This window comes from Mesocricetus auratus, unplaced genomic scaffold, assembly GCF_017639785.1.
Source record: "Mesocricetus auratus isolate SY011 unplaced genomic scaffold, BCM_Maur_2.0 Super-Scaffold_100026, whole genome shotgun sequence".
Classification (NCBI taxonomy): Eukaryota; Metazoa; Chordata; class Mammalia; order Rodentia; family Cricetidae; genus Mesocricetus; species Mesocricetus auratus.
Window position 1 is genome coordinate 28,195,657 of NW_024429207.1, and position 118,880 is coordinate 28,314,536.

The 118,880-nt window shown below is 40.5% G+C and overlaps 1 protein-coding gene, 1 long non-coding RNA gene and 1 other non-coding gene across 5 annotated transcripts; 2 read left to right on the forward strand and 1 right to left on the reverse strand.

Annotated features, from left to right (window-relative positions):
* Positions 1-388: 388 nt before the first annotated feature.
* On the reverse strand, positions 389-87,347 carry Kat6a (lysine acetyltransferase 6A). Of its 3 annotated transcripts, none has more exons than XM_040731864.1 (17): positions 87,255-87,347; positions 84,017-84,919; positions 47,881-47,989; positions 37,237-37,352; positions 36,668-36,749; positions 33,760-33,874; positions 31,948-32,264; positions 29,744-29,862; positions 24,446-24,561; positions 20,135-20,276; positions 18,355-18,516; positions 17,293-17,386; positions 14,978-15,209; positions 13,221-13,434; positions 10,796-11,392; positions 8,057-8,369; positions 389-5,619 (listed from the first exon to the last, which is right to left on the reverse strand). In XM_040731864.1, the coding sequence occupies exons 2-17, from the start codon at positions 84,614-84,616 to the stop codon at positions 2,972-2,974; spliced, it is 5,976 nt and encodes a 1,991-aa protein (XP_040587798.1). In that variant the 5' UTR covers positions 84,617-84,919; positions 87,255-87,347; the 3' UTR covers positions 389-2,971. The 3 variants fall into 3 exon arrangements, with proteins under 3 accessions (XP_040587798.1, XP_021080764.1, XP_021080765.1); XM_021225105.2 differs by having other exon boundaries at positions 33,739-33,874; XM_021225106.2 differs by lacking the exons at positions 33,760-33,874; positions 36,668-36,749; positions 37,237-37,352; ... (1 more) ...; positions 84,017-84,919; positions 87,255-87,347 and adding an exon at positions 33,718-33,740.
* LOC121134139 lies at positions 87,207-108,520 on the forward strand. The gene is made up of 3 exons (XR_005871172.1): positions 87,207-87,339; positions 94,314-94,426; positions 103,925-108,520. It is a non-coding gene; the product is annotated as an uncharacterized LOC121134139 (long non-coding RNA).
* On the forward strand, positions 105,585-105,691 carry LOC121134193. The gene has a single exon (XR_005871233.1). It is a non-coding gene; the product is annotated as a U6 spliceosomal RNA (small nuclear RNA).
* Positions 108,521-118,880: the final 10,360 nt, after the last annotated feature.

Here is a 118,880-nt window from a genome sequence, read left to right on the forward strand (position 1 = left end):
TTTCCTTTTTGTTTATATAGGTAAATTATGACCCCTTTAGGTTTTCAAATGAATTTCTCCAGAAAATTCAGTCAAGTTACTATTATTTCCTTTAAAAAAGGGAAAATAAAAATGCACACCCTTTGATCCCAGCACTCTTGAGGCAGAAGCAGGCAGATCTGTTTGAGGCCACCCTGGTCTATAGCAAGCTCTAGGCCAGCCAGACCTACGTAGTGAGACCCTGCCTAAAAACAACTCCTACCCCATGGTTTTGTTGCTATTTATAAACATTTACATAAATAGAAACTGTAAGAGTATGAAACAGGTTAATCCACACAGGTCTCGGTGGAACAGGAATCCCTGAGAGTCTGAATTGTTTGAGAGAAAAATTCCACATGCAAGACAGACATCCAAAATGGCTCAACATAATTTATTTTTTTATGTTAAAATGTACAGAGTTCTTTTGAAAGTACTTGCTAGAAAGGGGGAAAAAGATATTACATACAAGGAGAGAAGGGAGGCTACCTGGCCAGGAGCGCATGACATGGAGAAATACAAAGGCATCTAGGCCCCCTCCCCTAGCTTACGAGTCACCAGGAACAAAGTACAAAGAGGTTACAAAACAGGAAAAGCAAATATAAACAGACAGGAATAGACTTAGTTTGTACATGCGGCTTTTAGAGGCATCTGGAGCTCTAGTCACACTCTCTAGAGATCTCTTTAAAGAGAATTTTTATCTTTCTTAAAATAGTTTTTAATATTCTACAACAAAGATAAAAAATTTTAAAGATGGAATGAAATGAAAAAGCTCTTATTTTAAAAGGCATCAAAGTCACTAACAAGTGAGTTTTTAAATTTCTTTTTTTTTAGAAGATTACCCAAGTTATCTTGCTAAAAATACATTTTTTTTAAAACAGAAGTGAAAAAATGACAGGTACCAATATTACCGTGTTGGATAATTTCTTTTATAATATAGAAAAGAACATATTTTTCTACAATAGTTCTACAGTCACAGAGGCTTGTGGAAAAAGGGAGCTGCCTGATTGAATTAAGAAAAAAAAAAAAACACAACTGCAAACCAATAGAAACTGAATTCACGGCCCTCATTTCAACAGGCTCTCCTTCTGCCTTGACCCACCCTCCTCCCAAACAGACCTCCCCTTCCCTCCCCCATCCCTGCCCCATCCCATCCAGGAAGCAATGACGTAGCTGAAGATGTAGGAGAGGGCAGCACAGTGCACATTCTACAGAGATGACTGGGAACTGGAACAGTATATACAGAGAAACTGGGTCCTACGCAGCCTTGCACATGCTCAGAGTCGATAGTGGTACAGTGTGGAATTTTGCTTTTCTATCTAACACACTTAATTGAGAAAGCCAATTAAGGTATATAAAAAAGCCCAACAAACCTGTGCATTTGAAAAAAATGTAATGCCTAATTAGTACTTTAAAAATTTATCTATATAAAATGTACAAATAAAGGAGATAATTTCTGCTTACAGGTATTTCTTTAAGCATTATGTCCTCCTTTTGGATATTTGACTGCACATACCAAGTGGTATAATAGTTTCCATCTTCTAATGATGGAATATATAATGTATATATATAATTATAATTATATATATATATTTTTTTTACCTATCCCTGGAGCAAGTGAGAAGGGACTGGGCGAACTAGTTAACGACAGGCGAGTGTCCCGAAGCCCTGCGGCCCAGATGTGCCCTACTTTGCTGGTGGTGAGGCTCTCCTTGCTCGTTGCTCACAGGAGAGCGGCTAGTGCACACTGGTTCATGGGGATAAGTTCAGGATCTCAAGACAAAGCAAAAACGAGAGGTATGCATCATTTATGCAGCTGTGAAAGTCACACCATCATCTCCCTTTGGACTCACTCTGCACCAGGCATTTTCTAAGTCACTGATACTACAGTCATCATCAAACTGTGTGGCTAAAATGTGACAGGCAATCACAGGGGCTTGCTCTGAAGGTTACCAGAGTCAAAGGTGCAAGCACAAGACCCTTAGTCCACATTTCCAAGTACATACTAAAACAAGAGGTGAGTGGAGTGTGCATGTTATGGCTGAGTCACCAGGTGGTAAAAACCCAAGAGGTTCATCCCTCTTTTTGATTGGTAACTGACCATCTGTATCCTCCAAAGGCTGGAGTAGGATTGCAAACAGCTGTCCTCTGAGATTCTGCTGTTAAGTGAGACTTACAGTATTTTTGTGTCTCTGAGTGCTGAGTGGGAATATTTAAAAAAAAATTATATTACACTTGATTCAAGAAAAACAGGTATTTCAATGAAGTCTACCTAGAAACACTCTTGGGGAAAGGTTTCCAGAGGTGTGTGTTTGTATAGGGAGGGGAGGGCATTTTACAAGGAGAAGCATTTCCTGCCTCACTTTATTATTAATAATAATAACAATAACATTAGTTTAAGGAGCTTGGGCTGCTCCCCATGTCCCCATCCCAGTCTCCCCTAAGTGCCTCCTGCTGGAATGAAGTGGGAAATGAAAGGTCAGGTCTGGAGGAAAAGGGCTGGGTTGACCCTTGAGATGTATATATAACATTTAAAAATGACAACATTGGGAGCTGCAGACAGTGAGGGGAAACATACATCTTAAAATAAAATAAATTCACGTTTACATAAATTCTGTCCATGTGGTGTATAAAGAAAGTAAGGCTCCTTTTAATTATGAAAAGATTTGTGCATGTTTCCCCTACCCAAATCCATTTTTAGATGAGTTCTACTGTAAAATGTTCGAGACTGTGAAGAAAACAAAAACCCAAAACAACGTTGAACCCCCAAAAAGAGATCAGGTTTTCTAGAAACAAAACAGAAACAGTAATAATAATAATAATAAACCAAAGAAAAATTCCTCTACATCTACAGTAATATTTTAACTGGAAAAAGGTCCATTTTTCTCTGGTTTGTCAGTATAAAAAGTCCCTTTATCTATATATATGTAAGCTTTTAACTGTGAGTTCGTCTCGTTTATCTTCTCATGTAAGGTCCATTAAGTGACTGCTTGGGCACGCCAGCAGCATTCATGTAGCTGTGATGGGAGGGGCCAGTGTACATCATGTTTCCATGAGGGTTTGGCTGCATAGGCTGCTGGGTATAGGCCTGGCTCCCCATCATTCCCATCTGCATCTGCATAGGATACTGTGCTGTCTGGTTCATGTAGGCAGGGTTACTATGGTAACTGCTGTTCATCATGGGCTGTGTCATTCGATAGCTGTTCATGGCATTCAAGGTGTTCATATTCATGGAATTGACATTATAGGCTGGAGTGGGCATTAAATTAACCCCCATGTTCATGCCACGCTGAACAGCCAATGCACGAGGGCCAGCCTGCATGGCAACTGCTGGTGGGCTACGGCCATATAGCTGTTGTTGGTGTGCAGTTGCAGAGGGTAAAGGTGCAGACTTGGAGCGGATAGAAATGTGCCCCTTGACTGGCATCTGCCCTTGCAACCTCTGAGTGTGAGGAATGCCAATGTTGGTGGCAGACATGTTGCACTGTAGCAGAGGTGGTGTGAGGTTCATAGTAGTAGATGCCAAGTTTGGGGGTGGAGTCATGGTGGCTTGTGCTTGAGGGGCCCCGGCTAAGGGATGAGATGGAGCTAGCTGAGCCAGTCCAGTATTAGACAGAGAAACACTGGTTGCATAGGAAGTCACAGCAGGAGAATGACTATAAGGCATGGCATGAGGGTCCATAATGGTGTTAGTCAGCTGCTGCAACTTGGCTAGACTAAAGGTGGCCGATGGTTGAGAGTAGCCGCCAGCACCAAAGTCCCCTGGAATCCTCTCGTAGATGCTGATGTTCCCAGTGCTTCCAGACTCTGGTATCTCCATGATCATGGGAGCTGTAGTGAAGCTGTTGTTCATACTGCACTGTGACAGAGGCGGCTGCTGCTGTGGTGGTGGGGGGGGCTGGGGCTGCTGCTGTGGTGGTGGGGGCTGCTGTTGCTGCTGCGGCTGCGGTGGGGGAGGCTGTGGTGCCGGCTGTTGTTGCTGCTGCTGCTGTTGTGGTGGTGGTGGCGGCGGCGGTGGTGGCGGTGGTGGCTGCTGGTTACTGGGAGGCCTTTCCACCACACAAGTCTGAGGTGACTTAATGTTGCAGTTGGCAGCAGGCTGGACACTGTTTTGTTGCAGCATGCTGCAGCTGCTGCCCATGTTTGCCATTTGCTGAGTAACAACACAACTGTTCTGGGTGAGGCTGCTTGAAGATGACAACCCACCATAGGAGCAGCTGCTCTGAGAGGAGTTATTTCCACAAATGCTGCTGCCCATGGTGGAATCATAGCTGCTTGGGTTCTCATAGTTCTCTGTGGTACTCTCGATACTGCCCAGATCACTGAAGCCACTGTCCACCACCTGCTGAGAGTGATCTGATACGGAAGGCACATCCATCATGGGGCTGGTCTCCATGTTCTGCATAGAGGGTGCGGACAGCGATCCTTGCTCTGGGCTGATTTGTGTGTAGCCACTCTCCAGGGCAGGCACGCTGGGGCTGCTGACTGATCGAACTGACTGGCTAGGATGAGACGGAATGGAGGATATTGGGCTATTATGCTCAGAAGCATGACAGTCTTCAACCATTGACATCTGAGGGTCCTCATCAGTGTGGGTGTAGCTCTGAAGGGTCTGGCAGGCTGCCAGAGTCTCCTCACAGTCCTGATAGGCTCCTTCATGCTCGCTGCTTTCTTCTTGAGTCAAAGACTGCACTGCCTGTACAGTTTCCAGGTCCAGTTCACTGTGTGGGATCTCTTCCTCCTCTTTTAGCTCAATTAATTCTTCTTTAGTGTTTGAGTCTTCCTCGTGGTCCTCCTCAGACCCTGGCATGGTCTCTGAAACCACAGATGCCTCATGGGAAGGCTGTTCCTCTTCAGAATCTGGTTCAGTTTCATCCTTATCCTTTGTATTCTCCCTACTGTCCTGCATGTTTGCATCTAAAAAAGATTCGGGAATGCTAGGCTCCTCCTTGTGGTCTTCTCTGGCTGGCTGCTCCTCTGGCTCTTTTGTCTTCAGAGACTCCAGATGGCCATCGTCCTCATCGTCAGCGTCATGGTCTTCATTCCGGTTGGCCTCTGCAGTCACATCGTCGTCATCCTCCTGCTCCTGCTCTTCCAGCTCTCGAGGCTCTTGCTCAGACTGCCTCTGCTCTTCCATGGGCTTCTCATCCTCCTCGTCTGCCTCGGGCTCTTTGGGTTCAGCCTCAGGGCTGTTGCTGCTGTCCAACGGGGACATGGCTCTAATGTCACTGCTAGTTGTGTCCTCTTCCTCCTCGGCCTCCTCATCTGCTTCTGTATGCATCTCCTCTTTCCTTTCTTCCAACAAGGGCAAGTCCTCTTTTACCTCAACCATTTCTTCATTTTCTTGAGTTCTGGGTTTACGTCCAGGTTTAATGGGAACTATGGGCTCAATTATGCATTCTTTCGTAGAAACAGCTATGATTTCCTGATTCAATTTAAATCCTGGTTTTCGTCCAGGTCTTTTCTTCCAGTGGATAGGTTTTCGGCTCTTGCCTTTGGGCCATCCCTTTTTCTTTTTCATAGGTGTAGAGGTATCTGGCTCAAGTGAAGCACTGTTCACATCACATTTTCGCAAGAGAGATACTGGCTTTAGAATAGGAGTGTCTGCATAGAAAAAATAAGACAGTAAAGACAGGTTACAAGACCAGTATTTCTCTGAGACCAACATGTACAACAGAAGAACCTAAGAAATAAGGCTAATGATACATAAAGTTATACAATGAACTGGCAACACGACTCTACCACCTACTAGTTAAAGCAGTTGGTGGCTAAACTCTATGAGTATGTACATAACAAGCAGCAGGAGTATGAACTCTAAGTTAAAAATCAGTTTCTTTTGTTTGCTTTTCTGTTACCTCTTTGACTTTTAGGTTTTTGGTTTTTTTAAGTTTCCACAAAATCATTACTTGAAGTGGGATCATAAGTCAATTCCCGTAGATCAAAACTGAGCCATCCCTGTAAACAACTGCTACTCAATGTGTTTATATGGGAACAATTGCAAGGCATTTAGTCTTAAACAAACACTGACATGCAGTGCTAAACAAATAAGAAAAAGTCAAAGTGCCAATAATATGGGAATTATTTATTCCCAAAAGGGAATACATTCAGCATTGGTATTACTTTTTCTAAATTGGGGCAAAATATATATAAAGATAAAATTTTGATCATTTTAAAGTAGAGTTCAGTGGCATTAAATACATTCTCAATTACTATTAATTTTTAAAGGCTCTGAGCATGGAGGGAGAGTCAAAGGTGTTTTTGTGATATAACTGGGAAGTCAACAAAGCAATAGTTCTATGAGAGAAAAACTGTCAAAGTCACAGTAGCTTACATCTGAGACACCAACTGACACACAACGATCCAAGACAAGAACACCAAGTGCCAGCGCGCTCCCTCCCTCCCTCCCTCCCTCCCTCCCTCCCTCCCTTCCTCCCTCTCTCTCTCTCTCTCTCTCTCTCTCTCTCTCTCTCTCTCTCTCTCACACACACACACACACAGTACCAAGTGCCACCAGTTCACACACATGCACACACAGAGTGAGTTTCCTATATACATCAATAAGTGACAAGAGTAAACTCTGGATCATGATTTAGAACAAAGCAATGACTAATTATTACTACATTAAAAGCGCACATCGCAAAATAAGCCTTAAAATAAGACAATGTGTGCCTGGTACAGTGTAAGTTTTAACACTTAGGAGGCTAAGGTAAATGGGTCACAAATTTGAGGCCAGCATGGGCTTCATATCTAGACTGTGCCACACATACTCATAACTCTTCTTTTGTGTTCCCCTGCCCCATGCGCACTCAACACACATACATGCACAAACATACACACATATATTTACATACACTAACACAAGTACATACACACATGTACACATACACATGCACATGCATACATACACATATAAATACATGCACACATTTATACAAAGACAGACATAGACACACATATACAAATGCATACATACAGAACACATGCCACAAGGACTTTTTGGTTGTTTTGTTTTGGGTTCTAGGGACTGAATTCAGAGCCAATCACCGCCAAGCTACATCCCCTGTCAGAAAAATCCCCGTTCTATCTACTACATATCAAGTCTGAATTTTAAGAAAATAAAAAATTCCATTAAATAAGGCAAAAAGTTAAAGAGTACAAAGCAATGTTGAACGACTAGATTGCTTCAAATTCACCTGTGAAAATGAAGCGCTCAGACTGAGGCCATTCACAGCAAACACAATGCAGGTGTAGGCAATACAACGCTTCACAAAACCTAGGCTGGATGCAAAAGTCTAGTTTCTTCCTACCTCGTATCACGTGAGCCTCAGTTGCCGTCTGTCTGAATGTGAAGTAAAGATAAGTCTATTTGAAAAGCAAATGACTGGAAGTCTAGCTGCATAATATAACTCAGCCTGTGCTGTTATTGTTGCCACTCGTGAGAGATGCATAGCTGGTTGCTGCGTTGTGCACGTGTAATCCCAGAAGTGAACAGGCTGAGACAGGCCTGACCTCTGTACAGCAAGCGACTTAAATAACAAAACAACAAAAGGAACAGACTAAGATCCATTAGAGACTTGATTCAGGACGGTTCCTGAACAGAGGACACAAATACCCACTGATGTTCAGAGCCTCCTTAGCACTCCTTTTAGTGGAGGTGACCGAGCACCTGACTTAGGCAGCACTCAGCATGCAGCAACAGGCAAGACAGACTAACACCAGAGACCACCCAGCCTAGTAACCAGTTACTCCATCACCCTTTAACACAAGAGTCAGATAAGATCCTAGACAATACAGGCCAAAAAGGAAGAACTTCTGGTAGTAAGATTTCCTGCAAAGCCAAGAACAGGTCCAGATTAAAGAAACTAAATGCAAAAATGGATATGGATATATTCCATGCAATGTGCAAAGGTCAGTAACCCTTTCCTTCCTGCCTTAGTGAGTCATACTCATTTTCAACCCTTTGTGGAAAGGTTTGTAGCTGTTACTGCTGTCCGCTTAAACACATAAGAAAGCATCGTAAGAAACAGTTCTATAAACATACCATCCACATCATCTGACTCCTCTTCCTCCTCCTCATCTTTTGATGGCCTCTTAGAGGAGGACTGACACCTAAGGACATCCTGTGAGGACAAGCGATGAAAGTACCCTCTGGGAAAGAGCTCATTTTCGTCCTCATCCTCCTCCTCTTCATCAATCTCAAATGTAGGCTCCAGCCTTGGCATCGGCCTCTCAGAGTCAGAGTCCTCGAATGGCTCATCTAGGACCTCAGTGGTCTCGGAGATGGTCTCTGTGACCACACTGCTATTGTGGTGTCTCCGCTTGCGCACTCTTCTTCTTCGGTGAAGAACCGGTTTCTATTTAGTGAAGAACCAAGTATTTTAGTTATAGTATTAAACAGTTTTTGTTATAACAAAAGTTTAAAAATTTTGCAGAATTAGCATATCTAAAATGAAGATGCGGTTTGCCGAAAGATATTTTGGTAAAGAAAACAAAGTATTGAGAACACAAAGATGTGGGTAGTACGATGGCTCAGTAGGCAAAGGTGCTTGCTGGGCAAACTGGGCTACCCGACAACCTGGGTTCCATCCTTGGATCTCAAGATAAAGGGGGAAACTAAATCCTCAGGGTTGTCCTCTGACCTCTCCACACCTGCTATGGCACAAGCCCACACTCACATCATACACATTCATCGGTACTTACGTACATACACACACACAAAGATTTTAGATATTAAATACAACTTTATGATATAAAAAGCAAGTGTGTCTGTCCAAAGAGTAGATGTTGCTAGTGCATTACTGTTAGTTGAGTTAAACTGTACACTCTGAGGAGCCACTGAAGCACCTCAGATGCAGGAGCAAAAGAAATAGAAACACCGCATTCTCACAGACCACCGTGCATGCCATGTGAGGAAACAAGTTAACGCGGAGCACAGAAATGCAGAGCTGCAATGTATTCACGTGGTGCCAGAGAAAGCAACAGCACGTCTTTCTATTGGGCTGACCTAATAGCTTACATCATTCAGTGATGTCACCAAGTAACAGAGACAATAACCCAGGGGTGACTGAATCAAATCCTCACTCCACAGAGACTAGAGAAGTTAGTACTTACTCAAGGTCACATATCTAAGCACAGCTGTAAAACAATCTATTGACTCCTTTACGTGAATTTTGGGAATGTCCAAGTACTCTGCATACAACTTCACTGGCTGTTACAATATTCATGTTTTTACACAAGAAAATAGCTATTAGTTTTACCACATAAACGGGAAAAATAAACCCTAGGACGGCAAAGATATGTATCTTTTGTGATAATGCAATCAACAGTAGAGATAATCTACTGAGAATTTTCAAGTTATATTAAAATGGCTCTGCTCTTTAGAGAAGGGCTGATGTTATAGCTGAGGCAAGAAACATCCAGATAAATTTGGAATATCCTGCAGTGTCAGAAAGGGCTTAAGACAAAGCAGATTCCCAATGCTGCTGCTGCAGCTAATGATGATGACACCAGAAATAGAAACAGCAAAACTAAGAAACCTCCAAATGGCCAGTGCTGGGTGGGATGAGCTAAGACCTAAGTTTAAAACAGTGTTACAAACTGGAGTAGTAGGTCCTGATTGAGATAGCAGAATGATCACACATCTATGCAGACACTCTGCTCCTGGAGTAAGTAGTCACAGGTATCTTAAGTATGATTTGCACATGATGCCTTTCCTCCACCACAGTATGAAAAGGGGGGAATTAACCAACAGCAGAGAAACCTAACAGGGTTACCATCAACAACAAAATGTGGCATTTTAACTAATTCACCACACATACTACACGGTGGGACGAGAATCACCACACACACTGCACTGTCACACCTATTACATCATGGGATGAGAGTCACCACACACACTGCACTATAACACCTATTACACGGTGGGATGAGAGTCACCACACACACTGCACTATAACACCTATTACATCATGGGATGAGAGTCACCACACACACTGCACTATAACACCTATTACACGGTGGGATGAGAGTCACCACACACACTGCACTATAACACCTATTACACGGTGGGATGAGAGTCACCACACACACTGCACTATAACATCTATTACATCGTGGGATGAGAGTAGAGCTTCTTTGCCTTTCTCTCAATATATTTCCTCTTTCTAACTAACGATAATGTGTAATACACGTGACCTCACAACTTTCAAGGCCATATCCAACAATCAAAGTCAGAGAAACTCACAACCCAGAACTGGAAGAGAACATTAACTGCACCATGGAATGCTGGATGGGATACTAACCAGAAAAAGGCCACTTAGACAAACTAGAAATCTGAATGAAGTATGGTCTCTACTAACTAATGTATGCGTTATAGCTCTCGAACTCTGAAAAATGTGTATAATAGAAGTACTGGGTTTGGGCCATATGGGAACTCTGCATATTGTCTTTACAATAATGGTGTAAATCTCATAATTTCCTTAAAGGAAATCATTCCTCACAGAAAGGAATGATTTCACAGCTTTGGGGGGAAAGTCATGTCTAGAACCTGGCAGCCTGTATTCTGACAGGCTTGGGCAATGTGGAGGTACACACCACAGCCTGGGATTTGTCTGACAAACACTAGTCAGTTCCCCTTACCACCAGGAGCTTCACTTTCCATGGCTTCAGTACTTGCTTTCGTGCGTCTGAAGCTTCAAGTCTGTGAACTAACACACATGAGCTGGGAGCAGACCTACATAACGCATCACAGCTACAGGAGGACAAGACAGAGGTGCATCACCTTTCTTTTCAGGGTGGGCTTTGTGAGTACGGGTGGCGAGTTCGAGCGAGGGCTTTCTGGCTCCTCCTCCTCCTCACTACTCTCACTGAAGGCTCTAAAGACAGCCCTGTCGCCATCACTGAAACAGCACGGCAGTCTATCGCTTCCTTCTGGCACTCTGCATTTGAGGGTCTCAGGGCTTCTCTTCAGCTGCCCTCGCCACAGCTCAACACTCTCACTCAGTCTCCCCTTGGGGATGTCTGCTTTCCCATCTGGCTGCACTTGAGACACTGCAGAACGTTCTTCGATTTCAGTGTACTGTTCTTGGGAGGTTTCTGATTTTTCCTCACACTCTCCATATTGTTCCTGAGGAGTTGATGTCTCATCCACAAGCACCTTGGAATCTTTATCACCAAAACGTTCCTGGGTCTTTCTGTTTTTCCTCGTACAGCGGCCCCTCCGAAGTGGCTGGCTATTGGCAGGAAGACTGTCCCGGGGAAGGACCTGTTTGCTCAACCGTGAAGAACTGGCCAGTTCTTTAACTTCTGGTTTCTTTTCACTTTCTATTAAAGAGGAAGAATCTTGATCTTTGTTTTCCCGAGACAGAGACTTTCCCACCTGATTAAGGAAAACAGAACAAACAAAAACAATGCTGGTTAATTTTTCAGTCTGCTAGGTTGAGATAAGAAAACAGAACTTTAGAAAGAAAATTACTAAATATTTAATCCCAACAATGAATGTTTTCCCCTTGGTGGGCACTTTTAAAATGTGTTATATGTATTTCTAGTTTAAGTCTCACAATAATACAATGAAATCTTATGATGCCCTTCTGTAAATGAGGTAACTGAGGGGCAAGCCCAAACATCTGACTCTAGGTCTTGTGCTCCTAACAACCATGAAATGTCACCTTTGATGTCAAAGTCAGTGTTTGTGGTCTATGGACAGAAGATGAGATTATAACATCTTCTAGAAATAAAAATTGATAAACAAGGAAGAACAGACTAGATCAGTGGTTCCCAACCTTCCTAATGATATGACCCTTTAATATAGTTTCTCATGTTGTCATGACCCCCAACGGCAACACTATTTTCATTGCTACTTCATAACTATAATTTCACTACTGTTATGAATAGTGATGTGAATATCTGTGTTTTCCGATGGTCTTAGGCAACCCGTGAAAGGGTCTTTTTACACCCCAGGGGTCATGATCCACAGGTTGAGGACCACTGGGCTATAAGAACATGGGTAATATCTGAGAAATACAGATTTTCAATTTTTTCTGGAATATTTAATTTAAATTAAAATGCAATAAAGTAGATGAGTTTTTTTTTTTTTAATCAAAGGAGAACATGAAGGATGAAAGCACTACTTAAAAAAAAATGTCAGCTTGGCAGTGGTGGGGCCAGCCTGGTCTACAGGGCCTGTTCCAGGACAGGCTCCAAAGCTATACAGAGAAACCCTGTCTTGAAAAAAAAGTTAAAGGAAATCCAAACAAGTTATGCATCATCTGAAGAAAAATACTGGAAAATATACAACATAGTATAGTTCTTCACTAAAGCCCTGAAGACATCTATGTATTCCATGAGATCTCTAATGTTCTACAGAAAACATATACATGGTTATAATAACTCCTTAATGTTCTATTTTATGTCTTTTATTTCATTTGAATAGCTGTCATATTCATACTCAATTCAGATTCTTCAGTTACTATATAGCTTAAAATGTAGATCTTACTGGTACTCTGGTAAGTATTAGTTATGATTGACACACTGCCAGAAACCTAATGGTTTCCTAACGTTCTAAGCCTTAAAAAGCCAACAACAAAATCCCCCAAAAACCATAAGTAAGAGCAAATATTCCTGAAATTTCTACCATTAAAATAAAACACTAACACTCTAGTGTGAGTATCTGTATACATGTTTGCATGTGTGTATGTATGTAGAAGTTCACACACACACATGTGGATGTGATATGGAGATGAGACCTTGGATATCCTCCCTAAGGAATTTCACCTTATTTTTTAAAAAGACTTATTTTTATGTGGATGAGTGCATGCTTGTGCACCACATGCTTGCAGTGTCTGAGGAGCCAGGAGATGGTGGGGAGTTGTCAGCTGCCATGCATATCATGGGAATTGAACCTGGGTCCTCTGCAAAAGCAGCAAGTGTTCTAAATCACTGAGCCAGCTCTCCATTTTAAGAGACAGAGTCTGGCAAGTTAGCTTTAGGGAATCCCCCATCTCCACCTCCCCAGCACTGGACTTAAAAGTGTGTGTCACTGTGCCCAGCTTCTTAAAATGGGTTCCAAGGATCAAACCAGGTCCCCTAGCTTGACAATTCCTAACAACTAAGCATCTATCTCCCTAGTCCTCTAGTGAGGACATTTGTTGGAAAGACATAATATGTACTACAAGTATTCTTAAAAGCCATAACAAACCAGAACATACCCTTACAGTGGTCTCTAATTCTCTTTCTTGGCTTTGGGGCTCTTCTCTGTCTCCTTCATCAACCTCCTCCTCTTCCTCCTCTGAGACAACGGAGTTGGAGACTATGACCGGAGTCCAGCGCAAGCATTCTGGATCTACATCTACAGGCCGAAGATTCAGTTGCAGTTTTGCCATGTGATCCTGGATAAGTTTTTCCCGGCGGATAATCACAAATCTACAACCAGAGAAAAGTTTATAGCAATCAACAATGTACTATGATAGATAATGAAAAGGGAGACACAACTATCAAAGATCCTAAGAGAAGACAGCTTCAAAAGCATCTGTTAGAAAGATGAAGTGTAGCTGTGTCAGCATGTGAGTTAGGGAAGTCAGGTAAGTGGGGCATATTCCAATCACAGCCACACTGGCCGGCCCACTCAGTCACTCAATCAGTCAGTCAGTCACTCACTCTGTCAGTCACCCATCCACTCACTCACTCAGTCACTCACTCAGTCAGTCAGTCACTCACTCAGTCAGTCAGTCACTCACTCACTCACTCACTCACTCACTCACTCACTCAGTCAGTCACTCACTCACTTATCCAGTCAGTCAGTCAGTCAGTCAGTCAGTCAGTCAGTCAGTCAGTCAGTCAGTCAGTCACTCACTCACTCAGTCAGTCAGTCAGTCAGTCACTCACTCACTTATCCAGTCAGTCAGTCAGTCACTCATTCACTCACTCAGTCACTCACTCAGTCAGTCACTCACTCAGTCACTCACTCATTCACTCACCCAGTCAGTCACTCACTCAGTCAGTCACTCACTCATTCACTCACTCAGTCAGTCAGTCACTCACTCACTTACTCATTCACTCAGTCACTCACTCAGTCAGTCAGTCACTCACTCACTTACTCATTCACTCACTCAGTCAGTCAGTCACTCACTCACTCATTCACTCACTCAGTCAGTCACTCACTCAGTCAGTCACTCACTCACTTACTCATTCACTCACTCAGTCAGTCACTCAGTCAGTCAGTCACTCACTCACTCACTAACTCACTCACTCACTCACTCACTCAGTTAGTCACTCACTCACTCACTTATCCAGTCAGTCAGTCAGTCACTCACTCACTCATTCAGACCTCGCCATACTTTCCCCTGCTCATCTGATACCTTTTCCTGTTTCCATTTATTCAGCTCAATTTTTTTTCCTTGTGACTTTTCCTGACCTTTTTTTTTTTTTTTTTTTTTTTTTTTGGTTTTATGAGACAGGGTTTCTCTGTATTGTTTTGGAGGCTGTCAGTCCAGCCTGGCCTCGAACTCACAGAGATCCGCCTGCCTCTGCCTCCCGAGTGCTGGGATTAAAGGCGTGCGCTACCACCGCCTGGCTTTTCCTGACCATTTTAAGCAAAAGTAAATTCTGTTCTTTCTTAGTGACATTTACATGGGCAATTACTGAAGTAAAATGAACGTATTTTATTTAATGGCATTATTTTTAGAGCGATTACTTCACATTAGAGGAGAGAAAGTTCCCAATACTAGAAGATACACAATTCAGTGGCTTAGGCTCTAGTCTCTAGTCAATTATAGACTAGAAAAAATTTCTGTATGTTTATCAGACCCAAACACTACAGAAAGCAGTGACTCAGCAATACACATAACTATTTAAGTGAATTACATCAGACATCCAGCTGCCCGGTCCCAAATTTACATCACCACCTGTCAGCTACTCTGTCAACCTAATCCCATTGTAAAGGTCTACAAAGGGGTGTGATACTCACTGGTCACTGCGGAAGTCCAGCATTCGCAGGTGGTGGAGTGTGGAGGTAATGTCTTGAGGACAGACTCCAGTCAATTTGCTTAGCTTCTTAATGCTGATCTGTTTATCGTTTTGGTGATAAAGGCACTCCAATATTACACTTTTCCAGTAAGCCATGTAGGAAAGACGACCTAGATCTGACAATGGTTTCTCAGGGGACCCTGCTTGGCCTTCACGCTTGGATAACAAATAACCTGGAGAACCCAGAATCACAAACATGTCAGATACCTTACAAACAACAACGTTCCTTTATACAACCAACCCAAATACTATCATCAATGTTAATTTCAAAAAGCAAATTCCTTCCAAAAATGGAGAGTAAGCTTGTAAAACTACTTTAAAATAATTTGCAGGAAAGGTTATGTTTATATGTTGCACATTATGCTAATAATATTTTGTCTATAGTCAACACGTCACCTTGTTAAAATATTAAGACTACAAAAATAAATAAAGGTTTCTGTCACAAGCTGCATTAGTAATATTAAAGCAACAATGCTTTTTAATTTCCATGTATTACCAGGGCAGACAAGGGGGAAAAATAAAATCTTTGCTTTATTTGGACCACTAGAGGGCGACTACTAGATGCGAACCAAGAAGGACACAAGGGTGCCTTGGTTTTATGAAATGCTGTTAAGATTGTGGCTGTTTCCTTCTGTGAAGGTACTGTTGGTCATTCCTCACTTCCCCTCACCTTGGGAAGCATGAGTGTGCCACTGGGAGCATGCTATGGTATTACTCTTTCCTCTAGTTTAGTGCATAGCTTTCAAGAACTGGAATAAAAAGAAGGGGCAAAAGTTTTCAGAGAAAAATCATTGAAAATACAAATAGTAGAAAAGAAGTAGCTTTGTCATTATGGAATATTTAAAACCAGTCTAAGAATAGTAATCTAGAAAAATATATTATACTAGAAAAGGTTAAAATACACTGTCATCATACTTGTTTATAAGCCTGAAAATATTAGTTAACATAAGTATATTTTCCTAGCCTTGTTTATTTATTTCTTGTGCAGCCAGGTTTGGAACTTGGGACTCAGTCTCCTAAGTGTTGTGATTACAGGTATGTAACACCCATGCCCAACTCCACATACACACATATTAGTCAGAATGGTCAAAAGTCAAATAAACCAAGCTTAAATGGCCCAGATAAGATTTAGTTTCTCAGGACTAGAATCAAAACCCTTAGTTTGGTCAGGCATGGAAGCACATGCCTTTAATTCCAGTATTCGAGAGCCAGAGGCAGGAAGATCTTTGTATGTCCCAGGCCAGGGATTCATAATGCGACCCTGACTCAAAAAACAAAATAAACAAAATATCCTTAGTCTAAGCCATTATTTCTACATAGGTACTTTTCAATATTTTCTAAAAGTATCACTGTGAAACAGAATGTACATTTCACCATTATCTCTTTAGGGCTGTTAGGTTTCACTTTTAAACACAAATGAAAGTATTTCCTATAGCAGTCTTTTTTTTTAAAGGGCATTTAAAGCTGTGCTATGTACTTTTTAACATTAAGTCAAACCATAAAACACACACGCATGCAAGCACTCACATTTACTCAGATAATGGATAATGAAAATAGACACTGCTGTACTTCTTTAAGAACATTTGTTAGTTCTGCAATGTTTCCCACACTGCTGTGAATTAGTGTTACTGCATATAACTAACTTCTACCAGAAACCAACAGTTGCACATTAAAGACATTTACTACTGATCTCATAAAAACTATATCAAGCAAATCTTTTTGCTTTTATGCATGTATGTGTTTGTGTGTGTGAAGTGGGCACATGTGCCAAAGCATGCATATGGTGCTCACAGAGTGGCTCTCTTCTTCCACCATGTGAGTTACAGGGATCAAACTCAAGTCATTTGGTTCAGCAGCAAGTGTCTTTACCCACTGAGCAATTTGACTGCCCACACAAAACTGTATCTGGTATTTGTTATTAAAAAATTATTTTGTGCTATGCCGAAAGAAAAAGGACAGTGGCTTTAAGTTTAAGAAGCCCACATAACAATATGACAAGAAATGGCAAGATGGCTCAGTAGGCAAAGGTATTTGCTGCCAAGCTGATAACTTAAGTTCAGTGTCCAGGACACACAAGGTGGAAGGGGGAAACCAACCCATGCAAGATGTCCTCTGAGTCCCACATGCACATTGTGGACCTAACAGATGTTTTAAAAAGAGAGAAACAAAGCAATACAAAAAAACCTACAAATCTTTACATATATACATTTTAAAACTCCACAGGAAGAAATGAGAAAATGTTAACACAATCCTTACTGAAATCGATGAGAAACCTGCCGTAGCCCTTACGTTGGTACTGGGGAAGAATCATTATACAAGAAACATTGTATTTCTGTTGGCAGTGCTTTTCCTGGTGGAGAAAACAGAAGCCAAGTTTTAGAACAATAGATGGGTAAAGCTGAATAGTCGTGCTAACCATTAATAAACAAACACTACCAGTCAAAGGCAGTCAAGGGCCTTTGGGAATAGTACTGCATATCAAGGAAATGCCCCTGGGAGAAGGCAGGGCAGTGTTCACCACTACCACAGAGCAAAGCAGTCATCATCCCACAAAGGTAGGGTAATGTTAGTCACTACCACACATGCAAAGCAGCCACCCAGGAAGGTAGCAACATAAAACACAATGATGCCATCCAATACTACCAGCCACTAAAACCAAAGTACTAATGCCTGAGGTCAGCAAAGGAATCTGGGCTCTCCGTAACTGACAGCACCATGTCAGCAGCTCCACACTGCTGGTAGCTCCTGCACTGCTACAAAGGGCAGGTTACCATGGATTGTATTATGTAATTGTACATAAAATATTCCTAAATGTGGGGCACACATACAGTTTCACAAAATAGTTGATATATTTCCAATCTTATTTAACTAAGTCTCAAAGACCTCTTAAAAAGCTACGACATTCCAGCAATCTGTGTTGTACACTTAAAACTTTAATCAGAGACGTGCTTCTGAATACATCTGTCATACAGCTTGACTAGAAACTGTATTGACATGCCTAAAAATCCATCTAGCGTATTTCTGTTGCTAATGAACTCCATGAGCTAATGATGCTGTTTACTTCACAAGTTGTCTCTCAGCTAGGGACTAGAGGTTGTGCTAAAGCTCTTCCTCTTGGGTATACCAGTAGCTCTTTTCTCCTAGGAGAATAGTCTGCTGAATGTTGCTAGGCATCTTCTAGAAGTTGGTAAGTTTCTGAATGTTCCTTCTATTTCCTTTCTGAAAAAGCTAAACCATTCTGTTGTCCCTTCCTGAGAACCATCAGAGACTGTCTCAAATTTCTCCACGAATCCCAACATTTTAGAGTGATGTACTTACTTTAGAAAAGTAGCCAACAAGGTGGCAGCCCTTGACATCATTCTGTGTCAGAACATAGAAAAGAAATGGCTCCACGTCATAATAGAGTGTTTTGTGGTCAAGAAACAACTTTGCCAAGAGACACAGATTCTGACAATAAATGGTACTCACATTCCCATCAACCTAAAGGAGAAAAACAAAACAAAACAAAACAAAAAAGTGGTTTGTAAAACGTTCTTTGGTTTTGAAGTTATACACATCAGCAACAAGCATCACTCGGTACCCTTAGTCTAGCCTGAGTGATCAGAACACACAGTCTAAAGGCTACCCTCTGAAATGGCAGTATGATAATACTTGCTGTTCAAGGATGACCAAACACATGAGATCCTAAACTTCAATAAAACATGAATAGATAAATAGGGAGGTGAGAACCTAGATTTGAAATGGCATTTTGCTTTTCCAAAAAATTAACTTCAGGGATACTTCAGACAGCAAGCGTCATTTTCAAAAGTATTCAATTTAACAAACAATCTAAACGGTAATCTCTTCCAAAAATTTACTTACTAGGTAAAACATAATGAGAATGACATGCCGGCAGCAGCCTGATACAGGACTGTCTGCCTACCATGATCTGGCACAGCCCCAGACAATTACAGAGGGGCTGCTAGTGACTGCCACTCAGAAGTGCCAGCCAGTGTCTTAGGTGAGCAACTGGCTAGGGAGACTCAAGGTGACTGAGACCAGGAGCACACTCTGTCCATCCCGATATCCTGGTGCACTTCAGCTGAAGCTTGCTCTTCTATGAACATGCCGATTGATTCCCATACTAGCGACCTCAAGATATGGCCACACTAACTGCACTCTTCAGAGACTTCTCATATGGCTTCTCACAGAACACATACCTATAATCTGAAAAGGTCAGGAAGCAGTTTGCTGCTGAGTACCCTCTCACAATACTGTATGATACAATTGATGCTTCTGACACCCAGGGGAAGTGCTCCCCTCTACTGATGAACTACATGGTTCACCAAGTGAGAGAGAGGGAAGAGACCCAGATTATCTGAAAATCTACTGCTACATTAATTAACAGGACCCAACATACAAGTACTCAATACTTGGCTCTGAAACCATATAACTGTGGACCAAGAAGTTAAAGACCACTATTAATGATAACACAGAATCACAGACATAGTGTAACTCATGCCATCATCATATCATCCTATTACGACTTACTAATGCTATTAAACACACTTTTAGAAGATATTCTTTTTGAGTAACAGAAACACTTTATTAACTGTTGCTTTTGCTTTGCTTTTATTCCCCTGAGACTGTAGCTCAGGTTGACCTGGAACTCACTGTGTATTCCAGGCTGGCCTCAAATTCATGGTAATCCTCCTGCCTCAGCCTTCTGAGATTATAGGCATAAGCCAATATCCCTGGTTTACAAATCCTTTCTAAAAGCTCTATTTTGCAGATTCTGAGATCTATTTTTTTCACATCCTAGTAAATGTAAAATTAGCTGGCATTTTGTCAAATGGAACCTTAACATTTTTAATTAGCATGATTTTTACCTTTTAGTGATACATAATATAGGAAGATATTCTGACTGACGTCTGAGTCAATGAAATTCGATTAATTTATTCTAAGGTCAAGCTGTGGACTTGGTGCCATCTGGACTGGCCTAGTTCTGCTCCTCACATCCATGAATGAGCTGACGTAGTAGTGAATGAACAACAGGTGTAGCACAGAGAGCACTGGTTTTGAAATGGTCAGGAAGACAGGTACTAGACAGCTACCTTACCTCAAAGACAGAAATATTATTCTTTCGGTAAATCTCATTGGCAGGAGGATGGAACCAACCACATTTCTTCATGTGCTGCTGTAGAATAGTTCTACTTTTCATATATTTTAGACAGAACTCACAAAGATACAATTTAGGCAGCCTGCAAATGATAATTAAAATAGGGCTTTATATTTTATAGATCTTCAAATTTCCATGACTCTTAACTTCTTGTGTCTCATTACCACCCATGTTAAAGAGTGGAAAGAACAGGGGCTAGTGAGATAGCTCAGTGGTTAAAGGCACCTGCTGCTAACCCTGACCATCTGAGTTTGATTCCCCAGACAGACATGGTGGAAGGAGAGAAATGACTCCCACAAGTTGTCCTCCAATTTCTGTGTGCCGCCCCTAAACTAAAAAGAACTAACATTAAAAAAAAAAAGAGTGGTAAGAATGAAGCATTATTTCTATGGGTGGAGGAGAGGGGACACCCCAAACTTTAGATAGCAGTCACCAACTAAATAGCAGCAGGAGGGCAAAAGTGAGAAATCAAGATACCTAGCTCAGGGATTTTCCTATTGGACTAAAAAGCCCTTATCTTTTTAAGTCAATCAATAGACCTTGAAAATTACCACACTGTTACTCCTTAGAATATCTCCAGTAAACAGAATAAATATATAGATTCATAATTCCTTTCTCATTCATGTTTAGACTTCAGGAAATAAGCTCTTGAATACTTACCAGGTATCGGACTCTGCGCTAGAGACATGTAAGTGTATGTGTGGTGCTGGACAAATGGGCATCAATCATACATTGTAAAAAACATTCTTTGTAAGCACTTCTAAGTATGGAACTCTAACACTGAATATGTTTAGGGAAATAAAGCTATACTATCATGTCCTTTCTGTCCCTAATGCTCGATTTCTTTCCTTCCATCGTTCAAACAATAACAAAACAAATAACATTGTATGAAAACCCTGTTAGTCAATGGTTTAATATTCTGGGCAGGGCATGATGTATTTAATCCAAGCACTCCAGAGGCAGAGGTAGGCAGATCTCTGTGAGTTCAAGGCCAGCAAGGGCTACACAGTGAGACCCTGTCACTTTTGGCTGGTGAGACAGATGCAGAGCTGTACAATCTTGATGATCTGAGTCAGTCTCTGGGACCCACAAATCATGGGATGCTGTGGTGGGGCGGTGGGCATTTAGCTGAGTGGCACAGCACTCGTAAGTGCAAGGCGCCCTGGGTTATGTTCCTAGCTTTAAAAATAAAAAGACAAAACCCATGTGTGCTGGCACACACCTTTAATCCCAGAACTTGGGAGGCAGAGGCAGGCTGATCGATCTGCCTGTGAATTCTAGCACGGACAAGGTTACACAGTAAGAACCTGTCTCAAAGAAAACAAACAAAAAACAAAGACAAAAAGAAAACTCACAAAATCAGGATGTGGTAGCTTGCACTGGTAATTCCAGCATTCCTGGGCAAGAATTGCCCAGAAACGTCTAGGTTAGTCAGCCTGAAGCACAGAGCAAGAAGCAGAAACAAGGCAGCCTATCTCAACAAGGTAGAAGCAGAGACCAAAAAGCTGTCTCCAGAACTCCACATTTGTGCCATGGCACACACGAGCACACGCGAGCGCGCGCGCGCGCACACACACACACACACACACACACACACACACTATTTACTTTCTTTCTCCCTCTCTCCCAAGTTTAAAAAAAGCTATAAAAAGTATTACTCAGCAAGTAAAATTAAGGTTTAAGATTATTCTTTCAGGTATTTTCATCTCAGTTGTTAATCTACATTTATTGACTAGTCTTGCAGTGATAGTAGTAGTTGCTGTTTTAAAAGAAGTCAGGGAGTAAGTAGTTAAATGCTTTGGCCCACTCATAAGGTATACAAGGGGCCAAGCAGGAGCATCATTAGCAAAATGTAAAAAAGGGTCAGAGATAACACATAAAATATTTCTCAAATTAAGAATAAAGGTATAAGTCAAGTCACACATGCTACATGGAATATGACTCAACAGTCAGTTTATGGCTATGTGTCTGAGTAGGCTCACATCCTATTTTAGCCACCTATAAACTATACTGCCTGAGTATGTTTGCTGGACCACATCTGTAATAGATAGAAATCTTCACCTCACAGAGTTAGTCAGGAGATGCTTAGTTGGTTATCAAGCTCAAAATGACAATTACTCATGCTATAATTTATAGCAGTGATTTTTACCTTCTTTTCTTTCATTTTACCTCATCATTTAATAGTCAAGGCATTGTGTTTGGTTTCTTCAATAACTAAGATTATGCAAATCTGGTTCAAGCAGTAATCTCATAGTCTATGCCTCAAATCAAGACAGGAAGAGAAACAAAAGGCAGCAGAATTTCTTAAGCTACTTTTTTACATGGGAATTGGGCTTATTAAGACTTCAAGATGACCTCTTAGCAAAAACAATGTCATGAAGCTAAGCTCTGAGTAGCTTGAGTGGAGGTTTTTCTCTGGATCCCATCCATGTTATATAGCATTGCTTCACTGGTGTTCTTTTATGTGGGTTTACCTGCTTGTGTGAACCAGGGAAAGGTCACTTAACACACAGGCATATGTAAATATTTGGATCTTATGCAGCATACCCTAAAGCACAATACTATCATCCCCACTAAATTTTTTCTTTCAGGATCCTTTCTTTCTTGTTTGCTATAAAGTTTTTGCACACTATGGGACTTCATTTTAAATGTATTTATTTACTAAGAAATTAATCTAGAAATAACTATATCAATCAGTAAGTACAGACCACCAAAACTAAGGATAGAGGTTTATTATATGAAAAAGATATAATCTCTGGGCTGTGGAGAGGGCCCAGAAGCGAAAGTGATTTTCATGTAAGCAATAGGACTGAAGTGTAGATCCAGAACTCACAGAGACGCCTGGTAGGACTGGTTGCCCACCTGCCACCTCAGCCAGAGACAGGCCATCCCTGAGCAAGATGGCTAGTGAAACTAGCTGTGTAAGTGAATGCTCTTGCCTCAAAAGAGTAAGGAGAAGATTAATATAGGAAGATTCCCTACACCAACCTTGGTTCTCTATGTGCACACATACGCATGAACACACGCACGCATATGAGCCCACACAAAGGCACATAAACCACAAACACATTCAAAAGAAAAAAACTAAGATCTCTAAGTATTTTACTCAACTCAATTAAAAAGAACTCACAAGTAAATCCATTAAACTCAATTGAGTAGGAAAATTTAGTTTTTAAATATATATCTGTAAGAATGAAAATAAGAACAGAAAAAAATCTGAAAATTACTAAACACACTATCACATGCTGGATATTTCTCATGGAGAACTAAAGGAATTCCAATGGTTAAGAAAATACATAGGAAATGACTAAAACTGTGCTCTAAGAAGTTGACTACATAGTTCCTATCCTGCTTCTTTCTGCTTTGATTATGATTCTCGTTATACGTTCTGGCTATTTTCTGCTGGCAGTATTTACTCCTGCACTGAACCAGCCCCCTCACAAATGGTTCTAATAACAATTTTATCAGAGTACACAGCAACGATTCCATGGCTACCATGGCTGGATTCTCATCAACTTTTCCAAGTACGAAAGTGGGCTCTAAATTCTCTCCTACAGTGAGTACAAGATTCATGGTACACATGATTTCAATTTAGCTGCACTGCAATCTCTGGACAGCTGACATTATTAGTACTTGTGACAAAGAACTTGCTTTAAAACAATGGTAACAGGGACCAATGAGATGATGGCTCAGCGGGCAAAATAATCTTGAGATTAATTCCTAGGACTCACATGGTGACAGGGGAGAACTGACTCCCACAGTGTGTCATGTATACTATGGCACAATGCACACATACAAATGTAATAAAAATTATTTTTAAAATGACAGCTTACTTAAAACTCTAAAGGAATAAATTATCGAGTAGCAGGGTACTGTAGGAGCTGATGAATTTCTTGCCTTCCTTTTACATGTATCACACACACACACACAATACCTGCATATAATTTAATCTTTTCTTAATAAATTCAGTTTAACTGTTATTCATGATACTACCTTAAATATAACATCAGTATATTAATCAGTCAATTTAGATGGCTTATAGTTTTAAGCAATAGCTTTGAACGGGTACCAGTCAGGGAGGGGCATCTGAAGTCAGCTAGAACAAAGCAGCTGTTAAAGCACACCACCATTATGGACATTTGAAAGTCCTTTCAACTGTAAAACAATGAACTGGATAAGCCACTATCGATACCTTCTAGTTCTAAAGTCTTATGGGGTAAAAAAGAAAGACAAAGGGCTCTCAGAACATACCTTGAGTATTCTTGAGGATATGGAGAGGAATACCAAGTGTGAATTTCATACTTCCCAAACTCAATGACAGAGGGACAGCGAACTTGTGGGTCAGGGGGCCCAGTCACTCCGACTTTCTGTGCAATCAAGAAACATATTGTACAAGTTAGCTAAACTAAATACACTGACCTAACAACAACAACCAAACAATAATAATATTAATGGCCCGAATCTACACTTTGTCCTTTCAAGACCTATAAGAGAACAAGAGGTCACGATCAAGCTAACAAATCTTGAAGTAAGCTGTATCTTTAAATAACAGGCTCAAACAAATAAAATGCTAGCAAACCTCCTAAAACCATATGTAGCTGGTGCCACTGACTTTTCTGTTTAATAACACTGGACACTTACTTTCTCAAATAAGCAGACTCCTTAATTATTAAAAGAAACTGCTCGGCTAAGAAGGCAGGATGTTGATTACTCCTGCCAGCTACCAACGAAACAAATGAACTATACTGATCAGATGAGCACACACAAAAAAGAATGGCTGACTCGGGAAAGTAAACAGTTAAGAACAATATAAAAAGAACATGACAAAGCAAGTACCAAAAAAGTCTTCGATTTGCACCACATGTGAGATTTCCTTCACTAGCAGCTGTGCACAGTTAGACTGAACAAAATCACATTTTGTCTTACACAGGCCAATCTTGTCCTACTGTCTATATAAATGCAGTCTAGATGTTCCCCTCACTCCTGTAATGACCTAAAGTGCACTGTTTTGAGCCTTGATGACACCAGAGGTTCAAATACAAGCAGCTCCTAAAGGTCAGGTTTAAAACATTAAATTCAAAAGCAGTCTGATTTACTTTGCATTCAATCTAACAACAAATTCACATATACATGTATGAGTTCATCATGGACATTCTACAGGTATCAACTCACCCAAGAAAATGACATAACTACAATTCAATAACTCTTCATCAAAAGAAAAATCAAAATTATCCTTCAATGTAAGGCTTTTAAAAACACCAAGATTTAAAATCCCTGTTGGAATTCATAGATACTCATATTACAAAACTACAAAGGTGAAGACTTCTATTCAATGGTTTGATTGAAATTCATAAATAAGAAACCTGTTTAGCACATGTGATTCGACAATTCCCTCCTTCCCCTTTCCTCAAAGGCCAAGGGACTTAGCTCAGGTTTCACACTGGAATACAGCCAAGTGAGACCAAGCTCTTCCGAGACACCTTAAAACAAAAGATGATTATCTTCTCCTAGCTGGATAAAATGCACTGTATCACCAGTGAGTACCAGGGCTCCTCTAACCGTAAACCAATACAGAAACACACCAAAGATTAAAATACCAATTTAGTAAATGGATTTTTAAGGGTTGTTTAAACTGAATTCTAGATTCTAAGTATTCTAATTTCTAAAGTAGAATCTTTTCATCTATCTTTGCAGTTCACAACCACAGAAGTAATACAGGAAAATAGAATAACCAAATACCAGAGCCCAAACCTGCCTTCCTGAGGTCTGGATTGAATAGGAAGTATAAAAGCTACAACGGGCACCTGCTGTGCTGCAGCCTGCCATAGGAGAGTCCTCCTATCGGCCGCCCGGTGCTCCTCTAGTCGGATGCCTGATGAGAATGTGGAGATCCAGTTCCAGTATAGCTGTTTACACATCACCACAGCTGAGAGCCAGAATCCCCTCTACCTACACACACCTTCACCTCTGGCACTGTGCAATGCTCCTGCACATGCGCTCATGCATTTATGTACTCCACCACCCTCAATTCCCCTGTGTAGCCTTCATCGGAAGGATTTTCCACTCACTCAGCTTTAAAGTCAACAAGGCTCTACATGAAGAGGACGCATCTATACATGTACTCACTCATTCACTTGCGCTGCACCCAACCAATTAGTGAATTACTACAAGGTCATCATTAAAATTTCTGATCCTTCAGCCTCCACCTTCTGAGTTCTGGGATTACGGGTATGTACCATCATCATTTGATTTTATATGGTGCAGGGGACCAAACCCTAGGACTTTGTGCATTCTAGGCAAGCATTCTGACCAACTGAGGTACACATCCAGTCTAAGAAAAAAACAAGTCTTAATGAATGCAAATGTCACCTTGCTATTTTATCTGAGGGCTTCCCAAAACATTAAATATTAAGAAGAGGAACCCTAACTTCTGGCCTGTTTCTCCAGTTCATCTGTGTGGCCTTTATTCATTCCCTAGCCATACTGGACTGACTCCCTCAGCTATTGTTTCTGACCCTGACATTGCCTAGGCAATCCCCCTGTGGTACTCTTCTTATAGCGTTTTGCCTACCTTTTCAAACTTTACATCATGACTTTCAAAACATCTTACTTTTAAAAATATCTCCTGAACACAACCACCAACAAACAATCTAGATCAGGAAGCCCTCTTAAGTCTCTCACTGCATTCTTCCTATCTTCCTACTATTACTTTGTATTTTGTGTATATGATTATTTGCCATTTGTGTTACTTATGACTGACAGACATCAAAGTTCCTTATACACACTAAAAGTTCCTGAGTCTGTATTTTTACCTGCAATTTAGTACAAACCCAGAAACATATTATAAATGAATCAATCTCATGGAGAAAGATTACATCAGAATTTCTATATATTCCTACTGCAATCCTTAATGCAAGATACAAGCTTAATAAACTGCTGTGGGAGCCGGGTAATGGTGGCGCATGCCTTTAATTCCAGCACTCGGGAGGCATAGGCAGGCAGATCTCTGTGAGTTCAAGTCCAACCTGGTCTACAAGAGCTAGTTCCAGGACAGCCTCCAAAGTCACAGAGAAACCCTGCCTCGAAAAACCAAACAGATAGATAGATAGATAGATAGATAGATAGATAGATAGATAGATAGATAGATAGATCTTTCTTGGAGTCCTTGCCAGTCTTCATTCTCACTTTTGCCCAGCGTGCACTGCATAAAATAAAACAGGAAAGCGCTGGATGTGATGATTAATCTGGATCACCAACTTGGTAAGATTTAGAACAACCTAGGAAACATACCTCTGGGTGTGTCCACCGGGCATTTCCAGAGACGTTTAACTGAAGGGGGAGACCCTCACACTCAGATTGGGCAAGACTCCCCAAAGGTGGCTTAAATATAAAGAAGCCAGAAAGCTAAAGCAGTGTTGCCTGCCTGCCTGTGCTTCTCCCTAAATACGAGGCTCATCAAGGTAGTGGCTGCTATAGTCCTCCCTGACAGCAGACTCCAGGTTCTTCAGCTTTCCATTGTGAACTGAGGACAATGAGGCAATTAGGAATCTTCTTGACCTTTAATACCAGATTGGAACTACTGAAGCATCCATATACAAAGACTAAACAGCTACCAGTCTGCACATGACCACTGTTGGACTATCCAATCCCTATTGTGTAAGATAATCTAGTAAACCCATTTGCACATGCATACATGCACACACACACACCCCCCCCACAATCTACTGGCCTGTTCTTTTGTAGAACTTACCCATTACCCCAGGAGAAACAATGTACCACTAGCCATATTACTGTTCTCTATTGTCATGAGAGGCTGAGCAGCCCCTTTTAACTCTCTCTAGTCATCTTTTTCTTCATATGTCCATTACTTTTATTCTCATCCTATTTCTCCCAGCAGAAACTTTCATCCATTAAACAAAGCCTTGACTTCAGTTTAATCAGTCAGTTTACAGCAGCAAATAAAGATAAAGTGCCTGCTTTTAAATCCTAGAAATAAATTCAAGTTGAGTATGATGGCACAAGTCTTTTTATCCCAGCACTTAGAAGGCTAAGGTAGGCTTTGAATTCAAGGCCAGCCTGCTCTACACAGTAGGCTCCAGGCCAGCCAGAGCTACAGGGTGAGACCCTGTCTCAAAATAAAGCAATGAAATGAAATCAATTCAAGAGATGATGAGCACTGTGTAGGAAAAACAAGCAGGAAACGGGTAGTCAATGACACAATAGGTGAGCTAACAGTGTTATCCTTAGTTTGAGTTGGGGATGGCCTCTTTGTAACATGTGGCCTAGAGGATAAACAGTCAATCAACTAGGCATGTGGACATCAGAAAGAGCAGTCCAGACAAGGGACCGCAAGTACCATGGGAAGACTACCTCTGATGTGTCTGAGGGAAGAAGATGCCTGGGAATGGGCAACACTGGGAAGGGCAGAAGGAAAGCAGTCAGAGGCAAGTATGCACAAGACCACCTAAACCTTGAAGGTAAGGATTGAGATTTTGGGTTTTTTAAATTCTAAGTAGGGCTAAAAGACACTGGAGGTCTTCTGAGCAGAGAAGTGACACAATCCAACCTGGGTCACAAAATAATTACTCTATGTAAAGAGCAGACTAGAGACTGAAGCCAGGAGGCAAAGGAAAAGTAGAGGCCAGGTCAGTTTGGAGACTGTGGTAATACCCATGTCCTGGACACATTCTGAATCTGCGAGTGGATCTAATGTGGAGTACAGGCAAGAATTCGAAAGAATCAAGAATGTTACCTGTTTGTCTAAGCAAATGTACAAACAGGATTATTGCTATAGTTTGGATCTCAAATGTCTCCCCAAAGCGACGTGCTAAAAGACTTGACTGCCAAGGTATAATACTACTAGAAGGTCAAAGAACCCTTAATACATGAGGCTTAAAAGAAGGAAGTTGGGTTTCTGGGCATACCTTTAAGGGACTCCTAGGACCCCTGTTCCTACCATTCTCACTCTTCTTCTTGACCTACATGTTACAGGTTTTTACCATGATGTATCACTATCTCTTAACCTAAAGAGTTTTTACTCACACAACTACCAGTACAAAGCAACATAACCAAAAAACGATAGATTAAAATCTCTGAAATGAGCCCAAATAAATCTTTTCTCCAGGGGCTGGAGAGTTAGCTCAGCAGTTAAGAGCAATGGTTTTTGCAGAGTACCTGGGTTTGATTCCCAGAACTCACATGGAAGCTCATAACTATCTGTAACTCCAGTTTCAGGACACAAGAATATGGGACACAGAGTTACATGCAGGTAAGATACTCATACACACAATAATAATAGTAAAATAACCAATTCTATTTATACAGTAAGAAAATAAACATGGTATGCTCCCTTAATACTGGTAATCAAAGCAGTGTAATTTTTGGCAAAACGTAAGTAGTTGCAGTTTGAAAGGAATTCTGTAAAGAGGAGAGTACACGCTTGCATAACTACATGTCATCTCAGTAACCTGTTCCTTAGTTCTACCTGCATCAATCCTGCTGCCTGTGCTCTGTAGCTTCCGACTGCCCTGCCTCGATATGCAACTTTACCTGCAGCGCTTGCTCCTGGATGTCGCGAAATAATTCCATATCTCTCTCCGTCATGATTTCCTGGCTCCCAAAAAGTCGCTCCTCATTTTCTTGTTTGCTATCCCAGCCATCCTGATTGTCTACACATAAAAAAAGGACTCACATGTTATTTGCACTGCTTTCAATTTAATATGAACTTTGAGTCTGGAGACCTTAGTATTACTTATGTACTACCCATGAAAAGGACAGTATTAAACTGACTCTCAGAAACATTACTAAAGTATTAAGAATCTGTCCTTCTGATGAAAATCCCAAATTGTCTTAAATCTTCCAAAAAATATGGCATAACCAAATTTAAATTCATTAAAAGATTAATTTCAATAGACAGAACAAGAAGAGGGTATAAGAATAGGAATTTTATTTCAAAACAATGTGACTATTGACACGTTTAGCAGGAATTTAATGTGTCAACAATCACCACACAGTCTTAAGAGAGCTACCTTGACTGATACCAGGAAACACTAACTCCCTTCACATTCTGGGTGCCCTGTTAAAGCACAAACTCCACAAACCTGAGGACCACAGATGATAATCCTCTGGGTAAGTATGAAAAATTATGATAATCATCCACTAAATGATGGCTCTTCCTCAACTGGGCAAAATAATTAGTGAAGGGAGTATGGGGATTATGCAGATCATTATCCTTTGCATTTGAAGATGACACTGCTGGTGACCTCCTCTTTGAGTATGGCTGAAAAGACCAATCAGTGACAGTTCTTTTCAAATTGACTGTATATACTGGCTCTGTTATTCATTTAGTACAAGAAGAAAAAAGACAAAAACTCAAGGATGACAACATTCTCAAACTGAAAAGACAGTACAATCTAAGGTAACCAAGTAGCTTTAATGCCCCCTAGTGCACAACACGATGGATGCAGGCATAGACCTAGTATTACATTCTGTGACACTGTATAAAATTATGTACAAATTGCTCCTTAATATTTACAATGCATAAATAAAATAATAGAGCCCATTAAAGCAAATGCAACAATGATTAAAGCTTACTGCTAGTTCTCTATGTATGTTTATACGTTTGCTAGGACAGCCTCTATTTCTAACTTTCCAGGAGGTTCTTCTAATAATCCATTTCCAGCCCCAATTTTAGGAGTCTTTTTTTGTAAGGCTAACCTAAACAAACTGCATCTTCTGGGATTAACATATTCCAACTGAAGCTCATGTAATTTAACATAGAGCATACTGAATGTAAATAGTAGCTGATCGCCAGTCTGGTGATAAGCCAAGTCACTAAGAAGAAACGGGAGAACCACAGAGGGTAAGGACCTGCACTTCTGAACCAGCCAACCATTCACATACGCAGGATGAAGAAGCAAATAATACAACCATTTGTTCATGGGACATTTGAGAGAGGAAATAAAAATTAAGAAATTCTCCGGCAGTAGGTAAGCCTTAAAACTTAAAAAGAATATATTAAACAACAAACAAAAAACACCCTCTCCCATAGTAAGACCCTTGAACTTCGATCATTATGATCAAGTATGAATTGTCTCAGAGTCCTTTCACCTCAGAGTCCATGACATGGTTATTTTCTCTAAACTCAAGCCTCACTAAAGAGACTATTTCCTTAAAGTATTAAAACCATCAGGACAGTTAATCAAATTCCTCTGAGTTGAAGTTGGCAGTCAGTCTAAACATCAGGCTGGAGATACATAGGAACCTCCTTGCCCTCCTTGCTTAATATTTGAAAACGTACATTATTTCCCAATATCTAAAGTAGAAAATCATATATATCATCCTGCATGTATTTTGGTCTTTTCTGTATACTTAATTAACAGCAGTTTAACCACGACTGCCTTTTCCAATTTCCTTCCAGGAATAAAGCAAAAGTCATGGCACTTCAAGTGTTACACTATGCAACTTCACCCTGGCTCTAATCCCTGCCACAGCATTATGTAAGTATGTACCTTTAATACAATCATATATACCCAATTTTTGTTTTGACATAGAGTCTCACTATGTATTCCAGGCTGGTCTTGAACATGTGGTCCTCTTGCCTCAAACTCTCCAGTGTTACAATTACAGGTCCATGCCACCAGCTTGTCCATAATTTTTACAATGAAATGTAAACTATTCTATACCAGCTACTGTTAATGCAAATAATACACCTTTGGAATATTTTTGTCTCTAAGCTTGGTTCAAACTTTTACCTGTGGGCCAATCTGAAGTGCTTGATTTTCTGTTGCCCTTTTTCCTGATTCTGTATTGCTCAGAGTAGTCTACCACCTCCCCGCGGGCTTTCCGCCCATCAGGAGAAGGGGTGAAGAATTTGGTAAGGCCATCAATAAGCCCTTTGGTTTTCTTGTTGAACTTCAAGGGGACATTGCTATCTCTGCAGAAGTCCAAGCCATCTATTCGCTCTAAATATCCTTCTTCTGGTGATGATGCTGATTGACTGGAGATGGGGATTTTACGTTTCCGACCCCTTCCAGGACCAGTTCGCACTTTGCTAAAGGGGCCTTTTGATCTAAAGAATCAAACAGGAAAAACATATAACTATTAAAAATAAATCATTATAAGCTTTGTATATAAAATAAAAAACATAGTAAATAACCTATAGATTTATTTTTTAAGTATATATTTATATTAAACAAGCACTCAGGAGGCAGAGGCAGGTGGATCTCTGTGGTGAGTTCAGGCAAGCCTGGTCTATTTACCAGATTCCAGGATAGCCAGGACTGCACAATGAGAGCCTGTCAAAAAGAAAGGAATGAAAGGGGGAGAGAGGGAGGGGAGGGAGGGAGGAGGGAACGAAAGAAGGAAGGAAGGAAGGAAGGAAGGAGGGAGGGAGGGAGGGAGGGAGGGAGGGAGGGAGGGAGGGAGGGAGGGAGGGAGGGAAAGAAGGAAACATTTATAAACTATCATCAGCAGTATTATCTTAGAACCATCAATCTCCAGGAAGCCTAGCTTATAATGGGAAGAACCCTACAGCAGAGGTTAGAACACATTTTCGTGCCATTTTGTCACTGTTATGTATGTAGGATAAACCACATCTCTAGCCTCACTTTCTTCCTCTGGCAAATTAATTACACCAGTGAACAACTACTTTTCTAGATTATAATGTCCTCTAATATGTGATTGCTGTACCAAAGAGTTATACTTCTACCTCTAAAAACAAAGACAGGTTTACTCTCTGGGGATCAGAAATCAAAAGAGCATTTTAAAAGGCAAATTAAAGCTTGATTTAAGATGAAAACCATTGACTAGAATACTGGTTCTAATATATGTCAAGCTGCTAATGCTCATTCATGTTATATCACTTTCAAGATAGTATTAAGTGTAGAAAAGGTACATAAATTTCTTGAGACTAAAAAGGTTTACAGATGTGAAGACATTTTTATAAGACTGAAAGTGAATTACCACAAAGTTTTTTTTTAAAAGACAGAAAGCTACTGAAACTTGTCCTAACACCTCCAGAAATAGCCTTGTTTCCCAGTCTACAATTGATATTTTGAAAACATATTCCTTTATCTCAGGAGAACATAAAATTGGAACTTGGATGTCATCTCAATAAGATCTGACCCAGTGACCTGCTTGTGTCTACTGATAAACAACCGAGGCTGCATCAGAAAGAGGCTTTTCTTTGCTGCTTTTACACAAGCAGCAGCATAACAAAAAGTTAAGTATCAGTCTGGTGTCAGATTTACGTTTTAATCCCAGTTCAACACTTCATGTGTAACTTTATGTAAATTAATGTCTCTGTGCCTTAGCTTCCACTTTTGAAAAATATTCACAGCATCTGTGCTTCACCAGGTTGCTGTAAGAACTGAACAACTGAATATAAAAAGCACTGAGAGTAGGGCTAGGTACAGGTAAGCATGTTATATAAAAGTACCAGTTATAACAACAGGACTCTTTCTCATAGAGAAAACAAGAGACTCCTACACTATAGACAAGGCCCTATCCTTTTCTCCCCTCACCTTGCCATAAGTACAACTTACACCGTGTTTTGTTTCTTTAACCTGTTTTTTGGACGTCCTATTGGATTAGCATAGCGCCGTTTTATCTGTGCCGCCTTCTTTTGTAGAAGTTTTCGTCCTTTTTTCCTAGGTCGACATATTTGACATATCCACATGCCTGTAAAAGAATAAAATTCTATGCAAAAGTGTAGCTACAAATATACTGAAAGATTTCAGACATCCCAACCCCTCAAGGTTAAGGACTAATGTGAAAATCTAATGAAATGCTTCTGGGAAAGACAAAAGACATGAAAACATACATCTGTCTACAGACAGCTAAAAGAAATTCATACACACCCTTGAAGCTTACAAATGGATAAGGAGTCACTGATTCTTAGTCAAAAATTTTTGCTCTAATTGGGTGTGGTTGCATATACCTTTAATTTCAGCAGAGGCAGGTAAATCTGTGAGTTCAAGGCCAGCCTGGTCTACAAATTGAGTTCTAAAACAGCTAGAGCTATGTAACAAAGACACTGTGTCTCAAAAAAAAAAAAAAAAAAAAAAAGGAAGGAAGGGAGGGAGGGAGGGAGGGAGGGAGGGAGGGAGGGAGGGAGGGAGGAATTCTGTTCTATAAGCAGGACCCGGATATTAGCACCTAATTACAATCCTACAATAAAAACACAGGTTTCTTAGAATAATGGTTGATTCCAGGACAAAGAAAGGAAAAACCCAAAAGTTTGTAAAACCTTATAATGTTATAATGCCAGTAAATACTCATAGAGGTACGTCAAAAGATTCCAGCAGTCAACTTGAGGGTGTTTCCAATGGCCAAATGATTAAAGCAATGGATGATCATCCATAGAATAAAAAATTCATGTGTTGCTAATGATTTAAGTAATTTAATAAATAAATGTTCAGAAAATGATAAGTTATTTAAGTCAGAATTTCAATTAGTCAGTTTAGAAAAGAATGGTGGACTAGATAGTCACCAATATGCAGATACCACATTAACAGCTGCATAGGCAAGAAAGATTGAGTTGCTATTAGTGGGGAAAAGGGAAAACAAAACCTATCGGTTTTCTTTATGACTATAATTAAATGATCAAAATTAACATTACTAGTAGTAAGGTATAACACTACTATCTATAATGATATACTAGGAAGTGCAGCACATCATCTTATTGTCAAATTTATAAAATTGATTTAACCATAAATGGAGGGATTTTTGGTGAAATAATGGACTAGCACTCTCCAAATAAGTTAAGGTCAAGAAAGACAAAATGTGAGTCATTATCACAGGCTAAAGACAATCAAAGTAGTATGAAACTAAGTGTGAGATCCTAAATGTATCTAGAGAATTCAAATGAGGCCTCTAGTTATAGGTAATCATGTCAACACTGACTTTCTGGATTCTGTGCCTTATGGTTTGTGTAAAATGGTAACATTAGAGGAGCTAATAAGAGGCTATGCTCTACTATTTACCAGCTTTCTCTAAGTCTGAAATAAATTCAAAATAAAAAGCTTTCCTACCTTAAGCTACTATAAAACCCTCTTTGTAGAAGTTAAATACACAGGAAAGAACGCCTAAAAAAATCTTGCTTATCTTTAAAAATTCTCAGGCAGCCTCTTATCTCAACTTACAGATGCAAAGGGGAAGTAAAGAGTTATTCACACCAGACGGTGGTGGCGCACACCTTTACTCCCAGCACTCAGAGGAGGCAGAGGCAGGTGGATCTCTGAGTTAGAGGCCAGCCTGGTCTACAAAGTAAGTTCAAGGTCAGCCTGGTCTACAGAGTTGAGTTCCAGGACAGCCAGGGCTACACAGAGAAACCATGTCTTTAAAAAAACAGGGATATATATATGGTGTTTCAAAAGGTGACAATAGGATGGCACAAAGAGTAACTGAAGGAAGAACTATAAGTATCTGTAAACTATGGCTCAGTCCCTTCCCACCTCTAAGCCAACCCTGCCAAATATCCTATAGGTGTTCCACTTAGGAAATACACAGATCAAAATCAAGAGTTCAAATAGAATCTATGGACATGTAGTAAGAAAACAGGGGAGCCAACTAAACTAAAATAGTCTCTGTCACTGCAACCCATTGAGTTAGCTCTCTGGACCTTTTTTCTTTCTAAAACAGGAAATGGGGTCATAAAAAGTTACTTGGACTGGCCTTGAACTCACTCTGGTCAGGCAAACCTTGAATTTTTGATCCTTGTCCATCAGTATCTCCAAAAGTTGAGATTATAGCTCTATGCCACTAGACAAAACCTGACAACATACGATTAAATGGTACTCCATGGAAATCTAACAAAATGGTAATTATATCCTAACCAATATCTTTTAAGGAATAAGTATCAAAAGAAACCAATAGCATTAAGCTGAACCTAATGATTTGGTTACTTGTTTGGTCACAAATCATTTGATTATTTTTGGGGGGGGAGGGTTTTGAGACAGGGTTTCTCTGTATTGCTCTGGAGACTGTCCTCGAACTCACAGAGACCTGCCTGCCTCTGCCTCCCGAGTGCTGGGATTAAAGGCGTGAGCCACCAATGTCAGGCTCTTGATAATTTTTTTAAGCTTTGAATAAATCAGATCTGAGTCTAAGACCCTGATAAGTACTGAGCAGTGCTACAACCAACATACCCTAATACAATTTTATTTCCTCCTCTAAAAAAAGAGATTTCAAGATACTACATGAGCCAAGTATTTTAGCCTCCAGCTAGAGACTAGGAAGTGTTTAAAAATAAAGCATTCATCCTTCATACACATTGCAAAAGTGAAAATAAATACAAAAAGAGTTAACAAGCTTAGCAGAAAGCATATTCTACCTTTAAGATGACAGCTGTCAATATACACAATCTCAAAATGAAAATCAATTATTGTCTTCATCTTAACAGCAGATAAAGTGTGGTTCCACTAACACCCTTTCTTAGGGATGTTGTTTTGATTTTCAGAAAGAACTTCTCACCTTTTGGCATCCGTGTGAGTGGTGGATCACAACATTCCATGTGAAAACCTCGGTCACATGAATCACAAAAGAGCATGTTATCCTTTAAAAAAAAAGAAAAGAAAAGATATTTCACTTAACTTTAGGAGACAGAAAAAAATTTCAGGACTTATCGAGCCTGGGAAGCTTCAAACATTATCATATTAAAACTTTCCTTAACCGATTTAACTTAGGAAACAGTCTGAGTTATCAGAAAGTTTCACTTTATCCAATCTTGTTAAAGAACTATAGGTTCAATATTTTCTAGTACATTCATAGTCAGATAAGAGCTAACCCTGGACTGTCTTAATAAAAATCAAAACGATGACTTGCAATTAGGAAGAAAACATTCATAAATCAATGCCTCTATACTGCTCAAAAGAACTGGGAACTTTCTTGAAAACAGTTTAGCATCTCTGCAAATACACGATCAAGTTGCTTTACAAACCATCTAGAAATAGTCTACGTCCAAGTGAACAGTATTCAAGCTACTGATATCTACCTGAAAAGGCTACTGAATGGAATAGCCATGGAAGAAGCAAGATACTCACTGCATTTTTGCCTTGATCACGACAGGAGCTGCACGTTTTACACTCAATGCACTGCCACCGTAGGGCCTTCACTCTCACTGTTAGTTCTGTGGAAAACTTTAAACAGGATGGATGACCTAATAAGAGAGAAAATAAATTTTCAATGATGAAAAATCAAAAATTAGTTTGTAACTATACTAAATAAATGGTACAAAAAATGGTCATTATCTTAACTATATCAGATAAAGCAAGATACTCCTGGAAGGTTGCCATATAATGTGCCATCAAGACTTGGTACTCCAAGTCACTTTTCCTAAAACCAAACAAGATTTAGCATATCTGCCTACCATGTAAGTATAAAAATCGTGTCCAAACATGTACTGAGCCTGCATCAAAGTATTCTGTTTGTACATGTGCTGGTATTCATATGAATACAAATATGCCCAGGCCACCTCTGAAGAAACACAAAAACCAGTTTATACATATTTGGTAACATCCTAGAAAATAAGAGGTATAATGTTTTAAATAAGGATTTTGAATCACATTTATGCCCATTTTTGTGTCTCATTTTAAAAATTATTTGTGGGTGAATACGTGTCAGAGGTGGTATGTAGAACTCAGAGGGCAATTTTGGGGTGTCAGTTCCCTCCTTCTACCTTTACATGGGTCCTGAGGGGTCAGCAGGCTTTCAAGGTGAGTCTTTACCTGCTAAGTCAACTTGGCAATCCAAGTACTATTATTATTTACTCATTGTATGTGAGTACACATGCAAGACACACATGCAAAAACAGAAGTCAAAGGACAATTTCTAGGAGTTGGTTCTCTCCTTCTGTCTCTTGTGGGTCTCAAGAAGCAAGCTTAGATTGTCTGATTGGTATAAGTATCCTACCCACTAAGTCGTTTCACTGGCTGTGATCTCACTGTTTAATGGGAACAGTGGAGTTTAATCATTTTAAAATATAGGATAAAAATACCAAATTTAAAGCAATTACATGCTCATGCCTTCAGCTATGTAAGCTAAATCTAAAAGAAAACTATTTCTCCTGGGACGACAGCAACAGCAACTGCAGGAATGGAGTGGTGAGGAGGAAATGCTTCTTCTCCCACGAGTTAGTGTTGGTTTCAGACTCAGTAAAATTTGGTCCATGTTGTGGGATATTTTGATAGCACTCTGAAATTTCCAAGAGTGCCAATAAAGTTTACCTTGAATCAGAGGGTGGAGCTAGCTACTAGCTGATCCAAATTAGCCATAGAGGTTTTGGAGGACCAGGACATAAGATAAACTAGATAAATGCTTCAGCTCACTCCTTTAATAGTTATCTTTCTTCTTTTGTAAGAGACGAGCTAGTTAAATCTTTTCTCTTTTTTCCATTTCTGAAGAATTTCCTCTTTTATGAGGTAGTAAGCTTGTCATCAAAACATGGACACAAAAGCAGGAGAGGAAGTGTGGTCTGCATACATATCTCTATTAATAGCGACTGTCATGTTCTACTTTCCCTTCTAAAGCTAGCTGAAACTCGCAGCTATAGAGTATGCATTATTTAATTCTAGTAAACGTCATATTCTTACTCTTTAAACTGATTATATGCCACTGATTTGATAAATGGTCAGTCCCATGACCATTTCCCCATTGGAAGAGAGATTCCCAATTGAGAAAAATGCTTCTATAAGACCTGTCTGCAGGGCAAGTACATGGGGTAGTGTCTTGACTAGTGATTGATGTGGTGAGTGGTGTCACCCTGGGTTGGTGGTCTCTAGGTGCTGTGAAAGGCAGGCTGAGAAAGCCTGTAAGCAGTGTTCCCCTATAGCCTCTGCTGGAGTCCCTGCCTTGACTTGCTTCAATGGTGGACTTACTTCAGTGATGTAAACCCTTTCCTCCTCAAATTCGTTTTGTTTGATGCTTGATCCCAGTAACAGAAACCCTGACCAAGAAATCAAGGTTACAATTTTCTTATTTTCAATTAATACCATAGCGGGACATGGAGATGGACAGACTCTCTCTCCCTCTCCTCTCGCCCACTCCCCTCCCCCTCTCAGGAGTAAGACAGGTGAGTATAATGACATTTCCAGTTTTATTGTTTGAAGTATATGTGTAAACATCTTCAAAAGCCAGAGTATAACATTTAGTGTCACTAACAAAGTATGAACACTTCATTGTTGTACTTCACTCTGAAATTTGCACTGTGCTTTCAATACATACTGTTTTAAACTCTAAAAACAACTGCACTTTCCTGTCACGTGGCATGCATTCATGTCATACTGTAGGTGAAGCTCTTCTGTATATTCAGCAATGACTTTTCTGTGTGTAAGCTGATTGTTCACGGACTCTTTAAGACTTCAGGCTTAGAAATCTATTTTTTTTCTTCTTCCTTTTATTTAAGTTAGAAACAAGCTTGCTTCGCATGTCAATCCCAGTTACCTCTCCCTTCCCTCCTCCCCTGTCTTCCCCACTAAGGCCCCCAGTCCCCCACCCAATCTCCAGAGTCTGTCATTTCATCCAGGGCAGGGCCTAGGCCCTCCACCAAGAGTCCAGGCTGAGAGAGCATCCCTCATTGTGTGATGGGCAGCCAAAGTCCATTTGTGTGCCAGTGATAAATACTGATCTACTACTCAAGGCCCCACAGATTGCCTAGGCCTCCTCACTGACACCCACATTCAGGGAGTCTGGATCAGTCCCATGTGGTCCACCCAGCCATCAGACTATGGTCCAAGAGCTCCCCCTTGTTCAGGTCAACTGTTTCTGTGGGTTAAACCAGGCCAGTCTTAGCACCTTTGCTTATCAGTATTCCCTTTCTGTCCCTGGATTCCAGGAGTTCAGTGGATGTCTGCCTCTGCTTCCATCAGTTGCTGGATGAAGGTTCTGTTTCCCAGACTCTGTCAGTGGGACTGTATGCTGGCATTCCTCTGATTCATGTCTAAATTCCATAAAGAGTGAGTAAATACCATGTTTGTCTTTTTGATACTGGGTTACCTCACTCAGGATGGTTTCTTCTAGCTCCATCCATTTGCCTGTAAATTTCAAGATTCCATTTTTTCCCCCTGAATAGTACTCCATTGTGTAAATGTACCACATTCTCTCTGTCCACTCTTCAGCTGAGGGGCACCGAGGTTGCTTCCAGGTTCTGGTTATTACAAATAATGCTGCTGTGAACATAGTGGAACAGACATCCTTGTTGTATGAATGTGCATCTTTTGGGTATATGCTAAGAGTGGAATTTCTGGGTCTTATGGTAGACTAATTCCCATTTTCCTGAGGAATCTCCATACTGATTTCCAAAGTGGCTGTACGAGTCAGCACTCCCACCAGAAGCGAAGGAGTATTCCCCTTTTCCACATCCTCTCCAGCATAAACTGTCACTGGTGTTTTTGATTTTAGCCATTCTGACAGGAGTAAGATGGTATCTCAGAGTTGTTTTGATTTGCATTTCCTAGATGGCTAGGGATGTTGAGCACTTTCTCAAGTGTTTCTCAGACATTTTAGACTCCTCTATTGAGAATTCTCTATTTAGTTCTGTACCCCACTTTTTAATTGGATCCTTTGGTGTTTTAGAGACTTGCTTGAGTTCTTTGTAAATTTCGGAGATCAGCCCTCTGTCAGATGCGGGGTTAGTGAATATCTTTCCCCAATCTATGGATTGCCATTTTGTTTTGCTGACTGTGTCCCTTGCCTTACAGAAGATACTCAGTTTCAGGAGGTTCCATTTATTAATTGTCGATCTTACTGTCAGTACTACTGGAGTTATGTTCAGGAAGCAGTCTCCTGTACCAATTCGTTCAAGGGTACCTCCCACGTTCTCTTCTAAGAGGTTCAGTGTGCCTGGATTTCTGTTGAGCTCTTTCATTCATTTGGATTTAAGTTTTGTGCATGGGGATAGACATGAATCTATCTACAGTCTTCTACATGTCAGCCTCCAGTTATGCCAGCACCATTTGTTGAAGACGTTTTCTTTTTTCCATGGTATAATTTAGCTTCTTTGTCAAAGATCAGGTGTTCATACGTGTATGGGTTAATGTCGGGGTGTTCAATTCCATTGGTCTACATATCTATTTTTGTGCCAATACCAAACTGTTTTCAGGACTATAGTTCTGTAATACAGCTTGAAGTCAGAGTTGGTGATGCCTCCGGAAGTGGCCTTGTTGAGTAGGGTTGTTTTGGCTATTCTGGGTCTTTCGTTTTTCCATATAAAGTTGAGACTTGTTCTTTAAAGGTCTGTGAAGAATTGTGCAGCGATTTTAATGGGGATTGCATTAAATCTGTACAGTGCTTTCAGTAAGATTGCCATTTTTACTATGTTGATCCTACCTATCCAAGAGCATGAGAGATCTTTCCATTTTCTGGTATCTTCTTTAATTTCTTTCTTTAAAGACTCAAAGTTCTTATGATACAGGTCTTTTACTTGTTTGGTTAGCGTTACCCCAAGGTATTTTATGTTGTTTGTCACTATTGTAAAGGGTGATGTTTCTCTGATTTCTTTCTCAGCCCTTTTATTGCCTAGATATAGTAGGGCTACTGATTTTCTTGAGTTGATCTTGTATCCTGCCACTTTTCTGAAGGTGTTTATCAGCTTTAGGAGTTCCCGTGTAGAGTTTATTGGATCACTTATGTAAACTATCATATCATCTGCAAATAGTGAAAGTTTGACCTATTCTTTTCCTATTTGTATCCCCTTGATCTCCTTTTGTTATCTTATTGCTCTAGCTAGAACTTCAAGGACAATATTGAAAAGGTATGGAGAGAGTGGACAGCCTTGTCTTGTTCCTGATTTTAGAGGAATCGTGTTGAGTTTCTGTCCAATTAGTTTGATGTTGGGTGTTGGTATCCTGTATACAGCTTTTATTATGTTTAGGTAAGTTCCTGTTATTCCAGATCTCTCCAAGACCTTTATCATGAAAGGGTGTTAGATTCTGTCACAGGCTTTTTCAGCATCTAGTGAGATGATCGTGTGATTTTTGATTCTCAGCTTGTTTATTTGGTGGATTACATTGATGGGTTTTCGTATATTGAACCATCCTTGCATCACTGGGATGGAGCCTACTTGATCACGGTGGATGAGTTTTCTGATGTGTTCTTGGATCCGATTTGCCAGTTTTTTATTGAGTATTTTTGCATCAATGTTCATGAGGGATATTGGTCTGAAGTTGTCTTCTTAGTTATGGCTTGGGTATCAAGGTTATTGAAGCCTCATAAAAAGGACCGTGTTTCTATTGCGTGGAAAACTTTTGAGGAGAATTGGTATAAGCTGTTCTTTGAATTTCTGGTAGAATTCTGCATCTGGACCTGAGCTTTTTTTTTTTTTTGGTTGTGAGACTTTAGATGGCTGCTTCTATTTCCTTAGAGGTTATAGGTCTATTTAAATTGCTTATCTGTTCTTGATTTAATTTTGGCAAATGATGTCTATCTAGAAAATTGTCCATTTCCTTTCAATTTTCAAATTTTGTGGAGTATAGCTTTTCAAAATATGACCTGATGATTCTCTGGATTTCCTCACTGTTCGTTGTTATGTCTCCCTTTTTATTTCTGATTTTGTTAATTTGTATGTTCACATTCTGTCGTTTGGTAAGTTTGGATAAAGGTTTGGTATCTTGTTGATTTTCTCAAAGATCCAAACTCTTGGTTACATTGATTATTTGTATTGTTTTCCTAGTTTCTACTTTATTGGTTTCAGCCCTCAATTTGATTATTTCCTGGCGTCTACTCCTCCTGGGTGAGTTTGCTTGTGTTCTAGGGCGTTCAGTTGTGCTGTTAATTCTTAATTTAACTATTCTCCAATTTCTTCATGTGGGCACATAGTGCTATGAACTTTCCTCTTAGCACTGCTTTCAAAGTGTCCCATAAGTTTGGGTATGTTGTGTCTTCATTCTCATTGAATTCTAGGTGGTCTTTAATTTCTTTTTTTAATTTCTTCTTTGACCCAGAAATGGTGTAATTGCACATTATTCAATTTCCATGAGTTTGTGGGGTTTCTGAAGTTTGTGTTATTGTTGAATTCTAACTTTAAGGCATAGTGGTCTGATAAGGTACATGGAGCTATTCCAATTTTTTTGTACCTGTTGAGGTTTGATATGTTGCTGAGTTGATTTTTGAGAAGGTTCCATGTGGCACTGCGAAAGAAGATATATTCTTTTGTGTTTGAATGGAATGTTCTATAGATGTATGTTAAACCCAATTGGTTCATAACTTCTATTAGTTCCTTTGCCTCTTTGTTAAGTTTATGTGTGGTGACTAGTGGTGAAAGTGGAGTGTTGAAGTCTCCCACTATAAGTGCGTGAGGTTTTACGTATGATTTGAGTTTTAGCAATGTTACTTTTATTAACGTGTATGCCTTTGTATTTGGGGCATAGAGGTTCAGAATTGATACTTCATCTTGGTGGATTTCTCCTGTGATGAGTATGAAATTACCTCCTTCATCTCTTTTAATTAATTTTAGTTTAAAATCTAATTTGTTAGATACTAGGATTGCTATCCCCCCTTATTTCTTGGGTCCATTTGATTGGAAAATCATTTCCCAACCCTTAACTCTGAGGTAATATCTGTATTTGAAGTTGAGGTGTGTTTCATGTATGCAGCAGAAAGATGGATTCTGTCTTCAAATCCATTCTGTTAGCCTGTGTTTTTTTATGGGTGAATTAAGACCATTAATATTGAGGGATATTAATGATCATTGATTGCTTATTTTTGTTTGTTTTGAAGTTGTTGTTGTTGATGGAATTGTGTGTGGATTTTCACCGTTTTTCTTTTGGTTGTTGGTAAAGTGGGATTATCAATTGCCTATGTTTTTCTGGTTGTAATTACTTTCCTTGGGTTGGAGTTTTCCTTCCAGAACTTTCTGTAGGACTGGGTTAGTGGATACGTATTGTGTAAATTTGGTTTTGTCATGGAATATCTTGTTTTCTCCATCTATAGTGATTGAAAGATTTGCTGGGTATAGCAGTCTGGGCTGGTATCTGTGGTCTCTTAGTGTTAGTAGAATATCTGTCTAGGACCTTCTGGCTTTCAGAGTTTCCATGGAGAAGTCAGGTATAATTCTGATATGTTTGCCTTTTTTGTTATTTGACCTTTTTCTTTAGCTGTTCTTAATATTCTTTCTTTATTCTGTATGTTTGGGGTCTTGATTATTATGTGGTGAGGGTTTTTTTTTTTTTGTGGTCCACTCTATTTGGTGTTCTGTAAGCTTCTTCTACCTTCATCGGCATGTTTTTCTTTAGGTTGGGAAAGTTCTCTTCTACGATTTTGTTGAATATGCTTTTTGCCCCTTTGAGGTGGCTTTCTTCATTTTCTCCTATACCTATTATTCTTAGGTTTGGTTTTTTCATGGTGTTCCACATTTCCTGGATATTTTGTGTTAGGAATTTGTTGGACTTAAGATTTTCTTTGATGAATCTAAGAAATGTATTTTTTTAAAACTCATACAGCATTTAGGTCTTTCCCATATTTAATGTAATTATTTCACTCAAACTATTCGTGATCTTTTTATTTCGGTTATATATTGTTGTGGGATATTTGATCACACTGTGAACTCCAAGTCTGTGTTTGTGTTAATTAAATAAAATCAACCTTGGGTCAGGAGGCTGAGTTGGTAACAAGATGAAAACAAGTAATCATAAAGCATTACAGGGCCGGGTGGTGGTGGCGCACGCCTTTAATCTCGGGAGGCAGAGGCAGGCAGATCTCTGTGAGTTCGAGGCTGGGCTGGACCGACAGCCTCCAAAACAATACAGAGAAACCCTGTCTCGAAAAAAAATAAAAAAAATAAAACAATGAAAGCATTACAGGGTGTCTGTAAGATGTTATAGGACACATGCACAGGAAGTATTGGGCAGGACTTAGTATGGTGTGAGTTCTTTTGTTCTGGCTGAGTGGAAGGATGCTCTGTCATAAATGGCAGCAAAGAGAGACAGCCGACTAATTGCTACTCAACCTCTCTGACCTAGCAGGTTTCCACCCCAGTCTTTGTCTCCCAAGTCTTAATGATAAGGAGAATGATAGAGATTTTAATTAAAAGCTATTTTTGGTGGCAGCAACACGGCCATGACCACGAGAACAGAATTCCTGCCAGGCCAGTCTGAGCAGCCAGGCCACTGCCAGAGAAATAGGCCAGTAACTGCAGAGCTACATTTGCTGGCTAAAACAGCAGCAGATTAAAGTGCAGCCTCTGTGCCTATGGAAAAATAATATATGTTTTAAAATATTTTAGAAAGCTGGGCAGTGGTGGTGCATGCCTTTAATCCCAGAACTGGGGAGGCAGAGGCAGATGGATCTCAGTGAGTTTGAGGCCAGCGTGGTCTGCAGAGTGAGTTCCAGGTTAGCCATGGCTGTTACACAGGTTTGACCATGCCCATGCCTCTCTTCTTTGGTCACTGTGTCTCCAAGCTGCCTTTCCCCCTTAAGTAGATTTATTTTCACACTGAGGTAGGGTGGATCTGTATAACCAAAATATTAGTAAAATGATAGCATGGCTTCTATAAGGCTGTTACAGAAGATATTCAAGATTCTTCCTTGGTGTTTACAGATATGTGCTTAGAGAAAGTCAGCTGTCATGTTGTGGATACTCACATAGTCTTATCTACAGGTTCACAGAGCAAAAAACTGAGGCTTCTTTGCAACAGGCAACAACCTTAATTTCCTAGTCAGGTAAATGGGCAATCACAGAAGCTTTAGGTGTTCGAATATCCTCAAAAGATATCAAGCCAAACTGCCTAGATAAGCCACTTCCAAATTTCCAGTACACAGAAAGAGTATAAAATTAAAATGCCTGTCATTAGTAGAAGCTGCAAGGTCTTACATTAATTTATTTCTGTAGCAATAGACAGCTGCTGTTATTATTTTTGTAGACTTTAAAATTTTTAAAAAAACCTTGCCAAAAAAAAAAACTCGTACCGTAAACAAATCAGATCCAGTCTATACATCCCAATGAACATTTATAATTTATATAGAGTTAAAATAGTCACTCTCAAAAATGAAAAACGCATGACAGAGTTAGTACTGGAAAAACGGTTTTATATACGCTTTCATTACTCATAAAATTAATTTTTGAGAAGGGCTCCATTACTAAAATAATTAGGAAATCACTGCATTGTACAGCATGCTACTATATTTTTATCTAATAAACTCTAGTTTTTATAGTTTTTGTGTTTCACTATGAAACCTACCCAGAGTTCATTTTTGCTTATGATACTGTGATATAATCTCTCAGCACTTAAAGATTTATTCTCATCTTCTTCTAAATAAAAACTCAAAAGCTTGAGCTGGGGATATAGCTCACTTCGTAGAGCAACTTGCCTGATGTGTAAAGCCCTGGGCATTGCAGGCATTGCAAAGCTAAAACTTATACTTGCAGGCACCTTTCCATCTGGACTCTAGAAGTGAAATGCACTACCATTTGGGCATGCCCAGTGAGTCTATGAGGCAGAAATTAAACAATGGCAGTCTTCCATCTCTAGCACTATTTCATAACAATAAGCAAAGACATGAAGAAAACAGTGTCCTGGTGTCCTGAAGGTAATGATGATGGTCAAAACAGCATCTCATGACCAAGAACTCACAAGTTCCATGGAGCCCTCCTCCCTACTAGAGAAAGTGACCACTACAGCCGGGTGGTCACTTCTGCAGGAGTCTTGGGCTCCAAAGCCTAATTTATCATAAATACCCAATTCCAACATTAAATTCTTCTTTAAGAAACTAGCACAGCTTCTGCATTCTGGTACAAATCCTGACTGTTAAAAAAACACATACACTGAAAATGAGAACAATGATAAAAGATAATGCTGCTTTATTAAAGCCTTCCTGTAAAGTCTGTGCATAAAATGTAGAATAAGAATATTAACAGCCACCAGAATAGCTCAGTTGGGAGAGTGTTAACTGAAGAGTATCTCTGAAACTAGCAAATTAGAAGACTCTGAAAAATGTTTCTATAGGCTCAGGATTTCATAGGCTCAATAAACCCCAGTGTCGGCAATAGCTCAATATGACAGTCCAGAAAAGCACACCTGTTCTCTTTCTGGGTTTCTGCATCAAGTCTGAGACAAACCAAGGAAGAGAAGTAGTTATGTTGTAAGTGTGTGCTCACCTGAGTATACAGGTACACCGACCAAGGGAAGGTTTTTGACTTCACTCAGCTGCAGCTCCTGAGGAGTCATCCACTTTGTGTTTTGAAACAGGGTCTCTCACTGACCTGGAGTCACTGAATAGGCTAGGCAGTCCAGCTAGCAAGCCCCAGGAAATCCCTGTTCCCTGCCCACAGTGTTGGGAATACAGAGGCACCCTAGCACACATGGTACAGTGTCTAGCATGGCTGTAGGGGTTGCATCAGGCCCTCAAGTTTGTGCATCACTGAGCTTTCTCATCAGCCTGAATTGTGTTTATTTAAACAAACAAACAAACAAGAAACTGATGGCTGCGATTTAAACAGGTACTTAATAATGAAACATAAAGATCGGAAAAAATAAGTTCCCAGAACACTTACTAAAAACACCTGAAATACAATTAAGTTAACTAAACATTTCAGCTATTCAAATCCCTCTGTAGTATAAAAGCTCAACTCAGTTACTAAAAACCAGAATTAAGTTAAAACATGCATTTGACAAGGATCAAAGAACACCAACTCATTTAAGCAATCTTCTCCTTGTCTTGCAGATGTGTAGGAAGGCAAACAGGAAGCCACATACCACTATTGCCACAGTCCGCACAGGAGATGAGTTCCTCAGGCTTCTTTTCCCGGTTTTGTTCTTTTGTACCAAGACAGAAACTACAGATGGGTATTGGTTCAGCAACCGGCTGCAGAGAAAAACATAATTGATTCCACTACTAGTACTTTTTTTAGTATGAACATAAAGTTAAAGTTAGTTTTACATTCTATTCTGAGTTTGCATAACTTCAGAATAATTATATCACTCTTCTTAAAATTCCTACCTAGTAAGTTTTCATAAAGCTTGCTGTTATCCAAATTACATCTAGATCAGATCATATCTGGGATACATGTGATCAGGAAAAACATATACATAAGCATAACATAAGGCAGAACACAAGTACTATAAGAGAGAAGCAATAAACACTACTGCCCTATGTAATACTAGCATACAAGAGAAATACCCATTGTCATTTGGAGGACAAGACAGGGTACATTCAGCACTCCTGTTATGAGCACTTATAAGCTGGTCAAATGACAAGAGCATAGAAGCAAAGAAAAGTGTCTACATTCCCCTCCAAAAGCTTCCCTCCACCCCCTACTTGTGATGGAGGGAAGGCAATACAGGTAGTATCAATAGAAAGACTCCAGTGTACATACTGCTAAAGCCAGTTTTAAATGTAAGGGAGGAAGAATGAAAAGAAACAAAACAGAAAAAGGATAAATCACTTTGTAAAACTAAAGAAACTGATCTTTCAAAGTTAACAAAATGTATGCATTAAATATTTTCCATTTATAAATGTTTCTTTTAAATATTTTTAATGTGTATGAGTGCTTTGCCTATATATATGGATGTTCACATGTACATGCCTGGTGCCCAGAGAGACAAGAAGGAGCTGTCAGATCCTCTAGAACTGGAGTTACACATGGTTATAAGCTATCATATAATTCCTAGGAATTGAACCTGTGTCCTCTGCAAGAGCAGTATGCTCTAAACCACTAAGCCACCTCCCCAGTCCAATATTTTCAATTTTTATATATCAACTATACCCTTAAAAAGGTTAAAAATAATTTACAGTTGAAGGAGAGAATGAGGCTTTTTCCCTAACCACTGTGTGTGCCTGTGTGCAGGTGTGTGCCACTGCATACATGTGGAGGCCAGAGGAAAACTCCAGGTGTTTTGGTCCTTGCCTTCTACCCTGTTGAGACAGGGTCTCCTGTTGCTTGCTCCTGCGTGCACCAAGGTTGTTAGGCCGTTAGCCTATGAACTTATGGGTACTCTATCTCCACTGCCCATCTCACTGTAGGAACCTTTATGTAGGTGCTGGAGATCTGAACTTGGGTACTTATGCTTGCCTAGAAAGCACTTACTTTACCCACTAAGACATTTCTCAAGCCTTGAACTTTATTCTTCAGGTCCCCCGCCTCCAAAAAGGAAAGAAAAAAAAGGAGCAGTAAGAAGTTAGTGAGTCAGATGAAGCTGGAGTTGGCTATGTAGCTCAGTTGGTAGAGTACTTGCCTAGCATGCACAAAAACCTGGGTTTGATCCCTAGCACCACATAAACCAGGCAAGGTAGCACATACCCATAAAGCTAACACATGTAAAGATAAGATCAGAAGTCCATGGTCATTCTAGGTTACACAGAGTTGATGATTTTTCCTAGGAATAATAGCTAAAGCCAAAAGATTAATGTTTTGGTGGCTAGTAAAGTCTTAAAAAAGAAACAGATAAGGAGAAGTTGAATATAATATCAACACCAAAATCATTTTAAAACATCCAACACAACTGCGCTAGTAACAGCGTTGAACAGAGAGATCAAACGTGAGGTGAACAGCTAGAAGCTACTGTAATTAACTACTATGGCTGCTTTTCCTTTAAAAGGCACAGGAAACAAGAACTAGAGGAGAAAGGCAGGACAGACCTCATACAGGAGTGAAATCCTAAAGACAAACTATAAAGGCCTAGGAAACAGGTAGACTGTAGGTCATAAGAAATGGGGTTTATGGTATGGACCACTGGAAGATTTTAAGCGTAGGGATAGTGTTATTCTTGGTTGTCAATCTGACTATATCTGGAATGAACTATGATCCAGAAATGGAGGGCACACTTGTGATCCAAACACAGCTTTGATTCAGATCTTGAGGAGGTAAGACACAGAGCCACATCTTGTTAGAAGCCTATGTAAGGACAGGGAAGAAGGAAAGGGAAGAAGGCCTGCTTGCCCTCGCCTTGTCAACATATCCATTCCTTCACTAGCACTGGAGCCTACTTCTTCAGGATCCTAGCATAAACAGAAGTCCAGACAAGACACCTAGCATCATGGAACTGAGTAAACTACTAGACTCTTTGACTTTTCATTCACAACTAGCCATTGTTGGGCTGCAGCTTATAAGTCATTTATAACCTAAATTTTATGACTCTAGAGAACCCTGACTAATACAGATGGTGTATGGTTTGAATTAGAGTGGCCTCCATAAGCTCACATATTTGAAAACTTGGCTCCTAGATGGTGAAGTTTTGGGGAAGGATTAGGAGGTATGGCCTTGTTGCAGGAGGTGTGTACTGAGAGTAGGCTTTGAGATTTTAAAAATCCACAGCAGTCTCGGTTTCTCTCCCTCCCTCCCTCCCTCCCTCTCCCTCTCCCCTTTACCCTGACTTTGGATTAAAATGTAGAGCCCTCAGTTACTTCAATAGTTCACTCAAGAAACAAACAAGAACACACTATGGAGTAAGGCCTAGACCTGCCCCTACTTATGCTTACTAATTCTAAATACACTTAACTTCCAGCCAATCACATATATTTAGCAGCTAACAGTAATGAACAATACAGAATGATTTCACATCAATGATTTAGAAAAAACAGTGACTTTTAAAGCATGGGTAAAGACTGGTTTTAAACAATGCAGAATAGGCGAGATATTTATTTGCCTTGGAGGAGGAATAGTAAAAATGGGGAAAAGTTCAGGGTGCCATTTCTTATAGTTTTACTAACTTCTGGAAAATAAGAAATAAAATTGGAATTGGGAATTTAGCTGCAAGTGCAAGGCCCTGGGTTTGGTCCTCATCACCAGCAAAATAAGGAAAAAATACATGAGGATGTACAAAATGACACACACAAAGGAAAGCAAGTAGTAGTAGTGTGATACACTGATGTATTACTTCAGATCAAATAAATTTTAAAGAGGACAAACAACTATTTTAAGCTTTTCCAAGTAAGACTACAACCAACACTTTGATTCTCTTGTATACTGAGACAAAACTGAAAACTACTGGTAATCTATAAAGACAACTTTTAAAAGCCTATTAAAAACCAGACAATATGCTATATAATCACTGTTCATAGACTTGTCCAAGCTTAACCCTTGTACCTTACTGTTCCCATGATCTATATAAAGTAAACTGATTTTTGAAGCTTATATTTATACTCCTTTAATCACAGCAGCCAGAGGGAACCCGCTAAGTGTTATATGTGATGTAGCTGTTTCAAACCATCTAGTACAAGTCTCTATTTCAGATTAAAATGCCAAGTGAACCACAAGACCCTATATGATCCCGGCAGCTTAATTCTAAATCTTACCCACCACACATGTCTGACCTTATCACCTACTGTTCCAACCTCCACCGCCCCTCCATGCCCTCTGCTTCTGTTCTCTTTACATGTCAGATACTGCAAAGCAGGGCCTCTGCATTTGCTCCCTTCTGTGTTTACTGTTCTTGTCTAAATCTTTCCAATCTCCACTAAAGTCTTGTGGGTAAGGCTTTCTCTTAACACCCTACTAGACATGCCAAAGCAATCCACTCACCATAACTATTACAAGGCCCTTCCTTGCTTTACTTACTCCCTTAATTATTTTCACTAATTAATATGTGTATCTAACTGACATCTGTCAACAACTGTCAACTCTGTGAAATTTCTGGGTTTTGGCTAAGACATTATTAGCGCTGACAACACATAATAAGCACTGCACGCACACACTACAGAATACCTAGCAGAACAAAAAAAATAGTGCCTCGTATGAAAAGAAAAATTAAACAACTGTGTACTGATGCTTGGGTGTTTACAAAGTCATTTCACGGTGATGTAATAGCCTGGATAACTAGGTGAGGCTTCCATCGCCTCCACTCATTTTCTCTAAAGCACTGGGACTCGTGGGGCTAGAAGTACTTCAACTGTACTTTGTGTCTGTTGCCTTATGTCAGGCCTTCCTTTCATTGTGACCTCCTTTGGCCCCAAAAATCTTTATACAACTCCAGTTATATAGATACAAAAAATAGACATACAAATTAAATATTTAGTGATAGTAAATCACAATGAAATTTAAAACAGTTAAAGAATTAAATTTTGATTGGATATCTGGAAGTACAGGACACAATGCCTCTTCAACACTGAGGTCAATCAATATTTTGATTTTATAATTGGGCAAATGCTGTTTTACCTAAATACACAGTACAAAATGTCAGAAGTATGATGAGGGCCATGTAGAGATTACTGGAAGTTCTGTCTTAATCCAAGTCAAAATTCATTTAACTTTTTCATGAAATTTGTCAGCAATTCAAATAGTAATCTTAAAAACCAACCACTCTAACACAATCCAAAGACACACTGCTCTGACACATGCAGAAAAATGACAGCAGCAACACACCATTAGGTCCTTGTTTTCCATAACTAAACCATTATGTTTCTGTAGCAGTAGAAAACATTTTAATTGAGTGGTAAAAACACTGTAGTTCCTAATCTGAGCTGGGGCATCAGGTAATGTTCACTCGTGTCGTGCGAGGCAGTACATGGTGCTCGTGTTGTGGGTTCAGAACCAAGGACGCAAGGGAACGGCACACTGTGACACAGGGAAGCACTACCACACACACTTGCTTCATTACACACTTCACTTTCAATCAATTTTTGTCTGCTGCACATTCAAAACCTTGTACTGTTACCACAGTTTTTCTTAAACCCCACATTCAGCTACATGATATTACAGGTTGCAAACCAAATTTAAGATGCTGGGCCACTTTTTTAAAAAGATGCACTGCCACTTTAAGCACCATGTTGCGATATCTCCAATAGTCACCAGATGGCAGCATTGAAGCACACACATGAACTTTTGACACCATCTTTGAAAAACACACAATAAAAAGCTGGCCAAGTGACTTCAGTTAACTGAAATTTATAGCATGAAATAAAAGAACTTTTAGATAAAGACTTTAGTGTATCTTATATAAGGGCTATTTTTGATACGTCCAAGTGTATCATCTGAGATACTGTCTTTTTAAAGTCTAGTGAAAATTAGAATAAAGAAAATATTTGAACAGGTACTCAGGGAGATCCAGTCTCAAAACAAAAAGATATTTAAGAAGTACCTAATTCATATAACACTGATACTGACAAAGACCAGTAACACTAACATGAGGCAACAGATAACTGCGGTGGATTGAATGTAATTGCCCCCCATAAGTCCATAGGGAGAGGCACTATTAGGAGGTATGGCTTTGTTGGGGAAGGCATGGCCTTGTTGGAGGCTGTGTGTTACAGTGGGGGTAGACTTCATGGTCTATGCTCAAGCTATGCCTAGTGTCACAGTTTACTTCTTGTTGCCTGCAAATCAAGATGTAGAACTCTCAGCTCCTCCAGCAACATGCATGCCTGCATGCCCATCATGTTTCTCGCCTCTAAAACTGTAAGCCACCCAAATTAAATGTTTTCCTTTATAAGAGTGACTGTGGTCCTGGTGTCTCTTCACAATTGAAACCCTAAAGCAATAATGAATGGACCATTATTCCAGACTTGAATACAAAATTTCTGTAATACATGCAAAAAGTACTTAACTAAATGAGCTAAAACTCATTTTTTAAAACCAAATGGTACATAAAAAGCCACTTTGAACTCCATTTTTATTTGGTACCTAAGACAGGCAAATTCAAGAAATCAGGAAGTAGAATGCAGAGCAGAATCCTGAGTCTAGGTTAATGGGTAAGGTCTGAGATGATGAAAGGTTTTAGAAATGAACAATGGTGGTCATGCTTCCACGAAACTCCTAATGCTACTGCACTGTACATAAAAGTGACTAAACCAGGAAATCTTACTCTATGTACATTCTAGCACAGTAACAAAATAACTACAGCTGGTTTAATTGTCATGTTCTCACAAAGTAAATGATTTGAGTGCTTATTGAAATGTCCTCACTTTGATCCCTGTATTTTTACCTGCTGCTGTGAAACTCTTTCCCTATGTTGTCTTGTATGTGTACTGCTTACTGAGTGGATTTGGAAAACTGATGTGCTCCATAAAAATCAAAACAATTTAAATCAACTATTAGTAATTTACTGAAGTCAAAATGTCACTATTTCATATTTATTATACCTACATAAAAGCTGAGTTTTCTTATCCAGTTACATAAAAATAACTCACCTTAACAACTGTATTGCAAGTCAAGTCTAAGAATTAAAAATTGTTCATCAAATATTGCCCATTCTCAAAGTACAATCTATTTCTGACACTGTTTGTTACCAAGCAATATTACTGTCTCATAAATTTCTCTTACATCTGTCCTTTAAAGTGACAGCCTAGATTCTCTTTGAGTAGCCCAGTCATTTTCAGGGCTTTGCTTGTCCTGACCATTTCTTCTCTAATAATCAGGTAAATACAACTCCAAATTAATTTTCTCCCATAGATATATAATTCACAGAACTTAATTTTTAGCAGCTATGAAATACAAAATCTACTGCCAAAGCATTCTGTTATACATAATAAACACCTAAAGCATAAAGACTATCTTAGCTGGGTGGAAAACTGGACTATTTTCAGGGATGCTATCATGAAGGAAATGAAAAAGAGTTGAGTACTAGGGAGCTAGAGACATGGCTGAGTGAGTAAGAGAGCTTGCTGCTCTTCCAGGGATCTGAGTTTTGCTCCTAACACCCAAACAAGGCAGCTCACAACCCCGTCACTCCAGCTCTATGAGATCCAACACGTTCTTCTGGCCCCCATGGGCATCCCACACAGCATTCAAACACACATGTGCTGTGAATAAAATAAATCTTTCTAAAGTAACGAGTTGACAGGTGGTGGTGGTGGTGGTGAGAAATAGCCACTGAATTAGCCAGGGAAGTCCTCAATCTCCGCTTTACCGAGCAGTCCACTTCTTCCCTAGTCATCACTTTCCATAGCTTCAGCACCTTCCAAATTCCTGCTTTTATGTCACTCTAGTGCCTTGCGCAGTATGTATTAAAATGAGAATTTCTTGAAATCAAAATACAGTGTCAGAGAAACATGTTTATTCAGTTATATATGCAAAGTCTCTCCACCAGATTCTATAATCTGGGAAACTGTAATTAGATGTAACTAAACTGAATTAACTTTATCACTAATATATTCAATAGCATCTACAATTAGATACAATAGTTAACATTGATGGCAAAAGAAAGTTAATAACTGGGTTAGTAAAGATCAATTTCAGCTTCCATTTTTACTATATATGTGAATTGTTATAAATTTAAAGCAATCATCTAACACATAAACTAAACAATTTTCTATTTCTTAGTTGGGTGAAATAATAGAAACGCTTGCCAAATTTAATGTCTTTAAACACCTTTATTATATTTATTTACTGTATGTGTGCACATGTCACCCTTTGTATGTGGATGTCAGAAAGCAGCCTTTGGGGGTTGGTTCTCTCCTGTGAGGCTGAACTCAGGCTGTCAACTGGGCAGCAAGCACCTTTGCCTGCTGAGCCATCTTGCTGGCCTGCTGAATTTAACCTTAACCCTAGGAAGATATAGAAGGTAATCTTCCAAATGTTTAGGGATTATCTGAGAGCTGTTTTCTGTCAGTGGCACCCCATCTTCCTCGATCATCCAAACAGGAACTTTTCCAAATTATGATTCCCTTCTTCTCCCTTTGTTATCACTTCTACTTTAGTTACTTTTGCATGCCTAATTTTTGAGGTTTAATAAATGCCACATGCAATCTCTTAGTACTGACATCCTTGGCTTTATATCCTGTAATTTTTTCTATATGCTGCTATCAGATTAATCCCCTTGAAATATTTTTATTCATTTACTCACATAGATCAAAACTTATAAAATATATTCCAAAGGTTAACTGCTACATGCTGGCATCCAATTCCCTTCTCTAAGTACCAACTTACCTTATTCCATCTTCCTCCACTCCTACCCTATTGACCTGCTTACAAAGGTTTTTGTTTTTTGAGACTGGTCTTGATATCAGAAACTTAATATGTAAACCTGACTGGCCTTGGACTTGCAATCACCTTGACTGCTTCCTGAGTGCTAAAACAGGCTTGAACCACCACACCTGATGCACAATAACACCTTATGTTCTTTCTTCAGATTACTGTATCCCTTTTCTGAGAGTCCCTTGTGGATCAGCTGAAGTACTGCTTAGAGACAGACTAGGTTCTCCCAGTTCTAGCATTATTCTGAGCAAAACACCTCTTTAGTATAAAGGGGAATGATAACCAACATACTTACCCTTTGAGTAATCTTGAAGATTGGGATGCAGCAAACTGTGGTTTTCTCTACATTTTTTGAAAGAATGTCTTGTCTTCAAATCTCATTTTTGCTAACTGACATGTCTTAACTCTGGGCAAGTGTTTACTCTATTTTAACTTTCCAATAGTGGTGATTAAAATTTTCTATGTGCTAATTTATGTCTACATATGGTATTTACTTACACATGTGTATTAGGCTTCCTAAAGCTGTATTAACATGAGAAATTACCTACCCGAGTATCAGAGGGTTAAGAAAAGAATATTTCTATGCTAAGATACACATACATATACACATACAAACACATCCTAATGGCTTAAGAGGAGCAAAATTATCAACAAGACCTTCATGTTCACTGCAGTTTTAAAAACTATAATTCTATGCACTTAATCCAGCCAGATTAAGGTTTAAAATAAATAACACTTGAACAAACTGATGAGAAGCACCATTTTTCTCAATACTTATCAAGAATAACTACTGATTGTGTGACAAGCTTGAATTACTACTGGACCAAAAAGTATATACATCTAAGATTTTAGATACATACTGCCAAACTGAATTTCCAAAAGGCTACCCTCACATCAGTAACAACTGTATTAGCTATAAGACCCTGTCTCAGTTCCTGCTCACTCCTCTATATCTTCTTTATTATGTTCTATATACTCTATTTTTCCTTGCCAGATGGCTTTCTATTAGTCAGTAAGAACAGAGTATACACACACACACACACACACACAAAGATGGAGAAAAGGCAAATGTGCTCCTTCCAGTCTGTATTATAGCCCTACAAGTGTCACCCTACTATTGGATCTTTTGGTAGCATTATAGTCACTTATAATTTATAGTCCTCAGCTTCTCTCAGGACTAGACTAATCATGATCACAATCACAGCCATCTGTGGAGCAATATATCCTCATAAGGCAGGTATCACCTAAGACCATCAAAAAAACATATTTACACTACGATTCAAAACAGTAGCAAAATTACAGTCATACATTAGCAATGAAAATAATTTTACAGTTGGGGGCACCACCGCATGAATTACTGTATCAAAAGGTGTAAGAATCAGGAAGGTTGAGAACCACTGTCATAAGGAAAATGAGTCCCTGCTTTGTGGAACTTTGTTTAAGCCTTTGGAAGCAACCAGGCAATGGATCCTCTTCACAAAGTTGAGACAGCCCTGTTAGCTGCCTCCCCAGTCATTCAAAAATTCAAACCTCCCTCCTGGTTCCCTCAGCTTTGGTAAATAAACAACATCTCTGTGTTATTTCAGAGTTCCGATTTTTATTTCAGATCTATGTTTTACCAACTCTCTATACTACTCTCTCCAATGAAATGTCTAAGGTTGACTTGTGTTTCTCTGGCTAGCTCTGGACTGGTATACTGTTCAGTATCTTACTTAACTTGGCATACGTAGTTAGTCTTTATCAGTTTAACTGGATTCAGAATGACCACAAAAAGTATACCTCTGGGTGTGTCTGTGAGGGTGCATCCACAGAAGTTTACCCGGGCATGGAAGACCCAAATGAATATGAGCAACCCCATTCCTACAGTCTAGGGTCTAAACTGAGTGAAAAGGAGAAAGTTAGAGCACCAGCATTCACCTCCCAGGATGCAATGTAATCACCTGCCTCAGGTTCCTGCTGATAGGGCTCTGCCATGATGGACTGGGAGCCAAAATGAACCATCCTTCCACTTGCTTTTGTCAGCTTTTTTGACACAGCAACAAGAAAAGTAACTGAAGCAGCACACTCATCTATTTACAGGGAGTCAGTGAACTAAGCTGTGCCTTCTCTTCAAGATGCATACGCTGAAGTCCTAATTCCCAGTATCTCTCTGCATTTGGAAACAGGATCTTTAAGAAATCAATTAAAGTTAAATGAGGTCAAAGGACAGAGCTCTAACCTATCAGTACTGACACACTGATAGGTTAGAGGAAGAAATACTACAGAATATAAGCATAGGAAAATGCCGTGAGAAGATACACCCATCTGCAAGGCAAGAAGTCTCACCAGAAACAAACCTTTCTGGGCATGCATTTAAATTTCTAGCCTGCAGAACCATGGTAAAACAAATTACCTGCTGTTTGAGCTACTTAATCTATGGTACTTGATTGTGGCAATCCTAGCATATTAGAGAACTCATGCCACACTAGTCTCATGTTTAATGTTACCTCCACCACACACTATTTAGCCATTGTACTTACAAGGTCCTGAGTTAGGTGCTGAGAGACAAAGTTGCAATAAAGTCAACTCCCTGCTCTTAGGGTCATACACTCCAGCTGAAAGAATAGGGCACGCCCACTAACAGTGTGAGACAACATAGCATGGACCATGTTAAGGACCAAATCAAGGTGCCCCAATGAACCTATTCAAAGTAAGGCTGCCCCAAACTATCACAAACACAAAGGATTGGGATCTGGGCGAGGAGGGGAGAACCTCTTTTGTTATTTTTAAAAACTATGAAGCTTTAAATATCTATTCATTATTATTTTATGTATATATTTTGCCTGTGTACCACATGTGTGCTATGCCCATGGAGGCCAGAAAAGGGCATTGAATCTCCTCCAACTTGAGTTACAGAAGGCTGTGAGCTACCATGATAGCACTGAGAACAAAACCCAGGTCCTCTGCAAACAACAAATGCTCTTAACTCTGTCAATTATGAAGCTTTAAGAGTTTAGCCATGTCATTAGACCTCAGGAAAGAATAACAAGTTGGGGTTTTGTTTTCTTTAAAAAGCAAAATAAAACAAACAACTTCTGTTTTTGCTTTCTCTTTAAAATCACTAGTGGTCTATTCCCTGGATACTCAACTTTATTAGCAATCTTGAAAATAAGACCCACATTTATCATCCTAAATGCAGCAGTGGTAAACAAAGGAAATGGCTGCTGCTCTAGAGAAGGCTGTGCACAATGCAGGCCAGCAGTTAAACTCTGGACTTCTGGACTGAGGTGTGGCCCCAGGGCGGGGGACTTAACCTCAGCACTTCCTGAAATAGAACGAAAGTTCCAAGCACTTCTACATATAAATTTGGCTTCTTTCTCATAGTACAGTACATCTAATATTTATTCATGGTAATAGCTGTATATCCCAGTTTGTTCCTTTTTGTTGTTAATAGCATTCTCTATAAGGTTAGACCACAGTTCACTTATCTATAATCTAGTTCAGGAACATCAGTCAGAGTTGCTTCCAGAATTTGATTCTTATGAATACAGTCACTGTAAATATTTGCATTTTAAAAACCAGTACTTTGTTAAGCTGTCATGTATGTATGTATGTATGTATGTGCACCCATGCGCACACTACACACTCTTATATATATTATATAATAATTTGAGGTAGTTACCAGAACCTTATCTTTTCCACACAGACAAGCATTCTCTATGTCAAAATTATATCAAATTGAAATTCTTCCTTCAGACTTAAACATGTTCCTCCTTCAATGCAATGGGGTTGATGAGTTAAAGCTTGATGACAGTGGCTTTCAAAAGAAAAGTCAATGTGATAAAGATGGAGTGCACAGTGATGTAATGCTTAATAAGGAAAGCCTAACAAACGCAGGCTGCACACCCACAGGGATCAGCGAAGCAGGCTGAAGCAGCCAGTCTGGTTTCACACTGCCAATTTCTTGGCAGATGTTAAATCCCTTCTGCTGTTTTTCTAACCAGAACATTTATCTATATAAAGTCACCAGATCTACAAATTGAAAGGAGGGGCAAGAATAGAGAAAAACCGTCTTACAGGAGGCCCTCTGTATATGCCAGCACTACCCAAAGATGTCTAAAAAGATAATGTGCTGCACAGAATCCAATTCTGCAAGTGTATGTGTACACAGATGCATTGCTCCACTGAAGGCACAACTGTGGAAAAGGAAACTGTCACTGGAAAAGAGAAAACCCTATAATCTAAGTCTTGGCTCCCAAATAGAGTCCCCACTAAAACTGTTCTCATCCCATGGGAGAACAGTGTGAGAATTCTAGCCTCATAGAGAAATCATTTCTGCAAAAAAGTCTGACCTGATCTGCCATTACATTTAAAGCATGTACCATAGAAATAGATCAGTAATGTTCCTAAGTAGAAGAGAATCCTATCAAATAACAATTATGAAAATATCTACTACACACACCATTCTTTAAAGGACTATGGGAGACCAAAACTGAATTTTAATAAATAGTTCAGATATTTAGTAACACTGTCTTGTCTATAATCTGGGAGAGACTGCTATTGTAGCATTCTGTTGTATCTCTGTAGCCTACATACAAACATGTGTGTGCATAACAGATATACTGAAAGCAAAACTGTAACTAAGCTATAAAATTAAGAGCTCAGAATATAGAGCTCATTAAGTTTTATTAGTTTCTATAAATGAACACTGACATGACACCATATGACATGGCTATCCCCAAATACAATACATGAAAGTTCAAACTTGCAGCATTTCTATAAGCTAAGAAACCAGTTAATTTATTTTTGAGAAAGGGTCTTATGCATCTCAGTCTGGCTCCAAAGTCAAGGGTACCCTTGGTCTTGTGATCCTCTGTCTTTCACCTCCTCAGTACTGGGATTATAGCAATGCACAGTCACATCCAGCTTATATGGTAACGGTATCAAACCAAGGTTATGGCCTTTGTGGCAAGCACTCTATCAACTCAATTATTACTTCAACCCTTTTGTGAGCTAGTTAAATTAGTCTAGCCTAAAATCAAAAATACTTGAAGATCATAACACTATCATTTCTAAAACTACCACATAATCTAGCACAGGATCCAATGCCCTCTCTGTCTTTCATGAACACTGCGCTCACATACACTAACCCAATCTCAGGCACACATACATACCCATAATTAACAAAACAAATCATTTTTAATGGATGTCAGTGTTTTGCCTGCATGTATGTTTGTTCATCTCTTTCATGTCTGGTGTGTATAGAGAATGGTACACGGTGACACTGGATTCCATGGAACTGAAGTTATGGATAACTGAAAGTTGTAATGTGGCTGCTAGGAATCACACCCAGGTCTTCTGAAAGAGTAGCCAGAGCTGTTAACTATTGAGTCATCTCCCCAAGTCCCAAAATACGTAATTTATAAAAATAAGACACAAATATCCCCAAGAATAGACCATGAAAAACAAACAGAAGATAGTGCTGAAATAAGGAATTATTTGTAAGTAACTTAATTTACAATGCCATAGTTCTTATGTTCGTAGTAGCCTCAACCCAGATTAATTTAGGTCCTCTTTCAGATTAATATCAACAGTTAACGGTGGTCAACAGCCTGACAAAGGTTAAGTTCTCTAGTCCTAAATCTCTAAACTACAGAGATGTCAAGGCTGCAAAATGATAGTATTTGGCATGATTATTTTTAAGATCTCTTGAGTATTCTGAATATGCATCAGGGTTCCCTCCTCCCCAGGAATTCATAAATCCAGTCAAAGGTAGTCAGTCATACTGGGTAATTACAAAGAGCAATCACAACAAATGGGCAATAGTGAAAGGCAGTGGCCAGTCTAGCGTGGACACTTCCCAAGCATGTGGATTGAGTTCTGAGGTTCTCAACAGCACTTACAATCCTTAGCATCTAGAGATGGAGAAGTGAAGTTGAGCTAACTTGAAACAATAAAATTTTTCCCAAATCAAGTAGGTTCATTACAATTTCAACTGTTAACTTCATAATGTCAATCAATTTAAATTCCATGAAGTCAGTCTCTTCTTATCCATATTTCATTACAAGGAACAGCATATTTGGAATTAATTCTTTACATAGAATATGCATTTGCAAATCTATTCTGCATAGCCCCAAATACCTCAGGCTAATATGTTAAGAGATAAAGTGAGAGTATAAACACAAACTTGATGCACAGACACTAAGTCACAACGATCTCATTAGGATAACCTGAAATCTAGGGGCTGGAAGTGTGACTCAATGGTTAAGGTGTTTACCATGCAAGTGTGAAGAAGAATGGAGTTTGGATCTCTATAGCCATGTAAACACAGGGTGGCCATGGAGGTTAGCCTGTAATTATAGCAATAACAGGATCCTTAAAGCAAGCTAGCTAGCCAGACTAGCATATTAGCATGCCCTGCATTCAACTGCGACACACCTAAGAGAAGTGCCCCATCCTCTGCTAACAGCCTCTCTACCACTGTTCAGACTGTTCTAAGAACTTCTAGGGTGATAAGAAGAATGCTCTGCATCTGTGCAGTCTAAGAGTAATCACTTGCCATGTGTGGGTTAGTGGCTATGGTCATTAATTTGTTTTTAATTAATTTAAAATTAAGTAGAGTCAGGCAGTGGTGGCACACACCTTTAATCCCAGTACTAGGGAGGCAGAGGCAGGCAGATCTTTGAGTTTGAGGCCAGTGGTCCTCAGACCAAGTTCCAGGACAACCCTGTCTCAGGTAGATGATAGACAGACAGACAGACAGACAGACAGACAGACAGACAGACAGACAATAGGTAGAGGAAGGGAGGGAGGGAGGGAGGGAGGGAGGGAGGGAGGAAGGAAATGGTTACTGTAGCTAATTACAACTATATTGGCACAAGTCTACATAGATGGAAGACATCTTAAGACTATTTTTAAAGTTGAATAGAGAAATATAAAAAAATGAATATATAGTGCCTTTAAATTTTTACCTTAAAAGTATTTTAACAGAAAATATAGTACTCAAAACTCTGAATACATAGAACCTTTAAAACCAAGTGTTTCACATCACATTTCATCATTCATTTTAACATGTTTTTTTAATCTTATTTTATGTGTCAAAGCAAAAGATTTGCATTAACTACATTCCCCAAGTGGTTAAGTTAAAATTCCACATGCTCAGTATCTCATTACAGAAAAAGTACATATTTGTCTAACAGCAGCAACAAAAACAGTTTTGGAATCTTATCTTTAAAGACCCTTTTTATATGTTATCATAGTTACTAATCTCAATTACATTATTCTTAGTAATAATTCCCAAACTAAAACCTAAAAACAGAGGACAAAATTCTACAATGTAACTTGCTTATGATTTTCAATTTCCAAAAATCCTGGTTTATTAAGTGAAAATAAACTTAAAGATCCAAGTTTGCTCTACACAAGACTTAACACAAATCTCAAAAGACTATCTTTACAACCTTTATGATAACTAGAAAGAGTAAGTAAGTTTTCTGGGAATATCTTTCAATGCCAGACCAAAAACACTAACAATTAATAGGTCAGAAGATCATTTAATTTATGTACTTGCTGAGTGAAAACTATCAAAGTACTAGTTTCCTATGAGAAAAAAAAAGGGGGGGGATGATGTCTATACCCAAGGGTAGACAATTAGTTACTAATTCTAGCACACATTCAGAACTCTTTGCTTACCCTGAAGGGTTTAAGAAAACCCAAGACTTTTCTACATGGCTTCCTCCCACACAAGCCTTTTACCAGCTCCAAACTCTTCTCAACAACTCTGATTATCACATCCACAGGATGTGAGGGTCTAGATTGACATCTACTGACCTGGTGCCTCTTTTCATCTTTTGGGGTGGGGTAGCACTGGATTTGCATGCAAACCTAACCATCACTAACCTAACAGTCATCCTAGCCAGGCTTAAAAGTCCTTTGTGCTGCACCACTGTGGGTCCAAATAACCATTATTGACACCAGGTTCTCTTTGATAGCTGGTCAAGAGAGTAGCAATAAATAGACCAAATTGAACATGCAGAAAGCAACAATACAAGCTAATCAAATACCTAAGAACGATGAGCAGTGTGAGAAATCAATGCAATTGTTAATGTTTCAAAACAGCTTGCTGGCACATGTAGATATCACGCTTACTCCACTAAACAAGAAAAGGTGGGGCTGCAGCTATGCAGTGGTTAAGAGCACTGGCTGCTCTTTCCAGAGTACCTGAACAGAATTGCTAGCACCCATATGGCAGCTCAAAGTTGTCTGTAACTTCAATAACTCTTCTGACCTCTGCAGGAACTGCATGAATGTGGTATACAGATACACATGGAAGCAAAACACCCATACACAAAAGATAATTTTAAAAAGAAAAGAATACTCTTCTACTTTGGAGTGACAATTTAAAATTATTAGCTTAGGTCTAATGCCTATGACTACATCTCAGAAATTACTTTTGCTCAAATAAAATAGTATCATGAATCATACCAGAATTAATCACCATTATTTAAGGGGGGAAAAACAGAAAGCACCACACATGGCATCTTCATATAGGTTCACTTGGAACCTACTGCAGCAGCTATCACGTTTATGTCTACCCAACCAAACTTTGCACTATAAGGGCACTTATATCAGCTTGAGGCACAGATGGATAGATGGATGGATGGATGGATGGATGGATGGATGGATGGATGGATGGATGGATGGATGGATAGATCTTGTGTGTGTGTGTGTGTGTGTGTGTATTAAATGCACTCTTTGGATTCATTCATTTAAAAACCTCTCAGGAATCTACAATATGCCCCATGCTATTTGAGGAATATAGAGACAGTAGTAAACAAGATATTGCCCTTAACTCGTGCAATTTATACTCTAGCAAGAAAAAGACAACAGTAAAGAGATGGGTACAATGATTTTCAGTTGTGATAACTAGTTCTGTGATACAAACAGGGCACTTAGCAAGAGATGGGTGTGATAAACTGACACTTAGCAGAAATCTAGTAGGAGGACAAAAAAAAAGGTTGAAGCAATAGAAGTCTGCATGTGCAAGGATCGCAGAGAAACAGATTGTGTCTATAAAACAGGGAGCATGGTTATGGTCCGGAGATGGAAGAAAAGAGCTACTTCTTGTAGTAAAGCAGAAAGGAATCAAAGACTCCCTGTTTTCTGACTTTGATAACTGACAAAGAAAACTATCAGGAGACATAGTTTGTTTTGTTCGCATTATGCATTTTTTGTATTTATTACATTTATGCCACAGTGCATGTGCAGAGGTCAGATGACAACTTACATGAGCTGGTTCTCTCCTCCCATCATGTAGGTTCCAGGGTCTGAAGTTAGGTCATCAAGCTTGGTGGTTAGTGTCTTTACCCACTGAGCCCTCTCAACAGCCCATAATCCCATTAATTTCAAGTTAAAATAATCAAACAGGCCATAACAAGGCTCAATGCTCAGCCAAAACCGGTCTCCTTACAGGTTTCCTGAGCCAGGTTTGCATAGGAGATGTTTTTCTCCTCTCTTGGGCCACTAAGGGAGAGAGAGAACACTTCCAATTCCGATCACAATCATTGGAGACGTCTCATACTGGATGCAAACAGTCAAAAAGAAGGAAGGGCAATGAGAGAATAGGCAACACAACAGTCCCTCCATTTTCCTGGGTTTCAGCTATCCACAATCAATTGTAGCCACAAAATACTACATAGAATTTTTGATATTAGTATGTATGAATAAAAAAATAGGGTTCCACATTACCCAACATTTCAGGCATGAGTGGGGAGGTTATTGGAAGGTTAGAGGGAATTATGTAAGTTCTAGCCCTACCATTCCTATGGGTTGGTTCTATACATTACCAAAACACCCTTTTTACTCAGGGCTTTTTGTCTGCAACCGCAAAACTAACCAACACAGTCCACTAAATTCCAATTCATACTCATTTCCCTTACTGAGCCAATCAGGATCCAGAAAAGAACACCTCATTTTAGAAACTAAAAAAGAAAAGTTTTTAGCTATGAAACATGAGTCGTCAAGAATTACAAAAACATAAACATCTTTCCAATTCTCTAGAGCCCAAGGGTTATTTGTGGGAGAATAAAGGTTTGAAAGAAAAATTAAAGATGAACAAATTAAAGAAGAGAAAAAGAACCAATTAAAAAAACAAACAAAAAAGGTGGATACTTTACCAAAAAAGATATAAAGACATGAAAAGTTTCTCTACACAACAACCTTCAGGGAAATAAAAAATTTAAATCATAATAAAATGTAGGCTTGAGGCACACAAGCCTGGTGATCCTAGTTAAATTCCTGGAGAACATGTAAAGAAAGAAGAGAACCAACTCCCCAAAGGCCCTCTGATCTCCACAGAGGGATGGCAGATGTGTGCTTACATGCTTACACACACACACACACACACACACGAAATACTTCTACATATGTTTTAGAACACCTTCCTTAAAGCCAATGCAGCCCTTATTCAAAATGCTTGAGACCAAGTTTCAGGTTTTTCAGGTCTTCAGAGTATGCCTAAACATGATCATGTATCTTAAAGATGAGACCCAAGTCTACACAAAAAGTTCATTCACATGTCATGCAAGAATGAACTGTTTCAAGAGGTCAAGTCTGAAATCAGCATTAGTGGACTGAAATCAAGGTGCTGATTAAAACACAATCCCTTTACAGGCCTTTTCAGTTTCTTCATAGGTCCTGGCATTCCTCAGTTTAATCACTGAATCTTTGTATCAGTGTGTATAGGTGTTTGTGTGTGCAGGAGTAGAGGTGAAGGAGTGGGGTGATGTGTGGAGAGAAAGACCGAGAGGCAGGTACATACATAGAAAGATCCTTCCACTTAGTTCTAAGAATACTGGTCATGACATTTGAAGCCTACTTAGACAATTCAGGACCTGTCTACACATGTTTAGAGCAGCCTTGTTTGCAGCTACCAAACAATGAAACTACCCTTTAATGGGACAGTAACAGTATTCCTTTGTAAAGGATAAACTATGGCACAGCAATAAAAAGGAATAATCTGTTGAAACATAATAGCACCAATACAAATAAATTATTTTACATGAAAGAAACAATACTCAAAAGGCTATATATGATTTTATTTATATCACAGGAAGAACCACTTAAGTGGTATGCCAGAGTTGGTGTAGAAGAGGTTTAACTGCAAAAGAGTAACATGAAGAAAATCTCTGGAACACACAGAACTTTTCTGTATCTTAGCTATAGAGGTAGTTACCTAATCCTCTACATATATTAAAAAAAAGTGTTACTGTACATAAATTTATTAATAGATAATTGAGTAAACAAATGAACATGTCACAAAACAGAAGTGGCTCTGCCTTTCCAGTTAAAAAGGTTCATGTACATATGTAAAGTTCCTTCTTTATTCAATAAACATTTAAAAATTAGATGTATCATCTTTGCTTTTAGTTTCATCAAACTTATGGCTTTAATCCAAATTTTTTTATCTCAACATAAGGAGCCGAGAGAAAAGATTTCTAAAAAGTATGATGATTATTCTCAAATTCTTCCTTTATTTTCATTTTCTGGTTTTGTTGAGGGCTGCTATAAAGTCCTAGAAGTTGCGAATGTAGAGCATGCTGACCTCAAACTCGCAATCTCCCTCCCTGTTTCAGCATTCCATCCTATATGCTGGGATTACAGGTATGTGCCACCACACCTAGCCACTCTCCAATACTCTTGTCCTCTGCCACAGAGCAATGAACTTTGAATTAGCACCTATCCATGCACGACATTCTGAGCAACATTAACTAAAGTTTAAAAATTAAAACTGCATAAATCTATAAAAAAAGTCACTCCCTTCTTTCCCTTTGTGATTCTTTTCCTTCTTATCACTCAAGCTCAATGACTAAGAAAACACAAAACAAAATGACTAAAAATATATTTTATCTTTTTCAGAAATGTAATCATCAATCTGAAGCCCAATTTTGTTCAAAAGTGTGTTTGTAAATCAGTTGTTTACAACGTGTAACAAAATATCCTACTGTAAAATGTTCTACATGTCCCCAAAAGTATTAAACTGCAGTGTGAAGTCAATTCATATATATATGAATATATATGTCAATCAAGGGGCTCAGGTAATAATAGCCCAGTAAGTTAAGTGTTTGCACTACAAGTATGAGGACCAAAGTTCACTGCCCAGAATCCACTTCAAGAAAGCCAAGCATGGTGTAAGTGCATTTGCAATCTCAGTGTTGAGGAGGCACAGACAGGCAAGTGCCTGGGGCTGGGGACCAGCTAGTCTAGCCTACTTGGCAAGTCTAAAGTCAGTGAAAAACCTGTTTCAAAAAAAAAACAAAAAAAAAAAACCTTTGCCTTCTACACACACCCACACACTCCTGTGAATCTACAAACATACACAGACACACATGCACAAAATAAACAAACCAATCAAGACCCAGAATCTACACATAAAAGTCCTTAAGAAGTATGTGTACTGGGACTGGAGAGTTTAATCATTTGTTGCTCTAATGGAAGACCCAGGTTCAATTCACATTACACTACATAGTGGCTTACAACCACCTGTAATTCTAGCTCCAGGGTATTCAATACCATCTTCTGACTTCCAAGGGTACCAGGCACACCAAAGGGACACATCATACATGCAGGCAAAATACTCAAACACATAAAATAAAATAATAAATACACTTTTTTTTTTTTTTGGTTTTTTCAAGACAGGGTTTCTCTGTGGCTTTGGAGGCTGTCCTGGAACTAGCTCTTGTAGACCAGGCTGGCCTAGAACTCACAGATATCTGCCTGCTTCTGCCTCCCAAGTGCTGGGATTAAAGGCCTGTGCCACCACCTCCTGGCTTAAACACACTTTCTTAAAAAGACATTAATGTATCTTTCTACGTTTTAACACAACCTATGACATAAGTAAGAATGGCTGATACACCCAATTCTGAAGTCCTGATATTTATGAAGATCACTGTAATAAAGTGTCCTATCATGGAAGCAACTAAGAAGTGTGTGTAAGACAGGGTTTGGCAGAGTTTCTCCCTGGGAGTGTTAGAAAGAACTTTACATTTTACAAATCACAAGATTTGCATCATCCAGAGCATTAGAAATGGATATACATACAAAAATAAAAATACAGTCTCACTAAGATGATAAGACAATGAATATTAAGGAAGTACAGCAGTCCCTTAGTATCCACAAGAAATTGTTTCTAGGCCCCACCTCCAAAGATACCAAAATCTAAGAAATGCTCACCTCATTTAATATGGCACAGAGTTCACATAACCTATGTACATCCTCCCAAATACATTTTAAATCATCTCTAAATTGTTTATAATACCTAACACAAACAATGCAAACACTATGTAAATAGCTATACTGTATTGTTTAAGGAATGACAAGAACACATTTAGTATAGACTCAATGTTCTTTTAATCTGCAGCTGACTGAATTTGTGTCTACAGAACCTGATAATTTAGAAAGCTGACAATTGACTGTAGTGGTTTTTTTCATTTGTGTTGGGGTGGGAGATCCGAGAGAGAGTAGTTAGTAGTATGTGGTGCCTACTTGTAGTATACCAGAAGGCTAAAATGTACAGGACTTAAGTACTGCAGGTGGAGGATAAAATATTTCAGAGAGCACATTGAGACAAAAACATAGGAGTCAGCAAGAAAACGAAAACTGTCTTAGGACAAAGGTCTGACGGCTCAATTCCCTGCACTCACTAACTCTATGTGTTGTTTTCATCACAATCAAATGAATGAAAGGAGCCTATTTTGAATGAAAATTATGCAACCCAAAAAAGAAACGATGGAGGCCTGAACCAGGAATGAGAGAGAGAGAGGCAGCTTGACTAACTTGACACAGTAATGACTTGGTGTTTTGTTCATCGGTGCTCAATGTCACCTTCCCTTTCACTAGTGCAGCAGAACCTACCGGGCTCAGGTTATACCACCCAAAAATAATGACTGCAGGAGGCCAGATTGTGCCACCCCAAAATAGACTTCTTTGGCCTATTTTGAGTTTGTTATTTTGAGAAGCTGCAGACACTGGAGTGGCTCTGGAAAGCTGTCCTTTTATGAAAAGGCTTTACATCTGACAGAAATCTACCTGGCAAAGCGTAAGCAGCAAGAAGGTCTCCTTGAGATGCTTGGTCATCAATCGATCGCTGTGGAGACTTTCCATCCATAGCAGGACTGCCTGAGCTCACCTGGTCACCTGGTCACCCTTTCTTCACCATCGGCTAGCGACTCTGGCCCCTACCCTTTCTGCAGCTCAGGGTGATAATTCTTTCTTTTGCTTTGCATGTGTATGGTGTGTGCATATGTGTTCATGTAGATATAGAGACCTGAAGCCACTACTGGGTGTTTTCCACAGTTGCACATTTATTTATTTCTTTTTGAGGCAGTCTCACTAAACCTGGATTTGGGAAGACAGACTAGCCAGTGAGCTCCAGGGGTTCTCCCGTTTCTATCTCTGCACCCCCAAAGCTGGAATTTGCAAAATGCATATGGAGCCTGGGTTTTTAAAGCATGGGTGCTTGGAATTTGCACTGGGTTCCCATAATTAGGCAGCAATCAATTTATCCTACCAACTCAATTTCTATCATTTGAAATTCAAACCTGGTAATGACAATGTGAAAAACATTTGAAGGGAGTTGTATACAAGGATTAATAACACCCACAAATTCATAAATGGTTTATTTAACAAACATATGTGACAAATGCAGAAAGAACACTCCAGATGTTTTCAATGTTTGTCTTTGTAAGTTTTTCTACAGAGGTAGTGTCATGTGGATATAAAATACTGACTTGAACTCTATCAATAAGAGAAAGGAAAATTCTTTAAAATCTGAAATACTTAACAAACACGACAGTCTCACTTCCATGAAGTTTATGGGAAAAGATGTTACTTCCCTTGTCCTTGTTTGTTCTACTTGGCTGATGGCACCAGAAACAAACTACTTGTATCAGTCTTCTTTGAAAGCTAAGACGTGAGAATCCATTGTGGCATACAGCTCTAATCAGAACCCTTGGGATGCAGATGCAAAAGAGCAAGAGTTTGAGGTCACTTTAGCTACACAGTTTGAGGTTAGACCTTGTCTCAAAAAAAACAGAGATTTTAAAACTATATTTTAATCTAAAAAAAAAACAAACAAACAAATGACAAAGTCAAATGAGTTACGTAGTATGGAAGGAGAATAAAAGGAAGTTCCCAACATCCCAAAGCACAAATTTAGCAACAAATTATAGCAGGTACTTGCCTAGCATATGAACCAATACACTGTCATTTATTTGTTTCCTTTTTATCTATTTAATACCTGACTCAATTGTGACAAAAGTAAACATATAAAACATTTCTTTTGCTTGGCAATAAAATGGATTTATTACTTAATCTGTCTTGACTTATCTGTGCTAACTGTCCTAATTCTTAAGATTTTTCTCTATTTTTATTTTAGATTTAAGCTATACCCTGTATTTTGACATATACACCTACTGAAATCATTGATTATATATACCCGTGTGTGGTATATGTAAGAATATTAAATGGTACAAGCAACTTTGCACATCCACCATTTCTTGACTTCCTCTGTATCTGCTGTGGCACCAGTACCTCAAATGTATGCCTTCTCAGGAAAACTCACAGGTGTTAACAGCCGTTACTATTAGCTACAATTGTCCTAATTATCCTCAGACCTGTGTATTCTATACTTTTCATCTCTGGCTTTCACCTTATTTCCACAGCACTGCTGCAGAAACACTGTACTGTCTCTATCTGGGTATTCAATCCCTTCCCTTGTTGTTTCTTAGAACATGTGAGTGAGTGTGTGCACACACACTGTGTTTTATTCATTGCCTGGTCTTGTTACTTAATGTACTATACTATATCTTTATCTATATTGCAGCAATGGCATGATTTTTGTTGTTTTAAGTTGGACTAATGAATGCAAGTATATTTCAGTTTATCCACTGATCCATCAATAGACACATACATTATTTCCCTATGATGGCTGTCAAGTGTTATGTTTTAGTAAAGACATACCAGCATCTTCAGAAGCTAGTATCTTCATTTACTTTGGTCATATGCCCAGAAAAAAAAAGAACATTGTTGCATCATGTGATAATTATACTTTTAATTTTTTGAAGTGTCTCCATATTGTTTTCCATAGTAGCTATCTTAATTTACATTTCTACCAACAATACACTAAAATTCTCTTTATCTACCAGCCTTGCCTTTAAAGTGTGTTTTCTTTGATAGTTTCATCTGTGTATGCAATTACTTTTAGTTGTTTTTACACATGTCCCAGCCTCTCGTCCTTGTGCTGTCCCTCTTACAATGCAGGGTGAGAACATGAAGCCTAAGAAGACAGCAAAGAGTGGAAAAGGGGTGGAGCTACCAAATGACAGCTGTGGTGGGAATGCCTGTTGTCTTTCATTTAAATGATACATTTTCTTGTGTTCTAAATTTAGAGGTGCTTATTTTAAATCTTGGTCTATTCTTAAACAATGAGAAGTGTTTACCTTTGCCTCCCTGATGTGTTCCTCCCCTGTTGAATCAGTTTTCCAATAAAAGGAATCCTTTCCCAACCCCACCCCTTGCTTTTTTAAAATAAGTAACTGTATCCTACTTGGTTTGGAAGTTACCCTTCCCATAAATCAAATACAGCATAGTACCATATATAAAAGCTTCTTTAAAAGTTCAACGCATGGGGCTGGAGATGGTGCAGCAGCAAAGAGCACTGGCTGATCTTCCAGAGGACTCAGTTTCTGTTTCCAGCACTCACATGGTGGCACAACCATCTATAACTCCAGTCCCAGGAGATCTAACACCCTCTTCTAGGTTCCATAGGTACTATTCACATGCAGATAAAGCATTCACCCATACATAAAATTAAAATAAATTCTAAAAAATACAAAGTATGCTGGTAAACGCTTTTAATTCCAGCACTTGGGAGGCACAGAAAGGAAGATCTCTGTGAGTTCAAGGGCAGCCAGGGCTACACAGTGAGACGCTATCTCAAAATAAAATAAATAAAGAGCATATAAAACACAATGTATGTTTGAGAGGGTAGCGAGTTCAAAACTGAAACCTTGGCCGGGCGTTGGTGGCGCACGCCTTTAATCCCAGCACTCAGGAGGCAGAGGCAGGCGGATCTCTGTGAGTTCGAGGCCGGGCTGGACCGATAGCCTCCGAAACAATACAGAGAAACCCTGTCTCGAAAAAACCAAAAAAAAAAAAAAACAAAAACAAAAAAAAAACTGAAACCTTGGAGGCTCGAGAGTTGGCTCAACTGTTTAAGAGCACTTGCTGCTCTTGCCAAGTTCTGCGTTCTGTTCCCAGCATCCACATGGTATACAAATGGGTACAGTGACATACACTCTCATATAGTAGCACACAGAGCAACTCAAGTGTCAGGGTCATAGTCATATGTTATGACACAGACAGTGTTTAAGCAGAAGGGTAATTTTAATTTTAAAAAGTGGTAATACTAGCAAACATAGAGCATCTTTTTACTATTCCTGTCAAGTAGAGTAACTATTTGTGTGGCTATTTCAACTGAATTGCAGATAAATAAAACTAACACTTCATTTCCTCAACTAGCCTCGCCTTAAGAACTCATTAGCTAATTCTGGATATGGCTACTAGAAGACCACAGCTCCACAATACTGCTATCACTACACAAAGTTCCACTAACACTGGTACATATTAATACATATCCTCATGGCTTCATTATGAAATTAACACTCTGTTAATCTCCATTTTATAGGAAAAAATGTTGTGCAGAAATATGAAGCAAATTACCTAAGGTTTTAAAGCAAGCAGTACCAGTGTGGAATGCTAACCCAAATGGTCTGAGATTTAAGCCTATGTTCTTATTCTTAATCCCTTTAAATGAAGTCACTCTGGGCAACTGTGTTGACTGGAAAGAGAAGATGATATTAGAGGCAAGAAAACCAATGAGGAAACTAAAGTCAGGCATAAGAGAATTGCTGAGGAACAGTAGGCTAGAACAGAGATGGGTTAATTAACAGAGCTATTCAAAGGTATGAGAAGACTGGGAACAGCTTAGAACTGAATCTAAAGACAACAAATGAGGTGTGAAAAATAAAATGGAAGTTCCCATTTTAAGAGTTAGTCAGTAAGGATGGCTCTTACTATAGTAACAAATTAAGAGAGCACATTAAAAATAACAAATCCCATTAGGTTCATTACCAGTGAGAAATAATACAAATAAAAGCTACCCAGTGAGTTTTACAAGTCCAGAATCCAGAAGAGAGGGCTGGAATTAAGACAGGAAATTCATCGTCAGTGCAGAGAAAGGTTTCGAGATAACTCAGGAAGGTGGAAACAATAATAATAGACAGCCCATAAGGACAATAATAGACCATAAGGATAACATCAAGTAAGATACATGCACAAGATAAAATGCCAGGAAACTTTAGTCATTGCCAGAAAGACAGAAGGAGAGAAGAAACATGCTTAGGAGAGAAGAAACATGCTTAGGAAAGAATTACCCCAGAGTTGGAGTAAGAAAAGAACTGTCAACAAGTACAAAAAGCTGCTTGGAGGTCAAGTAAATAAGTCTGAAAACTGCCAACAAAAACAATTTAAAGTGGTAGCACTCACCTATAAACCCAGTACTCCAGAGACACAATCAAGATCAACAGCTCAAAGCTAGCCTAGGGTGCATAACAAGACCCCATGATCAAAACAGGAAAAAAAGAACAATGTATAAGAATACTGTAGGGGTAAAAGCCAGACTACAGCAGATCTGGAATGAACACGTAGATTTTTTTTCTTTTCAAAAAGTTTAAAGATGAAAGTAACAAGACAGGGGGCTGGGGAAATGGGTTAGCAGTTAAGAAAGAACACTGGCACTCTTCCAAAGCATCAGAGCTTGATTCCAAGCACCAACATGGTGACTCATACTGTTCTGTAACTCTGGTTCCAGGAGAATGAGCTTATGTGAATGGATAGATTCAATTCTATCTATAAAAGAGAATACAGGAGTATGTGTTAGGATGAAAAAGTCACAGAGATTGAAAGAAATACTCAATTACTGTAGTGCAAACAGACTACACAGAGACAAATTCTAGTCCACAAATCTGTGAGCAGAACCCTAACACATGGCTGGATGAATCCGTCAGTCCTGTAGAAGAGCAGAAAGGAAAAAAATTGCCTTAACTCTTTTAAGATAAGGATGCAAGAATACAAGGGATAATAGAGGAGAATTCATAAACGCTGAATTTGGAGAACAGCATTTAAAGGCCAGTGAGATGGCTCAACATGTACTTGCAGCCAAGCATGACAACCTGGGACCTACACAGTTTAAGGAGAAAACTAAACTGACTTCTACAAGTTGAACTTGGCCACACACACGCACACATGCATGTAATTTAAAAAAAAAAGGAAAGTATTAATGCAGTACCCCCAATCAGAATCATGAGGATGATTGCAGTTCACGATTTACAGGAGAAAACTTTGGGCCCAATCTAGGTCTGGTAATACTTCTATATATACAGACTCTACCCACTCTACACAAAAAGGAAAGGCATGGGAGTAAGCTATCTCCTTTTAAAGACAGTGAATTCTTACACACACACTTTTTTTACATTCTTCAATTTGTTGTCTACTGCTTTTCCTGTATTGTTTACAGGTAATATTACAAATTTCTCAAGCCTGTCCTGGAGATTTAACACTAAATACACAGTGAGTGGTAAGTGTGACACTTTTTTTTTTTAAGATAGGCTCTTGCTATGTAACCCAAGCTAGGCTGGGTCTCATGCGCCCCCCCGACAGACAGACAGACAGAGACAGACAGACAGACAGACAGACAGACACACACACACACACACACACACACACACACACACACAAATACACGAGTAGAATGAACACATCTACAGAAAAAGCCAATCCCTAAGTTCCTTTACAATTAATCTATCACTGACTTGTTAACAGTTACCACAAAATAGTAAAAACAATATAGGAAACATGATACAAAATTCTATCACATGTATAAATACTATGTTTTTTTTATTGAGACTAATCCAGTTCCAATTTGATAACAAGATAAAAATCTATTTCTGGCAGTTCTAGGGAATCACACAGGGCCTTGTCTATACTAGGCATGTGCTCTATCAAGTGTCAAAGCCAGTCTTGCAAAATCTGCATCCTCTATGTCACCACACCCTCATCTTTTTTGCAGTACTTTTTGCATTTACAAGTTTTAGAGTTTTGGGGGGGATTGGTTTTCTTTTTTAAAAATGAGCAAGAATCTGCTAAGTAGGACAATTATCCTTTGCATTCTTAATATAGTATCACAATAGGCTAATTACCAATTACAAATTATTCTTACTAACATCACTAGTCTAATTAGCTAAAACATGAAACAATTTTACTATAAAGACTATTTCCAAGCCACTAAAAGTTTATGACTCTTCATCCACAGTAACTTGAAAATGTAGCTACTTATTTAACATAATCCATTTTAGTCAGTATTTCTATCATAAAAATCTATGAGCTGGAGAGACTGCTCAGCAGTTTAGAGCACTTCTTCTAGAAGGTTTGGGTTCAATTCCCAGCAACGACAAAGGGCTGCTCACAATAAAATCCAACACCTCTAGCCTCTGTGAACATCTGCATATACACACACACAACTTTAAAAACCAAATCTTCAAAAGAAAAATCTAAGTCACTATCAAAAACCTAACTCTACAAATTTAAAATAGAAATTCCAAGAAAATTAAGATAATCTGGGCTTTCTTAATTAATCACTGTATTGAGAAACAAGTAACTGTAGGAAATGGGAGATTTACCACTTAATCTTTCTGATCCAGGTTACTTACCTAGGCTGAGTAATACACTCAAGTTTATTTAAAACACTCTTTTTCAACAAAATGTTTCAGTAAATTTTAACTCTGCTCTACAGAAAAACATTTTAATGACAATTATCACAAAAAACTCATTACACCAAGGCTGGAGAGATGACTCAGTGGTCAAGAGCACTGACTGTTCTTTAAGACTCCCAGAGCCCACACTGAAAGCTAACAACCATCCCCAACTCCAGTTTCAAGAGACCTGACACCCTCTTCTGGCCTCTGTGGGAACTGCATTCACATAGCACACAAACACATGCAGGCAAAACATCCATATAACAAAATAAAAATAAACACATCTTTTAAAACAGACTAGTAACATGGAACATGAACTATATATAGTAGTACCCAACAGCTAACCAAGTCAACAGATATATCAGCATTCCAGAGGAGATGTTCCTTTCACTTACAAGTATTGGGTGCCGCCTACAGCAGGTACTCAATACCTACTTGAATTGACTGGAATCACTTCTGGCCTATACCTTCCTTTCTCCATCACTGTCATACACTCAAGATGTGCATATGTCTGTGTTTAGAATACAGAGGTTCATAACAGCATGCCAACCCATTCTTCACAGAAATCAACTAGGTAGTTTCAAAGAGAGGAAGGAATGTAGTTAAAATATAATGAAAGGAGATTATATAATCCACTCAGAGGAGGAATCATATCTCATCTTTGAGTTCACTATATTATAATTCTGAAAGTGGACTCTTCACATCTTTGGGGAAAGTCGTTCAGGAAATACACTACTGAAAATAGCATATGAAATGAAAATCATTTAAAATATAGAACAAATCTCATCAATAATTTCATAGATATAAAAGCAGCTGAGAACAGCTCAAAATTCAAAGTACACTCTACTGATCAGTGCACATGGAATTCTACTCAAAAGAAACAATCTTCCTAAGCATACACTTCCAAATATAGTAATTTCAGTTAGTAACACTATGCATTAGAGCTATGTAGCAGATAGTTCTAGTCAAAGCAAGCCAGTGTGTTTCTACTCAATGAATGTCCTCAATGCAATGTCTTAGGAAAGATCTTCAGTTTCAGCTGCAAAATGCTGTACATTTGTTCTCGAGGTTCTTTACAAAAGTCAAGTCCCAGATCCTAGAATCTGTATTTGTCCTATACTGTATTATCAACTGGCTGTTCTTTATAAAGAATATACACAACTGACAATTACGTAAGGCTGATACTTTTTAAAATTAAAATGTTGTATATAGCTCAGTGACAATTCATTCCTATAGCTCCTATATGAGAGAAAGAGAGTGACTGACAATTTGTGTATAGTTTTTAAATTAAAAATGTTATATGTAGTTCGCCGGGCGTTGGTGGCACACGCCTTTAATCCCAGCACTTGGGAGGCAGAGGCAGGCGGATCTCTGTGAGTTCGAGGCCAGGCTGGATTGACAGCCTCCAAAACAGAGAAACCCTGTCTCATAAAACCAAAAAAAAAAAAAAAAAGTTATATGTAGTTCGATGACAGCTCATTGTTATAGCTCCTATGAGACTCCTGCACATGCGTACAGACAAATCACACACACACACACACAGCGAGAGAGAGAGAGAGAGAGAGAGAGAGAGAGAGAGAGAGAGAGAGAGAGAGAGAGAGAGAGAGAGAGGAGAGAGAGAGAGAGAGAGAGAGAGTGTGTGTGTGTGTGTTCAAGCAAGGGGAATTATTGTAACTCTACCTAGGCATTCTAATAAGAACATACAATAACTGATTCACAGAACTGCCATTAATTCATCCCATTAGGTCATATTATAGTAATTATAATAATCCAATCATATTTTTCTTAGCTTCATGTGATCAAGAAACAGTTCCTACAGATAGGTATTTTTTAACACCCAACTACAAAAAATGGCTTTATTTACTTGTCCACTTTAACATTTTAACATATACTCTTTAAAAATCCCAATGACAGACAAGTATTTTATGATTCTGCATCAATTCCTGATGACAAGATGTCAATATAAAGGCAAGAATCCCTTTATCACCTTTTACACAATGCTTAGAATCTGAAATACTTCAGATTCCAGATTTCCTCAATTTTGAATACTTGCAGCTGAATACCCTCATCTAAAAACCCCAAATCTAAAACCCAAGAGCATTTTGGACCTTTGCACTTAGTAAGGCAATCATTTGGTGGTCAAAAGTTTCAGAATTGGAGGTATTTTGGATTGTTAAGATTACAGACCCTCGATGGGTGATGGTGGCACCCTTTAATCCCAGCACCCAGGAGGCAAAAACAGGCAGATCTCTGTGAATTCAAGGCCAGCCTGGTCTACAGGACAGCTAGGGCTGTTACACAGAAAAACCAGTCTCAAAAAAACAAATAAAAAGATTACATACCCTCAATCTGTAAAAGTAGTCTTCCAGCTGAAAGTTCAGAGGGCAAACTGAACCCTGAAATAGATCTCTAAAAATCTCACCAGTGAGGGTTAGGAATACAGCTCAATTTGTAGAGTGCTTGGCTACAAAACCTGGACTCAATCCACACATCAACTGCCAGTGGTGACACATACCTGTAGTCCCAGCACATGGAAAGTAGAGACAGGAAGGTAAGAAGTTCAAGGTCATATTCAGCCACACAAGAGATTCAATGTCAGTCTGGGATGCATGAGAGCTATCAAAAACTAAATAAATAATACTTTCTAAAAAAATTTAAGGGAATGAGATGGCTTCGTGGTAAAAGCTGCTCTTTCAGAAGACTGAAGTGGTTCCCACATTAGGCTGTTCACAAGGGCCTGTAACTCCAGAGCCAGAGAAGCCAATGCGCTCTTCTGGCCTTCTAAGTATACATACACACATAAGCACACAAATAAATAAATCTTTTTAAACTAAAATATACTATATTGGTCCTTTGGTAAATGGGTAAAATTAGAAAAGATCCTATTGAGGGAGGGAGAAGGCAAGCATCACATGTTCTATTTGTGGTTCCTGGCTCCAAGTCTTCAGATGTGCATATATAATCTGGAGTAAATACAGAAGCCAGGACAGTATAAAGGGACCATGGGGGCAGAGAAGAACAAGAGAGAGGAACAGCAAGATACACATCATCTGGTGGGGAAAATGGGAGTGGGAGAGACACTAATTAAGGGGGGAAGGAGACAGATACAGAGGAAAGAGGGAGGGGTAAAATAACAGTAAGGATTGTCTGAAAAGTTGTAAGCATATTATTGTCTATCTAGCTAAAATACATATAATAACATCAGAGTATGTGTGCACATATGCATGTATAGTTTAAATGAAATCCTCCCATCTTGGCTGGCAATACCCCCATAAGCTATAGTCAAAAACTCTAACATCAGGCATGAGAAGCCACGATTTGAGTTGGTGGTGAGGGCTGTCTAAGAAACTCCCAAAACATATAGCCCACTGCTGTTACCCTTGGTTGCTTCCAAGAGGTGGAAGACAAGTTATTGCTGAAGAAACCATGTACTTCAGACACTGGACCCAGAGGACCGGAGCTGGATCTTCTTCCTGAGGGCTAGCCTTCACCTTACCAGAAAGTACCATGCAGCTTCTAAGGAAGGGAAGCCTACCCAGCTATAACCCCCGTGACCCACAACAATGGCCAGCATGGCAAAATAAGTCTAAGGATGAAGTAGTTGCATGAGCACCTTGTCAATAACCAACAACTCTCTAGTTGGATTTAAGACCTGCTCATCAAGAGGGAAATAATGTCTGGTATTAGACACCTGCCAACTACCCAGGGTTAGTGAAGTCATAGATCTATCTTGGAGAGAAATCTACAATCATCACTTTACTAAACCAGCATAATCCCTAACTATGTCTAAATATGTAACCTCATATCCACAGGTAAGTGTAGTGCTCACTCCTCATCAAAGAAACTTCTCTTTGTAACAGAGATCATTACAAAAATACCACAATTGACCAAAGCAGAGTTGTAAAGGCCTGTCCCAACCAATTGATGTACATCACAAACCCTGCACCTAAGGCTAAGCAGGAGGAAAGATGTTTAAGAGCCAGAGAGGCCACACCATGAAGTCTCATTAACATGGCTCCCTAAACAAGACCTGAGCTAAGAAAACACCAACAGATGTGCTAATATACAAGTGGGCAGCCCAAGGGGCCACAAGCCTAAATAAAGAGTTGTAGGCAACTGACGAGTGCCAGAGACACATGGTCTTCTACAGGGAAGAGTCCCCTAACTTTGGTTCTCCAGTACCAAGCCTGAGATCATATACATACAGTAACATTACAGACTGAGCATATGTATGTATGAATATATGTAACTATATATAACAACTAAAGAAAAAGGCTATAATATTGAGACTAAGGAGGTGCATGGGAGGGGTTTAAAGGAGGGAAGGGAAGAGGGAATTGGTACAATTGTAATTTCATAAAACATTATTATAAAAGTAATTCACCAATAAAATATATCACAGCTAGACATGGTAGTACATGCCTCTAATCACAGTCAAGAGACAAGGCAGGAGGATTTCTACAAGGCTGAGTCCAATTTGAGCTAGGTAGATAGGCACTGTCTCAAACACCCCCATATACACAAGAAAAAAAGGATTATTTTCTAATTGTTATTTAGACAAAAATTTGTAGTTAGTAATTACAGTGAGGGATGGACAGAGGGCTCAGAGATTAAGAGCTCTTGCTGCTCTCCCACAGGACCCAAGTGCAGTCTGCAGCAGCACTTGATGCAGCCCACAGCCATCCATTACTCTAGCTCTAAAGGGTCAGACTCTTCTGGCCTCTGCACACACACAAGTAAGTAAAACCGAAGGGGCCTCCTTACAGAGGGAAGGGAGGTAAATACAGAAGTGGGAGGAGGCGGCAAAGAGAAACGGCAGGATACGAGTGCTCTGACAGGGAAAGTGGGAAAGGAGGTGGACTCTTCATGGACAAGGGAGGAAGGTAAATGCAGGAGGAGAGGGGGTAAAAGAACAGTCAGAATGTCTGCAAAAGCCACAGAGACTCTATTACTAACTACTTGCACACACAAAAGAAAAACTGGAATACATATAATTCTGTGTATAAATGTATATAGACATACATAGTTTTAATGAACTTTTCTCATCTGGATTGCCAGTGCCCCCTCTAATCACCAAAGATCACCAAATAAAAACCCATTACGGCATGAGAAGCCTCTTTTGAGTTGCTGGCCAGAGCTGTCAAAGAAGAAACTGTAACCCATTGCTGTTGGCAGTGGTTGTCCCCCAGAGAGGGAAGGGAAGTACTGAGGACACAGGCCCAGAGGCTCCTGAGCGGGAGCTGACCTGAATGAATGCCCCCTCCCTGAGAACCAGCTTCCCTGGACCAGAAGGCACCAAGTAAACTTCCAAAGGAGGGGAGTAACCAACATTTTACCTAGCTATGATGCCTATGAACCACATCAATGACCAACAGGGCATGATAACCTTCAGGGTGCAACAGTGACACACATACCTTGATGCTTGATGGTAACCAAGAGCTCTTTAACTGGACTTAACACCTGCTCAACAAGAGGGATACCATGCCTGGTACTAGAAACATAACTACTCAGTACTAGTGAAGTAATTGTTATTGGAGAAGAAACAAACTACAACCACTAATTTACTAAATCCCTAACAACAATCTATTAACATGTGTACTTATATCACAGTTAATTGTAGCCATCAACCATCATCAAGAAATCTTCTCTTTGCAACAACCAGACACTACTACAGAATACCACAAGCAATCAAAATGCAGAGTTGTGGACTCCAGTCCCAAGAATACATCTACGAAATTCAACAAGGATGACACCAATGAGCATGCCAAACTAGACAGAGCAAAGTCCACCAGGCCATAGGCCTATACAAAGAACTGTAGGCAACTGAGGAGAGCTGGGAGTCAGGGAGGTGGCTTCCCAGGAGGAGCACACCAGTTGGTTGTCCAGCACCAAACAGTCAGCCATGAAAACATGCACACAGGTATCACTTAAGGACTGAACAGGTTATAATTAGGAATATATGTGTGTATGTATGTCATGTATGTGTACATATATATATTTACGATTAGTGAAAAGAGAGGCTACGAATTTGAAGAATGGGGAAGGGCATGTGAGAGGACTTGGAGGGAGTAAAGGGAGGGGAGAAATGTTGTAATTATATTACCATTTCAAAAATTAAACAACAAAAATCTCCCAGAAATAGCTTCCATGCTATATACACTAAGGTGTACAACAAATTAACAGCTCACTTTACAAATAACAACCCAGAGTACCTTATATTGACATAAGATATTTTATCATTGTCAAAGAGTAGTCACACACAAAATTCTTCCTATCCCCAAATATTCTACAGAGGAGCCAAAACTTACTGTTAAGATGTACCTTTAAGTACATAAACTGACAGCACAGCACACAACAAAGTAAGGTACATGTGTATGTACAAAGTGCTCTAGAACTTTTATAATACAGGATACTGTATTCCTGTCCTGTATCACTACAGTTGTCACAAAAAAGACCATTTAGGATTTCATCTGTACAAACCCACACTGGATGCCATAGCGCACACACACTTGTAATTCCATACTTCTTTGAAGGCAGAGGCAAAAAGATGGTAAGATTTGAGGGCAGCCTGGGTTTTACAGCAAGACCCCCTTTCTCAAAACAACAAAACATATGATAGGAAGCTACACAAAACACAGAAATAAGAATAACTGATTTGCTAGCCCCTACTATGGATCATAAGAATCTGTCTCATTCCTGTCTAGTGATAGCCTGAAACAAAATGGAAAAAGGAAAAATTCCTCAGGGTGAGCCTGTCCTATCAAAGTCAAGTCTCCAGCATTTCTAAGTTCACCAAGTTGCCCGGTTGTTCAGAGCAAGTTCCAGAACAGGCCCTAAAACTACACAAGAGAAATCCTGTCTCAAAACACAAAAAACAAACAAAACAAAAAACCTATAATCAAAAGTTTTCATGTTAAGCTAAATATGTTCTTGTAGTTAAGTCAACATTCTATATTTTGAATCTTAAGACTTCAAAGATTTTAAAGTACTAGAACAATTAGCACCTATTTACTTTTCACAGCTAGAACTGATAAGTTTCCCAAGCCTTAACCTTCCAGGTTGTGTATTTTCCTAGAAATGTGGAAGTGACCCCTTATCCTTAAGTGCACTATAAACACTGATGCAAATGTTTCTTACCTTATCTTTCTCATGTGGAAGCAGTGACACTGGAGGTAAACAGGAGAGGGACTCACAACCCTCTTTCCCATCAGCACTGGCTGCCTTAGTGTTGAGTCGGTAGAGAGGTCCATCTTTAAGGAGTCTGCCATGGCCAACGGCACGCTTGATCGCCAATCTTAACTGCTGGTGAAAGCCAGAGGCAGCATTGCCTCCATAGACAGAAGACACATCCTTCTGGCTTTTCAAAAAGCGTTCAATACTTTTCAAAGTTGAGCCACCAGACTCTGCCAAGCCCTCAAATGCCCGTTTGAGTAATTTATTCCAATCCACACTTTGTTTAGTATCCAATTTTCCATGGTTTCGAGGTTTAGGAAGTGCTATTCGCCCAGGATTATCAGGATCTTTATAGGAATTGAGACCTTTATTTGAGACTTTTAAAATTGTCCCATCTTTAACACTCAACTCCAACTGCTCTAGAACAGTTTTCCGATCCAAGCCATGGGATGAAGACACTGCATTGCAAATCCTTTCTTCTGAAGGTCGCTGTTTCTGCTTCTTTACTTTTTTGATAGCCTCCAAAATCCATTCCGTGTATAACGGGTTAGCGAGTTTTACCATGGTGAGGGATTCCGTATATCCATAGAGTCGCTACCCCTTATCCTGATGCTGAGTAAGTCTTACACCATGGAAAACAAGATTCTCGGAGGGTGGGAACCAGTTAACCATAGCATACAAGATTTCTGGCCTGAGTCTTTCCTGCTTTCATAAAACAGAACTGCAACCTACTTTTACCTTAGAAATCAAAACAACTGTTTTTTTTGAAGTATCTTCAAACTTCTCAATAGCACCACACATTGGCCTCTACTCCTCATATACTCTTGCACTCCAAACATCTCACGCACAGCTTCAAGCATCTTAAGCCTGAAAAACAATTAAAATAATGTCAGTTTTTTTAATCAAGGCCCACTCTATAAATAAGTTATCAATTGAAACATCCTAGTCTTTTTTTAAAGCAATGTGTTTATCAAGCACTCTTAAGAGTTTAAATATAGTACTATCAATATTCCAAAGCAATCACTGGAAACCCTGGGATAAAAACAGAAGGGAAAAATGATACGGGTAGTTAAGGTAAAATGTGGAAATAAAATGAGAATTTTCAGGAATGACCTTAAGTTATAACTAAGCTGACAAGTGCTAGTTTGCCCTCCAGAATCTGTGCTCACCAGTCTATGGGTTCAACTCTTCCTCCATTTTTCCCCAAGAAAATATTCAGTACTTCAACAAGTGTCTGGATTAGTAGAAAGAACCCTGCAATGAAAGCAAGAGTAAATCATTTTCCAGAATTCTGGTGGACAAAAAACAGACAATAAAATATGCTGAGGACAACTTGACTAGTTCGTATACTAAAGGAAATAAGCATGTCTCACGTATCACAATAGGGACATTAATGTGAACAAAAACAATGAAGATAGCTTTGTGTGAAAGTGTTTAAAGAACCTCACTAACACCCATATACTGAATGGAGTAACAACTGTCAAAGTGCTTATAAACAATGTACAGATTAACTAGAAATAAGGTCTAGGATCATTGGGCTCAAATGCACATATTACATATGAAATGTATAGTATAGAAAATAAGTATCGCCTGTATGTGTGTTTATAGAAAAGTGAATCTGATAAAGATGTGAATTTGTGATTACTATCTCATAGTGAACATTAGTGAATAAAATAAAAACAAATATACTACTTGTTTGGGTCAAGAATCCGGCAGATACACATTTTTTTAAGTCACTAAAATAATGAATTCTAAAGTTTCCCTCCAAAACTAAGTTTAACTTTGAACTTCTCTTGTTCTGGAAGGCATGCACAATATAAGTACAGCTAGAAAAAGGAGGGACATGTCCTCCAGCAAGTATTCTTAATAGTGATGTTAAAAGCAAAAGGAAAACTGATACATGTTGGGGAAGAAACAGTCCGGGAAGAAAGGAAAGGGTGCAACGAAACATTAACACCTGGGGCCAAAGTTTACTTCAAACTTAACTAAAAGAAGTCCCGGCAAGAGGGAGAAGCCTCACCTTCGTGAAGGTCTTAAGAGACCAAACAACAGGATTACTACTCCAGCAAAGTTTTTTATATAGACATTAACCTTAAAACAATGAGAATTAGGATCTAAGAAGCTGGGAACGTCCTATATGGTGGAACTTTCAGGTGAAAGAATGAATGACAGTCACTCATTGTCTTTCCGGCAGGAAGTTTTCCCAATCTCCAGGTCTGCAGAAAACACCGCGCTGAGGATCTGAACCCTAACTCTCAGAAAGTCCACTAGCTGCTAGAGAGAAGGACCAGCCGGCTCCAAAAGCCCTTCCCGCTCCATCCCCCGGCCCGAAACACATCTTCGCGCCCTCGATTTAAAGCCCAGGGAACTTTAAAAACTTGAAGCGCCAAAGCCTAGGAGTTTGCCAACGGACTGCTCCGCCGTTCCCATTCTATGGAAACACAGCCCGAAGAGTAAGTTAACAATGAAATCACGTGGAGTTCGGAGCACCGTAAGCCCTGTCCCCAGCTCCAAGCTCTCGGCTCCAAGGGGCCCGGCCCAGAAGAGCAGTGAGGGGACACCGGCTGTGACGGAGCCTGACAGGTCGGGCAGGTCCGGCCCAAAGTCGCAGAGCTCTTGACAGGCAAGCCCGCCGCCACCCGTCCCGGCCAGGGGCTGACAGTCCGACAGACACAACACCACACGTGCAGCCTGCTCCACACCACAGCACCCACCAGGCTGTCACCCCGCTCGACTCAGCCCCGCTCGGGTCTCCGCGCACCCGGCACAGCCCGGAGTGCGCGCCCGGCGCCGGGAGCGGCGGGCGGGCGGGCGAGCGGGCGGACGGCGGGCGCGCCCCCGAGGGAGAGCGGGCGAGCCCGCACAGCAGCCCCAGGCTCCGCGGCCTGGCCGCTCGCCGCCCGTAAGCGCCGGCTCCCGGAGTGGGTCGCCGGCGGAGCGACGGCGGCGAGCCGTAGGTGCGGACCGGGCGGGCGGGCAGGCGGGCGAGCGGGCGGCGCGGGTTGGGCGGCGGAGTCGAACGCGAGGGGGCGGCCGCGGCGCCCAGCCCGAGGCCTGGCGCAGAGCAGCGGGAGGCGGCGCAGGCCGCGACGGGGCCTGCAGCAGCCCGCCGACCCCGCGAGGCGCCGAACGAGACTCCGGGGCGGCTTAGCCTCGGGCTCGGCAGCTGGGAGCGACCGGGGGAGGCCCCTCGGCTACTTACCTGGGGGGAAGACAGCCGGGATCCCGGGGGCCCGGGCCGGACCGCGGAGATGCCCCAAACTGACACGGCCGCCATCTTGGAGACAGTGAGCTCCGACTGGGGGGAGGGGAGGCCAGGCGGCGGAACAGCCGCGGGGGGAGGGGAGCGTCGCGAGGGAACGGCTGCCTGGGGAGGGAGCTGGAACAGCCTGCGCGGGAGGGAGGGGAGGAGCGGAGGGGCGCGGGAGGAGGGCAGCCGGTATCTGGAAGAGCGGGCTGGTCGCCGGCAAGGTCCGGGGGGCGGGGCGGCCGAGGAGGGAAGAGCCGCTGGGCGGGTCACGTGGAGCGGGTACAAAAGGCCGACGCCAGAATGGGAGCGGGAGTTGGCCGGGCTGGAGGCCAACAGCTGGGGGCGTCCCTCCTCCTCCTCCTGCTTTCACCGGCGGGTGGCGAGGCCAGAAGCGGAAGGTGCACCGGGATTACATAGCCCGGGAAACTTGGGGCAGGCGCTTGGGTGGGGCGGCGCCGAAACCGGTAGTTAGGCGGCTCGGAGCACCCCGCGCGCGAGGCGTCGGTTCCAATTCGCGGTCACTCGCTCTCGCCCGCCCGCCCGGGCCCGCACCGCGTCTGCCTCCGTGGTGCGAGTCCGTTCCCCACACACACACCCCGGCGAGGCGCCGGGCGTCCGCGGTGGCTCCCGGAGCCCCGCTGCTGGGCGGGTAGACATGGGTGGCGTGCGTGCCCTCGTTTTTCTGCCCACTCTGCACTCCAACCGTTCATCCCCGTGGCTCGAATAGAGTCTGGCCAGCCTGGGTAGAGGGCATGAAGTTGGACACCCTGTCAGCTAGCAAGATGCCCACCCAGGCACACTGCTTGTCCCTCTGCCCGGAAGTTGCAAGACCTCCTTGAGAACATCTTCATAAGATACAACACCCACTGAGCTCGGTTTCTAGGACTTGGACAAGGTCACATAGCTATTATGACACATTTACATATAGAGCCTGGGTCTCTCATCCTTTCGTGCCCTGTGCAGATTTTGCTTGTCCACACTGATGGGTGAACCTCAAAATGACACTTGGCCAGGTCCTCTACTGGCTACCTGTTTCTTTGTCTTTGATCCACTAAAAACTCTTAGGAGATTGTGTCATGCACAATCTTCACTGTAAAGACTCATTAAATGCTCAACAGTTTGATAAGTATATTGCTGCTACCCGACTTGTATCTGCTGTATGTCCCCGTTCCTAGATTCCTCCCCAAAGGAGGAAAAAAAATGCTGCTACTTGCTGCTACACCTTTGGTGTTCATTCTCTTTTCTGAACTAATGCATTTAGTTTATTCAGTTTACACTTAAGGTGTAGTCCTAAACATTTTAATATAGTCCCAGTCCCTTTTGGCATCTCCAAAGTCTAACCAACATGACGTTCAAAGGTTAGGGCTCACTTTTAGTGAATGAGCATTTGTAAGCCGCTGAGATAAATTTACATCGCCTCATGTCTCCTCTCAAAACCTCATTCTCTGCTTTCAGATCTGTGTAGCCCTTCTCCACCCTAATTCTTGACCAGACTGTTGAGCACTGTAGGCTGTTAAAGCCATTTCATATTAGCAATAGTCTGGGAAACTCACAGGAAGGGCCTGCAGCTCCCTATACTAACATTAACACTGATAACAAGTAGTTGTGGGGAGATTCATTTGAATCACCCTTAATCGCTTATCTCCAAGCCCTAGTTTACATTCCATTACTATTAGAAGAGAAATTCGGAGACAGAAGCTCAAGATTCGGTGGGTACCTATCTCAAGGGAATATGGTGGAGGTCGATGAAACAAGACCCCTAGTACCAACTTCTGGCCTCCCAGAATGGACACACAGACAATTATTTTTAGATATATGTTACTAAATGGCATAGTCAGAGATCTTTTTTTTTTTTTTTTTTTTTGCAGCAAAGAGAAATCAGTGTTTGCAAGTGAAAAAGACGCCTAAAAGGACAGAATTTATTTTCACTTAATTCTTAGGTTTTGTTGGAAATTTTTGTTTTGCTTTTTTTGTTGTTGTTTTTGGGGGTTTTTTTGTTTTTGGTTTTTTTTTTTTTTAGACAATTCAGACAGCTGAAGGCTATTTCCTCTGTCAACCAAAAAAACCGCAGCTCACATCTTAAAGAGTCGCAGAGAGTTTATTCTGTCCATTCTGAGTGACTGTGGCCTGGGACATAATTTCCTCATCTGTAACTTCATTAAAACCAAGATTAGTATTATTTTATCACATAAATTTACAGGTGGAATATTAAATATCATGGACAATTTTTAAAATCCTAAAGTATTTAAGAGACAAAAAGTGAGAGAAGTGTAGTTACTCTGTGCTCAATTGTCAGTGGTGTTGAAGATGATTATCACCCAGCATTTTTGAAGTCTCTCGGATACTGTAAGAAAGTTCACCATTGAGCTTCCTGTTCTAGGGGTGAATTAGAAGTGCCTGGATGCAGTTCTGATCTGCTCATCAGAATGGAGTCTTTGATATGATGACTTTCTCCCTTTTAGTAGATGAAGTCATCTGGCTTTCTTTATCCTCAGATGAAGATTCTGTGATTTTTAATTTTAGTCATCATAGTTAAAAGTTCCTTATAAGATTTGTGTTATTTATCTAGTAGATCAGGTTGTATACACAGATTTAAATATTTTTCCATTAAAGCAATCACTATTTTACAATCACTTATTTAATTAGGTAGACATATTCAAAATAGGTATAACTCTCCAAACAGAATTGTTTTTATAGTTAAAGTAATAACTGACTGTCTAAAAAGAAAAGGCTTTTGCAATTAGATCTTAAAATTGTCTACCATATTTAATATTTCTATCTGGTATATTTCTAAGTGATAAAACAATACTAACCTCAGTTTTCGTGAAGCTACAAATGAAGATATTGTACACTTTCATTTGATCATGCCTTATTGTTATGACTGTTTGCTTGCTCCAAACCCCTAACATATTCAGAACTAGTGTTTAAAAGATTCAAGAGTTGTCATTGTACATGAATGTGTGTTTACACATGTATTATATATTGTCTATATGTGGAAAAAATTAGTTTGTCAATTAAACTTGAACTCCACGTACTCTAGCTAGAGAGACCCAAAGATCTGTGTTAACCTTTTTTATCCAAGTTATACAAAAGACATCAAACTCTAATAACAACATTCTTGATGTTTTATACCATATGCTCTGATGTTTCTTGTATCTAAAATCTAAAACATTTTAGATACAAGAATTATTAGCTGAGATTTTAAAAATGAATTAAACAGTATTTGTGTTTTATCAGTTAACGGGGGATACTACAGTGACTACCTTCAAACTTCTATTTCTGAGCATCTAAATACAAGTGAGATAGCTCATAGAGTTGAAACAACTATAAATACAGGGGAAACATGCAGTCAATCTAGTTTTTAAATTAGACAGTTCTTCATTGTTTTAGACATGCCCTTCATCTGTTACCTTCACTCCGTTAGGCCACACTGTGCTCCTGATTACATAAATTTCAATCTAGGATTACTGTTATGTGTCATATGTAAATGTTATGTCAGATAAAGAGGGTACAAGAAAAGTAATTCATGCCTGGGTCATGGGGCTAGTAGTTTTGATAGAATCAGGAGTTTCTAGCTATTCATCTCTGAAAGCAGCTGTCCCTGTCCACTACTCTGCCTCAGCGACATCAGATCCTAGGAATGAGCCTCCCTAGCTGCGAGGGACCTTATAATACTTACTACATGGCAAAATGTGATCCTCGGTCAGCAGAGAGACTTATGAATGGGGACCCCTGAACAGAAGCTGTGTCTGCAGAGATTAGCTGGCTAGTGAGAACTGCAGCACAGTGGACAGGTTGGAATGTTCAGCAGGTCCAGAGACTAATTGCCTAACCTGGACTAGCTTTAGCCCTGGAACAGCCATTCCTTGCCTACCTCTGTGTCAAAGGTGAATAATAGACAAAGCCTTTTGCAGTGTATTAACTTGAAAGCTAAGAATGTCACCAGATAGCATCTTGCTGTGTCCGCCTTGTGATGTACCCACCAAACGTGCCTGGATTTGTGACTTTCTGTGTTCTGTAACACTCTAAAACTTCACTAAACTCCTTCCACGTTGTAACATGGAATTTGGGGCAACTTGAATCTGTGCTCCTGGGCCACAGTCACTCAGAATGACTCCAGAATAAACTATCTCTGGAGTTTGTGCTCGTCTGTGCCAGCCAGGGAACATGTGTCCAGGTTGGTTTTATGTGTTACTTTTAGGGCTGGCTTTCTCAGATTCAGCCCTAAGATCACCATCTTCTCCCACTGGCCCTCAGGGTTTCCATGCCTGTTTACTCAACTGTGTGTTCCAGATACTGGTGCCTTCCCTAGGAGTGCCACTATGCTCCCTGGCCTCAGAACAGGGTTTGTTTGTTCAGTCCTCTATTAGGCCTGAGGCCATTGCATGTTGTGGGGTGTTTCCCGTGATTCTTGGATGGGAGGGGAAAAGTGCCTTGTTGGTGTCTTTATGATCAAGTACTCATAAAATTCCTAAGCTAAGGCTTGGCAATGTCAGGGAAAAAGCAGAATTAGACATTTGAGGAATGACAGGAAGCATAGGCCAAATGATAATGAATCAAAACAGAAACCAAAATGCCTTCAAATGTCAAAAAAAATAAAAAAAACAAAAACCACATCGCCTTTAGCAACCAGAAAACAAACAAAACTGAACTAAATGTCTTAAAATGCTTTCAAAGCAAGCAAGCTAGAGACCATAAGTGAAATAGTTTGAAAGCAGACCAAATAGGTAGGTATCAGATTAGGTCCTTTATCAACCATCTCGGAATAAATAAACAAATGAACCATCTGCCAAGCCATAGGAGACCCAGAACCCAGGAAAACTCACCAGCAATCCACCTGAAGACTAAGAGATGACCTGGACTCAGTGGGTCCTTGCAGGTACCTGGCTCATCCAGTGAAGACGGGGTCATTCTCTGAACCCCACATCGTGGCTCTATAATTGTCAATAAAATGCCCACAGCTCTCATCTTAAACAGAATGAGGGTTAGTTTATTCTGAAGCTGTTGTAAATGACCAGCTTGGGGACACAGATTTAGGTTGCCCTAAATTGCATGTTCCAGCGTGGAAGCAGTTTCATGAAGTTTGAGAGTTTTACAGAACAAAGAAAGTCATAATCAAGGTGAGTTGAAAATACATGAGTGGACACTTTAGTGAAGTGGTTACAGCAAGATGGGGGAAGCTTTTCAATAGGCCCCAGATTCTATCTAATGACATTCTTAGCTTTTGGGTTAGTGGTAGTCTGCTAACTAAGATTTCAAAAGATTTGTATCTCTTAGTCACAGGAAGCTGGGAGGCAGGAATGGCTGTTCCTGGGCTAAAGCCAGCTCCTGTCGAGATAAGGTAATTATTAGCCTTTGGACCAGCAGCATTCCTTTTCTCCATAGCACTAAGGTTCTAATGAATCAGTTCATCTCTGTAGACACAGCTTCTCTCCAGGAGTTCTTACTCACACCTTAATTTATTTGCTCTAGAAATCCTGGCTTTTCAGCTATTCTTGGTAACCATGTTTTGTGCATTCCAGGTCTGTTCAAACATCAAAAAGACTAAGTTTATACTGTTTTCATTGAAAATATTTTTGGTACATTTACATGTAATATAGTAACTGGTAAAATTTAGACATACACTTACTATGTTTTATTTTATTCAGGTTAATCCACCTTGTATCTTTTCTTCTATCTTGCCTCCTTTTGAGTTAATTAAAATATTTCAATTATGGGAGCTAGAAGCATGGCTCAGCAATGAAGAGTGCTTGTTGTGCTTTCAAAGGACTTGAGTTCAACTCACAGCCTTCGTCATGTGGTTGATGACTGCCTGTAACTCCAGTTCCAGGGGATCCAACATCATCTTCTGGATTCTGAAGGCATCAGACACACATGACATACATTCACACAAACAGAAACACATGCACTTAAAAAAGTAAATAAATTGGATAACCAATTTGGGAGCTCTTCTCTGGGAAGGCTTGTTCTCCCACATGAAGCATTCCTTAGTTACCTTTAGTGTTGTGTCTAGTGTTAGGGCCATGAGATATTTCCCTTCCATGTTAGCATGTCTACTGGTGTCAAGTTGTTCAGGTCACATTTAAGCAGCATGTTGATGAGCTTTCATGAGTGTAGTTCCTCAGACATTTCTAGGAGACAGTCTCCCAACAAACTTCCTGTCCTTCTACTGCTTAAAATCTCTCTATACCTTCTGCTTTGAAACCCAAAGCCCAGTCCTAGTGATACACCTCCTCCAACAAGGTCACGCCTACTCCAACAAGGCCACACCTCCTAATCCTTCCCATGAAGTTCCAGCAACTGGGGACCAAGTATTCAAATATATGAGCCCTTGTAGGTTCTCCTCTAAAATCTATGATTTCTCCAGGCCTTGATTGTTGACAGGTTTCCAGTACCAGGCATGGTTTCCCTCTTGTTGAGCAGGTTTTAAAAAGAGGTATGAAAGTCACTTATTGTACCCTTATGTATATAATGCCATGCCAGTCATTTTTGTAGTTCATGGGCATAATAGCTCAGTAGGACTATGGGTTGTGTCCCTCCCTTGGAAGCTTACATGGTGCCTTCTGGTACCATGAAAGCTAATCCTTGGGAGAAGGCTAACTAAGGTCAGGTCAGATCCTGCTTTGATCCTGTGGGTCCTGTGTCCAAAATGCATGGTGTCTATAGCAATAGAGATTTATCTTCAACCTCTAGGAGGCAGCCAAAGGCAAGAACAATCGCCTGCATGTTTTAGGGTAGGGACCACTTGGACAACCCTGACCAACAACTCAAAAGGGGCTTCTCATGCCTGGTATTAGTTTATGGCTCTTGAGGGAAATATTGTCAGCCCAGATTGTAAATTTTTATTCAAATGATATTTATGTAAAATATAGTGTGTTATATATAGTATATAATGCATATATACATATATATATAGTTATAAGTAGTTGTAAGCAGAAAATAAAGTGATTCCTTGTGACTTTTTCATACACCTTTACTATTATTTTGCCCCCGTCCTTCTGCTTTCTGTAGGGAGCAGGAAACCCAAAGTGAGTGAAGACCTGAGTATGCTGTTGACAATGACATGGCTATTTCAAGGTCCATACAGCCTCAGACTGACAGAGGAATGGCAAGGCCTTCCTCAGGTATGGATGTTGACAGTGTGTGTAGAAAATAGCTACCGTAGCTTTCTCTGTTAGTACTCAGGCATCTGTACTGGCCTGCCCTTGGGGTTCTGACAGGATACACCCTCAGCTGCAGCCACTAAGAGCAGCACCTGTGCACATTCACTATGTTCCCTTTTAAAAGGGCCCTGTCCACCTCCCATCCTGCTCTCTCTCTCTCTCTCTCTCTCTCTCTCTCTCTCTCTCTCTCTCTCTCTCTCTCTCTCTCTCTCTCTCTCTCTGCCCCCCCTCTCCTGATGCTCCTGTCTCCAGAGGCCAGCTTACCCCCTTCCTTTCCCCCTTTTATGACCCCTTTCCCCAATTAAAAAAAACCCTCTGCTTGAACCCAGCATGGCATCTTTCTCTCGAACACCACTTATCTTAAATTACAACATTCTCCCTACTGGTATCATGGCCTGAAGACTGATCTTCCACAGAGATAGTTTTCTACTACTGTGATAAAAAACAAAACAAAACAAAACCACTGACAGAAACCCACCTGGGAAGGACAGAGTTATTGGCTTACACGCCTCCATTTCCACACCATGGTACATAGTCAAGGGAGGTCAGCACAGGAACTCAAGAGAGCAAGGACAAATGCTGCTTACTGGTTGGTCCTTGTGGTTTGCTCTGCCCTCTTTATTATACTTCCCAGGACCACCTGCCAAAGGATGGCACCACCCACAGTGGGTTAACCCCACCCCGCATCAGTCATTAATCAAGAAGATGTCTAAGGGTAATCTGATGGCATTTTTGCAATTGAGTTTCCTCTTCCCAGGTAATTTATCTCATCTCAAGTTGACAAAAAAAAGCAAAACTAGCACAAGTAATGATATAGACTACTTGAATAGCATTGTCAAAAATCTGATATAATTATAGAACATTATACCTAACCAAAGAAAACAGCATGTTACCCATCAGTGCACAAAAAAATTCAACAAGATGGAATATATTGTATCTCATAAGATATTTCAATAAATTTAAGAGGTTGAGATTATATGAAATATTATCTCTGTCCAAAATGAAATTAGATATTAACTGAAAAGATAATTTCTAGAAATTATCTTGAATGATCATCAAATATTTACAAATCAAACAGCACACAAAGTAAGAAGTGACAACAGAGATAATATGTTCAATGAAAATGAAAAGGAACACGTTTATAAAATATAGCTAAATCTGTGTATCGAAGAAAAATTTAGAGTGTTAGTGGTGGCTGAGGGTGTAGCTCTGTGGTAAAATTCCAGTATCCCACTTTATCCCAGAGAAGAAAAATAAATGTCTCAATAAATTAGGAATTCACTTTAAAACATTTAAAAAGGAAATATAATTCCCATGGTAAGCAGAAGAGAGGAAATTATAGATCACAGCAGTTACTTAGATGGAAAGCAGAAAAACGGGGAAAATTCAATGAGTCTGAGGACTTAGAAATTACTAATAAAATTGGCTAAATTCTAAGAAGATTGACCATGAAAACAAAACTAAGAGAAATAAGTATCACTATGAACAATGAAGGGGCGCTGTAAATCCCACACATATTAAATAGCAGTAAAGCTGAACACAGTGGCATGCTTATGTGTTCCCAGGAACTCTGGAAGCTGGGGCAGGAAAACCATCTGAACTCGTAAGTTCCAGGCCATCGCTGATGACAGAGCGGGGTCACCAATCAATAAGGAAAGCAAGACAAGTAAAAAGGGCCAGGGATGTAGTTCAGCCAATAGAGCGCTTGCTAGCATTCACAACCCACTTTATAAGATTGCCACAGCTTGGGACACACTTGTGACCCCAGCACTGCAGGGGAGCCAGGGGAATCTGAAGTTCGACATTGTCTTTGACTACATACTAAGTCCAAGACCAGCTCAGGCTACACAAGACTAAGGGAAGAAATGGGAGATGCTGAGGGGGAGAGAAAGAGAATGAGACTAAGGATAAGGAATATAATGAATAACTTCATGCCAATATGTAACTTTAAAACTTATTTAGAAAAACTTGCTTGAAAAACATAATATACTAATAGCCTCGATAAGGAACAGGCTAGTTGTTGTTGTAGTCGTTTGTTTTTTGCAGTAATGAGAATTGACCCAAGGGTCTGATACAAACAAGGCAAGTGCTTGACCACTAATCTATATCCTCAGCTCCTCTTTAACTTTTTATTTTGACACAGAGTCTTGCTAAGTTACCCAAGCTGGCCTTGAACTTGCTCTGTCATCCAGAAAGGCCAGGGATTCTGTGTGCCTCCCAACCACCATGCCTGGAATCTTATGCTATCAAAGTAATAAAAATTTATAGTTAGAAACCTTCCACTTGCCTTGTGTGGTGGGATACAACCATAAATAAATAATCTCAATGTTTGGGATCTTGAGGCAAGAGGACCTTGAGTTAAAGCTGTCTTGGGCTACAAAGGAGGTGAGGACAAGAATTTGATAAGCTGACACATATTATAGCATGATGTGTAAAGAGAAGCTTTTTCTTTGAGAAAAGCCTTCCCGCCTGCCTGGTTCTAGATCCGCATCAGTCCCAAATAAACACACAGGAGGCTATATTAATTAGGAAGCTGTTGGCCTTGCTTGTTTCTTACTGGCTAGCTCTGACTTAAGTAATTACCCCATAATTGTTAATCTAAGTATTTCTCTTGCCGGAGAATAGTTCCAGGCTTCCTACCCCATGGCGGTTACATCTCGAACTCTCTTGTGTTTCTCCTTCCCAGAATCCTCTAGGACTCCTAGTCCCACCCATCTAGATTCCTATTGGCTCAACAGTGCTTTATTGACAAAAGACTTCCCCAACAATGATGGGCCAGGAAGACATTGTGTTACGTGAAATAAGACAATAAAAACACTGGGCACTGGTGGCGTATGCCTTTAATCCCAGCACTCGGGGGTGGGCAGAGGCAGGTGGATATCTGTGAGTTTGAGACCAGCCTGGTCTACAAAAGTTAGTTCCAGGACAGCCTCTAAATCCACAGAGAAACCCTGTCTCAAAAAACAAAAAACAAAGAAACAAAAAAGACAATAGAAACATACAGACACTGATTTCAATTACGTGAAATTGGTAGTGCCGTCTAGCTCAGAAGCAGAAGGTATAATGGTGGTCGCCAGCAGCAGGGGAAGAGGAGGAGGAAGAAATGAGAAGTTGTTTAATAGTTACAGAAATCTGACATTGCAAGATGATAGCATTGGTTACACAACAATATTAGTTAACCTCAAAGCACTGAATTGCATAACTAAAGTTGAAGTAGGCAAGTATAAAAAATAGTTTGGCAACTTGATACACACACACACACACACACATTCAAACTAACTTCCCTGAAGCAAAGCAATCAGAAACCTGTTAGCAACCTAGGACCTCACCTGCATTGAGCTGCATGCCCACCTCACTCCCTTTAATAGCCATCGAACTTAGAGTCCACCAAACACACACCCGTCACATTTGGGGACTACTGACAATGGGACAATCTGGCCTGGACTGGTTTTAGGCTCACCCACAATAAGACAAAACTCTGTGTGTTCCCAAGTGAACCTATAGGAACGACCCCTATTTACCACCCTATGCCTATGCATAACTGGTTATTCACATGGTTAAAGTCAGGTGCTTTATGGGAAGAGACATTTGTAAAGAGCAAAGACTGTCAATCAAATGGAGAACCCTCATGCAATGCCCGTCTTAGTATCTTTTCTGTTGCTTTGAGAAAACACCCTGACCAAGGACACTAGGGGAATGAAGGGCTTGCTTTGATGCCCAATTCAGGGTTACAGTTCATCCCAACAGAGAAACCTCAGTGACAGGAGTCCGAAAGAGCTGGTCACGGTGTCCATAGTCAGTAGCAGAAAGAATTCCGTGCTTATGTTTAGATTTATTTATTTGTTTATTATTTATCTATCTACTTATTTTTGAGGCAGAGTCCTTCTACCTAGGCCCAGCTGTACTGGAACTTACTATGTAGATCAGGCTGGCTTGGAATTCAGAGTGCCTCCTGCCTCTGCCTCCTGCGTGGTGAAGGCATGTACCACTCACTACGCCTTGCTCAAAATATTGTTTTCTCCATTCTGTATAAAATAAAATACAAGTAGGTGTGATGATGCAACTTACACTGAGCATGTCTTCCCACCACAATTGAGATAATGAAGAAATCTCAAACATGCTCAGAGGCCCATCTCCAAGGACCTAGGTAACTCCAGATTCATCAGGTTGACAATTAACACCATCACAAATCCACCCCTTGTCAACCTGGCAACAAAACGCATCACTTCTATCTTTTGTGTCCCCAAAGTCTAATGTGTATATCAAGCAAAATACAGTCCAACTTCAAAGGGTCACACAGTCATCAACAATCCAAAAAGCTCTCAACTGTAAGCTCCTATAAAAATAAAAATAAAAAAAACAAGTTACATAGGGCTCAAGAGTTCAGAGCCCTTGTTATTCTTGCAGAGGTTCCCAGCATGGTGTTAGCATAGCGGGTAACAACCATATGTAACTACATTTCGAGGGGCTTCTGATGGCCTCTTCTGCCACTGGATGCACAAGGGGCAGAGACTCACATGCAGGCAAAACACCCACCCACATAAACTAAAAGTCAGTCTTCTAAAAAGTTACGTACTTCGAACGTATATCACAGAGTAAACATTTCTTTTCTAAAATGGAAGAATTAGGCAATATCAGGGAACAATCACATCAGACCAAGCTGAAATCCAACAGAGAAAATACTGACTCTTTCTGCTCCATGTCCAGGATCTGGAGTTTATAATGTAGACAACTGTCTCCAGAAGGCTTGGGTTCCCTGACTCCTTCCGCTCTGCTGCCCTCAGCACACACGAGTTCCCTCCTCAGAACGCTTCTATTCTATTCTTTCAGCTATCCTCAGCCCTCCCGTGGTTCAGGCATCGTAGTTGAGACTCCTAATTCAGTACTTCCCAAATACCCTCCGGAGGGCCTCTACAGAGACTCTCCCCCACATTGCCTGACATCAGCTGTCTTAGTTGGGGTTTCTTTTGCTGTGACAAAACACCGTGACCAAAGCAATTTGAGGAGGAAAGGGCGTATTTGGTTTACACTTCCACAGCCATGTCCATCATCAAAGGAAGTCAGGACAGGAACTCAAACAGGTCAGGATCCTGGAGGCCAGAGCTGATGCAGAGGCCATGGAGGAGTGCTGCTTACTGGCTTGCTCCTCATGACTTGCTCAGCCTGCTTTCTTAGAGAATTCAGGACCATCAGCCTAGGGATGGCATCACCCACAAAGGACTGGGCCCTCCAACCTCAATCACAGGAAAATGTCCTACAGGTTTGCCTACAGTCTGATCTTATGAAGGTATTTTCTTCATTGAGGTTCCTGCCTCTCAGATGACTTAACATAAAACTATCCAACACATCAGGTGATTTCCATGAGCCCCTCAACCTTGCATTCACTATGCCTTCAAAACCAACAGAACATGGAAGATGCTGCCAAGCTGTGCTTCCAAGTAGAAAGGAGTCTGTCCCCATTCCCCTCTGTGGACCACAGCTGCATTTCTTCTGTGGGCTGACCCTGGAGAAACACTCTCCTAGCTGCCTCCTTCGGTCAAGGTTTTCCTCCTTTAAATGAATTTGGAGCATCACAAGATGGTGTCTCCAAAGAGTAGGAATTTGCCCACAGGATACTTTGCCCGTTTACCAATTGGGGGCAGATCTGGTTACCAATTATAGCTCCTTTTTCGGCATGAGCCTGAGGTCCACATTTCCCTCAGTATTTTGTATTTCTAAGCTCCTGTCAGAATGGCCTATGAAACTCTGTTCACAGCATTCAATGATTTTTCTAACCCAAAGTTCTAAACTCTTCTACCTTCTTCCTATAAGCCAGTCCAAAGGCCTATACATCATTTGGTCATTCTTATAATGCCAACCTCACTTTGTGGCACAGTGTAGTGTCTGTTAGTGAACAGTGCTCATGTCTTACATGTTATCACAGAGTTCTCAACCTGTGAGTCTCAACCCCTTTGGGGGGGAAGGAGGGGATCAAACGAACTTTTCACTTTAAAGACAGGTGTGTGTATGGTAAGTTTCCTAAATATTTTATGTTGATTAAAAAGAGAGGGATTCTGAAACAATATTCTATTAGGATAAGCTATTTATTCATTTGTTTAACACAGGATGTCTTGTAGCTAAGCAGGTTAGCAAATAGCCTTGAACTTTCTATGCTGTCAAGGCTAGCCCTGAATTCCTGATCCTCCTGCCTCTCCTCCTGGGTGTTAGGATTATTTATAGTTGTACCACCACACCTGGCTTATTATATCATGACTAAATTTATTTTAGATATGTTTATTTTCTGCATACGACTGTTTGTCTGCATGTATGTGTGTGTACCATATGTATGTCTGGTGCCAGAGGAGTTCAGAAAAGTGTGTAGGATCCTTTAGCTATTAGTGACTCCCAAACTAATATTTCTAGCCCTATGCTTAGCCAGAGGATCTAAGAGTCTAGGTGTGAAGAATGAATTGCTAATTGGATATTGGCTGTCTCAGCCCTGGGTTGGCAGTGCTGTGGCATATTTGCGAGTATCTCTGTGAAGAGATACCCCCAAATATGTCTCCTGGCACAAAAGGAATGATATTCTTGTAGTTACAGTTTCCTCTAGATTGGACTGTGTGCTCTTGGGAAGGGTAATGACTTGATTGTCTTAAAAGGTCTTTGCTTGGCAGAAGCTGTGAACCTATCCGTTCTGTACCCAGTTGGGAGGTAAGGTTCAGGAGGCTCTGAAGGTCTTTGCTTGCCCTGTGCATATCTCTATACACAAAATATGGGAACATTAAGTATAAAATAAAATCCATTACCAAATGGCTCACATGTACCAGGCTGGTATAAAGATGAATGCCAACCAAAAATTAACCAAGTTGCTTCCTAAATATTACTTTCTATACTTCACTTACACGCTAGACACCTTTTGGTAAGAATAGGGAACAGCCAGGGGGCTCTGAGCCCATGATTTTGTACGCAAAAGCCAAGGCTATTTAGGAGGCCATTTAAGACTTTCCATCTATGCCAGGTTGTTTTAGGGTTTCTATTGCTGTAAAGAGACGCCATGATTGCTGGGCGGTGGTGGCGCACACCTTTAATCCCAGCACTCGGGAGACAGAGGCAGGCAGATCTCTGTGAGTTCCAGGCCAGGCTGGACCGACAGCCTCCAAAACAACACAGAGAAACCCTGTCTCGTAACCCCCCCCCCCCCAAAAAAAAGAGAGAGAGACACCATGATCACAGCAATTGGGATGGCTGGCTTAGAGTTCCAGAGGCTCAGACCTTTATCATCATGGCTAGGAGCATAGCAGACATATGCTGGCTAAATCTTGATTAGAAGGCAACAGGAAGTCAACTGAGACGCTGGGTGGTTTCCTCAGAATAGGAAACCTCAAAGCCCGCCCCCACAGTGACACACTTCCTCTAACAAAACCATACCCCCTCCTACAAAGCCACACCTCCTAATAGTGTCACTCCCTATAAGATTATGGGGGGGCAACTACATTCAAACTACCACACATGCCTGTAGTGATATTGTGTTTATTATCTAACAAATAAAGTTTGCCTGAGGATCAGAGTGCAAAGCTAGGCACACTAGTTAGCCACAGAGGCCAGGCAGTGGTGGCTCACACCTTTCTTTAATCCCAGTACTTGGAAGAAAGAGGCAGATGGATCTCTGTTAGTTCAAGGCCACCCTGGGCTACATGAGATTGATACAGTCTGAAAGAGAAACAAAGCTCACACAAAGGTGAGCACTGCACTTGGAGTGACACTCCTTTAGTCCCAGCACTAAGGAGGTGGACACAGGAGCAATATGGATGGGTGGAGAGAGGAATGTGAGGCAGGAGGAGACAAGGGAGATGCAATCTGAGTAGTACAGTCTGAGGAACTGTGCCTGCCTCTGCCTCCCAAGTGCTGGGATTAAAGGTGTGCACAACCACCCAGGCAAGACTCTCTTTATTATGTGTCAAATATTAATAACAGTGATAGAAACAAGAGCTCTGACCTGTTAGAAATGAGACTGTCCGTGGGACAAAAGTGAAGAATACCATTAATCCCAGCACTCAGAGGCTGTGGCAGGCGAATCTCTGTGAATTCAAGTCCAGCCTGGTCTACAGAGCAAGTTCCAGGACAGCCAGAGCTACACAGAGAAACCCTGCCTTGAAACAACAACAACAAAAAAAAGGTTGACTTACACGGGCCTTGTAGTGTTGTTTGAATGAGAATGGCCCCTTTAAGCTCATGTATTTAAATACTTGGTCCCCAGTTGGTAGAACTATTTGGGAAGGATTAGGAGATGTGGTCTTGTTGGAGAAGGTGGTTACTGGGGGTGGGTTTTGAAGTTTCAAAAGCCCATGCCATTCCCAGTTAGCGCTATCTCTCTCTGCCTCATGCTTGACTCAATACATAAGCTCTCAGCTACTGCCCGCTTGCCTTGCTTCTTGCCGCGATGGATATGGACTCTAATAATCTGTAACCGAGAGCCCCAGGTTAAATGTTTTATTTTGTAAGTTGCCTTGGACATGGTGTTTTGTCATGACAATAGAAAAGCAACTGAGATCAAAGTTGACACCGGTTGTTGTGAATTGCTGTGACAGACGTGGCCATGCTGTTTTTCACTGAGGAATGTGGAAGAATTTTAGATTTTCTGTAAGCAGGACTTAATGGGCCATCCTAGTAGGAGCATGAAAGACAATGGTGCTGAGAGTCTCGTGAACTAGCATAAAGGGGAGGTTTTAGAGGGTAACAGTATTAATAATGTCATGAAAGACCATTCTTGTGATAGTTTAGCAAAGAGTGTGGCTACTTTTTTTTAATCCTAAGAAACAGCCTGAGATTTTTAGCTCACTAATCCTCCAATTTTGATGTAACTCCTTCTATTTGATGGGTTCTTGGCACTGTTACACCAAGTTCCTTAGACCCCAAAAAATACCACCAAGGAGCCTACACAGTGCTGCAAATGCATAAGGTTTGATGTTTCAAGCCTCGGCAGGGACCTTGTCCAGCACTGGCACAGCAAGTACAAATATCTATCGTCCAAATTTCTCAGATTCTCCAATTCTCATTTTTTTCTCTGTATGAGTCATTTTTTATTATAGCTATATATTCTTTTTTTTTTTTTTTTTTTTTTTGGTTTTTCGAGACAGGGTTTCTCTGTAGCTTTGGAGGCTGTCCTGGAACTCACTTTGTAGACCAGGCTGGCCTCAAACTCACAGAGATCCGCCTGCCTCTGCCTCCCAAGTGCTGGGATTAAAGGCGTGTGCCACCAACGCCGGCTATAGCTATATATTCTGATCTTCTTGTTTCTTTTGTTAATTCTGTAACAATGATGATATTTGAGGCTGGGGTGCGTCCTGGTTCTGCATGCTAGGCAAGAAGTCTAGACTGAGCTACAACCCTAGCCCTATCGGCCTCCCTTTATCTGAGTCTGTGTTGCTATGTCCAAATAATAATAATAATTATTATTATAATGTTTTATTTGTTTTTAAGATAGGGTTTCACTGTGTAGCACAGGCTAGCCTCAGGTGGACAGAGAAGCTCTGGACGGGAAAGCTGACTTGCTACAACACCTGATAAGGCGATCCACATATCAACCCCACTGGCGTCTGTCGCTTCCAGACTGCAGTTGAACTGACTTGCAGGTGGAGTTTTCCATCCTATAAAATCCCAAGACCCCATACCACATACACAGTCTCACTTCCAGGGAGAGACTGTGGCGTCAGCTGTTCTGATTTAAGAAAAATTCTCTTTCGGGAGACGCCCATTGTTCTTTCCATGTGGCCTGGGGCAGGCTGGCCCTCTGGCTCTGACTGGGAAAATAAGATCACAGCAGCCCAAATTCATATCTCGTCTTAGAACTGGCCTGCGGACATTTTTTCGGAAGTTATTCTGCTACTCTGACAGAACCCTGCACTGTGATTCAGCTACTGTACCAGATTCGTGTACAGTCTCGGCTTCCTTTTGCCAAGACCAAGCCACCTTTCCCCTGTATCTTTATTTTTCTCTATTTTGTGCCTACCTGCCTGGGTCATAGATACCAACTCCCTCTATACTCACACTAACCTACCTACCCAAAAAGTCTTTTTAAAGAAAAGGGCACAACAATCCACATTTGATCTTCAAAATAAAGGGTTCCACAAGGACTTGCAATGCCGTGATGGGGAACGGGCTCACTTTAACACAGGGCTGACTTCACCTTTAGCAGAAAACTGGGGGACTTCATCAAAATAAAGGCAGCCTTCTTGATAATGATATAAAAAAGAATGCAAAAGATGACAGGCGGGGGTGGCGCAGGCCTTCAGTCCCAGGACTCGGGAGGCAGAGGCAGGCGATCTCTGTGAGTTTGAGGCCAGCCTGATTTACAAGAACTAGTTCCAGGACAGCCTCCAAAGCCACAGAGAAACCCTGTCTTGAAAAACAAAAACAAAAAAAGCAAAAGACTCGTGACTTCACTACCATCTTAGCTAACCTCGGCACCCATAAAACTTCACGGTGCTCTGGGGATCACCTCGCCCCTTTTATATTAGACTAAGGAAAAACTACCAGACCTCCAACGTGGGTTTGGCTTTTGTCTTGTTTCTTTCTTTCTTTCTGTTTTTTTTTTTTTTTAACATTGATACAGTTTTTACATGACACAGTTACTGACTTGTAAGGAGAACCTAAGTTTTCCTGGCCACAAGCCTCCAGCACTGGTGTACTAACACAGGGATCTGACCCTATGAGAGTCACAAATCCCAACAGAGACTCAAAGCATAAATGATAGATAAGCTGCGGCCAGTGAGGAGCTGCCTCAGTGGACAGTGCCAGTCCCCATGCCTGCTGTGCTGCGTCCCCATGCCTGACGCCTCTGCCTAGGGGCACCAGGCCGCTTTCCCTCTGACTGAGATAAAATATTTTATCTCTCACTGAGATAAAATTGTCCTTTGCTTCACACGTGTCTGGTTTTGTTTCTGCCCAACCTAACAGTGTTTCCTTTTAAGTTTCCCTTTCATAGTGAAAACTATAAATATAATCACAAGGTACAATAATGTTCAAATAATGGTTTATTAAAATATATCTCATGTGTGATTATGTACATATAGACTCTTTGTCCATTTGTGATTACGGTTTGTTCATAGTAAAAGTAAAAATTAAAATAGTAATAATGATAGTACTCACTTTGGCAGTATACATACTAAAACTGGAACACCACGGAGAAGATTAGCATGGCCCTTGTGCAAGAATGACACGCAAATTTGTGAAGCTTTCCATGTTTTTTGTTACTGTACGCGGTGTGAACTCATGAGAACTGTACTTACGTGGCCTTAACCCTCACAGTATAAATTGTCTGAGACTCCGAGTAAAGTTGGCTATTGAATGAAAATGATGATGATGATGGCTGGTGGTCCTAAATCTTTCTCTGGAGCAATTAATGCAAGTTTTTTTCTGTTTAAATCTGCTTCTAAGGACAGGACATACAGAATCATCATTTCCAGTTCTACAACAAGGTCCTTATCGCTTGAGGGCATGTATTGAGAAATGATCCAGGACACATTTTTATTGGTGAACCGCCCTCCCTTTAAATAAGAATAGCTCATACCTGTGCCTTTGAATGTGCTTTGTGTGTGTGTGTGTGTGTGTGTGTGTGTGTGTATTTAAATGTTTTAAAGACACTTTGACCACTATGGCCCATGTAAGAACAAATAAATGAGCCAGCACAGGATGAGACTTCTTTCCTTGTCTACTTCACCGCTGTGGTGTCTATCCACGTCTGAGAAAAGCATGCTTAAGTACTTCTTAGTATTTAATATTTTCTTAAATGCTGAGGCCAGGTCTAAAAGCTGTTCTTGTCAACTACAGAGCGCTGTCTTTTTGGAAGATCACATCCCACAAATACAATGCATTTTTTCACACCCTAGCCACCCATGTTCCCTCCCACTTTTCACCTTGGCCACTTGTTTTTTTCTTATCCTTATTCTTACACTTTCACCCTGCCCTTTAACACTTTGGACCCAGCTCCCTTAAATGGCCCGTGAAAGCTCAGCCAGTGGCTCTCACCCTACAGCAGCCCCATTAGTTCCTGATACAGCCACAGGAAGACCTTTTGGATGCTGCAGAAGAGGCTCTGGTTGTAAGGAACTTTCAGCCCTTTTACCCCAGACACAAGTACAATGCCTTACATTAGCCCTCTGTTTCCCCCCAGCTCCCTTCCTCCAAGGCACTGCAGGCCCTGTTGCTTCTGATAACCTACTTTTAGGGAACTAGCTAAGGATCCATAGTCCTCTCAAGCTTTGTATAACAACTGAGCCATTCCCCTCCTCCACCTTCCTGGGACAATCTCTCCCTCTCCCTCTGTATCCAAATCATCTGTTTCCAGCACTCTAACAATTACTTTTCAAAAGTTCCTCTCGGTCCTAGAAGAGTCTGGGAGCACATGACAACAATCATAGGATCCACTGATGAAGTCAAAACTCTCCACCAACCCAACCTCTGTCCCCTTGGGTCCTGGGGACAAAGTCTAGACACCTCCCCATCAACTTCTTCCCCCAGGAAGTAGCCAACAAAAGAATACTTTGTCCCCTTCTCTTTTATCTGTCCTTGGCGTCTGGAGTGAGGGTCAATGACCTAAAAGCCTCAGGTGTACTGAGAAGCTCAGGACAGGATAGTTGACTTGACTGATAACACTGGTGGAAGCCACTGATAAGGAGATCCACATACCACCCCTGCTGGAGTTTCCAGACTGCTAGGGGACTGACTTGCAGATGGAATTTTCCATCCCCAAAATCCCCCTTTCTCCATACTTTAAAACCCCACTACCGTACTGTGCATGTGCATACTCCAGGGCCAGCCGGCGACTTGCACTGCTCTGATTAAGGAACAATTCTGCATCTGGGGATGCTTGTCTCTAGCTCATTTCCATGTGACCTCTGTGAGTCCCTATCTGACAAAAATATCTTACTTACAAATACGAATCTAAATCTGAAACATAAACCCTAAATCTGTAGAATTAAATACAACACGGAGTACCAGATGGATTTTAAAAATATTCCCCCAAAACAAATCCCTCAAACAAGTTCTTGAGTGTAAAGGAAGAGAAAATAATTCTTTAAACATTCAGGAAAGATTTTTTAAGGAGGCTATATGACACCGTGTCCTATAGAATATGACTAAACTAAAATTCTAACTTTTAAATTGTGATCAATATTATAGCTGGGAAAGATGCTGTTCATGTACAAAATCAATAGGAGGATGTTCTTGAACTTGGAAAAATCTTAGGTAGTTTAAAACCATGATATTAGCCCACAGATCTTGAGTGAGGGTTTTCCAAAACAAAGGGAGTTAGTAAGCTATTACCGATGACAACCAGAAAGGAACGTGGTCAAGGGACTGCTTACCAGTGGTCTTTCATTCTACTGGAATAATATTCGAGAGCAGGGAAAGAGTAGCCCCTCTTAGAGTTAGCAACTACCCTTCCAGCAATGGGAGCTAGCAGCCCTCGACATCTCTCCATTGCTCCCACTCTTGGACCAGTCCACAGACAAACCATGGATATGTAAAACAAAACCATCCAAAACATATTTCATTTGCTAAGGCAGTGGTTCTCAACTTGCCTTATGCTGTAACTGCTTAATACAGTTCCTTGTGTTGTGGTGACCCCCAACCATAAAATTATTTCATTGCTACTTCATACCTCTAATTGTGTTACTGATACGAATCTGTGCTTTCCGGTGGTTTTAGGTGACCCCTGTGAAAGGGTCCTTCGACCCCCCCAAAGGGGTTATGACCCCCAGGTTGAGAACTGCTGAACTAAGGGGAGAAGAATGCCAACTGTATAAACAAAAGGTGACCTTACACAAAGTGCTCTTCCTGCTGACCCAGTTTGTGAAAGCTATAGACCTCACTTGTCTGGTGTTTTCCAGAATGGTAGGACTGTTCCTGAACATGAATGGGTAGGGCTGCTCTTGAACTTGAATGGGGAGATCTGAAACTTTTGCACAGGGCAGGATCATCTAAAGAGATTATGGGATATTTGGTGCTATCATGATGTCAAAGGGAAAGAAGAGAAAAATAAAGAGAAGAAAGGAAGGAAGGAGAGAAGGAAGGAGCGACAGGGAAGAGAGGGAGGGAGGGTGGGAGGGAAGGAAGGAGGAAGGATGGAGAAGAAGGGACAGAGGGAGAAGGGATGGAGGGAGGACAAAAAGGAGGAAAGAAGAAAGAAATGAATCTCTTTGACCTTGCAAGATTAGGTCCTTCTGCCTTTCGACGACTTCCACAACCACCACCAAGAATTCTACAAAGCAATGGAAAGTAAAGGCTTTGTGTGGTATTACACCCATAGCCCAGTACTTGCAATGCCAAGGCGGAAAAGTTGGTGCAAGTTTGAGGCCAGCCTGTCTTGAAACTACAACAACAATAAAGTAGGAAATTGTTAAGAGAAGCTTTTTCCTTGCTAGCCGCTTTGGTTTATCCCCCGCCAGTCGCCTGGGCTCTGCCGCGCGAGCCTGTTTCGAGATCCGCATGAGTCCCAAATAAACACACAGGAGGCTATATTAATTATGAAGCTGTTGGCCTTGCTTGTCCCTTACTGGCTAGCTCTGCCTTAAGTAATTACCCCATAATTGTTAATCTAAGTATGTTTCTTACCGGAGAATAGTTCCCGGCTTCCTACCCCCATGGCGTCACATGTCGACTCTCTTGTGTTTCTCCTTCCCAGAGTTCTCCTGGACTCCTAGTCCCTCCTATCTAGGTTTCCTATAGGCTCAACAGTACTTTATTGACAAATGCACAGGACTTCCCCCAACATCTCCTCTTTTCTGTTTAAACAAAAAGAAAGGTCTTAACTTTAACAGTCAAATTGTATATAACAGAACAGTTATCAAGTAAGAACATAGTTACAATATTTTAGCAAGATTTAAAGAAAATATCATCTACCTCTTTCTTGTGAATCCAAAGTCCTATATGTAGCTTATCTCTTATCATAACTAAGGTAAACTATAATTATAGCTATCTGTCTTCAACTCCATCAAAGACCACAGAAGGATAATATATAAACACTAGGATTGACAGAGACATCTTACTGCCTGGACAGTCACCCGAAGTTCCTCTGTAACGTTGGGACATCCATCTTCAGCCCATAGGCCACAATGTGTCTGGAACACTTCTCAGCAAAGCAGGAAATTTCAAACTGTCCATCTGCATTGGCAGTCTGTCAGTCATTTTTCTTTGTCCTGCAGACAGTCTCGTAGACTCTTCATGAAGCAGGAACCCTGTAAGACTGAGTTCAGTAGTCACTTTCCTGTGGGTCCTGCATGTCCAGTTTATACAACAGCAGTCAAACAGTCTAGGCAAGAGCAGTTTCTTGCCCAAATGGCTAATCTTGCCATGTTGAAAGCAAACTCCATAACAAGTTTCTTCGATGCCCATCTTCCTCTCAGATATAATTGGTGCTGCCAGGAGCAGACATTTCTCATTGTCAAAAAAACCCTAGACCATTTTAAATGCCATGTTCTGAAGGTCTTTCAGAGGTTTGAAGACTGTCTATCTGTCTCAAATATATTTCTGTATATCTAGAAAACCTAACTTACCTAACTATAAATTCTATTATAAGTAACTATCTATAGTCTGTATTCAATTATGCATTACATTTTAGAAGATCAGTATAAGCACAATGCTTAATCAAGAGGAGAAATATAAACATCACAAAATTGACCTTGAATTTGTATCAATAAATGAAAAGCAATACCCATACCATAATTCCCCTTTTACCATTAAAAAAATTGGCTGTGATCATTAGCCAATTATAAACAATCCCATTTAAATGAAAACAAAGATTTATAAACAAGATGGGAATTGGGACGTCGCTCATTCCAAACTGCTTCCTGCTGGAAGGGGGCGCTGTTTATACCATGGGGATCATGACAAAACTCAGAAACCTGTATAAGTCCGTATTTTCGGGGTCTGTAAAGCTCCATCATCTTAACTGTCTCAGTCGTTGGAACACCTGGTCCACTGCTTCCGGGGGTCTTGGTTCGTGAAACCACAGAAGCCTGGAAGGAATTCTCAGCTTTTCATTTTCTGTAGAAACATAAGCAAAAACTCCTTTTCCGAGTAACATATCCTTATACTTAAATTTTGAAGTCAAGTCATTTTCAAAAGATAGAAGTTGGATTAATTTAGCAGCATTTATAATCAAGTGTACTTTAGCAGCTGTTCCTTCCTTAGCAATCAAAAAACTGAAAAACATAATAGCGTACAGTATCCAGACTCTCTGTGTATTTTCCATCTTTACGTGGCTTATTTATTTATTTATTATTACTTTATTTATTTTTCTTTGAGACAGGATTTCTCTTTGGAAATCTGCCTGCCTCTGCCTCTGCCTCTGGAGTAAATCCTACCAGCGTGCGCCACCACAACGCCGGCTTTTGTATTTATTTACCACTTTGCCATTTCATTTTCTCTCTCAGTCTCACGTATATTTTTAAACACACTGTAAACCTTTAGAGGTTTTTCTTCATTTAAGTCTGACTTTACTGTAAATCTTTACGTTTTTCTGGCCACGTGTCTTATCTGTTAAAACCACGGCTGTTTTAAACTGCCGTTTCAAGATGGCGGGCGTAAGCGTGACTCGAGCTTACCGCCTCAGTCCATGTTGACATCCAACAAAAGCTGCCACTTCCAGCTGTACGTACACCCCTTTTAATCGTTAGCAGAGTCTCTTAAAACAACCTTGCTGGCTGTTTTTTTTTTTTTTTTTTTTATGCTGAGTCAGGAAGACTCCGGTAAGTGAGCCACGTGAATCTCGGCTTGAGGCTAGCAAAACAGAGCACACCTGAGAAAATGCTGCTACCAAAATCTGTGCTTCTCTCTGTTCTTCTGTTTCTAAAATTCCTTTAAAGCTTTTGTTATTCTGCGTGGAAATTCATCATCCCACTCCTGATCACCATTATGTTAAGAGAAGCTTTTTCCTTGCTAGCCGCTTTGGTATATCCCCCGCCAGTCGCCTGGGCTCTGCCGCGCGAGCCTGTTTCGAGATCCGCATGAGTCCCAAATAAACACACAGGAGGCTATATTAATTATGAAGCTGTTGGCCTTGCTTGTCCCTTACTGGCTAGCTCTGCCTTAAGTAATTACCCCATAATTGTTAATCTAAGTATGTTTGTTACCGGAGAATAGTTCCCGGCTTCCTACCCCCATGGCGTCACATGTCGACTCTCTTGTGTTTCTCCTTCCCAGAGTTCTCCTGGACTCCTAGTCCCTCCTATCTAGGTTTCCTATAGGCTCAACAGTACTTTATTGACAAATGCACAGGACTTCCCCCAACAGGAAATAAGTCCACAAGGCCCAAGCATTTTTAAACAAAATCTTGAGAAAGGTGAACAACTTACATTGAACCCATGTAGGTCACTCATAGCAAGGTGGGAAATATTTAAAGATAGGAACACAGCCATAAGTACTCCTGTCTGGGTTGGTTAGGTTAATTGTCCAAAAAGTTCTCTCACACTCAGGAGTTGTCTCTGACGTCCTAAGTCAAGGTGTCAACACGTGTTCAGGAAGGTTGGGTGGCCTTTGGTTGGGTTGGATCTCACATGTTTCCCCAGATCTGACATTTCCTAATAGCTTGGCGCTGTTAGGAAATGGTAGAACTTTTAGAAGGTGGGGCATAGTGGAAGGAGGGTTGTAGGGAGAAGCCTTCCCACCAGCCTGGTTCCAGAGCCGCATCAGTCCCAAATGTACACACAAGACGCTATATTAATATGAAGCTATTGGCCTTGCTTTTTTCTTACTGGTTATCTCTAACTTAAGTATTTACTCCATAATTGTTAATCTAAGTGTTTCTCTTACGGGAGAAAGGGGTCCGCACTTCTTACCCCTATGGCAGCTACATGATGATTCCCTGTGTTTCTCCTTCCCAGGATACTCCTCGACTCCTAGTCCCACCTATCTTGCTTCCCTATTGGCCAACAGTGCCTTATTGACATATACACAGGACTTACCCATCAGAAGGTAGTTAATTGGGGACTTGCCCTTGGAGGGGAGATGGGGTCTCCAGTCCCTGCCTGTTTCTCTCTGCATCCTTGCCACCATGAGGTAAACAGGCTCCTTCAAGGACAGAAACCCCTGAAGTCAAGGAAACCTTCCCTTCTATGATTGACTTTTTCAGGTAGGTTTCTTGCCAGTGCCAGGAAGCTAACACAACCCCCCCCCACACACACACACTTACACTTTCTGATTATTGCAACTAAATTTAGAATGTTTGAGAAAATTTATCAATTTTTTTTCCTTAGGGAATAATGAACTGCTTACAGTGAGATCTAGAAAACCATACTCAAGGGAGCCTCGCAAACAATTTAGGATTGTAGAAGGGGAGAAGGGGATGGCAAGAAGACTCTAAATGACATGGAAAATGTAAAAGTATAATGAGCAAAATCTACAGCAGATGAGTTTTGGAGAGACTGAGACCTAGTGACTCCAGCTGGGAAGGTAGCTCGGTGTGTAGAGTGCTTGCCTAGCATGCAAGAGGCCCCGGGTTCTAGCTCCACCATAAACATGGATGTGGTGGGGCACACTTGTAGTCCCAACACTCCAGAAGTAAAATCAAGAAGATCACAAGTTCAAGATTATTCTCAGTGAGGTCAAGGGCAGTGCAGGTTACGTGCGACCCTGTCTCAAAAGAGAAAGGAAGCAGGCAAGCAAAGTTAGTAATTTCCTCATCCCCCAAGCAGAAAAACACTGGATGGCACCTGAAATTGAACTGTACTAACTTTAGTTTTTTTCATTAGCTCTCATTGTTTCCTCTGCTCCCTCCCTATTTCCTTTCTTTTCTATGGATAACTCTTAACTAAAAATACTTTTCTTTCGATGGGAATAATAATGATTTTTACTGTGAAAAATCATTGAAAATTTTGAAAGTTTACTTCGGTGTGCTTCATTTTCATTTTTTTAAAAATTCTGTCAAGTGAAAAGGAAAAATTAGATTATATACTTTTCATTTAAAATGGCATCTAGGCTGAGCACTGTAAGACACACCTAAAATGACAATAGTCAGTAGGCTGGGCTAGGAAGGACACAAGTTCAATGCCAGCCATGACTATAATGAGACCCTATCCAGAAAAGAAAAGCAACATCTATATTCAACCCTACTCTAATAAAATAATTTGCTTGTGTGCACATACGAGTGTTCCTGTATGTGCAGTCCTGTGTGTGTGTGTGTGTGTGTGTGTGTGTGTGTGTATGTGCCATATATAGATTTAATATTCACCTGCAGGTAATAACTGGTGGAATTTGGGGGTTTTCATCTCTGAAACATGTTGTCTCTTTTTGTTTTGTTTTGTTCCTTTTCTGAGACTGCCGTAGAGCTCACTTTGTAGAGGTCAGAGATGGCCTTGAATATTTGATGTTCCAACCTCTGCCTCCTGAGGGCTGGCATCACAGGTGTGAGCCACCACACCCAGCTTCAGTTTCTGGACAGGTTTTCCATAATTTGCATTCTGATTGAGCCACGAGAAGCAAGCCAGGAGAAGAAAGCAGCACTCTTCCATGGCTCTGGGTCGGCCCCTGCCTCCAAGTGGCCCTAAATTACTTTTGGTCACAGTCTTTATCATAGCAATAGAAACCTAGTTAAGAGAGTGTCCTACCTAAAACTCCTAATCTAAGGTCACGGAAACTTCTACTGCTTACTCATAACAGTTTTAGCTTTTAAAAATTATGCATGTATTTTACTGAAGCGGAGGCCACAGAGGAGCACTGTCTACTGGCTTGCTCCCCATGGCCTGCTCAGGGGGCTTTCTTATACAGCTTAGGACCGCCTGCCTGGGGTGGGAGCACCACACACAGTGTGGTGAAATGAACTACTGCCTTGTCCACAAGCCAATCTGAGGAGGGCATTTTCTCAGCTGAGGCTCTCTCTTCCTAAGTGACTCTGACTCGTGTCAAGGAGACAGGAAACGGGCCGGCGGACTTACTAAACAGCAGCCCGCCATTCACCTCTCCTGTAATTTCCTAACAGTTACCACCAGCCAGCACACTGAGTAGACACTGACACCCATTCCCCTCTCCTCGCCTCTCCTGACAGTTACCGTGCTGTGCTTTTTTCTGTGAGTTTGGCTGTTCTAGATAAGTCACACCTTATTTGTCATTTTGTGACTGGCTCATTTCACCACGTCCTCATGGTGCACTAAAATAAGACACTGGTCAGAATTCATTCCTTTTAAGGTCCGAATAATATTTTATTTTGTGTGCATACTCTACCCTTTATCCTTTCATCTCTAGATTAGTATTTGAGTTGGTTCTGCCTTACCTGGTGAAAATTGTGCAACTTTGAATATAGGTGTACAAAATGTCTGTCCCTGCTTTCAATTCTTATGGACACCAGAAGTAGAGTTGATGGAGCTTCTGGTAATTCTATTTTGAAAAAAAATTTTTTTTTTTGGTTTTACAAGACAGGGTTTCTCTGTATTGTTTTGGAGGCTGTGGGACCAGCCCGGCCTCAAACTCACAGAGATCGCCTGCCCCTGCCTCCCGAGTGCTGGGATTAAAGGCGTGCGCCACCACCACCAGGCTTTATTTTGAAATTTTAAAATTTTGTGTGTATAGGTATTTTACCTGCATGTACATCTGTGCATCACATGCATGCAATTCCCTGGGAGGCCAGATGAGGGCGCTTAATTCCCTGGAACTGAAGTTTCAGATGGGTGTGAGCCAACAGGTGGGCTCTAAGAATCCAACGCTGGTCCTCTAGAAGAGCAGCCAGTGCTCTTAACTGTTGGACCATCTCTCCAGCCACTGTTTTTAGTGTGTTTGTTTGTTTGTTTATGATCATACTATTTCCGGAAGTGTCTACCATTTTATAGGCTCATGGACAGTGTGTAAGGATTACAATTTCTCTACATCTTCCCCACCATTTTTTGTTTTGTTTTTAGCACTAGCCATCCTAAAAAGTATGATGTACCGTTTCCTTGTGGGTTTCACTTTCATTTTGCTCATGATTATAATGCTAACTTTTTTTTTTCTTGTGCTTATTGGTCTTTTGTATGTCTTCTTCAGAGAAAATGTATACCAGTCCGCTGTCTGTATTCTTTAGATTATTTTATTTTACGTGTGTGGGTGTTAGCCTGCGTGTACAGACGTGCGCCTCGCGCATGCCTGATAGCCACAGAGGTCGGAAGAAGTGCTCAGCGCCCCTGGAGCTGTGGTTACAGATGCTTGCGGGCCACCGTGTGGATGATGGGAACCACCCTGGGATCTTCTGAAAGGGCTGCCCATTGCTCTTGACCCCTCAGGCATCTCTCCAGCCCCCCACTTTCTAGGCAGATTATTTTATACTGTTTTGACCTTTTTTTTTTTCAGTTTTAAGTATCTTCTCTCAGTTGTAAGTATCTGTACATAGTCTGGGTATTAACCCTTTATCAGATGTACGTTTTATAAATATTTTGTTTTCCCTGTTGATTATGTCCTTCGCTGCATAGAAACTCAGCTCTGGTGGTTGTGTAATTTGCCTGCTTTTAATTTAGTGGCCTTTATTTTGTGTGTCATATCTAGGCAGTCCTCGCTAAACTCTGCTATCATGCTTCCCCATATATGATGTTTCTTCTGTGAGTTCTACAGCTTCAGTGTCACAGTCACACTTTTGATTCATTGAAAAATTAATTTTTCAGGTGGGTGTTGTTGGCTCACGCCTTTAATCCCAGCACTCGGGAAGCAGAGGCAAGAGGATCTCCATGAGTTCGAGGCCAGCCTGGTCTACAGAGCGAGTTCCAGGACAGGCTCCAAAGCAATACAGAGAAACCCTGTCTTGAAAAACCATAAAAAATTAATTTTTCTATTTTTTTCTCATCTGAGTTATTTTTACCTTTGCAATTTTAAGCTAAAGACATAATTTTAGATGTAATACATAATTTTAAAATATGAAACATTTTAATTTGAAATATAATTACATCATTCCTTCCCTCCAACCCTTTCCATATCTCCCCACTCCTCCTCCAATTCATGGTCTCTTCTTCTTTAAACATTGTTACATATATAGATGCACAAACATATAAATACAAAGGTTAGAATCCAACTTCGTTCGTTCGCATGTGACACCTAGTTTTTTCAAGGAAAGTTAGATTTATTTATTTGCTGTTACGATACTAGGAATGGAACCCAGCACCTTGCATATGCTAGTTGTGGTGGTGAATACTGACAGCATCTAGAAATCAGAAGAAACTCAGTAAAGGAAGCTCTAGGCATGTTTATGAAGGAGTTTCTAGACTGCATTGATTGAGGGGAGAAACCACACCCTGCATTGTGAGCAGCACCACGGCACGAGCTGTGGTCCTGGGGGAAATAAAAAGAACAGGTGAGCACCCACATAGGTCTTGGGGCCGTAGTTAGGAGTTTAGAGCATGAACTTTGTGTGATGACCCTCAGCATGATTAAATATAACCCTCACTATAATAAATTATACTATGCCTGTCTACTGTTAAGAGAATCTTTTTCTTTGCTAGCCGCTTTGGTTTATCCCCTGCCAGTCGCCTGGGCTCTGCCGCGCCAGCCTGGTTCTAGAGCCGCATTAGTCCCAAATAAACTCACAGGAGGCTATATTAATTATGAAGCTGTTGGCCTTGCTTGTCCCTTACTGGCTAGCTCTGCCTTAAGTAATTACCCCATAATTGTTAATCTAAGTATGTTTCTTACCGGAGAATAGTTCCCGGCGTCCTACCCCCATGGCGTCACATGTTGACTCTCTTGTGTTTCCCCTTCCCAGAATCCTCCTCGACTCCTAGTCCCTCCTATCTAGGTTTTCTATTGGCCAGACAGTACTTTATTGACAAATGCACAAGCAAATAACAGGACTTCCCCAACAGTCTACCTTCCTGCTCTTGTCAGTGTTCACATGTAGATTTCCTTCACTGAGTTTTCCCACCTGGAGGTATGCTTGCTTGGCCTGTACAAGGAGGTTCCACACTACAAGAAGAGCCGCCTAGGGCTGCTGTGCATGTTTATAGGGCAGAGGAAGAGGGGAAAGATGGGAAATTAGTCAATTAGGGAGGAGCAGGAACTTCTTGAGGGCTGAGCTTATGGGATCACCGGAAGTCACCAGTTCCGTCGAGCTAACTCAGACTTGCTCAGCCAGTCACTTGATGCAAAGGTGTGGAGGTGGAGAGGAGCAAGCCACAGGCCCACTCTCCTTTTGTTTCACAGAAAGAAGCAAAGCCTGGTTCTCTACACTCCCTCAGTTCCTGTGTCCCACAGCCCAGGCAATCAACCACTTACATCTTTTTTAGTAATTTATTCTGAGATGATAGCTTTCTATTGTTGAGAGAGAGAGAGAGAGAGAGAGAGAGAGAGAGAGAGAGAGAGAGAGAGAGAGAGTGTGTGTGTGTGTGTGTGTGTATGTGTGTGTGTGTGTGTGTGTGTGATTTATGATGGAAGCAGGGCCAGATTTAACATGCTAGACATAGACAACTGGTCTACCACTGAACTACACCCCCCAGCCCTGCTATCCTATCTTGACTCATCTTCTTTTCCCTGACTTGGTGGGTTTTCAAGACACAAAGCAAAGGTTGAACATTCTTAGCCTTCATAATCCTTCTTCCCCGTCTGTGTGTGCCATGACTGAAGCTAAATGCTCTTTTGTATCCACCCCTCTACCCTCTGAGTATTTAGTGGAGTACACTTTTTCCTAGGCATTACTTCGGGCAATGGGAGAATCATAGTAACTGAGCAAAGTTCCCACAATGAACTAAAACATTATAGCCAACACATGCTCATAATGAGCCAGGTACCTTGATGGTGACATTTCTCTCTGATACTACATTATGTTTTCCCTGTTCCCCATCTGTTCTGTTGTTTGATTAGTTGTTGTGCCCACATCCTTCTGATCCCTTTCAATAGGACAGTGCGGCTTCATTTCCAGTTGGGTCAAATGCTCAAGAGGTCTCTCAGTTCTTCCTTTCTCCTTTTTCTCTCTCTTTTAAAAATCCATGTGGATTACCAGATATCAGGACTCATGGAACGTGGAGGCAGCCAGATCTCTGTCAGTTCAAGGCCAGCCTGGTCTATGTAGTGAGTTCTGGGTATAGTGACGCAAACCTTTAATCCCACCCAGCTCGTGAGAGGCAGAGGTAATTGGGTATCTCTGAGTTTGAAACCAAACCTTGTCGACACAGCAAGTTCCAGACCATCCAAAGCTACACAGTGAGACCCTGCCTCAAGACATCAACAACAAAAAACCCCAACCACCTCCAAAAAAAGCCAAGAAAACAGACAAAACAAAAATCCATGTAGGTCTTAGACACTTCCTTTCCTACGGGTTTGCTTTCATTTGTTGGCCTGGACAGGCAGTGATTTCTTCCAATTTAGATGTTGATTACTTTCTCTTCACTATGAGGAAATTTCCCAGACCTTAAAACATAGCTTCTTTCATCCATTTTCTCTTTTATCATTAGTGTTCCTGGTAGTAAAATAGCAGAGTCTGCATTGGTCT

Coding starts and splice junctions, on each gene's coding strand:
- Kat6a (XM_021225105.2), bottom strand. CDS start 84,616: ATGGTAAAACTCGCTAACCCGTTATACACGGAATGGATTTTGGAGGCT. Junction 29,863..31,947: donor CACTTCAGATTGGCCCACAG/GTAAAAGTTTGA, acceptor TTTTATGTGTAG/ACAATCAGGATGGCTGGGAT. Junction 18,517..20,134: donor ATAATATTTCTGTCTTTGAG/GTAAGGTAGCTG, acceptor TTTCTCCTTTAG/GTTGATGGGAATGTGAGTAC.